The sequence below is a fragment of the Neolamprologus brichardi genome, chromosome 15 (genome assembly GCF_056152115.1).
Source record: "Neolamprologus brichardi isolate AB-2024 chromosome 15, ASM5615211v1, whole genome shotgun sequence".
NCBI classification, from domain to species: Eukaryota; Metazoa; Chordata; class Actinopteri; order Cichliformes; family Cichlidae; genus Neolamprologus; species Neolamprologus brichardi.
The window spans coordinates 12,516,471-12,658,073 of NC_142118.1; the positions used below are offsets into that span (position 1 = coordinate 12,516,471).

Below are 141,603 nucleotides of genomic sequence, written 5' to 3' on the forward strand. Positions count from 1 at the left end.
GTGTTGATCGTAACCCCTGCAAAGTGTCGAAGCCCTCTGCGGTGCTCTGGTTAGTAAAACACTGCAGCAGATGTGTGAGGATGAGGTCACTCACATGCTGCCTTAAAGACTTATGCTGATGCTGAATCACCTCACATGGACAGAGAGCTCACAGGAGAGGCCACAGCAATACTTCTGTTCTACCTTGATAAAAAAAAGCTTTTGAAAAATTACAAGATTTAAGTCTGCAAGAAACAAACACTAGCTATGACATTCATCTCTCAGATACTAGATGAGTGGCATTGGCTGCATGCTTGTTGCACAGAAGACACATAATTTACAAACCTTAAAGAACAGTGGAAAAAAACGAGTAAAGAAATAGAAGTATAAAATAGTGCACGTTCCAGAAATGAACATAACTAAGGCAATTGTATTAAAAAAAGGAATAGCAGTATGAAGTTGACTGAGTGTGAAATTAGATGGGACAGTCAGAAGAATGCTTTGAGGGCTTAAATTTCTACATCCGTCTACCCGACTACTGGTTACACTGCCAATATTGCATCTGTTTCTGAACACAGCAGTGACTATGGAAAATCCCCTGGCAGGAATAATCTCCAAACACACACACACACACATGCAGGAAAACATAGACATTAAACCTGTATCTCTACGTTCTGCATATCTGTTATATAAGAAGTTTTCTCTTCCTCACATGTCCCTTCCTGTGACATGAAGTGGTCACGTTCCAGGGTTTTAACTTGACTTTCAGGGGGCTTGTTCACAGAAAAGAACTGCTGTTTAGACTGTTTGTCTTATTTAGTCAACATTTCAAATAAAATTCAGACTTGTGAGGCCTGAGAGCAGGAGAATCAAGTACACGAGGAAACTAGTTAAACACTCCTCCAGCCCCAGTTCTTTCCTATACTGAAAACTGCTGATTCCTTCGATGAAAAATGAGCTTTTCTCTTCTTTATCAAACTCGCTGGACAAGAGATGAAAAATATTCTGTTGTGACCACTTTTTTTCTTCTCTTTTCAAAATACCTTCTGATGCGACCCAGTCATTTTTTCCATGCTGGTTTGTGCTCTTAGTTTTCCATTTGGAGATGTGTTTAGACAGACAATGAAATATAACAGAGCAGAATGATAAATAGATTCTTATGTATTCCTGCAAAAATACAGACAACCATCTCTTCTGTCCAGCATGATCTCATTATGTATGACATATGAAGTCAGCTTAGAACTGTTTTCACAGATTAAAATAACTTGCTATGATTGCTGGATCACACTCTAGAACAGGTAATGAGCTGATAATCGAATGCTTTCTAGGTTTTTCTGTTGTGGTCGGTGATCTTAGCTAAGTGGAACTGTTGTTTGACCCTAAAAACTCTTCACATGTTGTCAGTAACTAGGTTTTTGGACCCTTAAAATACCTACTTGGCATCACTTTCTTCACGGTTTCAAACACAAGTTTAAAATAGGCGTGTGAAGAATTGAAAACAGCTCCGAGACATTTAAATCCTCACTTCAGTGCATCTGGCCACTGAACACTGGGAATGTTTATTTTTTATTATTTTTAGTGCACGAAAACCCCAAAACAGGAGAAAGAGGTACCAAAATAGTGCAAGCAAACAAATTATGAAATACTGAAGTTTCTACTTCAATAAAAACACAAAGATTTTCCATTGTTTGTTCTGCATGTGTTTCCAAGCTTTCCGGGGTGCCTGCATGGGGATTCTCCAGGTACTCCAGCTTCCAAGAGGTGCATGCTAACTCGATATCCTAAATTACGTGGTTGTCTGTGTCTCTCCACTAGTCATGTGATAGACTGGACTCTTGTCCAGAGTCAGCTGGAATAATCTCTAGTCCCCAATGAGCCTAAAATAAATTAAGAAAATGGGCAGATTTGATTCAACCAGTGCCATTTACCATTTGTCATCAAAATAAAACATCTTCTTTAATGGGTCATCAGATTTTCTTTGGTTAAAAGGTTTCAGCACATCTGGATGGAAATCTGACCATTGTTCATAGAAAACATTCCCACTGAGCTCACATGTTGCCTCATAAACTGCCATGTGACATCAACATCAGTTTAAAAACACATTAAATGAAATGTTGCTGACTGGAAGCACACATGTATCAAAAAGACAGTGTTGTAATGTGGTGTGGCGAGAACCCAAGAGCAGGAACAAATGAACTAATACTAAGCCTTTAACAGCTTGAAACACAAAGTCCAAAGCTTACACAAACCAAATAAATACATAGAAATACACAAACCAGAAGCACAGGGAATACCAGGGAATACCAGGAACAGGATTTTGTATACGCTGAGGATTTGGGAAATGGAAAGGGGGAACTGAGACACAGGTGAAAGTAATCAAAATAGTCAGCCAGACAGAAAGTAAAAGCCAAAACAAATCAAATTGAAACAGGAAACAAGCTAAAGATTCACATATTAAGCATGGAGGCAAGACTGACTAAATAAGAAGACACAGACAATGGGACAGGAAAGAAAGACATGATAGAGAGAGGAACAGGGAAACACTGAGGGAACAAAACACTTGGAAAAATCCAAAACAGGAAGTGAAGCTAAAGACCAAGAGCTCAAAATAAAACACTCCGACAATAAAGCCAACTTAAAAGGCATCCAAAACTCGAGGAAAACAGGAACCAGAACTCAAATATTAATACTAAGGCTGGTATAAGGCACTAAAATTGGAATCGAAAATCAACTTAAGAAACATAAAAATGAAATCTTCAAACAGAAAAGCAGTAACATGTATACAGAAACCCAAACTCAAACCTATGGACTAACAATTCAAAGCTTAAAATGGCATAAAGCCCCTCAGACTGTGACAAACAGAGGTCTATATGGCTATGGTTTCAGTCAGGAGACACGTGCTTAGCTACAATAAGCCACAGCTTACGTTACATTCTTATTTGTCTGGATTGTATTTTTCAAATGACCTGCTTTCCAGATGGTGTGTGTTATGCAGAGATTCTCTGCTATGATACCTCCAGGAAAATATATGTCTGTTGCCGCTAACACAGCCAGCTTTCCATGGTGAATTGGTAAGGGTAAAGAGGGAAAAAGCACAGGGACGGCATATATCAGAGTACTAGAATAGAATATACCTTGTTCCACCTCAAGTGAACCTCTGATTTTATCAGAGTGTCGCTGATAGATAGTGGATCAAAGCTTGTGGTATCAGCTGATAAATAACAAAATATTTTACTACAAAAATTACAGATCTCATTAAGTAATGCAATTAACCTTTAACATAGACAAGACTAATGTGAGCTTGCCAGACATTTCTTAAAAGTATTATTTGCATTTAAAATCCTGCATTTGTATGTGAATGTACAAAACTGGTAGTGTATAGATTTTAAACTCATTGCAGCACAGCATAGGTAATAACGACAACAGCAGAGATTGAGTGTCGTAATTAAGTCATCAATCATATAACAAGTATCTGAATAAAGTTTTACATAGCATTGTTACTGCAAAGGAGGTTTTATCAATATTGCAGTCAGTATAGCACGTTGTGTAAAAGTGTTATATTTTTCAGGCTTTGGTTTTCTTATTTTTGTCCATCTGACCATTCAGTTATCATTTATTACTGTTTGTTGAAGCTCAGCAGAAATTAAGCTTATGCGTAAGTTCAAGATGGAAGGTCTGTAAGATCTTTCTTCACACGTCTGTCTGCTTCCCGGGTGTTTGGTGGCTAATTGATCGTTTACATCACTTCCAACCTCCTATGCTGTCAACCTCATTTCTGACATCGCTGGTCTAGTCCAATCATCTATCTGCCCAAAATCTCATCTGTCATTCTCCCTTGCAGACACTTTTGTCCAACCGAACTCTTTGCCTCTCCCATGTTACTCAAGCTCCATGGAAGCCTCCACCTTTATCTCCACCACCAGTGTCTAGACTCCCGGGGTTCCTTCCCCAGTTCCTATCACTGCTGGGATCCGTTCTGCTGTGATGGGCCATTGTAGTCTAATCACCAAACAGCTTGATTTAATTCTGTAAATAAATCATGTTCAGTTCCCTCTAATGATCTCTCCTCATTGAAATGGTTTCAGTGGAAGTGTGCCTCTCACTAAACCATTTTTAATGAAGGAAAACAGGGAGAATAGCGCAAATTACACAAAAGCTGGAATGAAATTCAGTGGCAACAAGTCTTATAGAGTGGTGAATCAAAACGTAATGATTTGGCGGCTGCATTTCAGCCAGTGGTGTTGGGGATCTTGCAGTAAAAGCATACCTGGATAAAAAAAAAAATACACAATGGAACACAATCAATCATGGATTGGCCTCCCCAGAGTCCAGACCGCAGCATTATTGAAGCAGTGTGGAATCATCTTCACAGAAAACAGAACAAAAGGAGGCCAACATACAAAGAAAATCTTTGACTGTCCTTCAAGAAGCCCGGAGAAGTTTTCCTGAAGACTATTTAAAGAAAGTACAAGGAAGCTTCCCTGGGAGAGTTCAGACTGTGTTGAAGAATAAAGGTGGGCAGACCAAATATTGACTTTCAAGCTCATTACAATTGTACAAACTCTATTTTTTAATGTTATATGCTGTATTTTATGTATGTTTGCACACATTTTAATAAATCTTTGCTCTTATTTCCCATTTTCCTAGCAAAGTCTAAAGAAATTAGGAGTGTTTAGTATTATTAATTGTTTAGAATCAATAAAATGATTTCGATCTTTATTACATTTTACAATTTTGTCCCACTGTGACATTGAACTTTGAATCTTTTAATCGTGTACACTTCTTTCTATCAAGGTGTTGACCTGGTACTAAAAATTCCTTCCCTGTTTTTAAAGCCAGTACACTGTTGTACAGCTGATCCTTGGAGATAATATAGAAGGACACAAGAATTTCTCTGTTCTGTCTAAACACAACTGTCTTTCACAGACAAAGTTGTTACAACCTAGCAGGGTGGCACCATAAACTGTATAAAAACATGCAGGTAGTTCTGTTACCAACTGGTTTGTGGATTATTATTGAAAAATATCAGCATAATATTTCTTCTTTAATTTTTCCAGATTTTTTGTTTTGTTTTCAAAATGTATGTCATGAACAAGGGGTGTGCTTGATTGAGAAAACCATAAGGTAAAGATTTCCTTCCTTATTCTTTATTCTATATTCTGTATTTTACTCTAAATGTGACCATAAAAAATAAATATAGTATACTGCAGAAAAGTAGAAACCATCAACTAAGACTAAGACCCATTAAGAAAATGTGTACTGAGTAAGAAGCAGTGTAATTTTTGTCAGACAATTTTATAAATTCAGAGAAAACTAAACCCATTTTCTGTTTATAGTCTATAAGAAGCACTTAACGAGTATTTACTCTACTCACAGTTTGACTTATAAAAGAAAATAAATAAAATCAAAGACTAGCGGTCCTGTTGCTCTATTTTCACCTGTAAAGCAGGAGTGGGGTAGGCGGAGGGTTACCCTGGTGCAGGTGTGCCGCAGCGGTCAGTTGAAGAATCCGCGAGTTTCTCTGTGAGTTTCCCATTACGTGGTAGCACACTCGGTGCTTGCTTGGAATTTTATTGGGGGGGGGGGGTTTCGCTGTAAAAAGAAGTTTTCTTCCCACGCACAATGGACACTAATGTTTTTGTCACTTTTTATGAAATCAAACTCAAAGTAAGGTCAGTACTTCCAGGCTTTAAACGCTGCACGCTCATACTCTCTCCCGCACTCGATATATTATCCATTGTTGATCTGCACACAGCTATTGTCGCGAAGGTCGCACTCACTTACTCACTGTCATGAGACATTCTTGCAAAAAAATCACGGTTTTAGTAACAGTAACGCAGCGGAAAGTAAGAGTAATCTAATTACCGTTTTTGCAATAGTAATCCCTTACTTTACTCGTTAACTGAAAAAAGTAATCTGATTACATCTCTGGTGATGAATGCTAATCTTTTAAGAAAGAGAAAGAAAAAACAAGTTGCCTATCACGTTACTGTCTGTTCGCTCTTTTAAAACATTGAAACAATATTTATGTGTTTACGGATTTTCTTCTACAAGACCACCAGGAGCTACATGATTTTGCCCATGGTCATTTTAGACCGGGAATAGCTCCATCCCATAAGGAAGTCAAGTCTGCTGCAGATGAAGGCACCTTATTGTATTTTAATACTCCAGTGTTTGGGTGTCCTCCAGTTTCTCTGTTTCTTTTCAGTTTCTTTCCTCTGACATCCTGAGTACCCAGCCAAAAAGGATCTGCCGAGTGCTGACTCTGTAAAGGAGAAGAGAAGACAGCCAAGTTTTGACAGAAAAACTTATCCGCTCTCTTGATTAAATCCAAAGAAATGATTGAATCTCATTCAAGCTTAATTGCCAAGACGAATACTTGAGAAACAGAGGAAGCAGCTTAAAAAAATGATGGATATGGAAAAAGAAAATACATACAAAGAAAATGTCTGAGTTCAAAACTTCTCACTTTTAAGATTAAAAGAACACACTACGGTGTTATATATCCACAAATATGAAAAGTTATCCATGAACTATTGTTCACTTCATAGAGAGAAGGGATCTTAGGTCTACAGTTAGCATCCTTTCATGAGCTACAGTTGGCAGTGTGGTGAACTTTTCATTTTTTAAATGAAAAGTCAGTGAGCTCGTGTGGATTTGTCAAGCTTGGATCAGTCCCACATAAACCCAAATGACCCCAGGCCTGCAGTGATTTATCACACTCTGCTGCCTAAGCGATGTCCACAAGCCTTTGGACTCACTGGTGCGAGTGACTATTACATAACTGCAAAGAATTAACCAGACACCGTCACACCCTCTCACTGAAACAGTCTTTTCCTTTCTTTTCTTTGCAGCACAGACTTTTCACAGAGTGTTTCACTTGTAGAAATGTCAACGATCACACGAAGCACTACCAGAGGAAGAAGCATATTGCATGCCTTTCTACTATGTTCAAGTTGTTTGTGTGTCTGGTCTTTTTTTTTTTAAACAAAAATGAGATGGACAAAGTTTCCCACAAAACCCTGCAGCCTGGTTCCTGGCTCGTGGTGCCTGCTGAAGAGCTCCCTCTCTAAAGCACTCAGTTTCAGGCTCAGACCCAAACGGGTGCCCTGAATTTTAGCTCCGTCGCCCTCTCTGCCAGGAACAACGGACGACGAATCCTGGAAAGTTTTACCTCCTTAGTGTTGACACCTCACTTTTCCAGGCCAAATGGGACAATGACAGCTTGTGTAGGGCAGTTCACACAGAGAAACACCACGGGTCAGCTTTGCTGGTTGGAGGACAGGATGGTGGATCATAGAAATGTGATGACAAAGCTGAAAAATTATTTAGGAGGCAGACAAGAGATTGAAGATGCTGACATTTATTCAGGAAGACGTCATATGAAAAGCAAGTCAGGTTTTAGAAGCATACAGATAATTTTTCAGTTAAAGTACAAAATAAACATTTATGAAAATAAAAGAGTTAAGAAATGAGCACATGTGCTACTAGAGTACAGAAGTTTAGTCTTTATCTACTCTTTCCTGAAAGCAGACAGTCCCTGAGGCCTTCAGAGAAGCAAAACAGAAGACACAAGGTCAGGTCATCTAGCTCCACCTACCCTGACCTTTAAAGATCTGAGCAAAAACTCAGAGAGCTCAGTGAACAAAAACGACCCACTCTAAGAACTCTGGACGTTCCCTTGCATGCATCTGTCAGCACTTTGTGTTTGAAAACACAATAAAAGGCTTGAAAAGGGAAGAAAGGAGAAAAGTCTGACTGAATATTATGTTCTTATTTTTGAAGGCTTCTTTGTTTTTCTTCTTTCTTGCCCACCCAACATTTGTGGTTCAAATTTGTGACAACCAAACAGCGCTGTGGAAGAAAATGTAAAGTCTGCGAGTGTGGAAGTAGAGGCCACAGTTTTAATCAGTAAAGACCAAAGTATTTGTTGGGCACGCATTTCCACCCCAAAGGCCCCGACAGTAAAAAATCAGGATGCGAGACTCAGCCGCATGCGAGTCTCGCTGCATGCCTGTGTGCGAGAAACCACAACGACAGCAGTACTTGTGTTTCCTATGAAACATGTGTATAAAAATGTGAAAGTTCATGTCGTTTCTGAAGAAAAGGGGATAGGCAACAAAGCTAAATATATATGCATGTTTGTCTATGTATTACTTGAGTCTTGGATGCACTTTTTTAGGGAAAAGCAGTACAAAGAGAAGAGGGTAGAGGGGTGAGGAACAAAGGTGGTTTTTGAAAAAGGAGTTAAACTCAGCGACTGAGACGTTTGCTCAAGATTTTCCTCTCTTCCCTTCCAGAAGGTAAAGAAACTATCCTGTGTGAGTTCCATCTTTTTTTTACGACTCGTAGATGAGGGAAATACTTTTTGGCATACTCAAACTTTTACAGAGCAGAAGTAGGCCACATTTAGAGTCATCCTCTCATAAATTTGGAGACTTCTGTTTTTAAAGGCTGGCAATGTCAACGTCACAAATGAGACCAATCCTGTTTGTGTGCTTATACTTTTTGCTCTGATGAATCCAAATCCTCCTTGCTTTAGTACATAATCTGTTACAAAAAACCCTGTAAGTCTGCTGTTGAAGTTATAGTCCATGCAACGGTACATTAAACTCATGCTACACCAGTGGGTAATAACCCCCTGATGCACTTTCAGAGTTCAAATCAAATGACATTTTCATTTTTACTGATCTGTTGAGTAACTCTTTCAGTTGGCAAATTCTGATCTGAAAAATAGCTAATTCAGAAAAACCCAAAACTTTTCCTGATTCTAGTCTCAGCGGTGAGTCTGGTCAATGTGTGCTTGAAATCATAATGTCTACTGAAAACTGGTTCAGGTCTCTACATATGAGACAGCTGCCAGGAAAAGGATGATATATCTCAAATGTGACATTCCCACTGGCAAAGTGGTCAGTCTTACTCAATGAGACGAGGAGGGGAGACATTTATATATGATAAAGCAGATGGAAGCCATTTGTATAGAAACTACATCAGCTTTTTTGTTTGAATGTACTTTAAACGTTGTAGATAAATGCTTATAATTCAAAACTGGAAATGTTTCACAGCCTTGTTTGCATTCTCTTATGCACTAATTAACTTTAAGTACTTAATTATCAAGCATCTCTAAAAAAAGATATAGATATATATATATATATATATATATATATAGATATATATATATATATATATATATATATATATCTATATATAGATATATATATAGAGATATATATATATATATATATATCTAGATATAGATATATATATATATCTATATATAGATATATATATAGAGATATATATATATATATATATCTATATATAGATATATATATAGAGATATATATATAGAGATATCTATATATATATATATCTATATATAGATATCTATATATATATATATCTATATATATCTATATATAGATATATATATATATCTATATATATAGATATATATCTATATATATATATATATATCTATATATATATATATATATATATATATATATATATATATATAGAGTTCTGTGTATATTTCTTTAAATTTCGTTTGTGAAATAGGAAATGAGTGCAATTTTATTGTATATAAAGCAAGAACAGAGTTTCAATTCTATTAAAAGTTCATATTTGGTGTGTTCACCTTTAGTCTTTAAAGTGGTCTGAACTCTCTTCGCCATGTTTTCTTGTCATTTCTTTTTTCTTCTCCAGACTTTTTGAAGGAAAAGCTCTTCTTTGGATGCTGGTTGCCTTTTGTTCTGTTAGTGTCAATAATGTTGAGGTCTGTGCTCTGTGGAGGCCAATGCATGACTGAGTGATTCATTGTGTGTTTTCCTATCCAGCTATGCGTTTCCTTTATTGGTAGTGTGTTTGGGATCATTGTCATCCTGAAAAATGAAGCCATTGCCAATCAGATGCTTTCCAGGTGGTAGTGCATGGTGGATCAAAATCTGTTGGTACTTTTCTGCATTTATAATTCCATCAGTCTTGATAAGATCTCCAACACCACTGGCTGAATTGAAGCTCCAACCATGATAGAGCCTCCACTGTGTTTTACAGATGACTGTAGACACTTACTGTTGTACAAGTTTGATTCTTGTGTAATTTGGATTACCTCAGTCTTTTCTCCCCATGAAAAGCCACCCTTCCACTTAGATCATTTCTGGTGAAATTTCCGTCAACAGCAAGTGGCTTTGTTTGTTTTTTTTGCCCCTACTCACATGAATTTCAGGTAGTAGTCATCTTGTCCAGTTTTCATTGAACCGAAAGATTTGGCTCTTTGTAAATTAGTTTGGACAGTCCTGTATACACAGTAGGAGCCTAAGCACAAATGTTAAGGGAACACTGCCCTCTTCTGGCAACATTGTAAATAGTAGCACTATGACCAGATGTAGGCATAAAACCTAAAGTTTTTCAGCTTGACAGAATCGTGAGGTTTATATGACCTTTGTTAAGAAATCAAGGTACTTAATGCCTCCCCATTCATGTGCTTATTATACATTTACTGCCTGGATTTAAATCTTGATTGGACTGAACTCATCTTGGGTGAAACTCTAAAGTGCTAGACAGGAGAGGAAAATAATAACAACAACCCAATGTTGACATCCATCTTTTAACACCAATTGAGCTAAAACGCATTTGAAAACATGAGCTTCAGTGACCAGTATTCAACACTGCCCTATAATGGGGCCATGAGGATTTAAACTAAATAAAGTTTAGAACTGCATTTATAACTCCAGCTTCTTTTATAGCTTAGAGGGAAAAAAGATGAAATTTTAGAATCTTACAAGTAATGAAAAAAAAAGGAAAGAAAGAAGAATCAAGCTTTTACAACTGTTTTGTTACAATTTCTGCTTTTTATTATCATACAGCAAATACAAGGACTGCAATAACATTGTCTGATTTTAGTGTGGCTTAACCTGACTGAGACAGCTATAAGAATATGCACTCATGTTATCTTACACCTAGTATGCCACTCATAAGATGTGAGAATGGCAAAAGCCAGCTTTGATGTTAAAGTTGTCCATTATTGTGCGCTTTCAAAATTACTGGCGGTTGAGAACAGACCAGAGATAAACAGTACTTGCCCGCTAGCTTCAGAATTTCCACGTCCAATATATGTACCAAAAAAATATATATATTTTAAAGACAGTTTAAATGCCAGTTACCTTCTGAAGATTTGAAATGTCATAAGTCTGATTTTTAAAATTCTGATTCAATGCAGGCAACTACCGTTTGATCCAAGTCTTAGTGGTTGCTGTGCATCAGCTTCTACTTTTTCGCCATCTGAAGACGCTCACTCACGTTCTCCCAGTTGACTACATTCCAGATAGCTTTCACATAGTCAGGTCGCACATTCTTGTATTGAAGGTAGTAAGCATGCTCCCATACATCAATACCAAGGAGGGGAATGAGACCTAAGCGCCAAAAAAATAAGGAAAAAAATTAATATAAACAGGCCATGTTGCAGTTAGAAGGTCAAGTCGCATTTATTCAATTTAGTTTTATTTATATAGCACCAAATCACAAAAAGTCCAACTGACCTGTTGTCCCCTGCAAAGGATCCTGGTTAGCACAAGCAGCAATGCGAAGTCTTCCACTGTCCTTGTCAAAGCCAAGCCACCCCCAGCCTGAGCCCTGCACAGCCACCGTAGCAGCAGACATCTTCTCTTTCATCTTCTGAAAGGAGCCAAAGTCCCGTTTGATTGCCTCCATTAGTTCTCCTACAAAGTTGTCAAACAGATGTGTATGCTTCAGTGAAATGGCACAACACATAAATGTCTTGGTCAAATTTCATGACAATTTCCATATTAACAAAACTGAGCTTTAAGCCAATTAGGAAATGGTGCAATTTTCAGTCATTATGTAACAATAAAAAACAAAACAAAAAAACCAAAACTCTGCAACTATATTAATCAACTTTTTAGCACGTCATAAAATGAAATTGCACATTCAATAAGAGTCAGCATGTCTCAGAGAAGTGATCTGATTAAAGACAGACAAGATGATATGTTAACTGGCTATGAATAGTTTTAGTCTGGTCATATGCAGTTTCATACCACTAGGGGGAAGGAAACTATAATCCTTGACAGACAAGCAAGTTACAAAGTTGTTCAGGCAACTCTGCTAGTTAACAGTTACATAAATACTCATGTATCTAACAGAGACATTTTGTGGTCTCCTGTTGGTTTTAAGTTCAATATCTACTCCCGAGTAGAAAAACAAACAAAAAACAAAACCCTGTTTCAATTTCTGTCTTACCTTGTGGTTCGCTTCCACCATTTGGAGAGAGATTTGTCCAGAAGATGGTGTGGTTAATGTGGCCGCCTCCATTAAACTTGAGAGCAGGCTGGAGAGCAACCTGTGTTGTCACATCTCCTAAAAATGTAAGTCAAATATACACAACATACAGCTTCTGTCAAACTCTTACACATTTATGTTTTGGGGAAAAATCTTTAAGGAAAAAACTGTAACGTACATATCAGAATCTTAATTACAACTTCATATAGACAACTACTTTTAAAGTCTTCATTTTCAATTCTAGTTCAAGCGAAGTGAAATATCATGAGACTCTGCCCATACCCTTTGCAAGTGCCTCCTGATACTTCTCTTCTGTAACATTTAGGTTGTTGACATATGTAGCATGGTGCTTGCTGTGGTGCAGCTGCATGATCTCTGCACTGACGTAGGGCTCCAGGGCACCATAGTCGTATGTCAGGTCAGGGAGAGTATGCTTCTGCCTCGATGCAGCTACCTTGCTAATAGTGTGGCTGAGGCTGAAAACACACCTGAAAACAAATAATGAATCAATACAGCATGAAATAAGGCATGACATCATGAAAATGTCATGACATCAGCAAGAAAACTGTTATTCAGTTATTTAGGGATACATTCCAACAGAAATTGAGATATACCAAACAGAACTACTTTTAAACTTTAGTTTCCTAATCAACGAGTAATTTGCTAAGGAGCAATTGACAAGGCTGTGCAACTAAGCCGTACCAAATTACTTCCCTGCAGGGTATCAGAGGTAGGATTTTCAGTTAGTTTTAGCTTACTTAAGCAACTGACCTAAATGACTGTTGTTGATACTAGATTTATGCAGCTCTTGAAGCACAGCCATCTACATATTAGTTCACTGAACATATGATACTGGCTCAATATTAAGACATTCGGTTCGTAAATTCATGCACGAACAGCATGATTACGCGTTAAATAAACAAAAACCTCTATTTAGTGCGCCATAAGCTAACTTGGCTGAGCTGCCAGTTAGCATTTCGGTTAGCTAACTGCTAGCTCTCAATAAGCAACTGTCACGTTCAAGAACAACTGCTGCTAGCAGAAGTCAAGAACCCCCATTCCGTATACACTTTGAGCGCAGTACGCGCACCAAATGCTCAACAACGTGACAACAATCTTACCTACGTATTTGTCCAGCTCTGCAAAGCATGTTCCTAATGCTGTTCAATAGACAGAATGAAGGAATACACACGCTGATTACAACTGCCCTTGAAATGTGCAATTTCAAGTTGACAGAGGAGGCGACCGTACCATTACATCTATGCTGTGGGGGTGTCCGGGAATTAGATAAACACAGAGTCAACGGCTACATGTGACAACGATACACATTATTAGAGACACTTGGCAGATGAGAGAGACTGTATTAAAAACGCATCCGGATACTCTGGAATACTAATAAAAAAAGCTCCCTACCTTCTGTATTATTTTGCAACTCCTCCCTCTAGTAAGTTTTCCGTGGCTTTAAAAAAAGTGCATATATCACTGTTATGAAAAAATATATTTTTTATTCTAATCCGTTTAATTTATTGTAAATCTGTTCACTCTGTTTATTTATTGCAAAACAAAGCATATATTTAAAGGAGTAGTTCTTAATACTGTCTACAAGCATAATTAAAACAATAAAAAACTAACAGCAGAGAGTCACGTGAACGTTCCCCCCACAACAGTGGAGGCAATGGCGGAGATCGTCTATATTAAGACAAATGGCGCACTAAGAAGCAAACAACGCTTGCTTAAAAGGGAAAACCCTCAGGTTTGAATTCGGAACACGTAATCACTTGTGGTGGACACTAAACTGAGAACAATTCTAGCATGCACCAGAAGTGTCAACTTCATGGAACAACAGGAATTTCTGCAACTGAAATAAAAAAAAAAAAAGGCTTATTATCTCACAATTTTGAGTTATTTTTGATTAAGTCTACATTTCAAGATCCTAAAAAGAACCACTTCTTTCTTCAGTAGCCGAAACAAGTTTTCGTACACCACACAGTTGATGATGCACCAAAGACTAATGTCAATGTACACTAAGGCTTTCTCTACTGTAGATTTATTTAATGAATTAATTCAAATAATTAGGTTTATGAAGACATAATAATTAAAAATATTTCTTCAAACGACTCCTACCAATAGTACAAAAGTGAGAGCTTTGTGCTGTGTATATATTTAAATACATGTGTTAACATAAATATATTAGTTAATGAATTAAAAACATGCATTCATAAAAACTAAGGCTAAAAATAATACAATAAAAATAGTAATGCGGGCATGAATTCATCAAAATCATATAAAAAATATTTACTGTTTACTGTTATTTGAGGGGTACATTTTATGATCTTAAAATCGCTGTGGAGTGAGAGATCTCGCTCTTTCCCTCTATCTGTGCTAGAACTCTGCAGTAAGGCAAGTGCGGCGCAGCGCCCAGCTACAGCCATTCTGTTTAGTCGACCGCGAGGAAGATGCTGTTGACCACGCCGAAGCGAGACGACTACAAATAACTTCCCCATAAATTTTAACCAAGTCGCAGGTTCTCGTTTCATAAAGAACCCCCGACGCCAAGAGGATCCAGAAACATCGAAAGAAACCGATCTGGTAAGTGATTTTTTTGATGGCTGAAGGCCCGATATCTGCAACCCAGAACCCGCTAGTTTCAGGAAAAGGAGTGCTAGGGAGGGAGTCATTTCCTTCACCGCCATTTTGTGATAACAAGGAGCGGAAAACAGAGCCAAGACTTGTATGCTGCCAGGCTGGACATAGGGAAATAGTGAAGCTCTGTACTGCTGTTTCGTTACGTGTAGTTAGTTTGCTAACGGAAACAGCTAAACCTTATTAGCAGCCCGGTGTTAACCTTGGTTAGCATATTTTCCATTTCTCGCGGTCCGTTGCTGCTGCTGCTGCTGCTTGTCACACGAGCTAACACAAGGCTCGGTTGCTCTTATAAACTGCTAATATTAACTTTGATTTAGTTTTGCGGGATAGTTAATGTGTTCCTCACACGCCATCAGGGTCATCTATTAGCTGAAAGGCACAGCTTTTGTACCGAGTTAGCAGAGTTGCTGTACATTGTACTGCGTGTTGATAGCCATCGCGTTAAACATGATGCAGTCCTTCAAGCACACGAGCCCAAGCTGTAATTACTGCTGATCTCCTGTCGCGTTTTTACTTACAGCGTTCACAATGACCAACGAGGAGCCTCTACCCAAGAAAGTGAGTTTCTTTTCTTATTCTGATGTACCCCTTGTAATTTGTTATGTGTCACGACCCTGCCCACCACCCTCCAAATATTCTAATGGGTTTCTTTATGTAACCAGTGCTTGGGTTTTCGTTCACACAGGTTCGCCTTAGTGAATCGGACATGAAGACTCTGACCAGAGAAGAGTTGTGTGCAAGGTAGGTAACAGCTCTGCTATTGGTGATTAATAATGTGGTAGGGGGAATTTGGTGTTTTTGTTTTGGATGAGCAGCTAAAACATGCTCTGCCCATCACAGGTGGAAACAGCATGAAGCCTATGTCCAGGTCTTGGAGGCAAAATATGCGGAGTTATGTTGTAAGTACACCTGCTATAAGACACGGTTATGATTTAACCTTGTCAGCATCTCAACTATCACCATGTTTTTGCCTGGTGCTGCTGTCTGTGGCAGTCAGTGAAAGGAATTAATCTGATATGTTTTGCATTTCTGCACCACTTTTATCGCCTCAGCCAATGACGTTCCAGGGCTGAAGGAGTCGGAGGAAAAGCTCAAGCAGCAGCAGCAGGAGTCCGCGCGGAGGGAAAACATCTTGGTCATGCGACTTGCCACTAAGGAGCAGGAAATGCAAGAGTGCACAGTATGTATTTATTCCTCTCATTTTGATTATGCTTGACATGACTGAATAGAATTCAGTTTCTATTTGTCCCACAGTTTGAGTTCTTATTTCTTATAGGAATATTGAGCCCTTCTAACATAACGTTTAAGTGATCTTTTTTCATTAAGATTTCACGGATAAGAACATCGGTAACTTTGTGAATAAGTAATGGTGTTACAGTTTGCTATTAAACAAGTCAAAACTGAGTAATTATTATCCTATATTCTAAATTTGATAATACAAGTTTTCAAAGTGCAAAATAATCTAACTTTTTTACTAAATTTAAACGAATTGAATAATTTGCAACACTCCAGCAAGAGCGTTCCTTAGTAAACTGTCATGATCATGGAAAAGAGGCTAAAAGTAAATTATTTCAAGCCAAGGCATCCTTTGCTCTTGCCAGATTGACAGCTCAGTGATCAAACAGCTGCTTTATGATAGCACATGCCATTCTTAAAGTGCAGCTGAGGTGAGCTCAACGCACAGGCTTTAAACTTGGAAACCCTGCAGTCACATTGAAATGGAAAGCATGGGTACGCAGTTTTCAACAGAAATGCCAGAATCTTAAGCTAAATGTGTTTGAGACGCACACAAAAAAAAAAAACCCAACAAAAAATGGTTGATGTCTTCATAACTTTGGCAGGTGAGTTTTTCTTTGTTTTGGACCAGTCTGATCTTCCTGGGCCTGGAAAGGCAGCTGTCAAGTGATTGGAAGTAATTGTTCACTTAGAGATTTTGTCTTGAAAATTTTGTAGATGAAATGCAACATGCTTAAATTCTTTGAGTGCACATCAAAAGTTGCCATCAAAAGTATACATTTTGTTTATTTTTTAAGAGGAAAAACACGGCTACTGGAGATCGGAGCCAAACCCAAGAATTTTCTCTTGAACCATGATAAAACACTTGTTTATCTGTTCCTGTCACTCACATGTGTTTGTTGTATCCTGCAGACGCAGATCCAGTACCTCAAGCAAGTCCAGCAGCCGAGCGTGGCCCAACTGCGGTCGTCCATGGTGGACCCATCCATCAACTTGTTTTTCCTCAAAATGAAGGCTGAACTGGAACAGACTAAAGACAAACTGGAGCAGGCCCAAAATGAACTGAGTGCCTGGAAATTTACACCTGATAGGTAAAGACAATCAAAATAATCCCCCTCAAAAAAACAAAACAAAACAGAAAAGTCAAGACTTCCTCACGCCCCCCACCCTCACTCTCACTGCAGACATGCAGGAACAATGGTGGGGGGGAAGGCTGACAAAGTGCTGTACTCACCACGAGATTCAGACTTTACAGAAAGCCAGTCACTCCCAAAAAAACCCAAACAAACCCCAAACTGTTTTTGTACTCTTGCACTGTGCCAGCTACATATCACATAACCTAAAGAGAAAAGACAGTATGGTCAGGTGACACTTGTGTTTCAGCTCTCTCCCCTCGAGTTCCCCTCACCGTCCAAGGGCCTGAAGGAGTCCGGACTGTTCCTGAAGAGGTGGTCACTCGCTTCCTGACGTGGATATGGCCTCCCTGCCCCCGCCGCTCAAACCAGACAGTTCGCTTATTAAATAGGGGGGTTATGGTGGAGGTAATATGGAGGTTGAGTCAGGCAGGGAGGATCCCTAGCCTAAAACGGCAATTGAACATTTTAAAGACGATTCCCATACTTGGGTTAAAAAGACATTAACAGTGGAATAGACCACACAAAGACCTGCTGAGAAATGCAGAGACTGTTTGGACAGTCTAGATACATTCCAGTAATATGAGGAAAGTTTCTAGGATTTAAAAGTAAGACTTTGGGGGAAGAGCCACTAGAAATGACATTAAGACTGTGAGCGGAGCCAGATCCTCGGTCCACCAAGGACTATGGTTCAGGCATGAGGGTCCATTCGCCTGTGTCTTTGAGCATGGGCCTGCACACGGTAGAGTGTATTTACTTGTTTTATTTTGTGACTTGTTTATTTTTATTGGCATTTAATTTTATTTTGTTTCTCTGAAACAAGCACTTACTGCAGTGTGTGTGAGCTAAGAAGCATGATTGGCCTTCCCTGAATACTTGTGTAAAAATATTCACATGGGATTTAATGCCGAATTAAGCTTTGCTTAATTTCTCCTACCAAAACACACTGCTGTAGGTGCACGGAGTCCTGTTTTCAATTTGTGACTAAAGATGTCTTCAAGAAGTCCTGTTATGAGTTTATGAGATTGTATTGATTGTATTTCTGTGTATTTTTGTGATTGACCAAACAATCTTTCCCTCAGCCATTTACACAAATAGATGATTATATTTTCCTTTCTCACCTGTGTAGCACAGCTCTTAGCACTGTTCACGCTGTGAATCCCTCATGGGGTCTGTTTTACATTTTGTCTTTAAAAAAAAAAAAACAACAACAACAATTTTTACTCTGCTCTCACACTAAAGTGGGGATGAGATCTGAGCATCTTAAAACACATTTCCTCCTGCAGAGGCAGTAATGGTTATGAGTAAGAATGGAGGAGGGTTCCAGTAAATGATATTGATGTAAATACATAATCATATATTATAATTATAAATAACATTTGTTCTTGATCAGGGTTCTGAGGTACTTTGAAGCTACCATCATCACTTTGCTTACTTTAATATTATGTTACTATTTTAGTGTCTTCTGACTATATAACGTCTTTATTTATAGACCAAATGCATGGTGGGAAAAATGGTTTAAAGCATTACATGAAGTCAGTTATCTTTGGCTTCTTGATTAAGACCTTTTTAAAAGAACAACCACAATACCTACTAATGTAAAATGGTGTGCTGGACTGTTGCCCTGTTTCTTGACCTTTTGTAATGTTGAGAAAGCAGCACCTGAAGCTATTTGAGTTTACTGTTGAAGCACTTACTTTCTGTGTATTTCAAGTGGTTACAGAAAACCTGTGCCTGGTTTTGCAGTGCACATTTGCTTTTTGCTACTCATAGCTAAAGGTTGGTATTTAAAATGTCCTGGGTCACCTTAATATCACACTGCTATGTTACATTTTTTTCATTGTGCTTGTTCCTCACACCCAGTGATGTAGCAAGATTATTTAAAATGGAAAGTTTGCTAGTGACCGAATCGATACTAAAATGCCCACCTTTCTTCAACATACAGTTAAAGTGTAACACTGTTTTTGAGTTTCAGGAAAGTGGGGACCATTTTCAATACACATCATTCAACTTTTAATTTCATTTACAGAAAAAAGTCTGTTTGTTCCATGGATTTTGACATGTGTTTGTACAGGACAGATTTGTGTCAGTGGGTTCCTGATGTTGTTTTGAAGTCTGAAAGATTTAATGACATTTGTGTTATGGTTAGATCAGTTTAAGGACAACCAGGTTGAAGAGTTTCTTTTGACCCTTGGCAAATCGCAAAGTGGGTCAGATCAATGGGACCTCTTTGCCTGTTGTTTGTCTCCTGGTTCACCGTGTGATGTGAGACTTGTTTCCCTTACAGCCAAACAGGGAAGAAACTGATGGCCAAGTGTCGAATGCTGATTCAGGAAAACCAGGAGCTGGGTCGGCAGCTGTCCCAGGGACGCATTGCCCAATTGGAGGCTGAGTTGGCCCTCCAGAAGAAGTACAGTGAGGAGCTTAAGAGCAGCCAAGACGGTGAGAACATTGCATCTATACCCTACAGCCTGGCCAACTGTGATCGTATCTCATATTTGCGCCATTAATCCTGTGACATTTGTGTCCATTTCTGACTTTGTTCTTTGTCTGTTCCTGAATTGTCGATCCCAGAGTTGAATGACTTTATCATCCAGCTAGATGAGGAGGTGGAGGGCATGCAGAGCACCATCCTTGTCCTGCAGCAGCAGCTGAAAGAGACCCGTCAGCAGCTCTCCCAGTCTCAGGGGTCTTCAGCTGGAGCAGGACCCAGTAGGACTTCACCCACTGCCTCCAGCTCATGTGCGGAACAATCCTCTCAGCCCGAGCAGGCCGGCGCACCCTCTGAACCAATGGGCAAAGACTACGGAAGGGTCTTCAATGGTCCAAGCAATGGCAGCTCATCCCAGAGGAGCGAGACCACTACACCCAGCCTGTACCGAGAGGTCAGCAGCACAGAGGAAGACTTTCCCATGTCCCCCATGGTTTCAAGCCCTGGCGAAGCTGAGACCAAACTCTCCAACCACTCAGAGGAAGTGACAGGGAGTCAGACTGCTGCTGGCAGAGTTGGAGGACCTGTGGGTTTCGGTAGCCAGCTGAGTGCGGGGTACGAGAGCGTGGACTCTCCGACAGGCAGCGAGACATCATTGACTCAGCACTCGAATGACACAGACTCCACCACCGACCCCCATGAGGACAAGGCTGCCCTGGTGACCAAGGGCAGCAGGACTGCTGGGTCACGGCACGCTCAGAACGGCCTGGACACCGGCACAAGCGATGGTGCAGTTTTGTAGTGTACTTTGACATGTATTATCTGTTTGTTTGTTTTTCTTTTTTTTCTTTTTTTTTTTTATACCGTATACAGACATAGCAACAAATGCATAGTCTTTAACACAGCACTGCTGTCCAAGATGTTTTGTTTTCACCCTTCTCTCCCTGCCCATCGTGATGCCTCTGTCACATTTGTGTTGCTACACGGGGATATAACAGGAATGGTTTAATGTTAGATTTAAATTGCGTGGATGTTTGATTCTGATGTTTATTTGAGCACGTCTAGGCTGTTCTTGTTTTAGCTCTTGACACTGAAATCAGGCATCTGGTGTAAGTCATTGTCAAAAGTCAGTAAAATCACTGAATTACAGTAGCTTCGCTATATTCAAGGTCATTTTTAGATGTTGACCTGTGTTTTCTTTCTCTTTTTTTTTTTTTTTTTTTTCTCTTTTTTTTTTTTTAGTGCAATTTTAATTTTTCATTGGCAAAAAAGACCCATTCGGTTAAAAAAAAATTCTGTTGAAATGTGAGTAGTTCATATGCGATGTTCATATTATTCTGACTTCAGTCCTTTTCATGTACTGACCAAATACCAATAAAGATTTTTAATACTATGGTGTGAAACCCATTATTAACCAAATTAAATGTGGAAACTCATTATTTCATGTAGCCTTATAATCGGATGAGTCAGAGGAGACATAAACATGTAAAAGGACTTGTGTAATTTATCTTACAACCTGTGACAAAGCAGCATTTTCCCGTGACTTGTGTTATTACCACAAAACAAAGGTTTTTGAGCTTGAAAAAATTTAAGCAGCACTTTATAAAAATGTTTAAGAACCAATAAAACTCTTTGTGTACCTTATGAAAATAAGATTAAAAACTCTGTTATACAATGTAAATTTCAGGCATCAATTGGTTAAAATTGGGTCATGCTAAGAAGTAGAAAAAGCTAAAACATGGGGTGTTAAAGTGCTTATAAATTTAAGTGCAAGTTTAACATGGCAATAATCCAATGGACTGTAAATATAAATAAAATATTAAATAGACTCCACAAAACAAAAGGTATTTTTTAATGAATAAACATTTATCCTCCCAACCATATGGTGGCGCTGTGCCTCCCCGCCCCCTTCTCAGTTACACTTGTAGAAAAACAGTTGAGACGTCCACGCACTGTCAACAGCGCAGAGCGAGCGTGCAGACAGGAACCAGCACTCTGAGCGAGGACTCCAGCTTCAAACACCTGCTTGTCAACATGAGCACCGACAGTGTCGTCATAGTTTCTGCCGCCCGGACGCCGATTGGTAAAGCCTAAACCACAATAAGTAAAAATATTCATTAAGAGGAGCTCGCCCAACGTTGCTGTAATGCGGCTTACTGATGCAGACAGATAGCTGTACTGATTTCTGTTGTTAATACGTTTTTCGTTGCTAGCTTGTTTTGTGTATAGCATACTGCGTATATCCTGTACTATTTATTCTAGCACTAGCAGCTTTTGCTTGACATTTTTTTAATTTCCTTAATTGGATTGTGTCCTTCAGTTCACGCCAAGTCATGCAGACCTGCTATTGGCTCGCTCTTATGTCTAGTGTTTTGCTGTCACTGATTGGTTCACTGGTCCTAGTGCCACGGAGCACGAGACTGCTATCATTGGCTACCTACAAAGCGCACGCTGTGTGGAGCAAGATGGGCGTGATTTCTTACCAGGATGTGATTATTTTTAAATTTGGCATTGAATTCAGTCATTTACCAAATTTTACTATGTGTATTATTTTATTCTCTGTAGATATAAACTAAATAAAAAGTCTTGATTTTGCAACTCTAACTTTGATAGAGTTGAATTGGAATTAATAACTGGTAGTTTTTTCATCTGCATTGTCTTGATCTGGTTTTAAGCGTTTAAATTAAATATGTTTTGACTTTTGGAAAGCTGGATGGACTTTTCAGGGGCTGAAATTGTCAGATTATCAGAAAACATTCTTATATTCTATTTTGAATAGACTTAAATATACCTTACTGGCCTAAAATTGACTAACTGTTACTAGAACGGCTCACCGTGTAAATAAAAACATTTTGGAGTTCTTTACTTCTTCATAAAACGAACTTTCCATTTTTATGAAGGGTCCTTGAACGGTGCTTTGTCTACGGTGCTTCTACATGACCTGTGTTCAGCAGTGATCAAGGACGTTCTGAAGCGGGCTGGGGTGAAACCAGATGAGGTTTCTGAGGTTATCATGGGACATGTCCTAACAGCAGGTAGAAACTGTTGAACAAACTAAGATAAAAGGAAGGCAGATTTGGGAATACCTACTGAACATCAAAGATTTGACATGTTTGGCAATATTTCCAGCCATTCATGAGCCTTCTATAATTACATTTTTGCTTCTCTCTCTTTGAGGTCATGGGCAGAATCCAACACGTAAAGCCAGTGTTGGAGCAGGTATCCCCTACCCTGTCCCGGCCTGGAGCTGCCAGATGGTGTGTGGCTCTGGGCTAAAGGCTGTGTGCCTGGGAGCTCAGTCCATCCTGACTGGAGAGTCCACTGTGGTGGTGGCAGGAGGCATGGAGAGTATGAGCAGGGTAGGTAGTGAATGAGGAAGAAAGATATGAAAATGGAAACCGATCAGATTGTTTAGAGATTTTTAAAGTTTATTGTGAAAGTATGACAGTATGTATACTTGTACAGTATGACAAATTGTTCAATTTGAACTTTTTGATATCTACTTGGCTTGTATATACCGCTTTTTTACTCAAAGCACTTTTCTAAAATGAAGCTGAATGTACTCCCATGTTATAGGTTGATTATTTGTGCTAAAAGCAGTTGAGTAGGTGTACCTAACAAAGTGGCCAGTCAAGCTTACCAAATCACTATTTCACCTGTGAACCTGTGTAAAAAGGTAGAATCTCAGCATAAGAAACAATCTGCTTGTTTTCTTCTTTGTATACTCAGGCTCCTCATACAGTGCATATGAGAGCAGGAGTGAAGATGGGCGATGCCTCCCTGCAGGACTCCATGGTGGCAGACGGCCTGACGGACATCTTCCACTGCTACCACATGGGAATCACGGGTTAGGATGTGGATCTGTTTTCACACAGTAGCCGGTGGTTGTATGCTGCATTGTATCACTCATTACTTCTTGTTCTGATTCTTCTTTTATCAGCTGAGAATGTTGCAAAGCAGTGGAGTGTCAGTCGGGAGGAACAGGACAGGTTTGCTGTCAAGTCTCAGAGCAGAACAGAAGCTGCACAGAAGGCGAGGTACTTTGATCAGGAGATTGTCCCCATCATGGTGCCATCCAGAAAAGGTAGGTTTCCAATCCACAGTTCTATACGATAGTTATGATGATGCATATAGTGCAAACATGTTTCTCTGACCTTCAGGTCCAGTGGAGGTGAAGGTTGATGAGTTTCCTCGGCATGGTAGCAACATGGACAGCATGTCAAAACTCAAACCCTGCTTCGTCAAGGACAGCAGCGGCACTGTCACCGCAGGAAATGCTTCAGGTTCCAGGGTTATTCGTGAACCACCACTTACACTGAGATATCTGCCAGCAGGTTGGAGCAAAATTACACTGATATTTTGAAACCTGCTTTTTATCTCTTCATAGGTATAAATGATGGAGCAGCAGCAACTGTCCTGATGAGCCAATCAGAGGCTGCGCGGCGTGGCATAAAACCAATGGCCAGAATTGTATCCTGGGCTCAAGCTGGTCTCGACCCTTCTATCATGGGAACGGGACCAATACCAGCCATTAGGAAAGCGGTGAGAGTTTTACAGCGATTAAATATGATAATAGGAATTTTATTTATATATCTTTTACTACTTACAACTTTCATTTCCTCCCAGGTTGAGAAAGCGGGCTGGCAGCTGGACCAGGTCGACTTATTTGAGATCAATGAAGCATTTGCTGCACAGTCAGTTGCTGTGGTCAAAGAGCTTGGCCTGAATGAAGAAAAGGTGATTCTTAACAGTATTACTGTTTTTTGTATGTTTTGTATGATTTGTATGTTTTTTGTAAGAAAAGACCATATAAATTGGAAATTGATTTTGACTCAAGCCTGCTGTGCTGTGATTCCTCAACTTAAAAAAAAAAGTTACTGCAGCTCATGGCAAGAAAAGATATATTAATCATCCATGGGATCGGTATGCTGCGCTACAGATACAAACACATAATTATACAAAAAACATTAAAAAGTAAGTTTACTTACTTTTTAAAGTTTTTAATGAAATACTGTAATTGCACCTGCTGTGCAATTACAGTATACCATCTTTCATCTGGTTAGAATCAGCCTTAAAGAGTAAGTGATGTTAATCATCCCTGTCCCTTTCTCTTCAGGTGAATGTGAGCGGTGGTGCCATTTCTCTGGGCCATCCTATTGGCATGTCTGGCTGCAGAGTGCTGGTGACCTTGCTGCATGCTCTCCAGAGGACCGGAGGGCGTAAGGGAATTGCATCTCTCTGCATTGGTGGAGGAATGGGTATCGCCATGTGTGTAGAAAGAGTCTGAGACAAGTACCTCTGTGCTGTTTAATATATTGCACTTGATCATATCTTATTTTTTTTAATGGATACTGAAAATCATTGTTTACACAAAAGAAAGTTTACTTATCTTCTTTACATCACAATACTTGATGCAAAACTGAGTGTGTGCTGTAATTCTCACTGTGATCTTCATTTTAAACTAAACTGTCCTCAGGTTTTAGCTTTTGAATTTTGGGAATTCATGATAGAAGTCTTGTCAGTACAAATATGTAACTCTAGCATATACTGATGGCTAACGTGTAATAGCAGTAGCAGCTTAAATATAACAATGCTGGTAATATATATGACAGAGCCCATATTACATTCAATAGTTGTCAAGCAGACAACTAATACTGTTCCATTTAAAAACCAGCTGCTATCAGTTACTTATACAGGCAAATAAGGTTTAACACTAACTCTGTAAAAGATAGTTTTTAGTACCAAGTATGGACAAGCATGTTACTGTCTCTGAAGAATGTAAATTATTCCTAATCTTACAGGATTTTAAATACGCTTGCTCTAAAAACCTGAACATTCCAGTATCTTGCCATGTGGAATTAAAGGGACCTTCTTAAATTGTGTAGGCAGTAGCCTTCAAACAGAAAAGTGCCATAAGTATGCTTGCCTTCTTAAACCTCGTGCTTCCTGTACATGGGCATGTCTGCAGATATTTTTCCTGTAATCTGAGAAATTAAAGATTTATAAACTTGAATGTGTTTGAAAGTTATTATGAAGGGACTACTCCAGCACTCATTTACAACCATCTGAGCTTTATTAAGTGTCCAAAAAAAAAAAAAAGCAATCGCTTACAGTTCTTCTAGAAGACAGAGCTCCAACGCAGAGGGAGTGGGAGAACAGTAAACAGGCAATGTGCACAGCCTACACTAGAGCAACAGCCATGGAGAGCTTCTCGAGTATAAATACAGAAGTTGAATCTATTGGGACCAATTTTGAGCCTCTTAACCCTGCAGTGATCCAGACTCCACAGCTTCCTGGTACGAATGCCCACCCTCCTTCGGCTCTGGGAACAGTTTGATAAGGTCATCGATGCGGAGGATTGTGATGGCAGCTTCAGTGGCAAACTTGAGGCTCTTTGTCTTAACCATCGTGGGTTCGTACACACCGGCCTGGCGGTTATCTCTGGGTTTGCCATTCACCAAGTCCAGACCAATCCTAAAGGACAAGGGAATCCAAAATATGCAAATTCACTTGGCGTCCAAGACAGATTAACTTCAAAATAAATTCTTACTTTCATACACTTCTGTCTAAAAAAAATATAATCTAAAAATCTGGCATATTTAAACAGTTTAAAGACAAAATAGGCAAATCTAACAGCAGATTAACTTTAGGATCAAAACTGATGGAACCAGAGACAAACCACTGACAGTGTAATTACATGTTAGTGTGCTCGTTTAAGGACTAACTGAATGGAAATGCCTAATAAACAAACTTGCAGCTGAGGTAAGACTCACCACTTGAGATTCTTGCGTTCAGGGTTAACCTGAGCCTCATTGTGGAAGGCCCGCAGCTTGGCCACCAGGTCAGTTGAGTCCTGTGCTGCGTTCACAGCCAGCGTCTTGGGGATGACGAGGAGAGATCGAGCAAACTCTGCAATAGCCAGCTGCTCTCTGGAACCCTAAAGAGATTGAAGCAAATTGATGAGCACAATTTACTTTACAAAACAAAACAAAACAAAAAGCATCAACCCCAGATTCCCAATAGCTGCTAGCTCACCATGCTGGTAGCATAGTTCTCCAGATAAATTGACAGGGCTGCCTCCACAGCACCTCCTCCGGGCACTACAGACTTTGACTCCAGCACCCTCTTGACCACACAGAGAGCGTCATGCAGTGAACGTTCCATCTCGTCACACATGAAGTCATTAGCTCCACGCAAAATGATGGAGGCTGATGTGCGTGCTTTGGTACTGAGGGGAAAGAAAGTCAGAAAATATAGTGATCAGAATGAGAATCAACTCTAGATGTAGAAACGAAAAAAGGATTTTAAAATCAAATACAAAATGATCAAATCCAAAACTAGAACTTGATCCCCGGCAACAAACGTTGTTTTTAGAGACAAGAAGACGAGCCAAACCTGTCCTTTAGGTCTGTAAACTTTCCCTGGGTATTCAAGGAAATTCAAGGAAAATGTAGTCCTCACTGAATCCTCACATTTCATGTTAATGTAACATGAAGTATGTTACAAAATCTTGCATAAGGCATCTGACATCAGTTACAGACTCATTCTTGAAGTCACTATCTCTGAAATAACTTCTGAGGCTCTCAACTCATCTGTTAGCCATATTTCTTGGCATTTGACTGATATTTTTTTTTTGTTTGCTTGTTTTTTGGTCCACATCCACCATATGCTGTGCTATGAATGCAATCAATTTGTTTCCAGTTGTCATACAATGGTTTACAAGCCTACAACAACTCATTCAAGTTGAACTGGGCCAACACACAGTATCAGAATAAACAGAAACTCAATACCCTAGCATTATTGAGGCTCTAAACCAATTAATGCTTAACTTGAAAATATATGGCTCATTCAAACTGACCATGCCATTCAATTACTTCCAATTTTTATCAGAAAAATGTGAGCCTATTCCAAGTGGATTTGTATTATTCATAATCACTCAAAAACAATGCGTACAAACACATAGTTGTCTCATCTGTAAACATCACACAGTCCTGACTTTTTCAAAGCTAACTGCCAGGATAAAAAACAAAACAAATCAAAAACTGGAAGCTGCCAGTGCTGCTCCTCAGCCTCCTAGCAAAATCTAAGCTATTTTTAGAAAAGTCACCGAGACAAACTCAGATTTTGAGTAGATACACCAATGGAATCAATTTCAAAATCCTGCATTACTGTTTTACTCAAATTACTAATTTGGGTGACTATGCCACGCACCTGGCAGGGTGGCGACAATACGACATCAGCGTTTAATTAACAAAAAAATAAATAAAAAATGAGGGGTCTTATGTGGACAATTATGTACAAGAGAAAACCCTCAACTTTTGCCAAAGCTGTAGAAGAAGTGCGCTTAATTAAATCCTTTATATTCATGCAACTGACTTAGTATTGCTTCACCACTACTCAAGCAGCTGCTAGTTCTTATTTCTTACTTTTTGACAAGGATGAGCTCGTCATCACAGACGCGCTCCTGCACAACCTCCTCAGCTTGGCCAAGCATAGTGGCCTCAAACGTCTCCTCTCCTTCCAGATTGGTCAGAGAAGGGCAGATGGTGGCTATGAATGGACAAACACACACAAGGTCAAACATGAATATTTGCTGGTGGAAACTCTAAATTTAAGTGTGTGACAGACGCATCTAAATGCATACGTGAATATTAAAAGCAGTAAATGCCAATCGACACAAACTGCAGCTTACTTCTTTCTTACCTCCTGTTGCCTTTGCGATGCGTTTGAGGTCCCTCTTCAAAACTCGTCTAACAGCCATGGCTCCTACATCCACAAAATACTTCAAACACATGTCATCAATGCCACCAGTCGTCAGTATAACATTTGCGCCTGATGCCAAAATCTTCTGGATCCTCTCCTTGGTAATATCAGATTCCCTGCAACCAACCAAAAATACATATTTAGTTTTACCTCCACATTTCCTTTGTTTTGAGCTTTGTTATCAGTTTCACAATAAGCTGCAACACTTTAAACAGTATATTTATAAAGGCATGCTATGCACAAGTGTCCGGCCAACATTAGTAGTCATGCATCTCAGGGAAGAGCTGCTGCCTTCACATGTGGCTGCTTATGATATCTCCCACGCGTATCACTGTGTCAGCTAATGATGAAGCAACACAGTAAATTTAATGGGATGATTTAAAAATGTGTCTGTTTAAAGAAAAGGAAAAAAAAATGTTCAAAAATCACCTTTGTCTGATCTGGTCGAGCTTCTCTGGGTCATTAATAATAACTTGTACACCCATCTTCATTTTGGTCTTCTGCAGGCTGAAGTCCAGGCAAGCGATCTTGGCATTAACGACACGCTTCACCATACCTGTGACACAATATATCATTTTAAAAATCCAAAGGACAATAAAAATTAATTATAAAAACAGTTACAAAACTGTTTGAAGGCAAAAACGGTCCCTGAACTATTTATTCTACTGTCAGGCCAAAAGAGGCTTTGCCACAGTTCACAAACTGCTGTGACTACCTTTCTCTTAGCCATGGTTACTGTCTCCCACGCGTATCACTGCATACACCATCAGGAAAGACATAGCAGCAAATTTAAATGGGAGTCTAATCAAAAGAAATCACCAACATCCTCACTTTTTACACTTAAAATCCATGAATTTCAGGCTTTGTGACAGACTTACCTTGTGAACCGACTGTGCAGTTCACTGCATACCCGTTGACCAAGAAACTCTCCTTCTGACTGCGGCCATGGGCTTTCAGCACATTAACTGAGTTGATAGGATATTTAGCTACCCCCTTGCTGTCCACAAACTTCACAGCCATGGCAGCATCCACCACCATGTTAGCAAAGAAGTCTGCATCACTGAAGGCTTGGGTCAAGGCAATTACTTTAGAGAGTGAGAGAAAAGCTTTCTGCACATGCAAAATATAAACACTGGTAAATTTTGCTGATTTCCTGCAAACAAATCAAGGATACACTCCAATGATTTTGGAAGACATGGAGGTCTTAGCGGCGTTGATTAAGCATTCTCTTCCCAGGTCGTCTGTTCCAATAGTGAGATTCTCATTAATGTAGCGGACTGCTTCTCTAAAAGATAACGGCAAGTTTGAGCATCACAAAACTGCAACGGATCCAAGATGATCTTATTTGGATGATTTTACATTTAACATCATCTCACTTGCAAGCCAGACGGTATCCACTGATGACTGATGTGGGATGAATCTTCTGCTTCACCAGCTCATCGGCACTCTTGAGCAACTCTGCAGCAAGAATTACCTGAGAAAAAGCAACGCAAACAATGCGAGCTAAAATATGGGAACAAGCTTAATTTTCTATCAACAATAAAACTCAAAAGATACGGATCATGCACTGTACCATCATTTCATTAAGAGTGGCAGAAATGAGGCTGCTCGACCCTTTCGGATCATGATGGACAGTTTCTCTTTCCTGTTAGCATAGCCACACACCCGTAATAAGAAGCAGGTGCATAGTACTAAAACAGGATGCTGCAATTCAGTTTCTGAAGCTCTGTATTATGTAAAATCCAACAAATTAGCTGCTAAAACATTCACAAACACCAGTGGAGCTAGTGGTAGCTACTCACCACAGATGTTGTCCCATCGCCGACCTCCTTGTCCTGCAGATCAGCCAGTTCACACAGGACCTTTGCAGCTGGGTGCTCCACTTCCAGCAGCTTCAGGATGGTTGCTCCATCATTGGTGATGGTCACGTCCTGTCGAAACAACCACAAAACACGACTGATAAGCAACTATAGCTTTTACGTGGTTATTATAGTTTCTGCCTCGTGATCTAAACCTATGCACTGGTTGATGTATTTGAGTATCAATTTGAGTATATATTCTCCAGGCCATGAAAGGCTTTAAATATATGTAAAGTCTTAACATCAATTTTTAAAGCACTGGGTAGCAAGTGTAAAGCTCCTGAGACTGGTGTAATATGTTCAGTTCTATTGGTTTTTGTAAGAAGTCTGGCTGCTGCATTTTGTACAATCTGAAGTTGATTTAATACTTTCTAAGCAACACCTGTTGTACTACAAGATAGTATAACAAAGAAGAAACAGCAGCATGAATGATAGTTTAAGTGTCAATAAAACTCGTGCATGTATTCCATCTTGTTTCTAGAGACGTTTATTCCTCTTTTCTCCAGTGCACACCTCAACCCCCTTCCTACTCTCACTGCTGTCTGTGAGCCTCACAGTCCACGGAGACTCCTGTCTGTTGTTTTCACCAGTTGTAGGTATTTTATGTTAATATAAAGTGAAATTGTGAGGGTCGAGATTTAAGCTGCTTAAAACTGCAATACAAACAATCCTGAAAGTCAAGATATTTCTTCATGTATTTGATCGCAATTCTAAACCTTCTGTTTACTACAGTAACCTTTGTTTAATGACATATAAACAGAGCGTGATACAAAAGGCTTCCAAACGTGATACTGACCCCGATATCGTCCACCAACATCTTGTCGAGGCCAACGGGTCCGAGCGAGCTCTTGACGATGTTGGCGATGGATGCTGCGGCCATAACTGCAGAAGCAAAAAGGAAACTGTAACTAGCGAGCGTGAAGCAACAAGTTCAATGCATCTAAAGATACTAGGCACATCCTTTGACCTTTCGGACCTCAGTCAGAGGGATATGCTGTCATTTCATTCAGAGAGGCGCACATTCAGCTCGCCACACCTTCAGACCATGACAGAGTTTTTCTATCCCATTAGCATAACCCTCCATTCATTGCAGTGCGAGTGGACGGTACTAAAATGGGATTAGACAATTGCAACACGTGCTGCAGTTGAGACAGAATAGATTTGCAGTGTTGTAGTATAATGATAATACTACTAATAATATTAGTAATAGTAATAGACAGGAAGCACAATCTCTAAGTTAACATTAGCTAACATTAGCTAGCATTAGCGTGATCCACACGTGTGTTGCATAAAACCGTTCTCTTGCCCGTTATAATAAACACACAGCAGAGACGCTAATTTTATCTGACCTACAAAGTTAAGCAGCGCATAAACTCACCATTTTGAGTGCGAACAGATTGGCCAGTTGTCCTCTGGCCGAGCACATTTAACGGACCATCTAATAGCGACATTTTTTTTAGACCACCGCACAACCGAGAAGAAAGGAAGCGGCGCAGTGCACTATGGGTAAACCGGTACTGGGAAGAAGGTTCGAGAAGAAAATATCTTAAAAATCTCGATCTTTTCAGTATGAGAGCTTTTAATTGTGTGGTAGAACTCGCTATTAAATGTTTTAGATTTTTTCACGTGATGTCGTTCCCTTTTTAAATTACAAATCGACGTTTTTGTTGAGTCATTTCTTATAAACGTCATTTCCCAGCATGCCCTAAAACAGCCGCGCCGCGCCCTAGTTCTTCTTCTTGGTTCTTCCGAAGCTCTAAAGCTGTTTGTGCGCCCGCTACTGTTGATACTGTTGTTATGCGGATGAATATCCTATTTGTTGTCGACTTTTTCCTTAGTTTCATGCGGTATTTTCTTTATTTTTGTATTGAAAGATGAATATCTGTTTGTATTTATTTTTGATCAGTACATCAACAGAAAGTTAAAACTATTTGAATTAATTTTATATTTGATTTCACTCATAAATTCCATATACTCAATAATTTCATAATATGTTTAGCAACGAGACAAATTAGTTGCTTGGAAATAATATATTAGAGATGATATTTCCATTTCAAGCACATTTACTTTCGAATGAATTAAATATTTTTATTTACAAAGTCATGGTGAAACAAAAGTACACCTTCTTTAAATTCTTTTTTACATATCAGGATAATCTAGTCCTTAACAGATCTTAAGATTAGGTAACTACAACCTCAGATTAATTGTAAAACATGACATATGCCGTTATGTTTATTTATCAAAAAACTAAGCAGTGAGTGCTTATCAAAAACTAAGCAGTGAGTGGAAATCTAAGTACACCCTTACTTTAAGAATTAAGAGGGAACAAGTATGACATGTTTGGAAGAAAAAGAAAAGCCTCTACTTTATAAAACAAAAAAACAAAAACAAAACAAAAAAAAAAAAAAAACAGGATGGCAGCATAGTTTATATTTGCAAAGCTGTATCTGAACATACCTCAAACCGGTGGAAGGGTGATGATTTGGGCTTGTTTTGCAGTCACAGGGCCTTGACATCTTGCAGTCACTGAGTTGACCATGAACTCCTCTGTGTAACAAAGCATTCTAGAGTCAAATGTGAGGCCATCTGTCTGACAGCTAAAGCTTTGCCAACTTGAGTTATGCAGGACACAGGTCCCAACACAACAGCAACTCTACAATACAATGGCTGAAAAAGAAAAGAAGCAAGTTGCTGAGATGAGCCAGTCAAAGTCCAGACCTCAGCTGAAAGGTTCATGGGGTGTAGTTTTTATTATTATTATTATTAAACTATTTTAAACACACTTTAGCATTTTGGCTTAGTTTTGACTGCTCAGCTATAAAAGGCTCAATGGGGTATTGTCGTCAACTGGCCAGGAAGAGCGGACACATAAGTTTGTGAATAGAATAACTTAAGAATGAGGTGATGTAGGATTTTGAAAGTCATACCATTAGTGCCGGGAAGTGCCTTTCAGTGCTGGGAAGTGTTCTGCCATTGCAAACAGTTTTACTTAAGTAAATGACATGCATGCTCTGCTGCTAATAAGAACTATAGTACACAACAAAAAGTTTCCTGACCACTGTGAGTCCTATTATTCAGTGTGGTGAGATAACAAGAGGAAAATAAAAAAAAAACCCACACACAAAGGTGAGTTCAATCTGTATTTATTACCTCAAACATAGTTTGTTGAGCCACAACATCTAGCCAGTTAAAAAAAATACAGTAGACTTAACTTAAACATCAAAGCATTAAAAAGCATACCTATGGCATAGAAGAATAACATTCCTAAAATGTACATCTTTACAAAGTGTTTACAAATTCAACGTAAAAAAAAAAAAAAAAAGGACAAAAAAAAAGTGCAAAAAAGAAAAAAGTAAATGAAAACTGACAATCCCCACCAGTGAAACAGGACGAAAATGTACAATGGAACAAAAATACTTCATATTCCTAACTTGTGTTTGACGCAGTTTTCCTGACATGAACAACAGGCCACGATCTTGTGCTTTGTAAATGTTTGTGGGGTTTTCTTTTTCGTGAGTATTTATCAAGCAGTGCGTGATAGAAACATTTTCGGATAATATTCACAGTATTTGATACAAATTTTGTGAGCTCCTAAATAATAATAAAACTCTTTCAATAAATATATTCTTTCATTTACAACCAGTCGGTGGCTCGCAGTAATAGTGACACGGGGCAGTAACAGAGGGATGCTTTCAAATAAATAGGACATTCAGAAATTAAACAAAATGTGGCATAAATCTTGGGTTTGCTTTGATGGGAAAGAAAAAAACAAATGTGTTGACGAATTGTCGAGGTGACTTTCTGGGAGTGAGGATGTAATATCAGTAGTGTGACAGTTGGGAGCGTCCCAAGATGTAAACTAGGTAAACAAACAGATGATGATCAATTAAAAAAAACAAAACAAAAAAACAAAACTACACCATATACAGTACTGTAGTAAATCTCCTTAATCCTTTCCTTTGTGGTCCCCCTTAAAAGCAAAGGTTAAATATAAAAAAAATAAATCCACACACACGCACAATTTATTTATTGAGATGAACATTTAAGCTGTGCACGATGGATGGCCCCAGACATTAACACGTAAAAAACATTTCCGATTTGCTCACAGATTCAAAATAAATATTTAATCCTATATTTCTTATTGATCATCTAAAATATCAGCATCTTCTCAATTTTTAAAGCACGATACCCTAGAAAGGTGGTAGGCAGAGTGACGTACAACAACTTCAAATAGACTTACAAGTCTATGTTTAGTCATACTTAACCTATTGGGTCTTGTATTAGCCACCTAAAGGTGAAAAACTAGCCTGAGTAGCACATGTGAAGACTGCGAATCTGAACTGTATATTTGTAAAGCTGCTTGTTTGGAACGGTTTGATAGTGTAAGCAAATTTTTTTAAAACTAGCCACGAATCTGGGTCACCTCTCCTATATAGGTAAATATTAACTAGAGATGAAAGTGCAGTTAAAATTAACCTTAAGAACACCACTGAAGAGCTACTTCTGACATGGTGGTGGCCACAATCTGTCCACTAGATGTTTGAGTCTAAGTCTAAGACCTTGAGCACAGAAGAGAGTACATTTCAGTCAGTATCCTGAACTACTGTACAACAGTTCATATGACACCAGTTATGTCTACAAGGTTCAACACAAAAAGCAATCAAAGAGTTTGAATATTAAAATCTTTTCAGTCACACTTTTACAGACAATTTAGAACTTTGCTTTGTTCTAGCGACCCCTCACCAACCCACCCCGATCTCTAGGAGTGCTAAGGCAGCTTACATGCAAGCTTTGATGTGGCGTTTTGACCGTTAATGGTCGCCTATTATGTTAAACTTCAAAGCACTGTAACAGAAGGCGAAGGCATTAACGTGTCATTACAAATATGGCTGATCTACACTGAGAGTTGTGTTATATTTGCTTTACATTTCTTTGTGTTTTAAGATGTAGGGCAGTCAAGGCCAAGCAGCATTGTTCCCTTTGTTGATATAGATTTGGCTTTTTAGTTGACACACAGCCTCAGGCAAAGCTGCTGGAGCTCAGACACTGAAACTTCTCCCTCAGAGACTGGACGATGTTGGGCTGGCTCTGCTGCGGCTCGTTCCACAGGTATTTTTCCAAATGCTCGCGGTCCAAAGGTCTCAGTGGGGCGCAGGAGCGGATTGGGGTGCACGGTAGACTCTGAGACTGGATAACGCCCCGATTCTGACCGGCAAGAGCGGCTGAGCTGCCGTTCTTCTGCGACAACCTGTCACGCTGTTGTTCACTCTCATCCTCTGAGCGGATTTCGACATAGTCGTCGTCATCTTCCCCATTGTCTTTGAAGTTGGCCAAGTAGTTCTGGGTAGCGGTGAGTATGCTCAGTGCAGAAGCCCGATTCAGGACCACCACCTTTTGGCCATCGTGTAAAGTGAGGTCTGAAAGCCCCTGGGTAGACCGCTCTGGGAGGCTACTTTGCCGGCCAGCTCGGCCTAGACTTGGACCATGAAGTCTGTTTATGGATCGATCTACATCGAGTCCGTTACATTTAAGTCCAGACTTCTGTTGGCTGCCAGTAGAACTGACTGACTGAGCAGAAGGGGAGGACTTTGCGGGCAAAGATGGTGCATTAAAGGAAGGATGTCTCTTAATGGAGCTGTACACGTGCTCTTCTTTCTCAATAGGCGCGGAAATGCACGAGCTCCATCTCTGTGCCGGTGGAGTGGTCGGAGATGGAGGGAAGAAAGAAGGGGTGGAGCAGGCTGAAGTAAGCCTGCGCTGAGGGGTAGAAGATGCTCGAGCCTCTCCCACCTCGCTAGACGAGGAGACAAAGCTGGCCAGCTCTCCGTTGCTGTAGGTAGAGTGGAGCCAGTCCTCTTCCAGAGAGGTCTCAGGCATGGACGGAGAAGATGACAGACCTGGATGGGAGTGATGTGGGGTAGCAGAGGTTGGACTGGAGGAATCTTTAAACATCACCTGGTCATACAGATGGGAGTACTCTGCTATCCTTGCACCTTAAGATGGGAGAAAAAAATGATGCAAAAGAAGTGTGAGTGAGGCACGTTTGCATGTTTGCTTATAAACTAACAGCACTGGTATACAATAAAGGCACCATTTTTTGCTCAAACCATATTTTGAGCATCTTAAAACTCAGATTTTTGGCTCTCACTGGAAAAATATTCAATAATAACTTCAACATAATATAATTTAAGTGGTCTCAATAGGAAACTAGACATCTATAGCTCACCTTTGGCCAATCATTGGCATTTCATTAAAAAAAAAAATCCTATTGGTTGTTTTAAAAGTGAATCCATTGAGACAATGAAAAACTTGAATCAACTGCTATTCCAGCTGGATATGTTAAAAGAGTGCCTGCTGGCAAAATATGTCAGAGATGGGGACACTGTAACTGTATTGGCCTCAAGCTGAATTCCGAGCTCGCATTTCTTCTCCTGCACAGGAAAGCTACTACCCTCATTCACATATGAAGTGACTGCATATGTTTGTGCTGGTCTGGTTGGATAGGAGAGCTGCCAGAGAAGGGCTGTATTGTCAAATTATGGCTATTTGAATAGGTGATCTACAGATTTCTACCCACTGAAACACAAAATGGAAACAAATTTAAACCTATACTCTAGCATTTGAGAATTATTATTATTATTTTTTACCTATGGCTGCACCTCCTTGTTTCTTCTCCTCTAAGATGGCTGCGAGATCTTTCTGTTTCTTCTCTGCTCTGGCCCGACTGCAAGAGTCTCCAGGGTCCATGCTCCTCATGCGAAGCAGCTGGTTTGCTTTCTTAATCTTCTGGCTATACTGGCGTGCCATGAGGAACACACGGCTCTTAGTTTTGTCCATCAGTTCCAGGGGAAAGTCCACAGACTCACCCAGCAGGAGAGAGGAGGATGCCAGGGGTGAGTCCAGACCTGCCAGCTCCCCTGGGAACAAACTGTGAAGGTCCTTGATGGAATTTTCTCTCTGAGAGATGTTTCGCTGGGGAAGCTCCACCAGATCGTCATCCTCCAGGCGAAAGCTGCCGCTGCTTAGACGAGCCAGTCGGTTGCGGATGCTCTTCACGGTTCCTGGGGCGGGCTCTGGGGTGACAGGAAGGGGGCGTGATGCAGGAGAAGGGCTGTGGGTTTCTTCTTCAGTGGTACCTTCACTTTGTTCAGGAAGGTTGATAACTGGGATGGTGAATGAGAGTGTGGCAGTGACAGGTGGGGGCTTAGGTTGATGTGTTGGGGAACTGGTGGGTGCACAGGCTGCAGGAGTATTTACAGAAGTGCTCTTCACAGGGCTTTTTTTGACAGACGAGGTCTTCTTCGGCGACTCGCTGGCACTCACTGGGAATGCAGCAGGAAGTCGATCAGCTTTCTTCTCGTTTTTCTTGATGTAGTTTTCCAAGTCGTTCCAGAGTTCATCGACCTGCTCAGACATCTTATCTCCTTTCTGTGAGCTCTGAGAAAAGGTCTCAGAGGTGGAAGAAGACGAAAAATCGGGCTCAGAAGAACATGGGGCAAGGCAGGGGGCTGGTCCTTCATCCTCTCTAAAGTGGGAGCTCTGCTCAGAAACAAATGCTCTAAGCAGCACACTGTCCCTCTCTTCTTTTAATTTATCACCTTCATTTTTTTCCACGACCTCGGTTGATGGCGGATCCCTAAAACAGATTGTGTCATAGATATTCTCCTCCTCCACTATTTTGAGTTCACATGTCCCAAATGACTTCCCCTCTTGTGTTAGTGACTTATGGTCCTCTGGCAAACTGTCTGGTTTGGACATAGACTCTTTGACCTCTGGAACATTGACTGCTCTCTCTGCCTCACTCTGGGAACGCTGTGCATCTGTAGAAGCATCTTTCTGCGACTGGCTTTCTTCAGGGTCTCTTCTGATGAGTCCCATGCTCTTTAGGTCCTCATAGCTGATATTGTCATAAACATTTTCAATATCATCCATTGTCAGCTGCTCAGCTGAGGATGATCCAGAAATATCATTGCTGGATGATTCAGTGTGGATCACTTCCAGGTTGCTGTGACCGGCCTGGTCATCTTCGGGGCTCTCTCGAGGCTCTGTAGCCTTCTCCCCGGCACTGCTTGCCCTCCGCAGGACTCTGCTACCGCTGGGTGGAGGTTCAACCTGCACCGTGGGCACCTGTTCAACATGCCAGCTGCAGGGCCGAGCGGTCCTTGGCGATGAGGTAGCTTCTGATCTCTCTGAAGGCACCTCTGGCTCTTGTCCGTTTGGCTCTGTGGGAACAAACATCTGGTAGATGTCCTCGTCTTCATCGTCAGGCTGCATTGTTCTCTGGCGGGTGGGGAACATTGCCCTGCGAGCCTGATGGTCTGCCCAAATGTTCCTCACTGACGGGTCACTTTCTGTTACTATTACAGAGGGAATGGGGGAGTCTGGAGGCTCCTCTGTCACGTGTGGTGTCCTGAGGAGTGGTGGGTGGTGACTTCCGTCCCGTACGAGGGATTCTCTGGCTCTCTGAAGGACAGCAGAGATCATTTGTATTGCACGTGACTGAAGCAGCTGAAAAATCTGAGATCCAGTACAATTTTATATTGCATCTCTCATTAGCTCCAAATTGATACTGTACCTGTAGGTCTGCTGAACTCATGTTGAAAGCTTTCCACTGTTCAATGCTATCAACAGAAGCCTGAGGGTTCAGCCTCTTTCTACTGCCTTTGCCAGGCACCCGCAGCCTCTTTCCGCCTCCCTGAATGCAGAATTTAGAGTATTACCAATATGTTTGAAAGACTGGATTAACATGGAAACAAACTGGGGGATTTCCATGTAACCCCGAATTTCACAGGGATATTTTTGGCAAATTTAAATATAGTGCACAACTATAGGTAGCCAAAACCCACCAGACCACTGTCATCCTCATCGTCAGCGTCCTGCTGATGTGACTCCTCCCCTTCCTCCCGGTCACTGTGGTCATAGTGATCGCCAGGATCTAAGGACTCCTGTGATTGGTTGATGAGGCTACGGCTGCGGCCAATTGTGCCCAGAGCCAGCTGGGACACTGGAGAAAGCAGTGTGGCACCTAGACTTGTTCGCTGCATGGAGAAGGAACACATTTTGGGTTAAGTAAAATTTGTTCACAAGTGTGTGTACACCGACTCCTGGTTTGTCTTTGCACGACTCACTTTTTCACCGTCTGCATTGGCTGCATTCTGCTTAGCATTCTTCAGTAATTTGGACAGAGGTTCTGGGAAGACAGAAAAATAAATATATGATAAATTTTAGACGTGTGTTCAATTCCTTTAATTTGTATTTATTTTACACACTAAGCTATGAAACATAATTTTTGCTCAACACAATATTGACTGAGACTTTTTTTACCTTTCCTGCGCCCTCTACGAGGAGTGGGGCCTTCCTTGGTTTGAGGGGAATCCTTCTTTTCACCGTCGGGGGTATAGTGAAACCCGGGATGATCTGGGGAAAAAAATGGCAGTAGAGGAAAACAAATAAGTGATAAATGAATATTGAATAATTTTTTTATACCTGCAGCAAAAAGAACATTAGACTAAAATATACCAAAAGTACAATTTTAATAAGTTATCACTAATTTAGAAATTGGTACTTACGTGTCGCATCCATTTCCAAAATAGCTTGTTTGGCCTGGAATTCGGAAACGACAACAAAGTTTTTTAGGATGACTTGATCAAGTGAGAAGTCTTTTGAATAACTTTGTTGCAATTGAGTCTTTTTTGATAAGCTGCGTTAGAAATTTAGTGCTTTGCTGAGGTTCTTTTCTGAATAATTTTCCCTTTTTTTGCTTTGAATGCAAGAATATTGAATTATTGATAATAATTATTAAATTAATTACAATTCAACTACTTTAGTAGAACTGCAAGAAGACAATTTTGGATTAGAAAAAAAATGCATGCATTTATTTCAAAGCATTTTGACACTAGGTGGCACCATATTACTGTATTCACTATACAGTTCAACTTGAAACTTATCAAAGGAGCCTCTTCGTGGAAACTCTTTACTTTCTCTGAAAATCCTTAGTTTTTGCTGCACATGTCAAAAGCCAGATGAAGAGATACAACATAAAGTAAAGTTTATGTTTAAAGTGCTTTTCACAGATGTGTAGCCACAAAGTGCTCCATAAATATTCTTTACTTACAACTTAAAATAAAATACAAAAATTTAGGAATAATCCCAATAAAACATAACAAAAAAAGCCAAAACAGAATAAAAATAATTCTGATCATTAAAAACTGATGATGAATGCTGATAGGAAGATGCTAGAAAGTGTAAAAGCAGGATAGGTGGATAAGGGAGTATGAGAAAGTCTTACAGAAGTAAGATGGAGTGAGTAGGAGGGAGTGACATTTTTCAGCACATCCCGCTCAGAGCAGTTACGAAATCTTTGAATAAAGATGGGGCCTGTCAGGAGACAAGCTCCTCTTACCTTGGCAGGGATTTTGGCAGGATGGTTTTCAAGTATGAGTCTCTTGAGGTGTAAGATCCACATGCGTTTGTCTTGCTGGGATTTAGCCTGCGGGCAGATAGTACAACATCACAGAAGAGATAATCTCATACATGTATTTTAAATACAGTTCAAAAGGTTTGGGTTAAATCCTTAAGAACTGGAGAGCAGCTTCGTTGCATAACACATATTAGCTTTCTTTTTCAGCGCTCGTCGAAAAACAGTTATTAGGAAACAACAATGGCTACCGTTAGCCTTTAAACAGTCTACATGTCTGAACAGCTCCGTGACGTGAGCCTGGACTAAATACAAAACAATAAGACAGCTGCAAATCACGAAGCGACAACCATCACAACTTCTGACTTGCACAATGTTGCTCGTAGCTACATTTTCAAACGTGTAATTAAATTCAAAAGGTGTTTGGTGTCTGGTTTGACATGTCTTCTCTTATGTAATGTTGCTATACCTGGACTGTGTGTTGTAGTTTGGGGTTCTTGTAGTGAAACACACTGAAACTCAGTGGTTCTTTAGGGATGACTTCCACCAGCATCAGATTACAGCACTACAAGAGACAGGCAGGAAGTAGTGTTAGAATACGGAGCACAAGCATTAACTTAGCATTTCTTCAGGGCATGAAGTTCTTCAAGCTGCGTCACTGACCAGGATGTGAGCCTTGTACGTGTAGGTTTCTTCTCGTTTCTTAGTTATTAATAGAAGTTTGTCAAAGAGGAAGAGTGTTCGTTCATTTTTGGCACGCTGCAGACGAAATGTTCCTTCAAGGACCAGCTCTCCGTAGCCAATCAGATCAGGGCCCTTCCAGTTGGTAAGAAGGCTCTGGATTTCCTGCAGCAATCACAGGGTTACAGAGTAACGAGGGTTAAATATGGTAACAGCAAGAAGGGGGACACACAATCATGCGCTTGTGATGAAATTGGGAAAAAAAACTAAGAAAAAACTAAACATATTTGTGTTGCCAAACTGGAGCACAAAAAATAAATACGATGAGACAACTCAACTTATCAAAAAAAAAAAAGAAATACGGAGGAAAATGTTAAATGACTTGAACAAGGTTACTGGGTGGAAGGACAAACACACTGAAGCCTAAATAAATGTTTAGAAAATTAAAAGGGAAGAAAATTACAAAACAGAAGAAAAACAAGCATAAACTGACCATTTTTATGAAGCAAATACTTCCTTCAGACTCTTACGGAAATTGTTCCCCCACATTCCTGCATTCATCAGACCATTCTGTCCCCCGAGCAGATAAAAGAAACAAGCTTCCCTTTTATGTGTCCTCCTTATGCAAGGCCATCATTAGCCCAGTGGAAAATGCACTGACTTGTGTAAGATGCGGGGAGCATCGGGGCCTTGGCCGACTCAAACCTGGAGTTCACATAACTGTTGCGCAGAACCCTAAAACAATTTGTTCCTTGAAAGGTTTTCAAAGTATTGTAGCCGTTTACTTGTGGAACGCACGCAGGAGACGCCATCACACGTCATCCATGTAATGATTTATGGAAAGGTTCGGTCGTGATTTTAACGTATGTGAGAGAGCTCGCTGTACCTGCAACCTCACAGCGTGCTCGTGCTTCCTCTTCATGTCATTGATGTGCCACGCCACTCTCTGCATGGTGTCTATGGCTTCCTGTACGACCTCATAGGTCTCCGTGTCCTTCTCCATGTGGTTGGCTATCTCCTGCACAGGTGGCACAAATAAGTAAAAAAAAAAATAAAAAATATATATATATATATACATACATTTTTTTTAAAATGCTGCCAATTGGAATTTGCACACAATGAAAGCAAAACATTCACGAGCATGTTCATACTACTATGTTTTGTTTTGTGTTCATAACAACAATGCATGCAGTGTAATGCAACCACACAGACACACAGGAACATGCATACTGAGCACCATATGTCTAAACATTTGGCTTCTCCATCAGAGGTGGGCTGGAATCTCAGCTTAGTTACTTAACCGTAGACATGCATTCGCACTGGTATAGGTTAAAAAATAATAATAATAATAATTATGGCTGCACTCACATTTTTGTGGGTAAAGACTAACTGTTTGGATGACATTATGTGTGTGTGTGTGTGTGTGTGTGTGTGCGCGCTTTGGGCTAGACAAAAAAGACGTACATGCAATAGTAGATGGTACTTGAGGATTCTCTGCACTGGCTTGAGCAGGTAGGAGCCCAGGGGCAAGGAGTGCCTCAGAGATTCTTGGCGCTCGCGGAAAAACTTGGCCAACGCCTTGTTTCTCATGCATTCTGTGAGCACAGCAACCGACCTGTGGAGACAAAAAGCAGCAAATAAGATGAGAATTGCAGGAAACTGTAATTTGACATGATGACGAGTGAGAGCTGTGAAGTAAAACTGAAGGAGGGGGGGGAAAAAAAAAAAAAATCACCCAAACACAAAGGGATTATTAACCAAGAGTGAGAGACATAACAGGGATCGGTATGTGCCCTGATAAAAACATTTAAGGAGGACTGAGAGATTCTCTTTCAGTTTTTCGCTTGAACAACGTGGTTAAATTAATATTATGCTAATTCTGAATAACACGGTGAGGTATGTAAATTAATACACAATATGATATCTGAGCTGTTATGTGTACTTTTTCCATGAGGTTTATTATTCTTGAAGCTCTGGCAGCCATACACTGTGTGCACATATATTTGCAAACGTATACAAAAATAAGCCAAATTTGTGTCCCGCTATCATGCTACAGTCATTGGGCATTTTATTAGGTACACTTGTTCAACTGCTCATTAACAATATCTAATCAGTCAATGACATGGCAGCAACTTAATGCATTTAGGCAAGTAGACATGGTCAAGATAGCCTGCTGATCTTCAAATCGAGCATCAGAATGAGGATTTTGAACATAGCATAGTTGTTTGGATTGAGCTGAGTATTTCAGCAATACCAGATCTACTGATCAACCATCTCTAGACTTTACAGGCAACAGTCAGAAAAAAGAGAAAATACAAAGTGAGTGGCAGTTTTCGGAGTGGAAAGACTGCTTCAAGGCGATTACCACTCCCTACAGCCATGGCATGCAGAAGAGCATCTCTGAATGCACAACGTTGAAGCAGATGAGCCAAATCAGCAGAAGGCCACACTGGCTGCCACTTGTTTAAGATAAGAACAGAAACCCGAGCCTACAACTCGCACAGCCTTGCCAAAACTGTTCAACAGAAGGTTGGAAAAATGCTGCCTGGTCTGCTGAGTCTTTTATTCAAAAATAGGGCCAGAATCTCAAATATCAGTTTTTATTTGCGTTATTGATGCTTTTATTGTTAGCTTGGCCTGTATCAACTAATTTTTGCACCATATTGTACCACTCTACAGCCTTGTAAAACCACATTTACTGCTCGGTGGAGCTCATTTGCTGTCTGACCTACTGAAGAATAAAGAACTTTTTCACTACCCAATGGAGGCTGTATGTGTTTGAGTTTATGTGTACACACACGCACAGTGGAAAAAGACAGAGGAAGACAGTTGTGAACTTGTCTCTTTCTTCTGTGTCTTGTGTAAGTGTGTGTGCACTCATGTGCATGTCTGCATGTCTAAATTCCAGCGCAGCTCCACACAGGCCTCACATTGTTCTGGAGGAAACCTGACCTCTGAGCTCAGTGTGACCATGATACATCTACAGCTCGTGTGTGTGTGCGTGTCTGTGCATATGTAAGTGTCTCCCAGTCTGTGTATGAGTCTGTGTGTGTCGTGTGTGACCTTGATAGGGGTCACCAGCTGTGGTGTGGATGTAGGAGAAAGTCTATCTTAAACAGCTGACAACAGACCCCCCCCCCCCCCCCCCCCCCCACACACACACACACAGAACATTCAATTAGTCATCATTAGATTGTATGCATTTCCTCCTTCTTATGCCTTTTTATCAGTGTTTTAAAGGTGCACTGTGTCATGGCAGGAAGAACTGCTTCATATTTCAGTTCATTTAATTACACACAATATAGAAATTGACACAAAAAGCCCCGTACATTGTAACACACAGGTGTCCCATGGAACTGAGGCACTCAGACAAAGCAGGATAAAACATTAACAACATTAGCTATGATAAGGTGACAACTTTAATACCCTGTCTGTCAGTATGTGGGCTGTAACTCTGTCAATAGGACACCAATAAAGGAAAAGAAGAAAAAACTGAAAGAAGGGAGGGATTTAGAGAGACCTTGAGGCACAACTGACAGTAGACACTCTGACTCCTGCTGAGGAGGCTTCTATAGAGAGTGTCAGCTCATCAGAAAGGGGGGATAAGGTAATGCATTGAACAACATACACAATAGAGCTATGTGAGATGCTGGGAAGATGGCATGTGAAGGTGAGATCAGGATGACTTTACAATTCTACAGTGGGCCCCATTAGTGAATAAGCGTGGTTGGACACACACACACACACACACACACACACACACACACACACACACACACACACACACACACACACACACACACACACACACACACACACACACACACACACACACACACACACACACACACACACACAGGGCGTAGCTTTCTCACCGTGGGTAGTTGGTGCAGTACTGGGTATAAATGTGGAACTCCTGACTCTGTAAAACACAACAACAAAAAGAGCAAATTAGTCGATGCAGCTTTGTAACATGAAACGAGAAAGACTGAGGAGTGTAGAGGAGAAACGTGTCAGACGGTATGATGTCATGTCACACTTGTTGGCACTGTATCTTAGTGGATGCATGAAGGTGCATAGCAAAGCGAAAGCACAAACCTGTACTTTGAGTTAAATGCTGGTGTTGATAATGGTAAGAAGCCAACAATAAAAATGCTAACACAGAGCAACTTAGCAGGTGTAAAGTCCACCATGTCATCAACAGCCGATGGTAAAGTATATAATTTTAGGGGTATTAACCAAAGCTGACCTGATGATGATACCAGATGAAAGGGGAGGGGAATTAACGCCCGGATTTTATGGCACTGGCAACTGCATAGTTGTTGAGATACTGTGGAGTTTGCTTTGACTGTGTTTTTTGACACTTTATTATGTGGTAGCGAAATATCTTGTAAGTCTGTGAGGAGAACAATCACACCTCTGAGCATTTGGTCTGGATTTGTGCAATTTACTAATAATAATATGTCTGTCTGCCCATTTTAGGTCTTTGAAAAAAGAATAAGCTGACTCACAACAGTCACACGAGGTCGGCATTTGTTTTTGTCAGTGTTGCACAACTCCTTGGTGCTATTATAGTTTTATTTGCAGACTGGATTTTTTTTTTAAAAACTGTGCTGCTCTGTTTTCTCAGAGCAATAACTTCTCTGTGAAAATACAGATTTTAAAGCAAGATAGTGATTATTATTAAGACAAGGAAGATGGCTCTAATGGGTTTTCATATCATGCAGATATGATTTGAAAACACACGACACAAGAGCGAATACATTCAAATTAAACCCAGCAGCACTACTAGCCAAATTATTAGCAGTAACTTAAAGTATGTGTGGCTGTGATTAAATGGGCTCAGACGGGAAAGCTGTGGTACTGCATAATCCCTTACAGGTCAATATGTATCCACATGCTTTTTCTCCTGTTTAATCAGTGGTTATAATACATCTGCAGTGGATTGTGTCCACTTTGATGAATTGGGTTATTTCATGTTTACTTAAAGCCCAAAGACAAGGCTTCCACTCTTCCTTCGTTCACTGATCCTAATTGAACCTCATCCCTGTAGCTTATGATTAGCTTCCATCCTGGCCTTTAATTCTCTGTTTATCCCAACAGCCCTGAGCACTCAGATTAAATATCCCCTCGTACCTTACCCACCTCCCTTTTAACTGAGACTTTTCCCACCTCGCATACCTCCCTGAACATCAAAGACATCAAAGACAGCATGAGTTATCAAAGCTAGTCTAAACCCCTTTGCTCTCATCCTCCCATCATCCCCGCCTGCTCCTGACGATTATTTCTACAACACATTTTGATATCTTCTCTTCACCAATCTCTTATGGATATTCTCTTCTCCTCGATCCCTCCTTTCTCCCTGCAAGCGCTTCCTCTTCATTGCTCCCCTTTATCATACTCTCTTGGAGGCCTTGTGATAAACTCGTTTCTCTTGCTTAACGTGAGAATGTAACTCAACTCCATTTGTGTCCGTAATCACTAGTAGGGTGCAGGATGTGTACAGCTTTCAGGAAGTGTTAGCATAAACATGCAGAAGACGTTTGCTCTGCGCATGTGTGACAGAGTGCACATTATGAACCAGGACAATGTGATCGCTGGATTCTTAATAAACTTCGAGTACGTACCCACTTTGGATGCGTGCGTGTTTTGATTTGAACTAAATACGACGTCCAATCAGCTGGAAGCAAAGAGTCAATCCACCTCATGCACACAGTATATCCCACCAAAATATACTGAACAGAAGAACACGTACATAAAGACACAGACATCCTCCCATGATTTGTTAGCCCGAGGTGCTTCGTGGGAACCTTTCTTAATTGAAGAGCAGAGCTCTTCTCCACGTCTCCAGCAGTCTGCCGCCACAGACCAGGCCTAAACACAACCAGATGTGCCACCATCGATTTCTGATGACACAAACCAACACACTCCTAATACACACTCCTAATATCCTCCTGCACTGTGAACACAAGACCACAAAGTGCATAACGTCTGCTTTATAATATAAATTTTGGAGCGCACGCATGAGCGCAGACATGCCAAAAAACACCCGTCCGTGCACACTCTTTGAACCTAACCAGGAAACCAGAAGTCCTTGAAATAACTCATGCCTATAATACACTATCCTTTAAAATACATACAAGCCATCTTAAAATCATATACTCATCATGTCAAAATATCCAAAAGTTATTAACTTTAAGGTGCTTCACATCACAAAAAATAAACACCCCTCTCTGAGAGATCAAGATTCAAATTACACAGAAAAGACTTGTACTTATTTGAACTGCGGCCACTAATCGGTATGCAGGGAGACAGAAAAAGTTTAAGTTTGATAGATGGCTACGCGCCCACTCATCACTTTAATAGCAAGGTAATAAAGCTGCAGGTTTTATTGTTACGAGACCGGACTGGTCACAGTGAGTCATCAGGTATGCGCTGAACTCAGAGGATCATTAGGACCAAAAAAATTCAGTGTAATTGTTCTCTCTTTGCTTCAGTCAGCATGTAGCAACCCATAAAATGCTTTAAAGGCTTACTCAACACATAGCACAGCGAAGATTTAGTCAAACAGAACAGAACATGAGGATAGATAGCCAATTATCCAGAAGGGAGAGACGGAGATTTACAGCTAGATCTGTCTCCTCTTCAAACATTGTGCTTGCATGTGATCCTTGGCTGCTGAGACTAGAAAAGTATTAGCAGTGTTTGTGTGCGTCTCCGAGTGTGTGCATTTCACTGTAGATAGCGAAAGAGAGGTTTAGCAGTTTTCCGGGGTCTTTGAAACCATGACTAACCTTTTTTTTTTAGCAATAAAGTGGAATTTGAGCTACAACCCATTTACCAGAAGCCTGTGATATCATGAGGACACATGCACACACACACAGAGCTCTAACTGTGGCTTCTTAATGTTAGACTAGTGGGTTGGTCAGTGGAGACTAAACATTTCCAGGTGCTGGTCCAACTCTTGACCACCCCCCTATACAACTGCATTAAAGCTACTTGATGACGAATCTACACTAAACTAAATCCTTTAAAAACAAACACACACTGAAATCCAGACATGAATAAATATCAGTAACAAGCGTTTTGAGCCACTCTCGATACAAATATCACTAAACAGAAGAGCCTAATGTGAGACTGTTAGCACCCGGGTTTAACTCTAACATCAGAAGTGCAAGTCCATTGCTAGTTTTAGTCCCTTCAAGGTGAAAATGTAGTGCTTTCAACCTTTAAGGTTTAGTAATAGGGTGTAAAACTATAATGCCCATACACATTTTAAGAGAAACCAGTTGAATCAATCAACCAGTTAGATATGAGCAGGAAATTTCTGGCGTTTTGTGAGAAGAAGAGGAAGCTCTACATATTGCCGTACAACTATAATTAAACCGGGTTCAGAAATGCTGACAGCAAGACGGGGCAGGAACCTGCTACCACTTCCAGTAAAAACAGAATATTTTAAATGGTTTTAATGGGTATCTGCGAGTCTCACGAGAGCAGTACGTCAGCAGTACGGATGTGTTTTCAGAAGCCCGAGGCTTGCTCTCAAGCTGGCTGTCTCCCAATTTATCCACTGCACAAACAACCAATAAATATTGCACAATTTAAAAAAAAAAAATCAACTTTGCACATTTGAAAGCAAGCAGTACAATCCTCTGACACCAAGACATCAACAAAAAGCTTCTTTTCCCTACATGAATGCCATTTCATTTTGAGACCTCTTTTTGCTAACTGTAAGATTAATCAGCTGGTTGCAAGATGTCATGAGGCTGGTTTGTTTATAGCTCTCAGTTAATTATGCAGCCATAAAACCAGCTTGTCTCAACAACAGTTGCTGCATTTAGAGAGTCTGTGACACTAACTGTGACTTTTTTTTGTGTGTACATGGTCAGACAGTTGCTCTGCGGTTTTGGGTGTAATTGCAGAAGGAAAGGGAGGGAACGCAAAGTATTTTATACAAAGTGCTGGTATGCAGCACTTTATAATGGGACATAATCGTGCCACCAGTTTGTAGGGCACCGAGAGACAGAGCAGGAGCTGAATCATACAGAAAAGAGGACCTCTGACACCGTGAGCAGAGTCTGAGTCCATTTTCTTCGATGAAAACTACAATTATCCCTCTTAAGCAAAAAGGTGATTAGGTGCTGTCATTCCTCCCCGCCCAGCTGTTGCTTTTAAAACTGACATTCGCACCGGCACAATAATGCTTCTTACCTCAATGCACTTTCTAAGAAGTTCATTTTAGCAATGTCATCACCTGATTTGAGGAAGGTATCTATAATTTCACATTTCTAGTTTCTCGTTTTCTGTCTCGTGGATGTTGTTCTGTGTGCGTGTGCATGTGTCCGAAGCAGCTGTATGGACAGGTTTCAACAAGCAGAGAAGGAGAGCCCATGCAAGCAAAGAAACAGACAGTACCAGGGTAGTACTTAGGACCTTTACTTAAACCTATAAAACTAAGCAAAAGTACTCCACTGCAAGTAAAAGTTCATTCAAAATCTTTAGTTTTTCCACAGTATTCTCTTATATTAGATATTCTGTTAAATAAACAACAGTTAAGCTTGGCTCTCAATGGCTATATAAATTAAAGCATCTGAGATATTCAGAGGACAACTTCTAAAGATCTGAATTGTGACATTGTTTCTTCGTATAAGCCTAAAAAGCATTAAACTATTACAATATGTTGCATTTGCTGGAAACTAGCAAGTATAGCTGTTAAATAAATACAGTGGGGGGTAAAAAGCAAAATATAAAGTATTATAAAATGTATGTACTCAAGTACCTGAAAGAACAGCACTTGACTAAATGTATTCAGTTACTTCCAGTACTGTGAACAGTGAAACTGACTACTGATTACCTTGGATACAAAGCACTCTGCGATGGCCACGGGGTCTGCGTTGCACTTCTCAAGATCATGAAGAAGATCCCTGAAGCAAAAAAGTTCACAGCAGTTAACACTGTATTCCCGGGCTTTACATTTTATACCTTCTTTTGTTTCTTCCTTGAATACACACATATATAAATGACTCTCCCGTGGTTCATTGTTCCAACAGTTGTGCTGAGTAAAATCTCGGTGTTCAAAATGAGGTGATAGGCCACTGAACAAATTCAGAACTTCCACGAATTCAAACAGGGAGCTCCTGTTGTGCAGCTGTAAATTCAGTGTAGGGACAAAAAGAACGAAAGAAACAGCCACTCCTGAAGTTATTGTTTCATGGCTAAAGCATGAGGTCATTGCGACCTCTTTTAACTGCTTTTATGTTTCCTTTTACTGGCCAGTTTGACTGTGTGGGGCAGCTGAGAAATGAATAGGTGGGAGTGAATGTTTGTGTCTCCAGACCACCATGACTGATGCTGGACCTGCCATCTCATCTGAATACAAAACTCACACACTAAAACACACAGTCTGGAGCGGTACTAGAGGTGACAAGCATGCAGACTGGGACTGATTACACACACACACACGCAAACGCACACACACTAGAGGCCTGGCTGCTGCAACAATGCCTTTCATAGAACAACAACAGGTGGCACAGTCCATTTTCAGTGTTCCGTAGATTTTGTTTGTGGAGCCTAAGAGAGACGGGAGGCTGCTGGCACATTATGCTCACCATCCACTTTATTAGGTACACCTGTTCAGTTGGTCTTTAAGGCAAAGAGGTCATAAAAAGAGCCAATCACATGGCAGCAGCTCAGTTCATTTACATATGTGGACAAATGCAAATAGACAGTGGAAGATCGGAAAATTGTTGGATGGTAAGGTCAGAATATAATGTAATCGGCATGAAACCCTGGATCCATCCCGTCTTGTATCAACAATTCAGACGGACAGTGATGTAACAGTTTAGGGGGTCCCTTAATACCTATTTGACTTTTTGTTTTAAAAACACCACGGCCTACCTAAGTACTGCTGCTGACCACAGTGTACTCATCTTCTAATGAGTGCTTGCAGCAGGGTAACGTGCCACGTCAAATCATCTAAAACTGGTTTCATGACCATGACAATGAGTTCACTGTATACAGTCCACAGTCGCCACATCTCAGTCCAGTAGAGCACCTTTGCTCTATGAGATGTAGTGAAACGGGAGAGTCACATTATAGATGTGCAGCTGACAAATGTGCAACAGCTGCGTGACGACATCATGGACCAAAATTAAGGCAGTTCAGAAGGGGGTTCAACCAGGTACTAGGCAAGGTGTACCCAATAAAGTGACTGGTGAGTGGAGAGACAAAGCCGTTTAGAGAAGCTTTGCGGCAAATCCAGGTTGATTTTAATGTCTAATGTCATTATATCCCAACAGATACTGCAACATTTTGCAGCTGATGGATGATCTTACAGCTGAGTGAGAAGCTGGTTATCATTTTTTAGACCATGATGATGCTTATGATATTTCATTATACCTTCACCAATTAAATGTAATTTTCCATTAAGACCATAGCGATGCCATAACAAAAAGAGTAGATTTAATCGAGATATTTTATAATATTCTCGATATTAGAATAACATCTGTGGCACAAACAGATCTGTAACTCAGAACTCAGTAACAGAGTAAAACTGAATTTCAGTCAGGCAACTCACATTTTAAATGGTTTATTGCAGTAGCAGCAAATAGTTAGAGTCACAAATCTATTATGGATGGAAAATTGGAGTGTTGTGTATTTAACCCCTGAATATGCTGTCAAACATGTTCAGGAACAGTTGAAATTACACCAGCATATCCTGGGAATTATGAGAGACACAATTAATAAAATAATATACACTGCTCATAAAAGTACAAACACGAAGCTGCTAATGAATGCATTAAAATAACACAGATGGTTATACCTGTGAGGAAATAATATATTTTAATGTAATTTAAAATGATTTTTCTTTTGCAATATTTGGCTAATGAGTCATTTTAGTAGTGTAAGATTCCCGATGATATGAGAAGAAATTAGAGCCATTTAACCAAGACTGGGTGTTATGTGAAATAAGGAAACACAATAATTTAATATCCAAATTATTTAGCGACACATGATCTCCGTTTCTGATCTCCAAAAATTCAAGAACCAGCAAATATAGGAAATATGAGTGTCTTTGCTTTATGCCACACACTCTTATTCATTATATTATATTTTCCTGACTTATGTCTGTCGCTCTGTGTTGTACCTGTTAAAGTGGTAGATGTCCTGGATGTTGCCAAATAGTGACTTTTTATCCTCAGAGCTCAAGGCCAGTCGAGACTGGTTACTTATGCACTCCAAGTAGTCCTGCAGAGAGAAAGAAGCAACAGTCTGTTAGGAGGTTGGCGTCTTGATTGGGACCAGCCTCGGCACACATACAGCAGCCCACCCACATAAACTCTTGCAGACACCGGAAGCTTTCAACCTCCCCCGGACAGCTGACTCTGGAAACAGAATCATACTGACAACATCCAGACACACTCAGACTCTCTGATCTTTATCTTTAGAGTGGATCTTATAAGTTATAGGTTTTGTTTCATCATTTTAAGAAGCCTTTCCAAAAAAATAAAAAATAAATAAAAAGGGTTGTTGGGGAACAACTACACCTGCTAGGAAAACCAACATCAAATCCATGACTGAAACGAATCTGATTTGTTTTTAAATATCATTCTTAGGTTATCAAAAAAGATGTTTAGGAAAAATTTTATGAACTATGTTACTTTCGCAGAATAAAGGCACACCGTTATGAGCCAATGAGTGATGGGTTAACTGGGGGTTCTTCATAATCAGTTTTGTTAATGCCATAATCCAAAAAAAAAAAAAAAAAAGAAAACTTACTTTTAAACAATTTAAACTGCAGTAATATAGTAAAAACACGTAACCCTGGTGTACTATGTTCAACTAAAAGCCAATTTCCTCTGTTGCTGATTCGTGTCAACACTTTGATAAGAGGATAAAGCAGGTCAACAGCTTTTAGCCCTGAAACTGTCTGGCTGTTGCCGAGAAGAACAGTTTTAACACATATAAAAAAAAAAAGTCGCCTCAGGAAGCTTTAACTCTGTGGCGCTTATCACCGCCTCCATCAGTGACATTAGTGATGAGTGCTCATATGACTGCTATTAAACCACTGCACTGCCTGATATCCATCTGGCCTGAAGAAAGAAAGAGAAAGGTGATGCGAGGAGGACAGATCGACCGGTAGCTGGGAGCAGCAGCATTGAATGGAGCTGTGTGTTTTGCACGGGGACTTTTCACTGCTTTTTATACATTTCAAAAGAACGGAACAAATAGATCAACTGATCTTGTCCGTTCTGCATGCAACTAAAAACCAACACAACACTGCTGCAGTTACTGAGAAGTGCAGTGTAAATAAACAAAAGATTTCATCTAGAAAAGCAACAGTTCAACCCCAAATCAAATTTATGCATTTTCCCAGCTTTGGCAATGTGTGTCTTCTTTTGTATACAGTGAAATGACATCTCCAAATTCGAGAAAAAAATGTATTTGAAAAACACAAAATTTATCTAAAAGAGCCTCTTGCTTGTGACTGAGTTGCAGGATTTAATCTTTAATGGTGCTCCATGTTTCCTTTGGCTGTTGGGCAAAAGACTCGCATTTCATTTTATTTATTTTCTTTGGTGCTTTGAGTAACAGTTTAATCCATCTCCATTAAATCCAGGAGATGGCAGACATTTCTACAAACAACATCTCAAAGAAGGCCGCTAAAACAATATAGATTGAATTGAAGGGGAAAAATATATTAACTTGTTTTTGGGGTGAACTGTCCCTTCAAGCTACGAGCACATAGAAATAGAAAAAGTGCTTTTAAACCACATTACTGTCTGAAACTGGGAAAATCTTACAACACTGAAAAAAGCGCCAGGCTGCCTTCGACATGCACAAACACAACTCGACATTTCAGTGCAGACAATACTTGTGTGTTTTTAAGAGACCAAAGACAGAGAGGGAGAGGTTGGGTTTTTTTTTTTTTTAATGCTCTCTCCCGTCGGCCTAATTTGCAGTCGGTTGCTAAGAGTTTCTGTTCCAAGTATTGTTTTATGCATTTATTCATTATTAGTTTAACTAGCTCAAGTCTGAGCTGCAATCCATTAAACTGTGTTTGGTTAGGCAAAGGCATAGAAAAACAGAAACAGCTGGAAAAAGTGATCTGGATGTAAAGAGTGTACGGGTTTTTGCAAGAGCTTTAGGGCAACGTTTTGGTTCAAGGATTTGAGTTACAGAAAGAAATCGTGCTTAAAAGGGAAGGCGGTGATTACGTCTAAGGTCATATAAAGAGGTCATGTTAAGATTTTGTTGATGTTGGCAGTAATGTGTAAACTGATAGTTTATTAGCCACAGGGTCAAAGATCTGACCTGGCCTGACCCGCTCACTCATCACACTCAGCCAAAGCCTCTGCAGGCTCAACAACGGGAAGCGTTCACAGACACACACCTGAGGGTTCACTTCCCGCTAAGCATCAGGCTTCACATGTGCAAGCTTAACAACTTTATTGTGTTAACCATTAATCTCCTCAAGCACACACTCCTTTTCTACAATCACACACAAAAAAAACAAAGTTGTCCTTCTGCCCTTCAGTGGGAAACTGTTTCTCCGGACACTGATGAGGGCAAACGACAGAAAAGGGATGTTCCCGGATCATTTCATTGTTGGCTAATGAGGATTTAGGCTCATGCAAACAAACATCATATTTACCAATTTAACAGCACTTAAGGAGCATTTAAAGAAAAGAAAAGAAGCCTGCAAAGTTACAGAAGGATGAAACACAGTTGAGCCCAGGGGAGTCTGGGTAAATATTTGTGTTAAGGCTGTCACACCCTCCTACAGCAGCATTGGATTATTGAAATGCAAGATGGCTAATGATGCAGGACAGTGCTAAGTACTGATGAGCGGTTGCTGTGCTTGTGGTGGCTGCTAGCTGTACTTTTCTCTTCACTGTAGGCTAACTGTGATGTTAAAAGCCCTTTTCACAAAGATACAATCAGTGCAATCCATCCCCGATGCGCTCACTGAAACCGTCATTAAAAAGGTAAAGTAAGGCTGAATGCATGTGTCTTTTCCAAAGTGCTAGTGACAAATTAGCTTTCTTGAAATGCAAGTGTGGTTGTTGAGTGCTGGGTGGTCTGATCCACTGATGGTAATCGGCGGGCTGCAGTAGTAGAAGCAGTAGAGGGTTATTAAGTGCAGCTTCTAAGCCCTGTTCAGTGTTTTCTTAACCTACTTAGGATACTGTTATCTTGGAGCTAAATCCCTTTTCCTATTTTCACCCTCTATCCCATTTCCTCACCTCCGATAGGAGGAGGAGGAGTTGGAGAGGGTGGAATATCAGGAGTGAAACACCAAAAACACATATCACAAAAAAACTTGTGATGATGGATCCATTGTGCACTCCAAAGCCAAAATAATACAACCTAGACATACAAACACATGCACAGACACTTTGAATTGACAGCTCGCGACACAGGCCTATGAATCGACAGCTCGCCAAGGGCGGACAATGTGGGAAAAAGTGGATGAAGATTTCAAGCCACCACTTTATAATAAAGCTGCAGGATACAACATGCAGCACATACATTCAACTGAATTTAACACAGTGAATTTTTTAGTTTTACATAGAGCTGAATGCAGAAACCAAAAGGCAGGAGAGACAAAAGAGAGCAACCTTTGATAAAAAGCTCTACACCCAATCCTTAACAAAGCCACTCAGATACTGACTACAGGCAAGGTGTATCCTTGCAGTTCAAAGCCAGCCAAACACGCAGACACACACACAAACGAGTGCATTAGCTCGAGTGTGTGTGCATACAGTATGTGTGTGCCTCTGTGTGCAGCACACAAAAGGCGCTGGTGTCATGTAACTCGCCCAAACTCTGCCTGCAAGTGCAGGTGACCTTATTGCATTAAAGTTTTCCAGAAGGCACCAAGCAGTATGCGTCACGTGCATTAAATGTGTATTATCTGGTAATTTAAAGCCTTCCTGAAGAGATCAGGGTCAGGCAGTCACTGGACTGACATCCATTTAATGATTGCCTGTGTCAGGAGGCACTTCTTTCACTCAATTCCCTATTCTCTGCTTTGCTGGTATTCTCTCTCTACTCTCCTATCAAAAATAAGTCTAACAACGCCAAAAACACATCTAAAAAAAAAAGTGTTTTTTAAGTAAAACTACGTAAAATTTGTCCTTTTGTTTGGCTTTATTCATTTCAGGACCACTGAGATCGCCTTAATCCATTAAGGTGGCTGGATCCCTTCGTTTGAGACCAGAGACATAAATTACCTCGCCACTTTGAGCAACAGTAAGCTTGAACATGTTTGGAAAGGTAGAAATCGGTAAAAACGATCTAATAATAATTATTTTATATATAATTGATATATATTTTAGTAAGACACACCAATTAACTACAACTCCCGCCCCCCCAAAAAATAGTTGTAGTCTTTCTAACTTTTTTCCCACATCTCTCTCTTTGTTTGATGTTCTGCCAAATATGCTAATACTCTGAAGCTTTGAAGTTTCTGTGCATGTGCAGGATGCTCCTGTTTCCAATTTCCTTCACATGCCATGTTGAGTAGCCAAGTTATATGTTACTTGGAATTCTAGTCCCTTACCTCTACAATGCTACGTAGGTCCTGTACGTAGGTTCTCTCTGTGTCCAGTATTTCCTGCACCACCCGGTCCACATATGTTCTTGGTCCCTGTCCCTGATTCACCCGCTCCCCTCCTTCTGGGCTCAGCTCAGGCTCTGAATTTTCAGTTGGAGTCTGTCCACTGCTGTATCTTCCTTGCCCTGTCCCTGTGTCTGTTGCTCCATCTTTTCTGTCATCTTCCTCTCTGCATTCCAGTTGCCTCGCAGGGACTAGCTCCAACCGAATCGCCCCAGAGTCCCGGTCTGCGGTCATGGGGTTACAGTGCGGGGCAGCGACAAGAGTTGTGCGGCTGCCCAACGAGCAGTGACTGTCCCTGGAGGAGGCAGAGGAGGATGTGGAGCTGTAGCTGATGGGCCTTTCGGCGCTGTCGGGAGAGGAGTCCATGCTGAGGGCGGAGCAGTAGCGAGAAGAAGGGTGGCGGAAGGCTGGGTTGCGGAGGCAGCGAGCTGGGATGTCAACGGAGCTCAGGACTGACCCGGTGTCCGGGACCTCAGGAAGAGGAGGCAATGCATCAGGTAGGTAGCTGTAATCGTCTGGAAGGAAAATCAAGCAAAGGAAGAGATTCTCATTAATTCACTAGTGCTAAGATTACATTCATATTGCTCTGTGTTCATGTCCTAGATATTGGCTTTGCCATAATAATAATAATAATAATAATAATAATAATAATAATAATAATAATAATAATGCCCCCAAAAGAAAAAGAAAAAAAAAAAGAAATACAACAAGGACAACAACAGTAGATCGTACACACACTCACACACTTCCTCATTTATTACAATCAAGCCCCTGGCTTGGAAGACTGCTGAGGGCTCCATGGAGTCTGGTTAGAAAACAATACTGAAAATGCCATGGTTTAAGTTTTATGGCATTGCATTGTCAGTGAGTTGGCCAAAAATTGTGGTGCAAATGGGTTGAATGCCTGATCGAAATTACATTTTCCGTAACTTTCCATTTACCCTGGAAGCACTAAAGTGACAGAAGAGAACCAGAGATGTAAAAGTTAGGCATACATTACATAAACCACTGCACTTTGTCTTGGTGTTTAATAATACAGTTCAAAACTGCACGTACTCATTTGTGTATCCTCATCCGTCTTAAGTAATCTATGGTAACACAGCCACAGCATTGAACAGGTCGTACAACATGCCCCAGCATAAGTCACACAAAATAATCAGATTTTATTTTCATAAACCAAGATAAGACTGAGGTCTTCACTTCTTTCCAGCATACAACGTCCTCTTTTTGGATAAAGATTTTAAAAGAAGAATCTCAATCGGAAACTTTAAGCCGCAAGGATGGACATAATAGACACTATACAGAAGAAGTTCACAAAAACTGTCTAAATTAATATTCATGGGAAAAAACTCAATTGCTGACCTAAACTAAAATTTTGATTATATTCACTCAGTTGAAAGGCTGCGCTCCCTCTTTAAACACTTAACACTACAACTTTTATACTCTTCACAGTCTCCATTTAGCATCCCGATTCCTTACATTCCTACTGACCATGGGCCAACTGACCACCCATCACCAACTTTCACAGATTTGCCCCCACTTGTATCCAAAGAAATGCTTTGACTCACAATGAGCTGACAGTAATTCCAATTCCAGATGAGAAAACATACACAACCTTAGAAAACTCAACCCTTTGAATTCTTATTTATTTGCATAGACGAGGATTTTATGTTTGTGTGAGTAGACATTTTTGCAAGAATACAAAAAGATTACCAGTGTAATGCTGAAAGCACGCCACTTACAGTTATGAATGAAACCCCTATTTCCGTGGAAGGCAGACAAGTCTGTGTGTTTGCGTGTACCTACAGGAGTCTACTTGGCATCCAGCACATGCCAAACTGGCTCAAGACCTTGTGTTTGCGGAGAGATCCGTTAAAGATATGATTACCAGCTCCCAAGGCCCCACAGTCAGGGCAGCTGAAGTGAAACCACAAATGCAGCGTATCAGACAGAAGCCTTCCAAGTTTCCCTCGACGTTTTCCAAGGTCTTGCTTCACAGAAAGGCTTTGATGGCAACAACAGAGAGCAAATGTGATGAAGCAAAGGGAAGAACAACGTGCGAGAGCCTTATAACAGCTCTGTGGGGGTTTGACACCATCAAAGCTAGAAGCACCAGTGAACCGGCAGCTGCCATGTTGTGGCAACAATGATATCCAGCGCCGTTCAGGACAGCGTAGCTCGCTTGCTGCCAGTAGCACCTACTCACCCTAAGCCCATCTCACTTCAAAGGCTCAGAGATCACAGGTTCAGGTTCAAAAACATGAAACGTGAAGCTGAGAACAAGCTCAAAGAATCCTGGTAAAAACCCGCTCTCTCACCTTTCACACAGGTACCTCGGACGCTTTTAGTTACAGGACAGCTTTCCCCCCCCCCTTTGGTGGCTGCACACTAGTCAGACTGGTCCCGTGATAAGAAGATCACACTGGAACAGCTTTTATAACATCAATACTGAACCTGTATGTGACTTTACTGGATCAAAGTTCAGATTTTTTCCATTTGCAAGATAAATGTCTATACGCACTTCCAAAAGCCATCCAGTTCTGTGGGGACTTTTAGCTCTAAAATTTGGAGCTAAAAGTCGGTTTCATTTAGCAAGAATTAGATAACATTCATACACACACTCTGCAAGAAATACGTTGGGCATGGATGGAAATAAAAGAGATAGCCTAGCTATGATCTGCTAAAAAATATATCATTCGTCACTAGGGCTGGGCCATATCATACCGTTCATGGTAATACCGGTATAATTTTGGGCAACGATAGAAAAATGAAATATCGCGATAGAATATGGGTAAAACGCGCATGCGCAGTGCCTTTGTTTTCATATGCACACGTCGGAAAAGCATGGCGGCGAAAGCAAATCGTTGAATGAAACGGATTGAATGAAATGGATTGTCGGAGCATTACGGCTACCGTAGGCAGGAGCCTGGCGGAGTGATACGTACTGTGCTTCAACATAATATTACCGTATTGTGTGTGTATAACCTCTTTTTAAGTTTTGTGGATATTATACACGGTTATGCTGAGGATATGTCGGCCAATTTCCACTGGAAATGCCTTTTGGTTAAACTGTCAGCAAGGAATTTGCATTTTCACTATTAAATTTTTATAACTTTAATTCACATAAAACACCTGCTTGTTTAAGTGAAAATACATTGATGTTTTGTTTTGTTTTTTGCACTAATAAAGTTGTGGAGTTGTAAAGCATTTTGTCTAGTGTCAATTATATCGTCAGTTATATAATTTTTGCAAATTTTCAAATGTATATCGTGATAAATATTTTTGGTCATATCGCCCTGCTCTATTCGTCACCTTTTTATAATGATCTCTAATTGGGAGCAAATGAGTGTTTCTGTCTTTCAGATTTTTGAAATACACATCAAATGGGAAGTGTGATCATCTGTCACCGACAGTTTCAGATGTCCAACATTGTGTACAGACCTTACACCCCATACAGGTCTGAAGGAATCTTTCAGTTTCTTGAAAAAAAAAAAAATCCTGGGACTGAAAGTTCCTCAGAATTTACCTGGAAATGCAACTGAATAAGCACATTTGCTTACAGAGTCCTGTGAAGCTGTAGGGACTGCAAGGTCTGCTGATAATGTCTCATAATGCTTGCGACACACCTTTCCCGTGACACGTTTATCTGATCCTTTGTTAACAGATACAAACAAGAGTTTTAAGTCAGAAAAATCACTTAAGCCCTGCGATATTATCAGCCATATGTTTCCTCACGCTGTCAAGCCAGTTTTCTTCAAAAAAAACCAACAATGAGATCTAATGAGCTCCATCATATCTTTCTCTACTTTTAATTTTGCTCCGCTAGTGTGCCAAGAAAAACAGGAAGGATCTGGAGCACCCAAAAACTGAAGGAGCATGAAACTGCACTTCCCTCAGACAAGTTTGGAACTGATTCCCTGTGAATGTGTGTCCATGCAAATTTCTGCAGTGCCAAACCTGACTTTCCCCCCCCCTCCCCTAATGAAAACATCAGATAGTAGAAAAACAATTTGCTGGGCAAAAACACCACACGGATAAACCAAAGGGCCTTTGCTTTTTTATAAACAGCGCCCTGCTTTCAAGTTACCATACACAATGGCCAAAGGGTTGTATAACACATCTCGCCATTAATAGGTAACAGACAGTTTTCTTTGCACTTTGACAAATCTGTGATACATCGTTTCTTATCACAGCTGCTAATGTATGTGTATCTATAATGTGTGTGCATGTTTCACACAAAATGCATTAGGTTTATCACTCCAAAGATAAGACTAACTAAGCTCATAACTTAATGGTCCTTACACCAGCCATTGCAGCTAGATATGGTCAGGCAGTGTGCGCACACGTGCAACCTACACCCATACACACAGACCCACGCTCATGCGCAAACATACAAAGAGAGCAAATACAGAGAAGCCAAGCTTGGAGTGAAACCCAAACATCACAGAGAAGATTGCCCCATCGTGTGTTTGCCCAGCCCCTCCTTACCACCTCCCAGCTTCATGTTTGGGGCACACCCTGTCCGTTTCCTGGGTGAAATGGCTCCCTCACTCACACACACAGACACACACACACACACACACACACACACACACACACACACACACACAGCAATGATGGCCAGTCTTTAGTTACCTCCTGTCCAGATTATGTTCAACTTGATCCTTGTAAATGATCTCTAATTATGGTCCTAAGCATGTAGGCTGGGACTGTGTCTCCTCTGTGTGTGTGTCAAATGTCTGTGCATATGAGGATTAGGCTAGTGTGTGAGGGCCAAGTTTCCTGCCAGAGCAGAGGGAGAGAAAATCAGTGAGTGCCGGAGCAACCTGGCTTCAATCTCTGGCTTTCATTTAAACTTTGTAAAGCACCCTGGCACAAGAAGCTGAGGGGTGCTTTACAATTCAGCTATTCTTAATGTTGACCATCACACCCGTCTGTAAGGCAGACAGCAACAACTAAAAGGAAGCAGACCGAAAACTGTGCAGACACAGTAAAAAGAAACAGTGGTAAAAAACAATGAGTCGCATTTTGTGTTTTACTGTTTAAAGAATGCATTGGTGGTATTATAAAATGATTAAAAACAATCCCGTTCATCTGGATTTTATTTACATTTTTTTCCTTCACATGCAATTTAGTGGTGAATGAGCCCCATATAAACTATTAAACTTATCAGAAATTACTGACAATGAAAACAGTTTTTCATGGTCAATCTTCACCTCAACCCTGCAGAAACTTGGGAAATGGACCATCTCAGTCTCTCCGTTTCTTTTCAGTTTCTGCAGGACACAATTAACTGAATTTGACATAATATGTCTGTGTGTAGCAGCGCATGCAAAAAGCAGCTTATGTTATGGATAACTATGACCCTGTGAGACCAAAACAATGACAACAATGGAGAGGGAACCAAGTCAGTAACTTGGAAGTCAGAAGCGAAACAAAGAAGAGCCTTTCTGACACAGTAAACCCAACAACAAACTACAACACAGTAACCATTGCTGTTCTTTGTTTCGCTTCTGACTTCCAAGTTAAACCAGCAGCTTTGCAGGGAGCACCTACAGTAGAAACTTTCTTAATCTTAATCAGTTCTGCTGTTGAAGACCAGGTAAACTTCACTAACTCATTGTTTCATAAAACATAAAATCTACTTTTACATATCTGCTAAATATTTTATGGCAAGCAACCACATAACTCAACAGTCTCAATAATTATTTTTAACAAGCAATACTGAGGAAGATGTAAATCTGGATAGCATAACTGCCTGTTGTCTACTTCGTAAAATGCACTGAAGTGATCAAAAACACTTTACACCAAAGTATAAAGGAGTCAACACCACTTCTCCTCATTAATGTGCATTAAGACCATTTAAAATATAAATTTGTGGAATCAGTCACATTCACAAGACTGCCACTAGCACACATCAAAACACAGAGTGTATTCGCATGCTCATGATAACCCGCTACAGCGCCAGTTTTGCTCCATTTACAAAGTTAGCCAGACAAGCCTCACTACCAGTCCAGCTAGGTTTAATGACTCATGCGGCACTCAACTTCAGTAACACACTTTATGGTCACCTGAAGTGTTCTTTGTTCTGGAGAGGTCAGTAAACAGCTGTTAGCAACCTTCTCTCTTTATGGCCCTCAGGATCCTTACAAATAGCTCAGCAGGCACAAACAGCTATGTGAGTGCTTTGTAAAGGACATGTGAACCTCCAACAAGTTGAAAATGTCTTGAAGTATTATGTCATCTTCAGATTTTGGAGTGAAAAACAATTCACGTTGTTTATTTTAAGTTAAGTGGTATCCCTAATCACTGGGTTTGTACACGAGTAGTTAACTGAGCGCAGCAGTTTGGGGATTCCAGAAAAGAAGCCAGGGAGTATCCCTCAGCAATAAAACACAGGCATGTGAATACGAAAGAGGGGATTTTTTTTTAAACAAAAAACTGGACATATGGAAAATACCCACTTGGTATGGCTAGCTTGGTTTGGTGTGAGTTAAAGCAATCTTACAGAGTGAGAGGGGGACTCACGTAGGAGGGGAAACAAAGTGCCAAACAAACAAAAAAAAAAGGCAGGTATGCTGTGAATTAGGCCACATGTGCACAAAGATCTGTTTATGCACACACACAGATGTTCACAAATTCATTTCTGCATGCAAGTCTGCAGTAATATTTCAACAAATGAGACCCTTATGGGAATGCAGAGGCAGAAAGTACAAACTGACTTCTTTAGGAAATGAACTAAACTTCTAAAAAGTCAAAAATAAATTCACCAAAAACAGAATACGGTTTTGAAAACAAATTATGGTTTGTAGTAGCTTTGTAGTATTCATCCCTTTCCTCTTTCCTGACAAAAAGTATCCCGATCAAACCACCTTCCTTAAAGCCAACTTGACATGGGGGGGGAACTCATTACAAGCAAAGACAGCCACTTCACAACCGTCAAGAAATTGCTCCAAGCCACCTGGTTTATGAGGATGATTCAAAGGTTAAAGATTAACACAGATAAAAAGGCATCAACATGGTAATTTGCAGCATGACAGCATGGAGAGATCGGGCATATCAATAAGCTCAGGCTGCATCCCCCTCCCAACCCTCTGAATCATTCCTGCTTCCATTTGTTTGCTCACTCCTTTCCCCCCCAATTTAGGTCATTTTCACCAAATTCTCACAACTATCCTACCCCTCTCCTAATTCCGGCCATTTTCTTTCTCCCTTCCTGTCATTCTTCTCTTCCCTCCTCCTATTATGCATTGAAGCTTTGAATGTGTTTGGCAGCTCATAAAGTAAGTCGGCCAAGTTTGCTGTGTGTAAATATGAGCTGCACATTACATTCCTACAGGCTCAAACCATGCTTCTGCAAGTATATACTTTACTATGTAAAAATACACATTGACCAGCATGCATATAGCACATGGCTGCGGACCACCGGGGCTCATATTTGCTTTTGGAGCGCATGTGTTCATAACACTTGCCTTTCACGCTCAGAGCACTTATACTCAGATAAATGCAGCTTTCCTCTTGTATAGCCAAGACTATATTCCAACCATCGTGCTGTTGGAGCTGTGGGAGGGTTTAAAATGAACCTGTACAAGTTCACCGGAAAAATATTTACCTGTAAAGAACCAGAATTTGAAGACAGGAGTGAGCGCACCAGACATGACTTGACCACACACTTTGCACATCTCAAAAAGCCTTCAATCAAAGCTGTTTGTTCGTGTGTGTTCTTGTTTATTCTTCACCAAGCCTACCAGATGGCAAATGAGTTCAATGCCATGCAGTCTGTTGCTGACTGTGCATTTTTCTGGTATCCAAGGACTTTAAAAACGTAACTAAATCCAGAATATGCTATGATGAGTGACGAGAATGTAAAGAGCAAGATGGAAGTAAAGCAGCCCAGTGGTCTTCACTTTGGCAGCATCTTTGTAAAGTCGTCAAGCAATCAGACTTGTGCGACTGCAACAGAGTGAGAAACGAGGAGGAGAGATCCCAGAGGAATGAAAGTAGGAAGAAAAGATGAGAAGAGAGGCCAAAGGTCGAAAAACACCCACTCCACTGCTTTTTCTCTTCTCCATTTCCCACTCTCGCTCCCATGTTGAATCCTGCCTTTTGTGGCACGTTAACCAACACATTTTCTCTCCATTTTAAAACCAATCTACCAAATTCTTTCATCTTTTTTTTTTTTTTTTTTTTTTTTTTTTTTAACAGGCTATGGAGAGGTTCCCGATCTTCCACTGCGTCCACTTAAGGTCAACCTCTGTTTCTGATAGAGACGTAGACTTGATTTCAACTGACGCTAAGGACCTTAAAGTGTCAGCCTGGATTTCACACCGCAGTCAAACAAATGTAGAGAGCAGAGGAAGAAAAGGGGTGGGGGATTGCAGAGGTGGGAGAGACAGAGTGAGGCGAAAGATGGGATTTGAGACATGGGGTGGGGTTTCCACTGAACAGCTTCCCAATGGACCAACAATGACCAGGACACTTTGGAGGATTGATGGAGGAAAATGAAGCCTTCTTTCTTCAATGTGTTTCTGTGCACATCCGCCAGCCAGATTTAAAACATCACTTTGCACGTTATCGCTGGTAAAGCCTGAAGCTTGAACTCGATCTGTGACTCGGCAGACCCCTGGGGTTTCATGGCCTCACGAAAATGGTTAAAGTCAACACACACAGCTGGCAGGATAATTACAAACAAATGCTTTCTTCTTTCACGTAATTACATAAAACCCTTTAAATGATTAAAACAGCCACCACACATAAGTACATTTACACACATTATGTACACAGATTAACACATTTTATCTCCATGTTTACAAGATGCGAGTTAAAAGCCGAGACTCTCCGTTACCGACACTGCGGACTTGAGGAATGTGCAGTGTGCTTTTAGTTGACAGCACCGGTGTTTAGCTGTGGGAAAAGCATTCACCAACAACCCATCCCTATTTTCAGACACTCAGTGTTGCACCCACTCCTGGGACACTCACGCGACACTTTGCCGCACACGCCCTTCAACTCCCTATGAGAGTGACACACTAGCCTCATTCTCTGACCTAGCTGGATTTCAGCCTGCTTTCTGCAAAGATTCATCAGTTCGCAATCTCTTTCTACATGAGCCGTGAGATCTCATTTGTTTAAATTGCCCCGAACCTCCACCCGTCCAGCCGCTGTGTGCCTGTAGCGCCTTGCGCTAAGTGCTCATGATTGGAGGGGGGCAGATGTCTGACCAGATGACTGGACAAGCAGGGTGCAAGAAGGACGACGGAGGGGTCCATTGTCTCCTGCACCTCTAAACCAAAGAGTTTGCTCTAAACAGTAATTATTCCCCCTCCTCTTCCTTTTGCCCATTTGTAGCCTCACCCCCAACTGCTGTCTTCAAGGCTCTAATTTGGGTCACAGGCTGTAGAATGGCATCTCAACACTCAGTCCAACCTACACCCGGGTCAGAGGACACTGAGACATGTGTTGGCTTTCAGAGACATGAGGATATACAAGCAAAGTAGAAAATAATTTAAAAGGTAATTTACATGTGGATTTGAACTGATGCTTTGAATGTAGCTACCGGTGAAAATCTACTTTGGTAAATAAACACACAAAGTTTTGTAATGTTCTGCAGCAGCAGATCTCTATTTGTAATTGCCAACAAGTAAATACAATTTCTAACCACTGTAAAAGAACACCAAAGGCTGTGTGTGTGTGTGTGTGTGTGTGTGTGTGCACCATCACCTCAGCATCACAAGAAGTTTAACTCAACAAGTCTGCGAGAAAACAAACATGCTTCACTCAAAGCCAGAGGTGAGGACAACAAGCAGAAGACGGCGTTAACTGAACAGCGCTGACAAGAGACCAACGCTCCAAATACACTTCACGCAGCGCTGTCAGCTGTGGACAAATATTACACACACCCAGCAAAAGACCCAAGAGCATAAACAAGCAAGCCTTCAGAGGCCAGTAAGCATACCTTGTAATCATATCTCGCTGTCTGATGTTTGACCAGTTGCCACTTGAAAAGGGCTGCTGTTATACTTTTTGAGTTCGCTGATCAAACAAATGTTCACCACAGATTTCATTTCACCAAACAGAAACATAACCCAGATATTCTTCAACAAGAACGTGGTTTTAATTCCCGTCAAGAGATGTGCAGATGTGAAAATCCCGTGCAAAATCCAGTCCCATCACTTCATAAATAAAATAATAAAATAAATAAACTCTTGTTTTCAAGTTAGACTTAGAATAGATTAGACATGAATAATAAAAAAGAGCTGCTGCTTACCAGTAGGCATTTTGATTTAGCGCTCCCTTTAACAAAATGCAAGTGAATGAGTTGACAATGAAATGAAATGAAAGAATTTCCAACAAGGGTCACATATTCAGATTATTCCAACAGTATTCCCAGCACAGTCTGGATTTTTTTTTTTTAATCTCCTAGTTTTCCAAAATTTTCCCAGTCATTGTGAATCTTTTTCCAGGGATCCAACATGCAGTCCGCTCCACTAAAACACACAGAGGTGCAAACACTGAGGTTGGATTTTCTCCTGAACACACTCCTCAGGCTGATGTTCTTTCTTTTCTTTCTTCTAGTTCAGCTGGCCGAGGATCTCTGCCTGCCCTTCTGAATGCCTCTCTCCCTCCCTCTATTCTGTGGCAATGCATCTATTTTGTTCATGTGTGTGTCTATAAGAGTTCATGTGTGTGCCTGCATATGAGAGAGTCTGTGTGTGTGTCGGAGTGAATGGCCTCTGCTCTCCTGCTCCCTCCCCGCTGGGTATTCCCCTCCCCCTGACTCCTCCTCTCCCTTGCTTTCTCTCTCCTGCAGCAAATTATAAGGAGCTGGGAGTTCCACATTAAGTGCCTCCTCTCTCCTTTTCCTTCTTTTATCTTTTCCCCTACTTTATTTCTCCCCGTTCTTTTACGCTTGTACTGCAAAATAAAACTTTTAGCATGGTCCGCAATGCATTGTAGGCCAGGCGGCACCCTTTTTGTGTGTGTGCGCGCGTGTCCATCACGCTCAGCGGGCAGCTGAACTGCTGTTGTTAGTGCACAGCTCCACAGATCACACTCATATACGCACTTTACAAGGAGGGGGGAGGGGGTTACGACTGATCAATAGGCTGCGAGCCGGCTCAGACAAAAGCTCCTCGTCCACCGCACGGCTCATTGTGCCCAGATTAGAGAAAGGCTGGAGGGAACGAGCACACAAAATCTCAGAAGAGGAAGGATGTGGACAGTGGATGCCATGTTAAACTTGATTTTATACTTTTCCACTCTATCATGTCGTCTGCGGGCTGTGAAGCAGTCGAAAGTTTCTAAAACTTTAAGATCGTTAGGATGAATATGTTTTGGGTATAACAGAAAGCCTTCATATCAAACTGCAGGTGTGTAGTAGTTAGTAGGTGGGAGGGTCTTCTTAAAGAAAAAAAAAACTCTTTTGGATCTTAGACTTTTTTGGACTGAGTAATGATTAGGGGCTAAAGCAAATGATACCATTAATTTTAATCATTCACATTAAGTCTCCTCAACTGTATAGCATTGTCATTTTTAATGGCTGGAATATCCTTTTAATGTTGCTTTAACACAATGGCTGAAAAAGGATGTTTTTAATAAAAATCTATTTCGAAATGCTGGAATATTTGGTTAAGGATAAAAGCTGGAGTTGTGTTTCTGTGGACATACACAAATGTTTTTGTGAAGTGAAAATAACGCCCTTCCTTCCGGGCACTTAAACATTTATCATTCTCTCATCTAATTTAGAGGGACACTCCAAGAAACACACATGAAAAGTTGAGAGTAAATCCTGCTTCAGACTATTAAAACCTCATTAATCATTAGATGACAAGTGTTGAGGTTTGATACACAGCCGTATCTAAAAGGAACATCGTGTTAGTTTAGGCACACCACCAAGTCAGAGTCGGTTGCAAACTGGGAATCGGTTGATCTCCTTACTTATGGCTCTGTCGATATCCTCGTACAAATCCAATTGGTTAATCTCCAACAGCCTGCTCCATCCAGCGCACAGTTGCTGCACGACTGTGAACCGCTTTGCTGTTTCTGTCAGGGCTTCAAGCCGTCTTCCACATGGACACAATAGTTTCAGTTTGTTTGGTTAGCTTTTTCTCCCGTTTTCCTGCCTTACATTTTTGTAGCTTTCTCTCCTGCAACATTGTGACCACTTTCTCCACCTCGTCTGAACGGGAACGTGTTTTCTTATGTGGGTAAGGAAATTGGGTTCAGCAGTATTCAGATAGTATGTATTGTACACAGACTGCAAAGCCTGTTTGTTTGGAATGATTCTGATTTGTTAACATAGGCATGTTAAGAAGAGCTAAACAGGCTGCTGCACACGTTTCGTAAATTTACAAAGTTTGGTTTTTTGCTCTGTGTAAGAATGTTTCCATACACATTTGTGTTAGAGGTTGTGACCAGCAGATTTAAAGACTTATGGGAACTGATTTGTTTTCCCATCATCTACTTTAAAAGATCTTTAATCTTAAATTTAATAAAGGCTTTGCATAACAAACAACTTTTTAAAAGCAGAATTTAGTCCTTTTTCTTGCCCCCTTAGGATCCCACAGATTCATCATGCAACCCTTGTGGATGTCACAACACTTAGCTTGGGAAGTTCACAGGACGCTTATAAATCAGGACATGCCGTGTGTCCCATCAGGATGGCACATGTGAGACAATGGACCATCAGTTTCACACACTAAAGCAAATATGTTGCCTATTTGTTGTCCCTCTTAAATGATAAGGACTGGTCCCAGCAGCATGGGGTCCTGCTAACGGCCAACCTCATCTCGTCACAAATACTAGAATAGAGACCCCCTTGGACTTTTCTCTCTCTCCGCTTCTCATTCTCACACGCAAACACAAACACACAAGGGCCAGACCTAAAGAAGCACGACCCCTCTCTCTAATGACTTGAGGGATCGTTGACCCACGAAGCCCCTGAAGCTCCACTCTAAATCCAAAACTATCCACCTGCCACTCCCCCTCTCTGCTACCTTTCACCCCTCACACACACAGTCCATGACGAGCACTTCCAGCTTCGCAAACATGCAGCAGGAACGTCGAAACTCCTCAGTTCAGCTAAGCACGACTTGCTGCTGACAGAAACCTACAGCCACATTGTTCCTTATCTGATGCCCCCCCCCCCCCCCCCCTCCCTTGCGTAATGTTAACTAAAAAAAATAACAGTTTAACTTTTATAATAAGTGTGATTATCACTGGAATGTAGACATCGCTTTTAAGAGGAGATGTTAGTATTAAGGTTTTTGGGGTTGCCAAGATAATTCGGGCCATTGTGCTGTAGTGGTCACTATGGCAACCTCGAGGTATCTATCTCCATGGTTGAGCGGCATGTGGAAAGACAGTGAGAGAGCAAGAAAGGGGGAGGAAACGAGGGAAGAAAATGCTTACTGTCAATAAACCGTTCCATTCCTCATAACACTTGGGCAGTGCAAACACTGGAGGAGGGCACAGGGTTCATACACACTCTTATCAGCTTTTACTCCCCCCCCCCCCCCCCCCCCCCCCCACACACACACACACACACACACACTCATAACAGCACTGTAAGCTCATGATTTAAAAGACCGGAGGCACTTGAAAATGTTTTACTGTGTGAGTCTGTAACCAGAAATTTAAAAAAAAAGAAGAAATTCCAAAACCTCTTTTGCATGTTCTGGAGGGAGGAGGAAGGACTGCAGGCGGAGAGAGGCGGAGAACTAATTTGATGGCTGTTATTTCAGTGGGCAGTGGGTGACTGAATTTGTGCTTGCATGTGTGTGAAACCAGGTCCAATCTCCAACTCTGATAGCCTGACAGCGTCTTCATTTTCTCAGCTGTTCACATTTTAAAGTGGGGGGGGTGAATGTTTCTGTGGTAACGAGGAAATGTAAAGTGAGAATACAGCGGGAAACAGATTCAGAAGACGGGAACGACCGTGATTAATGACAGGAGTTAGTGGGTGGAGAGGTCATTCATATACAGTTTCCCCCTCCCTGTGTGACCCTGTCTGTCTTTGTCATTACTGAGATGGATCATCAGCAGACACATATACACAGTCTTTTCTTCCACTCACAGACTCTGTCATAAACACTTAAAGCCTTTGTTCTTGCCGCCAGAGCTATTCATTAACCCTTTAAAAAGACAGCATTGTCCCTTTTCACCCGAAAGGATAAAAAAAAAACCTTCCGTCTCTCATCATCTATTTTGTATCCAACATATCTTCGAAATTAATATCCAACAGAAGCAGCATCACTATCACTTAAAACATGTCTTCATAGGAGACCTTTGTCATCACAGTTCGAATAACAAACCATGTGGTCAATGTAAGGGAAACATCATTTCCATGGATTGAAAGATGTTTACTCACAGCTGGAAATAAAGGAAACAGGCAACGTGTGTCCAAAAGTTGGTTGAGCTCTCCTGACTTCCCTTCGCTGTTCGGGGGCTTTGTCACATGAATGTAAACAAAGGTAATTTGGAGGCATTTGCAAAACATCTGATGCCTTTGTTCGCTGTTTTAAGATGTTCCAGATGTTATGTTAATGTTTATATTGATTCAAATCTTTTTTAACCTCTCCATGTAATGGCAGCTGTTCAATAGGTCACTGTTAGTCCAATAAGCATATAGAGTTGTGAAGCAAAAACTTGTTGGAAGTGGACCTAAACAATCAGTAGCGAGGATAATTTAATGTTCACAGGGAAGTTAAAGTAATGGCTCCAAGAAACATCAGTATCTATCAAGGAGTAGATATGTAGGCAACAAATACTATATTGGGAAATTCTGTTTTCACAGACCTTAAGGGGGCAATCTTGGAAATTGAATGTAGCTCAGTAACAATAAGATCCCTTCCAATCTAATCATGAAAAATAAAGCTGCACCCAGCAGATGATTAGTTTAGCTCAGCAAAGACAGCAGAAAAAGCAGAACCCGCCTTAAATCAAGATAACAAGCCAAATCCACCTACAGTGCCAGCTCCTCTACACTAGTGTATGCTTAATGTTAAGAAACAGCAAACAGAAACTCAAAGTGGTTACATTACAGTTGAACTTAACAGTCAACGCATGATATCGCCGGTGTCGGTGTTGTTCCTGTTCCTACAGCATCAAAGTGATGTTGGTCCAGGATCACCATTGCAACAATCATATTAGCATTAGCCAAGAAGCTGGCTAATGATATTAAAAACTACCACCAGTGAGCCAAACTAAATTTGGGTAAAAGCAAACCTAACTTGAGAATATATTTATCAAGTTGCACAAATCACATGAAAAAGAAAAACACTCAAAATGCAGCGTATTTGTCCTTGAACAGCGTTTTTTTATAAACAAGAGCTTTTGTTTCTCGTTTCCCCGCATTGCAAAGCTATGACATCACAACAAGATGATTGGTCAGCTGCAACGTTGATCCTGGACCAACATTATGATGTTGCAGGATGATGATGATGATGCAGGAATACCACTGACACAGAGATATCAGATTCATCTCAGTCAACATTTAGCAGCTTGTACACAGCTACAGCCATCTGATCCATGTGTGTTGCCAGTTTTCTGTTGCTGCTTTTCTGGCAAATGCAGTAACTCTTTTGGTATCGACCTGGACTGTTTGCCTGCATGCTACCTACACGGTCAATATTACATGCACTATAAGTGGACTAAAAGCAGATAGAAGGCTTGATGTTGTCCCCTGTAACATCAACATGGGGAAGAGATTACTGAACGTTACTGAAAATTACTGAACGTTCTCACAAATGTGAACTATAATTGAAAGGTATACAAAATAAAGTTGTGACAATTTGAACCAAGCTTAGCTGAACTGCATAATTTTGCAACAATTGACCCACATGCAGCCCAGCTAAGTATTTTGAAGTGACACAGACTGACTGTTCTTAACACACCACCTGTGATGTGAGAAGTTGTTGTCCTGTTACTGCCTGCCTGTCTGACGCATCAACATGGTCTATAAATCAAGAACAGATGTATGGAAATTCTAGCATTTGTTGTGTTAGGACTAATTTTGTGAAACAGGAAAGGAGAATCTGCGATCCCGATTATCTAAAGTGATGCGGTGATTTTCCCCCCACTTCCTGATTTATGAGTCTTTCTGATTCTCGGACGGTATTCCCCCAGGCTGCAGCAGTCCATTCTCGGTGCCAGAACAAGTTCAGGAATTTCTGCCTCATCCCAGCCAGAAATCTGACTTAAGCAGCAAATAGAACTTATATAAGAGTAGGAATCCCTCAAAGTTGGCCAGAGAAGCTGCAGGGAGCGTCCAAGAAAGCGTGTCTTCGCCATTCCAGCAGACAAAACAACAACAACAGCGACACAGAAATAACTCAAGCATTTACGTCAAGAACAACAACAGCAACAGCAACAGCCGCAGCTAATGATAGAGCTGGGTTGCACCAGGGGCTTGAGCAGAACTCTGCTCAACAGCAGAAAGTACTTATGATAGGAGGGATTTTCAGTATGTTTGGATTTTCATCAAGAAAAGGCAGATAAATGAAAAGAAGCAAGATTTGTTGAGCAACTTTTCACAGGAAAATTATACTTAAAAATGTGACAAAGTATAAAGCTCTGAAACAGAAGAGAGAGTAATGTGCAGGGCCACAGTGCGTGTGTGTTACATGTATATACACAGAGTTATTGTGCGTTAAGCTAGTATGAGAGCATGTGTGGCGGATATCAGGAGGAAGCGGTGTTTGGCCTCAGATTAAAATGCAGGACCTGGGGGTCCTGCCTCAGGAAAGGAGACCAGACAGGGGGATTTTTCTCACATTAGGGAAACACATGACACAAGCCTAATAATATACACATATATACAAGCGATCCACATATACAAATTTAAATAGAAGTTAATGTATTATCGTTGAACTGTCAAAAATGATCCTAGAGGTACTCTACTGCTAAACAGATTTAAACAATATTTAAAGTCATGCTACACATGCCAGAGATTTTAACTGTAACTTTATTGGGTCAGTTCACTTTCTTCTGGGGGAAAGCAAAAATATAAGTCTAAATCTGTGCCCATCAGAAGCTGGGTGCTCCAGTTAGGGCACCTCAAATGAGGACAAACCACAAAGGAGAACACACGAGTATATGCTCAGATACACACGCACACCCACATACACCAAACACTGTGTCATTGCATCGCAATATAAAGTAACAATGTTTCACTTACAAGCTGTAAAATTTGATTTATGTTGTATTTAAAGCTGACTGTCAAACACTCACTGTGTCCACATCTTTTTAAGAACGCATTTCTAATCAAACTGCTGTGAAATTGATGACAAATCTATTATAATTGGATCTAGTGGCATTTGGAAGATAGGGGAGAATAATACAGCAAATTCATGACCACAGATTTAAAAAACAGAAAAACAATGGTCAGCATGCCTCAAGCTGAAACAGAAACTAACTACAGCGGGCTGTCATGCAGTCTAATTAGACAAGTTGGCAAAACGTGCTATTAGAGTCATGCTAAATTGAAACTTTGGGATGTATAATTGCCGGCCAGACTGGGTTTGGAGGAGTAACGTCTGCAATTATGATTAAATAAAGACCTGGGCTTTTAAAAAGGAGGAAACAACACAAAACGTGGTGTTCTGTAATGTCTGAGAGCAGACACACTGAGGCATAGCCTTATTTACAGTAATTATCAAAGCAGTTCACACAGCCAAAACCAGAGGCCACACTCTATGCCTTGTCAGTTTACTGATCCACAAAGAGGCTATGATAACCTGTCACTCACCTCAGACAGACCATTCCTACGATTAGCCTTTCCTGAGCTGCTGGTATCCCAGTATCCTTTCACAGGTTAGATCCATTTAGAAAGTTTCACACCTTCTTAGAAACGCTGACACGAGGTAGGTAAGGCTCCGCGTCAAGGCGGCCCAGTCCGTGGTCCACACTTCTACAGTATGAGGTCAGTTCAGAGAGAAAGATAGACACTGAGTGTGAAGAGGGAGAGCGAGGGCGGGTGAGGAGGGGGGGGACAGATGGAAGCAAAACGCAACGGAACTGACTGCCCACTGGGAGGGAGTCGGGGGGGGGGGGGGGGGGGGGGCGGGAGAGACTGGGAGAGAAGAGCTCGTAGATCCAAGCAGCCCACTTCCTGACCAATTACTGCTGCAAGACTGGTCGCTCTCCCTCTTTCCAGCCGGGCCCTCGCTCTGCCCCCTCTCTCACTTTGCGGTGTGGACTCGCCGCAAGAACTGGAGAGCTGCCAGCGCTGCAGGCGACACATGTGACAGAAATTGGAAAAAAGCGAGCGGTGCCGTCAGTGAAACTGTGACAACATGCCTAGAGACCGAACAGAAGCAATGATGATGAGGTGACTGGGCAATGTGAAATAACAATCGGGAGCGTGGGTGGGCGACATGATCCGATGCTCAAGGAGAGAGGGAAGAAAAGAAAAGAGGGCAGCCCAAGGATGAGCTGCCTCATCTAACCCCAAAAATCACACAAACAAGTGGGTCACGTCGCATACAGCAGCACTCTGGAGCCTCCTTGTTGTTCTTTACTCCTTGGAGTTACTTTCAAAAAAGGTAAAACTACTTAAAAAAGAAAAAAGGTCAAGAAAATATATTTCATGGTTTAGAGCTTGAAGTGCAACCTGCTGCGAACAGGTCTGTATGAGCACACACAACAAATATCCAAGCCAGTGGTCATTGTGTGTGCGTAAGTCATTTGGTTATTGTTCTGCATCCTAACAGAGCAGGATGGAGGAAAGTCCCTTTTCTGGAAGCCAGTGACTGTTGTTCCTGCCTCCTGGTAGCGAGGCTTCCTGGGATTGATAAAGCAGCTCCAACCAGCACACACACTTTCTTACTTCCACATTTTTCTTTTTTACTGCTCTGAGATTTTCCAGGAAAAACAAAACTGCACGTGGTGCTACGGCAGTCGCATATGGTGGTAAACACTGACCTTTGATAAGAAACCAACTAAAAACACACAACTCTAATGACCTTAATCTTCTGAAATATACATTTAAGTGAACACTGGAATGTGCAGAAACTACTAGCATACATCAAACAACCCAAGGAATTGTTTTAACCCTTATCTGTGACCTACTGTAGCAGTGACCACACAAACAGGACTGATGTGAGTCACTTAACTGGCTGCCATTATTCCTACCAGGAAAACACACAGACACTGTGCTAAGCCCTTGCAACTGAACACCACACCTTGCACTTTAAAACCTGAAGAGACAATGACACGTTCGAGCTTTTAAAGCTTTAAATTCTACTTCAAGGACTAGATGGCTGAAGTGTTGGGCAGCTTCTCAAACCCAGAAAAGTAGACTAAAATAACTGAAGTTAGTAGACTAATAATTAAAATCTGGGATTAATGGTCAAAACAGTGCTTAATAGTTAAAGTAATGCTTGCATATATGCATTTCGCTTTGATACTATTAAAAAAACCCATTAATAACAGACCAAATATACTTGGAGTATATCTTAGTTTTCTTCTATGCAAATGTATAATGTCTCATTTACAAGAGAGACCTGTTCCAGACAAACATTAAAATTACAACAATAAAAGAAACAATAAAAAAAGCTAAATTTGTCTAACGCAATGCTAATATGCTAATAATCACGGACCAAAAAAGTAGGTGCAGTTAAACTATGTATCCTGTGTGAAGTCATGGGTGTTATTCAGCCGTGTGATTATTCAAAGGAAGTAAGTCATATCCCACTCCCCAATATTGGGCGTGCCTGTCCACAAGCCGGGAACACTACATTAAATTTATGTTTCTTGTGGACAACGTTAAGAGGTCAATATATTTTGGTCTGGAGGGGCTAGTAAGAGATTATTAGGTGTTGACGAGTGGATATTCTGTGATGCAGGGATAACTGCAACAGCAGGAATGTCCCTCCCCTCCTTTCCCGCTACCATTTCCTGCTAATCTTAAGCTTCTTGTTTAGAAATGAACAAATTAAACAGGATGTGATGTCATTATGCAGGTGATTCACACTCATGCAGCTTTTCCAGGGATTTCCTCAGGTCACGTAAGTGACAAGAAAGTACATGTTAATGAGATCATCATCTTTTTATTTTGTTTGTTTGGTGGCCTTCTTATTCTGATCTCACTCTGAGTATGTCTCCATGTTACTTTCGAGACAGACACGTCATTTCAGACATGTCATTTCTTCTGTATTATTATTCTGTATTCACAAAACCGTGAAAACTACTCATACTAAGAATGAAAGTAACCAATTTGTTAAGTCATCGCCGCTTTACATGGGCAGCTGTAAAATACACAAAGTTAGAATAAAGTTTTTATGCGGGATTTTCACTACGAGAAACTGATACTAGGCCCCCTGCTATAAATATGAATGGGACATCTTAGCAAGTACATGTGTTTGGGATTAAGATTAAAAGCTTTAAATTACAGTTCGAAACCGAGCGGAGGCCACAAGTCAGCCGCTGGGCTGCTCTCGTCAGAAGTACGAGCCAAAACACGACTGCTCGGACTAAGATAAAGGAGGGGTGAGGAAAGCTGTCTGCGTCTGACTACAGCTGATGGTGAAATGCTGATGTGTGTGCAGGCGCCACAATCTGTGCGTCTGCCTGCATCTGTGCAGGCATGCGGGTTTGTGAAGGATAAAGAGCCGTGAGTGTGTATTGGCTGGATCGCTTTGACCTGTGGAGGCTTTATTTTCCCTCATATTCATATTGGGCTAATACACAGCCTTTCCCATGCCAGTGAAAACCCTGGAAGCCGAGCCCTCTCCGGCCCTCTTCTCTCTTAGGGAACCTAAGATGTCACTGCACACAAAAGGAGCCATGAAAGCCGTCCAACTCAAGCAGGGGCTATTATTTACAGTACCAAAAGAAAAATCGCTTCTCTGTCAAACGCTACCCCCCCTCCGCCACAAGCGTCAGCAGTCTGTCTCCTTGTAATGCTTCCCTTTTTTTGCCCTTTTCCAGTCCCTTCATTTCTCTTTAAGTCTTCTCTGTCTTCCTCCTCTTTTCCTTCAATCAGCCCTCACTCTCTTTATAGCCCTCTGTCTCATAACATAATAAAGTAAATTGTGGGTTTTGCAGCCAGTAAGCCCAAAATTAGGCGTAAGCCCCAAACTGAAGCTTTGCCAATCTTCACTGAGCCATTCAAAGCCAACAGAAAAACCCTTCCTGATCATATAAATCCCTCTAAGAGAAGAAACTCCACTTGGTGAAGTTTGCTTAAAAAAAAAAAAAAAAAAGGTAAAAGCTTTCCATAACAGCTTCCCTTTTCTAAACTTCACAAATCATTTGAAACTAACAACAATTGCAGATTAGGCAAATTACAAATTTCAAAAGCAGCTGGGTCTTTTCATGCCACTGAATGCATTAAATTAGCCGTATCCCATCTAAACTAAACAAATGCTTCCTTTGAAGTGTGTAACAAATAAAAACGCTTTGATACTATTAAAAAAAACCCCATTAATAACAGACCAAATATACTTGGAGTATCTTAGTTTTCTTCTATGCAAATGTATAATGTCTCATTTACAAGAGAGACCTGTCTGGAACAGGTCTCTCTTGTCTGGAACAGGAAACAATACAAATTTTTGTATTGGGAATACAAATTTTTCCCCCCAAGCAACAGGCATTTGCTGAATGTGTGACTTTAGATGAATCTCATCCCACAATGCTTGCTTCATCTTCGTCCCCCACACGCCCAAATGGGAAATCTCGTATAAAGCATAGGCAATACATCTGCAAGCCACTTTGCAACCCTCCTATGTCTGATTCGATCTCTTTCATCAATCTGTTGTCATAAATGTTTGCTCTGTTCTGCACCGAGGGAGCTGCTCCCCCACTTTCTGTTTTATCATGTAGGTAAATTTAAGAAAACATACAAGATGAGTTACCGCAGATTTAAACTACAGTCCTCAAATAATACTGGTAAACTGGCACAACTGGCACCATCCCCATTTAACTTAAAGTTACACAGTACAGATGAGTAATTCGCATTGAGTGCGAGTCCTGCTCATGCGTGGGAGAAGAGATCAGAGAGATATTCATTTCTGTTATTTGCATGGCAGGTTTCTAATGTTGCTTAGCAGCATTATCCTCAAATCTGTTGCGGTATCGACTGGGCAGCCGAATCCTGTTTCAACTTGTTGATTGGAAGCTACTGTATGAAGAGTAAACTGTGGTCCAGTTATTGGCTCAGTGTTACTGCCGGTTGTGCTGACCGAAAAAAAAAAAAACAGTGCTGAGGTCACGTGCTACTTAATAACAGCTAGAGAACAAGACAAGAAATATGTGACAGTCTGACCAAAGAACATTTTCAAAAGGATGTGGAAGAAGAAAAGTTTCTGCCCTTGTGTTTACTGTAAGCACAGATGTTACTGACAGGTCCTAACTTGACACAGATGTGACGGAGAGGGCCCCGAAAACACGGCATCACCCAAAAATATCCTGACACAGCACTAAAGGAAAAAACAAAAATGAAGAAGCCAATGTGCAAAAATAGCTAAAGTCTCAACCTAACATTGTGCAAATAGTGAAGTGAATAACACTCATTATCGTTTCAGGTTTGGTAATTAAAGTTGCCATGGAGAAGTTTATTATTTGGGTTATCTGCAGAGAGTGCACACAGACTATCTGATAGAACTGACTGCACAACAGAAAGACGTTAGCAGTTTACCGTCTACAGTATTCGTCTACATGTGCGATCATTCATCTCTACGGAGTTAGATTAGGAAAATCTTATCACAAGCTCCAAAATCAGCAGCTATTCTCTATATGCTGACAGAATGCATGTTTGTGTTGCATTTAAAGTTATAAACTATCCAGTTCCCAATATATGGAAAGATAAGAGTGAAATTCAGGCACGAGCCAAAAGGCGTTAACCTGGAGATACTCCACTAGATTTTATTCTATTTTATCTCACATCGTCACTGTAATTCTACCTTTAATTATCTCCTACCCTCTTTCTCTTGTTATCTGCTGTGAGGCTCGCTGCAGTGTTTGCCACCTGTATAATGTTTCAGCGAAGTGTGCTCTTAATATAGGCCAGGACTTCAATGACAACACCCAGCCGCCCGAGCCAGACCCTAAACCTGCAATGCAAATGCGCACGCATGCACGCGCACTCACTTCCCCATGGAGCTGTAACAGAACTCGGGATCTAGGACATGACAGAGAGGAGAGTGAGAGAGATAACATTAGATAGAAAACAGCTTAAAACTGAAACCGTCAAAAGGAGATTTACTATTTACATAATCATTTATGCAAGATAAAACACTAATAGAGTCAATACAGTTAATCTTACTAATGACTCATCTTAAACAGCGCAGATTACAGTAGGTGTTTTGGAACCGTTTGTTTTTCTCTATTAACAAAGGGAACAAAGATGATTATTCTTGTATCCTTTTGTTCACTTCATAGATTAATGACTCAAGCCATAAAATAACAACAGTGCATCATAATAGGACGCAAGGTAATGTGTAACAATTCTGCTTCTAACCGCTCCAAATTTCAGATATTATACCCAACTATTCTACTGTACTCTCATTCTCCACTTTATTAGGTATGGTTGTTTAATGCAAATATCTAATCAGCTAATTATATGACAGCAACTTAATGAATGTGGCAGCTAGACATGGTCAAACCAGCCCGCTAAAGCTGAAATGGAGTATTAGAATGGGAGAGCAAGGTGATTTAAATGCCTCTGAATGTGCCATGTTTGTTGGCAGCAGTTGAATATTTCTAAAATACCACTCCTGTCAGTTAAGAACAAGAAACTGAGGCTGCAATATGCACAGGCTCAGCGCATAACCACTAGTAAAAAAAAAACCAAAGGTATGCAGAAGAGCATCTCTGCATTCAAAACAAAGGAAAACTTGAAGAAAAGAGTTACAGCAGCAGAAGACTACACTCAAGACCCCCCTGCACTACATCCTTCATGAGGGCGTGGGTGCTGGCTGTGATAATCCTGACCAAAAAGGACAAATGAATGAGAATGAAAACAAACTCTGCATGAATGTGCTTGTGATGTGAAATGAACCACAGAAAGGTGCAAGTCTGTCTGTGGCCCGGCTACAAGAGAGACGAAGGGAAAGCTAGATAGAAGAGGGAGTAGGCTTGTTTATTTTTAGCACCGGTCCCCGTGTGCACTTATCACCAGGATGTGATTTAGAGACGGGTTTCTGAGCTTCACAGCTCATTATGAGCTGTCTGTAGGGGCTTATAAGGACCTGCAAAGTTTTTACACAGCACTGATGAGCCTTTTAGTACTTACTGTGTGTTCTCAGGTGAGAATAACTCAAAAAAAAAAAAAGAAGAGAAAAACCCTCCAAAAACAGACACACCGGGCATGAAATCAAAGCCATACAAAATACTGATGTTCTGGGAATGTATATAAAAGTCCACCAAACGGCACCTGTGGAGCGCTCGACAGTGCAACTTCCTATCGTACATTTCAGTCACATCAAACAGGATCTCACAAACACACGAAGTCCACTCATGCAGACGTAACAGGCTATTTATATACACCACTTCCTTTTATTTACCCAGCACATTGTTCAGACCACATCTGCTGAGGACCAAGGGCACAATGGCCAATCCATATATGTAGCTGACCACACACACACACACACACACACACACACACACACACACACACACACACACACGGTAAGGTCGGAGCCTCACACAAAACACATCTTTCAGAAATATTGACAGGCCTTGTTCAGGATCCAAATAAGAAAATGATGCCGCCTGTTACACAGAATGACATTCTTGCACTAGCACTCTATACGCGTGCACAAAGCCGTACTCCTGGATACCAAACTCGAATTAATTCGTACATGCCTGCATGCAAATCAGCACAGACTTGCTGTTCTGCTGACTTCTCCTGGCATAACTGGACATCGGGTTAAGTGCTGAAGATGTCATCTTGTGACACAATAGAGCCCCTCATTCTCCAGCAGCTGTGTTAGGCCCCACGTCTTTGTAGGGCCTAACACAGCTGCTCCTAAACAAAATAAACGAAACGTGTGCGTAATGAACTCTGATTCCCCAAATACTATAATACCTCAGCCCTTTCAGCAAGTTACTTCCTATGAGCACAAGAACTGCTCAAAAAGGCCTCTCCAGTGTAAACAGCTTAGACCATTATCTTCCCAACCCTCCACCAGCAAGCCACAGGGGTACAGTGGTAGGACAGAGTAGGGGAACAGGAAACCGGTACGGCTTCATTTTCAAGCCACTAACCTACCATCCTCACCACAGAAACCCATAAATCAGATCCAGGTAGACAATAATATAAATTAAAGTAGTTAACAACATCCAAAAATATGACTCATAAACTGACATCAGCCACATAAATACATGACCTATAATGTGATTTTCTAACCTGGCTTCCAAAATGTAGAAGAACACCAGTTGAAATCTAGTGATTTGCTAAATAAAATAAAATTATTCTGCATTTAAAAACAGAGTAAGACCTACGGGAAGAGACATCCTACTCCAGCTCAACAATACCATCAAGTGCCAAAAAGAATCTGTCGTAGCAAGAGACAAACATGCACGCATATACACCACAGGAAGGTGGTTAGAGGATAAACACACATCCTTAAGTTTTCATTTGGGGGCTGTACTTGTACTTTTTGGCTGGCACTGTTGGAATGAAAGCTGCTCCCAATTCCCCCTCCCTCTACATATTTTCTGCTCGGTACAGGAAACAGTCGTTTGTCAACACCACAAATAAATTGTTGTTTGTTTCCTGTCTTGGACTGGGAATTTCTTTTTCCTCCTTTTTTGGACCAGCTTTACAGATCTTGATCTGCTGTCTGTCTGTGTGTGCTGACATGTGATACGTGTTTTTCCTAAGCCAAGCAAACCAGAAAAATATGGGACCGAGCCTTTTATTTACAGAGAAAGTAAAACATACAGAGTCAGCAACAAGGGTTGCAATTTAGGCTCAAGAGATGTTTTTCCTCACTCACATTAATCACAGGTTCATTTGACTCAGTTACAAAAAATAAATAGATTAAAAAAAAATTAGTGGACTACATTTTCAAAACAAGTGCAAAGTGTTGAAAAATGTCCAAAACTAACCACTTAAACTCATAAAGCTCATTTAGAAACCAAATGCCCAACTGGCTCCACTAATCCTTTGCTTATTTGGGCATCCACAATGTTACACCCCAGTGCTCAGAGGGAGTCGGACCCCTGCCCCACTCCAGACGGGGGTTTCCCTGCCAAACGCTGCGCAACAATAAAACAAAGCCATCACACTGGGGCCAGAGGAGGAGGAGGGGGAGCAGGGTGGGCATGCAGGGATGCGGGGTGGGGTGGAGGGAGGGCGGAAAGTGAGAGGAACAGCTGCTGAGTGGGAGAGCTGGATGAGGGGGGAGCGTAGGAGGAAAAAAAAGAACGCTGAAGGAAGGGAGGGGGGGCTTCTCTCTTTTCTATGTCAGTGAAATAAATTACTTTTATGTTTGCAGCCTGTTCAGGCTAAGCTATCGTTAGGAATAGACCCCCCTTGCTTCACTTCATGGGCCACCTCTGTCCTCTTTAAGCATTCGCAAATTTACAAAAGACGTAACTCATAGCCACACTATTCCCTCCAGAATATTGGATTAGTGTGGAAAGTCCACATCTGCCATCTTGTCATGCACATACTCTTTTTTTGTACTTCACAGATAGTCCTATACCTCCGTGTGAGGAATTTCCCATATTACAGTGTGTCACTCTGTGGTTGAACTTGCTGAGTGCTGAAAGATCAGCTAAATACAGGAATGGAGATGAAAACTAGGAACTGCTGTTAAGTCAAGAGCTAGAGACCGACTGTGTCTGTGTGACAAGCTTTTACTCGCCAGGATTGAACCTTTGCCCTTCTCTTATATCAAGTTTAATATCTGGAGCTAATAGTTAAACATACACTACAGTTATTTGCAATAACTATGGTGTTTTTCCCCCAAAATTGTTTTGCCCATCTTCATTCTTCTCCTGTAGGCCAGAAAACTCAGCTCCAACTTTCCTACTGCCACCTAAAGTGAGCGACCACAAAATCAATTCTGCTATTGAATTCAGGTGTTTTCAGACCTGTTGTATAGTGTATAAGAGTATACACTCAAGCACCTAATCATGCAGAAATTAGAGACATTTATGAAAGAACAGGTCATTTGAAAGAGCTCAATTAATTTAAATGTGAAAATGCAAAAGGATGCCACCATTGCAACAACTCAGTTTGTGAAATTACTTCTTGTCCAGATAGTCCACCATCAACTGTATCATTAGAGTAACATCAGCATAAAAATTGTGCGCCAGGAGCTTCGTTGCATGAGTTTCTATGTGCAATGTATAGGTGGCCTGGTACTTTTTGTCCAGTGTACCTATTGTAATTTCTGACAACTAGTGGTGATCTGGAGGCAACGATGTGATAAGACTCATGAAACACTCACGCGTTGTTTGATACAATGCCCTGGGGGAAAAAAATGCAAAAGTCAGAAAAGTACAGTCAGCTGGACAGATAGTAATTCTTGTGTTTTTTTTTGTTTTTTTAAATTTCCCAACATTTTTTGTTACTTTATTTGCCATTGTAGGCCAGACAACTAAACAGCATGCTAAAACACCATGAAGCTCATCCAATTCAGCAGAAGCTGCACATTCACAAACCGACTGTGTATTGGTTTACAACTACACGTGACAATGTTGGCTTGAGGTACCCTGAACTCTCTTCCTGCACAATAAAGTGATCACTGACTACGTCAGGCCTGATTACGCTGTTAGACTGCAACAAGAGAAACCTTATATTCTGGTATTCATGTGGAAGACTGAGACACACCGCTAACTTAAACACTGCTCTCAGAATAGTTGTCTTTATGACAGCACACACATGTTGATGTCAAAGGGCAATTCTTAGAAATGTTCTCATAAATTTACAGCATAATGCACTCTGATTGTTTTAGTACTCTATATATATTCAGCAACACAGCATAACCTCATTTTCAAAGTCCATTTGACAGCCTGCTGTTAGCTACTCGAATGTTTTGAAGACAAAACAATGAGACACAAATATGTGAGTTGCACACTTTACACACCCTTCTGGATCACCTGGTTCGATCCATAGGTCACACACCTGGTGTTCAAGTTAATACAGCCACTGGGAACATCCAAATATAACCATTCACTCCACTTAACCTCCCGTAAAAACACAAGTAAGCAAATTAAAACTTTCAGATTTGCAAGTGTAGCCCCAAAACAAAACGTATTTGGGATATTTTGGTCAAATAAAAGGAAGCTGGTTAGTCTATAATTTGGCCCATAAGCTTAAAAAAGGTTTGTTAGTTTCAATTTGCCAACTTCCTTTCCACAGCTTTCCATTTTTTTCCTCAGCATTTTTAACAGACGCACTCTTTTTCTTTTGCTCTCCGCCTTATTCAGCTGGCAGTACTTTTCACATGTACATTAAAATGAATACGTGCCAGAAATAGCGCAGGGTATTTTTGGGGTGCGACTGAAGACAACAAAATCAGCAGGGAAAGAAGCCAGGCCACACAGAAGGGGACATGAGGAGAAGGGAGGGAAGCACTCAGCCCAACAATGGCACACATTCATTTTCTGCTTTAGCTGGGTGTCATTCTGTAGCTGTTAAGTGCGACACACCACACAGAATAAAATTCTGATAGGATGTTAATATAAAAAAGTGCTAAAGTCTAACGCTAATGTGCAAAAGGATCTATTCTCTAAACAACAGAAGGCCGACTAATTGCTTGGATTGATAGCACACCGACTACTCAAACTCTGCCTTTATTTTCTAGTATAAATTTACACTAAGTAGAAAATAAGTAGTCATGTTATTTGCCTAATCCTTTCTCTCACTTCCTTAAAATATCCAACACTGTTATAATAAGGCTATGTCTATAGACTCTAGGGTACCACATCTACTTATCACAGGGTTGGCGGTTGCTTTTCCAGCCCACACGACAGCGTTTGCGACGATCAAACAGGAATGAGTCAAATTACGTTTTTATTTAAATTCTGTCAATTTTATCATTTCAACTATTGATAATTAGTCTTTGTTTGTTTTTTTGAAATACAGACAATCTTTCTTCTAAGATGGGAAAAATAAACGGGTAATCATGAAAAACTTGATGAGAAATGCAACTAGTGTGGCACATGACATAACACAACCAAACATTCAAAATGTTTTAGTCACTGAGCTAGTGAAATAGAAAGTATAATCTCCCAACAAAACCACCCTTGTCACTTGCATAGCTTTAACCTCAGTCATCAGACTTTAATCTCTCTTATTCATACCTGATGAAATCTCTGTTTCTTTAGTAAAACAGTGACAGACATAATGCCCAGGAAAATTAGGGGAATGCACAAATATTTTGAAAGGTGCCGTCACAATCACATTGATTAAGTGAGATATTGAATAAAGACCATTAATATATTAAAAAAAATCTCAAACACTTACAAACCATTTGAAATGTAAAATCGGGGTGGCACGTTTTATTATAACACACCAAATCCTGGCAAAATCCTCGTACATGACCAGTTCAGAAAGTTGGCACTCAAGTACACACACAGATACTGACCTTTGAATCATTCAAGCATAAAAAGGAACCCAACTCAAAGGGATGAACCAGTGTTATTGTGTTACACATAATAAACAACTTGGCAAAGATACCTTTATGAACTTTGCCATGCGGAGTGTGTCACAAAAACAATTTGTTCCCATTTCTTTAGCTGAATCTACAAAAAATGATGCCATTCTTAAGGATGGGAAAAATTTCTAATGGGTATTTAAATGTAACTAGATTTTCTACCACAGCATTTATCTCTGCATAGTTTCCCAATAAGAGTTCCAAACTGATAAACTTAGCAAGAATATGCCCGCCTGGTATAAAAGAAAAAACAAACAAAAAAATTGGTTTTAATGGCATGACTTCTTTGGGTATGTTGAGTTTGTGACTCCCCCTGACCCACTTGGGAATTCTCCCTTTCCTCCTCCTCTCTCTCTCTCACCCAGTAGACAATATTTAATGAATTATTACATAACTTCCCCCCCCCTTTTTCTTTTTAAATACAGATGAACATGATAAAGTTTGAAGAAAATGCCTCATGAGGGTTTGTTCTCAGGGTGGAGTGTGGGAGCTTGGCTTAATCCTGCACTAAGACTTCACCAGTTAGAAGCAAACAGCTACTCTAAAACTGCCTCATCCACTCAAAGGTTTGCTTTTACTGAACATCACCTCACATCCTACACTTATAATTTCAACGTGCAAGCCTTTCTTTTGTCACTTCGCTGAGTGGTATGGCATGGCCAAGACTGGATAAACTACACATGTGGCGAGACGATAAAAACACCAAAATACAAAAATACAAATATGTGTAAATACCTAGCTGTAGAATAAACCTTGCATTTTTTAAAGATATCTTATGTAAATAATTATTGGTTGATTGGATGGGAGTGCTGTGATTGCTGTTTTTAATGGATGAATAAGCTGAACCTTGAACCACCAGTGGGGTGAAGTAGGCACACACACTTGCACACACCACAAAGGACAAAGTGCCATAATTACCCACTTGATAAGCATGTATGTTTACATGCCCTTATTATAGTGAATTAGCTCTCTACTGCCACACACTGAGTGCAGACCAGGACACAGATGGGACTTGAGATGCACTTAGTAAGAAATGCAAACCAAAACAGTCAACCCCTGATAATGTATACACACCCTTAGCATGCAGTGATAGTGTCAATGTACAATAAGCGAGTATGCGGATGGAGCTCCATTTCCATATATGGACTTCAATCAGGATTACTTTCTTACAACCTGGAATTAGACTCCTGCATTTGGAGCAGCATTTCAGCAAGTATTTCAGTCTCACCCTGGCCCTGACCTCCAACCTTTTAGCCTTTGGTTTACACGGTACAATCAGCAGGGAGCAATGGGCTGGGACGTGCAAGTGCATAGGCAGATCCTTTGAAAAGCCGGCGCAGTGGACACAAGTGTACAGTTGCTGTCAGTAAATTCAAATAGTAATTCTTTCATATTTAAGATGTGGTGTAAGTGCATCCGGTGAGTTGTTTGTACTGAATTAAGTACTACTCAAGCTTCAGAAAGCTCAAAGGTCTTTGGAAACCGGTGCATGAAAGTGTGTGTAGCTTTACACATATAATAACTTCATATTTTGCTTCCAAGGAGCCAGATTTTATTGTATTTGTTTTTTAATTTTGGTCTTGAGACTTTTTCACTTTCAATTTCAGTCTAGCTGTATATAGAAGACATTTTTCATGTTTGTGTGAAGTCACTTAACACTGACCTATAGATTGTTCAAGCATGAAAAAGGAACATAACCCAAGAAACAAACCAGTGATGTTTCTACAGATAAGCAAAGCTGGCAAAAGTACAGACTTCCTTTACTTAAGTAGAAGTACAGATACCTGCGTAAAACTACACTCCAGTAAAAGTTGAAGTACCGAAGCAACTTTTGTACTCAAGTAAAAGTGAAAAAGTACAGGCTCAGAATTGTAATCAAAATAAGAAAGTAAAAAGTAGCTCCTTGAAATTCAGATTCAAGCTAACCTTTTTGACTGTGTGACTTTCCCTCCACACCTAAACAGTAAACAGGGGTCACAGTGGGATTTAGCAGGTGGGGAACCCAGCAACAGATGTTTGACAAGCTATCATTGCCGATGTCCATTCCCTACACTGACACCATACTGTTTTTACACTACACAATATAAATTTGGAATTCAGTTAATTAAAATAAGCATATTCACCTTAAATGGAAATTCATCTCTGCTATGCTTGATATAACCTGTGACCTAAATCTAACCATGAGCATCACAGCCACTGTTCAGCAGTCCAATATATTGCTTTACTGTGTATTCACCACAGTACTGCAGACTAACCTGATTGTCTCCTGTATTATCTTTGTTTTCTTCCTCCATCTCTCAGTGAAGTTAGCTCTCAGTCAGGGAGAACTCTTTGAAGTACAGCAGCTGGAGCTTCAGGTAGCAGCACACTGTGTGACAAACTGCACACTGTATAAAAATGTAGGGAGTAAAAGTAAAAAGTTTTCAGACAAAAATACTCAAGTAAAGTACAGATACCTGAAAATTCTACTTAAGTACAGTAACAAAGCATTTGTATCTGTAAACTTTGTTACTAGCAATGTGTCAGAAAAACAATTTGTTTCTATTTCTTCTATAGCTGATTGGTCATTCTTCAGCATGACAAGGAACCCAAACCCAAAAAAGACGGTCAGACCAAATATCAACTTTCAAGTTAATTAAATTGTGAAAACTTGTTTTCACTCTCTATGAAACTGTGTTTGCCTTATGTGCTGTATTTCCATGTATGTTTGCACATGTTTCAATAAATTGCTGCACACATGTCACAAAATTTCTAAATATAAAGAAATAAGGGTGGCACAACACTTTTGTACAGAACTTTACATACTATACTTCTGTTCTATAGCAACCAAATATGAATTTTTAAACATTTAAAATTAAATTACATATTGGGGTCATTGGCTATTTTACTATATGTCTACCTTCATTCATGGTAATCTTTCTCTTAACACTTCTTATTCAACTAGGTGGGTCTTAAAGTTGCTGTGAAGCCACACTTAAAGTATTTTCATACTTGCACCTCATGCCAAATACTAAAGTCAGTGGGCCAAACTTTCCCTCTTACCCGTCGCAAACCTTGTAATTAGGTGAAACATGTTTTTACAGCATATCTCTAAGTACTTTAAGTAGTGGTTAGTAGTATAGAAAAAGCTTGAGCAGACACACGCACTTAAATCACAGACTACAGGTATGTCTCCTGGAATGTCTTTGCCTGCTGAGCAAATACAGAAACCCATCTCTGTTATCAGATGCACAGAATGGTTTGTGACACACAGCGAATTTACACAAATAATCCCAGCCACGCTTCATTTAACATGTGAAGTAGATGCATGAAGTGTGCAAAGGGGGCATCATTTCTATATGTGCTCCTTAGTCTGCTCAGGTAAAACTATGCAGTTTGTAATCCCAGTGTCTCTCTTCCTCTGTGTAACAAAGACGGACACACACACAGTCTCATAAACATCTAAACTAAAAGATAATACTAAGCTATTTAGATGCCATACCAGTCTGTCTATATTGCCCAGTTCTGACAGTGAACACGACTGTTTTACTGAGTCTACATCATTAATTTAATTCCTTTTTAATAGTTCAATATCCTTTAATTCAAAATTTAATGAAAAAAAAACAAAAACAAACGATCTCCATTAATGAGATCAATTGCATGACCCAATTTTGGACAAGTTTTAGCTGTTGAACAAATGTCAAACATGGTACTTATGGCCAAACAGCTCTTTGGTCTTGTCTGTTCAAACGACATTCACCATCATCAATCAATCAACTCAAAGTTTTGCATGTCTGGTATTTAGCACTCAGATAAGGAGGTTAGCCCAGTTCTATAGCTAGCGAAAGTCCTGACAGCGGACAGTATCCTTTTTAACTTCAAGAGAATCTTTCATCCTCAAATCTCAAGAGTACAGTGAACTATTTTCCTGCAGGTGTTTCCATGAAACCACCTGGGCGCTTTTTCCACTGTCAGCACCTACTACAAAAACACTTTATGCAAAGCTCTACACTATGAATAGAAAGATGGAAGTCTGCTGCTAAACAGACAATCCAGTAACCCAGACCTGAGGAATAAAAGTATATTTTGGTTTTGAAAAGGAAGTTTAAAAGTTCTCTGTCTCGCAGTAACAACAGTCCAAAAATATCCCTGTTCAACACAAAGCAGGTCTCTGCATGTCCAACAGCTCTTGTCAGGGGTTGGACGTGGAGACACACACACACACACACACACACCTTCCTATAAAATAGGAAGCACATGGTGATATCCATCAACCTTTTTGTGGACTGACATTCACGCACACAGACATACAGACAATCACAGGCATTTTGGAAATTATAACAGGAAGCCGCAGTCAGAGCAGCACAAGTTCATCCATCAAAGCAACGGGACGACATTTTTTAAAAACACACAAACATGCGCGGGGGCGATCAGAACTTGTCCAAATAAACCAAACATTCATGTGCGCCCTTCTCCTTACGCAGCTTTGCATGTGAAAGGACATGCTTTGCATTTCAGACAAGGCCAACACCACTGTTTGCATCTCCACTCACGGCAGGTAGAGTAAAAATGACAGGCATTTTGTTCTCTGTTGTTGTTATTAAACACTTCACAGATGAGCACCTTTTGATGGAAAAGTGGTGGTAAAGCTTTTCACATTATTTAGTAAAAGGTTGACAATATTGCCTATAATTTATGCAAAATTTAAAGATTTTAAGAGTGTGCACTTTGTATGTCTCTACAAAGAAGTTTAAATTAGAGCTGGATGTGCTGTTAGCACAGCTCATTTCCTTTTCCTGTATGACAAGCAAGAAAGGTCATTCAGCTGTGCAGCTGAAGCCCACGTTGCCTGATTAAGACAAAGTCAGGTGATGATGGAAGCTGGAGGACTTTTGTTGCTTATTTCACCAGTTTTCATCCGCTCACTGTTGTAGCAATCTTCATGCATACTACATACAGAAGCCATTGCTGCTTCGAGTTCGAGGGTAAAAATGATCTATAAACAACAGTGAAGAAAGTTATTGAAAGGTCAAACAGCTGACGAGTAAACTTTTTGCCTCATATTTTTCAACCTCTTCTCTTCACATCTTCCTTTGAATCCCCTTTGTCAACTCCTTCACGCCTCAGCTCCTACATGTGACCTCCCAGCAGGGAAGGTCGCCAGCAGCAGGTGAAAGAGCATGACCCCCAACACAAAGACTCGCTGCCCTCTTCCTCGGCTTCAGCAGAGACTGGAAAAACAGCAGCCTATCACATCTCTCAACACTGACAATTTACCAGGAACAATTACAAAATACCAACAACAGTAGCCTTAAGCAGGAAATGGAGATTCAACAAATCCTAAAATCGAACTGCTGTGAAATTGCATCTATACTTGAGGTTGTTTAAAATGAAACAAAAGGAGTGGAGATGAAAACAACAGTGGACAAAATAGGTCATTTTCTGTTTGTGTTTTTAATCAGCTGTGCTTCTGTATCGGTCTCCCAGAATGCACAGTGGCAGCTCTTCTCATCAAGAATACATCACATATGTGCCAAGGCTCCTATGGAAGCACAACTGAGTCCTTTCCGCCTGGAGCGCGTTTGAACTCCACATGCTATCTGGATCTGCTTCAGGCAGAACAGAGATAAAAGTGTTGGATTACAGTGGACATCAGGAAGGTATGAATATTATCCTTAAACGCAGCCATGTGTACGCACACAGTCGCCACACATTCAATCTTTCCTATAAACCATCATGCATATTTCGAGCGCACATCACCTGCACCTTAGTTTGAACGTGGCGTGATTTATGATCAACTTTGAGAGAAAGAAACTGGATACAGCGTGGGACCGAAGGCATTCTCTGGAGCCATCTGTCTGAAGGTACTTTGGTAAAAACATCACTCAGAGAGAAAGCTACTTGACAGGTGCAGCTCATCCTAAACTCAAACATAAGATGAGCTACATAAGCCTACATATTTTACAGTCTGATTAGCATTTTCATCCTCGGGTCGACGCTAACATAGATCCCTATGGCGGCGTAATACGTAATCTTAGGGTCACAGTGTTATTAGAAGACAAGCAGAAGACAGTAAATCAGCAGGACTAGATTACAGGATATGAGGTCCTGTCTTTCCTGGGTTTAACATTACACGGGGGGTGAAGGTGCTAAGGTCACTAAATCTCAGGTTACATTCTCACGAGATTTAGAATAGCACAGCACCTGCCGTCCTCCTCTGACTGTGACGAAAGAAGGCAACACGGACGGCTTAACCGAATATTTCCACGTGACTCAATTTTGCTGTTATGATATTAATAAGGGATGTGCTTTTCTGTAAAAGATTATATCTGTGATTAAAATATCAGTTTTGCTGATACCTGATTTTTTTTTTGTGCCTGAGAAACAAATGAAACAAATGGATAAATCGGGGATCGACCCACTGACCTTCCGCTTGGTATACAACCCGCTCTATCACAGTCAAACACAGCAAGCTATGAACTTATTAGAAAATTAAAAAACTGCAAGATTTGATAGCCACATTTCACAGTACAAAATTATTACAGGTAAATAAACTAACATCATAAATGACTGATTCTCTGCAACAACGATTTAGTGTTACTTGGGTAAACACAACTGCTTTTCAGAGATGTGCAGATACCTGCTGCTTTCTTAGACAAATAATAACGGGTGGCTGGTCCATCCCCTTCCCTCCCCCCTCATACTGGAGGTGAGGGTACAAAACAACACCAGGGAGACAAAGACGATTAAATCAAACGCACAGGTGCCATCTTTAAGTCCTGTATCCATTTTTCAATAATGCATCCATGGGGGCAACGTGTTGCATCAGTAACATGTTGGTTTTCTGGCAGTTGGAACAAAACTAGCCACTTCCCTCATTTCCCTCAACCCGCACATATGCAGCAGCGGTATCAAACCTTTCATCTAACCCTCAACAAGTGAGCCTAAACTATCCCTTTAATCCAGCATACAACAGCAGGAACAGTCGCAGTGATGGCAACAGTGCCTTGTCAGTCAAAGCTGCAAAAGCTTAATATGTTATTTGTGGTGATGTTCTGCATTAATCATTATTTATAAAGATTAAAGTGATTCAGTGTGAAAGTCACCTGTGAGTGGCAAAAAGAGAGAAAAACACTGTGGTGAAATTTGACTTCCTTCAGCCATCTGCTGGCGTTTCATAAGAGCCTGGAGTGTGTCCAGAACTGTGAGCTCTTTCTTAGTCCAGAGAGCATCAGTCTTTAGCAAAACCGATTCTTTGTAAGATGATTTTTTTTAAAGATCAAAGACCCAAACATTGTTAAAAGCAGAACTTTACCAGTCACATAGCTTACCACTAGCTACATGTCATTACATAACCGGTGTTATTGATTCATAGTCATTCTCGTGCAACCTGTTCCGCCAGCAGTCTCTTCCTTATCTCCTATCAGCGTTCATCTGCCAGCAATTATCTTCCAGTCCTGCGATCTGACCTGCAGGCTGTTCACACGCACAGTAACTCCTCTGCGCAGCACACCTGTTTCTCAAATCACTCCGCTGATAACAGCGCGGGATCTGTGTTTCAACTTCACCTTAGGGCAATTCATTAGACTCACTGGAAGGGATTGATGGGGGACCGGCTCGAAAAGTGCACCGAGGCAGTTTCCGCTCGCTGTTTTCTGTTGCGGGTGTCTTTGCAGAGGGCACATGAGCAAATCCTCGTCCTTCTGCAGCCACCGGAGACATGTCAACCTTGAATTGGAGCGTTGAAAACCCTCCTCGACACTTCATTAAATCGCAGCCACGCTGGCTCACCTGTTCACTTTGCCAGCGTCCTCGTTTACCTGGTCGTAAAATCTCAGTGACGTTACCTTTGCGTGGCGTCATTTTCCAGCTCACTTTATCAGCGTCGATACTCAACAGTTAAACTTTTTTGGACTTAATTAAAATAAATAATAAATAAAATTAGCTGTCTAGATGTAAAGGTGCAAAAATATATTTATCATTTTTAAAAAAATATTTAAGATTTTTGTGACTTTTTTCATTAGTTATTTGTTTGTGTAATTTTGTCTTTCTTATTCATATAACTCTACATCAATGAACATGTTCATTGCTTACTTTGCTTACTAACAGGAAAAATATTTGTTTTCTTTACATTATTAAAAACAAAAAAAAATCTATTTTAGCGTACCTCTCCACCGTGATCAGATGATGTTTCTGGGGATAAAGTCACAACCTCCATACTGCACCAAACATACAGCCCTTTCCCCCCATTTGACAGTTTCTGCTATGAAACAGGATCATCTGTTAGTAAGAAGAAAAACAGGCGATCTACGTGGGTTTCAACTTCCTAGAGGTCCTTGTAGGGCTCACAGACAGTAGCTGAAGTCGCATCCTTCAACTTCAGGAGAGGTCTGGGGTTTGACTTCTTGGAAAACAATCTGTTCGTGTTTGTTTTATTTTTTTAATCTGCACATAAAATATTATAGAGACCTACAGTTTCTCTATTTTAATAAAAGAAAAATACTGTTGGCATTTTTCTGTAGTTGTACAGTCATTTGAAAAATAACATTTTTTACACTCAGATACATGTGCAACCACCTTCAGCAACAATAATTTTCTCTCTGTCTTTATCAGTCTCTGACATTGTTGTGCGGGGATTCTGATACAGTCTTTTTATGATGTTGCTTCCGTTCATTGAGGCTTTGTGGACGTTTGTTTATGCACAGCTCACTTATAGGTTCCACCACAGCATTTCAATCAGGGTGAGGTCTGGATTTTGACTGTGTCATTGCAACACTTGGATTATTTTCTTTTTCAACCATTCTGCCGTAGATTTGCTGCTGTTTGGGATCATTGTTATGTTGCGTGATCCTTTTTTATCTAAGGTTTAGCATTCAGACTTTAATCTAGACTCCTTTGGTTTACAGAGGAGTTTGTAGTTGAGTCAATAATTGCAAGATGCCCAAGTCCTGTGGTTGTAAAACAGGCCCAAACCATCACCCCTCCTCCACTGTGCTTGACAATGGGTGTAATGTGTTAATGGTGGCATGCTGAGCTTGGATTTCTCGAGTCACCGTGCTGTACATTATTTCTTCAGTCTTTCTCTAATTGTCGTTTTATTGATCCTTTTAATGAAAAACATTAAGCAACCACTAGTTTGACGCCTCAAAAAAAATTATTTTAAATCTTTTATACATTATTTATAGTGACTGTCTTTGTATTTTGTACTGGGAAAACCAAAACTAACCTCTTACCCTCCCACTGTCTATTGTTGGGCATAAAACAGAATGCGGGATAGGACATATCTCTAACAGTATAGTCATACTGAAGAACCCATATTGTTAGAGCTCCACAGCGTTGTGGTTATTTCTCACATTCCTGCCTTTCCTTACTGCTTACCTTGCTGACAGACAGATGGTAGTTTTACATCTGTAGCTTTTATGTGACTCACTGAACAATATTCTTTTGTCTGTACAGTTTTGATAATTCTTTTTTCATTTTGATTTATAGGTGTCATGCTCTCTGGTGAGTATTATCTTTGTCACTGGGGAGGTCACGGCCTGAATGGTTATTCCACAGAGGACAGGCTTAGCCACTGAGCTTTTCTCTGTGATATCAGCTTTCTCAGAATAAGATGACTTCATTGTCAACTGAAACTGCTGAAGTCCTGAGAGTGAGGAGGATTTTCCCTCAGGTAAAAGCTGACAAACAATGCCAAAGCTGTCTATTTACATTGCTGTCCTTCTAGTATGTCAGTGTCTAGTTTTCAGTGGAAGAAAATATAGCTTGTTAATTGCTGTTTTTCCCTGTACATTTAGAGGCATGCCTGATCATTTTTAGCGTGGAAGTCCCTTAGTCCGTGGAAACAGACATGTGCCTAGCTATAGGGCAGATTGAGAACAATTCCTACTATGCTGATGGTGACAGATAAAATCTGTTCCTTTGGTTTCATTTTGAAAGTATACACGCACTGATGCTGCTCAGCTTTTGATTTGACAACATGATGTTATCATTTTCAGAGTGAACGCCACTTTTAAGCACCGAAATATTAAAACAGCATCTGATAAAAATGTGTTTAATCTTGTTTCACATTACAGGCTTCAAAGCGACTGATGTGTTATGTGACATTCTGTGACACGAGAAAATTATGTGCTGTTCAAAACAGGAATTTACCTCAGATGACTCTGGGACACTCAAAACGACTTCCTGACGACCTGATAAAGATTTCCTGCATTTAACATTGTTTATTCGTTTTAATTATGTGCATACATACAGATGTTGTTTTATTTTCGCTGTCCGGCCATCTATTTTTACCAGTTGTCTTTTAAACATTTTTTCTTTCACTATTTTACATCATTCCTCACGAAAATGTTTTTTAACATTGCAGCTGTAACCATTAAATCTTAAAAAGTTAAATTACAGAGAAAGGTTCTGGTAACGCATTGGCCTGAATACCATATAATTATAAAACAGAAAGATTTTGTTTATTCACAGTAAAATGTCATTTTTTCTCACTGTGGATCCATTTGAACAAACAAACAGAAACAGGAACTTTTCTGTCATTTAATTGTTTATCTATAACTTAATTACTTTGTTGCAGTATGAGTGGTGTTAGGGTGGGGTGTCTTTATCAGTCGGAAAAGCTGTAAAATGTAAATACAGTTAAAAGTCCTAATTGGAGTCTTCATCAGGCCAATTCTGGTCTTGTTGCCACTGATGAGCTGTCCTGTACTCACTGGTGATACTATGATGCTATCTGATATGAGGAGTTTGTCACAAGGCAGGATGCAGGGTACACCCTGGAGAGCTTTCCAAACTGTTGCAAGGCTAACAGAGAGACAGACAACCGTTCACACCGAAAGCAAATTTATAATCAATGCTTAACTTAACAAAAGCCTGTTGCTTTTGTTAAGAAGCTGGAGTACACAGAGAGAACCCACACAGGCACAGAGTGAACAAACAAGCTCCATACACAAAAGCCTTGGCTAGTCACTGGATTTAAACCCAGGACCTGCTGCTCGAGGCCCTTCTGCATTGAGTTTGCATGGTCTCCTTGTACTTGTGGTACGAGCAGAGCCTTCTGCAGCTCAACGTGGCAAAAGACCAAGGAATTAATTGTGGACTTTTTAGGAGGGCCAGGAAAACCTTCACCCCCGTTTCAATCCAGGGGGGTCAATGTGGACATTGTAGAGGACTATAAATACCTTGCAGTACACATAGACAATAAACTGAACTGGGCTAAAAACACCACTGCACTCTACAGGAAGGGCCAGAGTCGACTCTATTTTCTGAGGTGGCTGAAGTCTTTCAACATCTGTTGGACAATGCTCAGGATTGTTTGCGAGTCTGTTGTGGCCAGTGCAATCCTCTATGCTGTTGCATGCTGGAGCATCAGGTTGAGGGTCCCAGATGCCAACAGACTCAATAAACTGATCCGCAAGGCCAGTAATGTTGTGGGGATGGAGCTGGACTCCCTTAGGGTGGTGTATGAGAGGCGGATGTTGTCCAAGATAAGGACAATGTTGGATAATACCTCCGCCCACTCCATGACGTGCTGGCTAGTCACAGGAGCACGCTCAGTGAGAGACTGAGATTACCAATAAGCACCACTAAACGACACAGAAAATCATTCCCACCCGTGGCCATCTTCCTGTACAACTCCTGCATTTAATACACTGTAAACACTGCAATAGTTACACCCTTTTGCACATACTCTACAGTAAAATAACAGATGACAAAGTTCACAGGAGTCAAATATATCACCTCTCTAATATTCTCACCTTGTATAGATTAGTGCCATTTCTTAAATTTGTAAACTTTGCAATATATTGTATTATTTAACCCACATAATAATTTACATAATTTCCTTAGCGATTATTAAAGTATTCTGATTCTGATTGTCCTTGAAACAGAATTGCGAGTATACATAATTTTCAGAGTGCCGGTCCCTGTATTAGTGAGTGAATTGCATAATACTCCGGTGAAATGGTTAATTGAATGCTTATCTGTGGCAGACTGTGGAGGAGACATGGGCAAGAGTGCTGTTGATCTGAGTCACGCAATAGGAGATAAATGGTGTCTGGTGTTTGTAGTGTCAAAGGGCAGTGTGACAGATGAGATGCCAAAAATAGACTAGGTGAGTTTGCGCTCATATAGACAAAGGCAATAAATGAAGGCAAGATGAGGGCAGCCATAACAAACATCATTATAGACCTGACTGAGACGTCATCAATGTACGTTTGGAATATCTTTTCATTAAGCCTTGCAGACACAACAATACAGAAAAATGCATTTCAGGATCAAAGGCTCAAAGCCGATAGTTTTAATCTTAGCCCTTCCTGTTTGACTAATACGGATATTTTCAGTGTAAAACACTTTGGCATGAGTTTCACAATTCCCAGACACTTTTTTTTCCCGAGGGCAGAACTGTATACAGTGTTTTTTCCCCTCATATGTGTACACACAAGTCATGGGAGACACACACAAGGGAAAGCTTATCTCCACCATCAGCTGAGAAATACTGGGCGACCCGCTCTGCTGCTTTCAGTCCAGAGCAACGACTGTGAGACAGAAAGTGAGAGAGAGAGCGCCTTTGTGTTATCAGACGCTGGGACAGAAAAAGCTGTCGAGTGTGCCAGGATTAATGGACATTAGCACATGAAGCCATGAAGAAAGCAGGAAACACCACAGGAAATGCCTCAGAGGGTGTGTAATGCCAACTCTGATCACTGTCCGTGTGGCACCCGCATTATGTATGCTGATGCAGTGGGAAAATACTGGTGGCTTTTGTACTTACAGTAGCACATGAGTGGGAGTGCTAATTATGTTTAAAAAAAACCCTCTGGGATGCTTTAGAAAGAAAGTGGTTGCAATAAGAAAAATAGTATCACAATGAGTGCCAGAGTAACAATAATGTAATTAACTGTGAGAACGAATCAGATGGATTGGTTACTTTTTTATGAATAAATGGCAGTTTTGAAATTAGATTCTGCATGTCTGTTACCAGTTTGAAGTTCAATTTAAAACTGAGGAACTTCCTTAAATCATAAATAAAATATCCTAATGTAAGAAAATGTAACTATCTACATTTTACACTAAGTAATAAAAAACAAAAATAGTTTACTGTGTAAAACTCGACCCCTGGTTTATTTATCTGTTGCTGTGAAAATGGGAAATTTGGCCAGAGCGAGCATGACGTCTCTTAGGCAAGCTTTCTTGTTATTTCTTGTCTTCAGGAATAGTTCTCAAGGTTTGAAGGACATTGAAAAGCTCTTTGAATATTGGCTGCCTCTTGTTCTCTGTCAAGATGATCACACTGCTTCATTTAATGATGAGGTCTGGGATCTGGGGAGGCCAGTCCATGACTACTGATGTTCCATTGTGTCTTTTCTATCCAAGAGTGCTTTTCATGCACTGGCAGTGTTTTTGTACAGTGGCCCCTAGAGACAAAGCACGTACAAACTCCAAAACACAACGGAAGTGCTCCAGGATGCTAGGGTCAGTGTTGAGCTTTTGTTACCTATAGTGGCTACACAAGCCAGGAAGTACCAATGACCGGATGTCATTTTTTAATTATTTGAATATATATGAGTGTGGCTGTTCTATCCTTGCAGGTGTTTTCCGCCGGTATCCAACTCCATGTGTTTGCAACAAACTTGCTGTTTATTTTGCGAATTGAGCTCAACACTGACCCTAGCGTCCTGGAGCACTTCCGTTGTGTTTTGGAATTTGTACGTGTTTTGGAGTTTGTACATGCTTCGGAGTTTGTACGTGCTTTGTCTCTAGGGGCCACCGTATCTTCTCTTTGATGCCCTTTCTTAAGAATGGCTTCTTGACACTGAGACTATTTCTGATGAGGCTTCAGTGAATAGTATCAACTGATGAGTCAGATGCATCTTTCAGCTCCTGTGTCATGTCTTTGCTGGATTTTCCACCTTATATCTTAAGGACATGACTGTCAGATAATTTTCATTCGTTATAGAAAAACTTGGTTGTTGTTTTAATTTTGCTTATCTGTCCTCCGCACAGTTTCCTCAATCTTTTAAGGACAGAATACACACCATGCCACTAGATGTAAAGTTTTCAGCTAACATGTTTCACTAATAATTCTAGCTCCTTGGAAGCAAAATACAAAGAAATGAGGGGCATCAAGACTTTTGCATAGTACCATATCACTAATTATGCACCTATTATATTTTGACTTGTCTCCAGAGCAGTGTTTGGCTTTTTGTTCAAGTCAAAGTCCCACCTGTAAGACAAACATTTTGGCAATGGATGTGTTTTTTTAAGAATTTCCATCCACTTTGGCTGTTCACTTTTTATTTAGATGATTTTTGTATGTTTCTATGACATATGAAGAACAATCAAAATAATTTCATAAGTTTCAAAAACTTTTATTGCCAAATAAATAATAATGTAGTTCTGACAGGGGCGCCACAGCCCAAACCTTTGGCCACAACTGTAGAAAAGATAAAAGATGAGAGGAATATATCTGTACAGTAGGCATTTTTATTTAAGCTGATTATATTTTTCCCTTGACTTAAAGGTTCATCATCAGGAGGTAAACAGGAAGCCAGATCAGACAAAAATGGATGAATAATGCATAAAAGAAGTCATTAAAAACTAAGTTGATTTAAACGGATTTCTCTGGGATTTGAGGTGGGTTGAGCTGTGCAAAAGCTGCTAATCAGTGGCTGAACCCAACCATGTCAACAGTGAAAAAAAGAGAATGAGCAAGCTGCTATCTAATCTAAATAACTGCAGTAGGTCTGTCATCACCATCTTTGACCTCATCGAAATCCCAGGAAATACTCTGAGTTTACAGTTTTACCATTCTGCTGAATTCACCAATTAACGATGAAACAGCAAAACTCTTTTCTTTCTGTTAAACCAACCGTGAAAGGCTGGATGTAGAAGCGGGTGGCGCTGAGGTCCCAGCATAAACCGCATCTCACATTATAAAGGCTGTAGTTATGATACCAGGATGTTGATGAGATAATTTCCAGAACATGTTTTTATGAAACGTCTGTGACCAGTTTGTCCTTCCGTACCAGCCAGAAGTTTCCATCTCATATATAACCGGAGATGTGTTGCCCACACTTGTTCTGTGACCAACAATGGAGAATGATTGCAGAAATGACTCCTGACTTGTGCTGTTACGTAAAAACCATCAGCGTGAGAGGAGCACAGACACACCTGCAGCCCCGCAATCCATTAGTGTTTGACATTCAAGAGAGAACTTTTCTGCAGACTGCTGTTGATTCATGGGAAGAAAATGAATCACTCTTTGCCGCCTCCCTTTTCTTCTTCTATATTTTTATTTATTTATTATTCCTGCGTGGGCTCTCTCCACATACTCCAGCTTTCTCCCATAGTCCAAACACATACATGTTAGGTTAATGAGTGATTTTAAAGTGGCTTCGGGTATGACGCAGATTATAGTGTATAGAAATAATGCACTGTGCTATATGGATATATGTAAAAACAAAAAAACCCAAATCATGGTAAAAAAAAAACCCAAAACACTTGAGGTGCTTAGTGAGATTTATTGCACTATATTAATGCCAGTATATGTACATTTACCTTCTCACAAATTGTCCAAAGTTGCACACAGGGGTTAATGGGTAAAGATAGTGACGATTTGTAAAAAGCAAAACAACCCCCTCCAAAAAAATGCATTTTAAAAATGTGGGAGTGCAGGTAGATTAACAATTACAGAAACATAAAACATCATTTTGTTAATTACTAGTATTATAAATTAGAGGAGCGGTAGCATTAGCTTTACATTGGGTGGTGGCTTAAAAAATGTTTTAAGCACTGTATGTGACCGAAGACCAAATTACAAAGACTTCTTTATTTCCCCTTCCTTTCTATGCTTACCTCTCACATCCCTTATCTCTTATATCCCTTATATTTGTTTAGTTAACATTGGCTTCCCTTGCTCATTGTCTGTGGTCAAACAAAAACTGCTACTAACAATTGCAAATTTCCTTTCGGTGTTCTTTGGAGGGGATTTTGAATATCTCTCTTTAATCCATTCATGAATCAGTAAATGCTGTCAACAGCCAGAAGTCAGTACACCATGTTTTAAATAATAAAACACCACATAAATCTGGATGTTAATAACACAAATGGGCTGGCCAAGTATAAAGGCGAGGTTTCCAATAATAAGTAAAAAATGCTTTTGTAGGCAGTTCCTATAAAGTTATCGAGCTGTCAGCATAGCCGATCTTTAAATAAGGTTCCACTTTGCTTTGAAACAAACAGAAGATTTGAGTTAAGTTTTTCATTGAGATCGGTCTGCAGGAAAAAACCCTTTGATCTCTGATATCAGCCATAGCTCTTTTTAAAAAGCTGCTCATTTAGCAGCAGATGTGGACATTTTAGCCAAGTGCCTCTTTTTTTTTTTCTCTACATGAACTTGACAAGTTGACTTTAATCAGAAACTGAGACTCAGTCTACCTGTACTGAACTCTTTCAGTGTGACAACCCCATATAACTTGCTACTCAATTTCCCAGAAACCCGATCTACTACGAATACGTACAAACATACATTCCTCCTAATCTTGCTCCATCTTTCTTTCTCCACTGTCTCTTGCATTTTAGTTGCCTTACATATCACATATCGGGCAGAGGAGAGCAACTCTATCCGCCCATTTAACTTCATTGCACACACTCTGGCTGTCACAATCCTCTTGGCTGTTGAAAAAAAGGTGGAAGATGGGGAGGCCGTTGGAAAAGGGAGCCTGTTTTCTTCATCAGCCTTAACCTTGAGAAAGAGATTAGGGGAAGTCTAGGTCATCAAATCTCAAGAGCTTCTGGTTCACCTCAGACAAACTTTGCTTTTGTCTGCCAGAAAGGGAGCAGTGTTTAAAGCCTCAAACAAGGACCATTATTATCACAATCTGAAACTTTTCCATCTAAGATTTACTGGCAGACGGAAGTGCTTTTTGGATTTGCCTTCTTTATACAAACTTGTGAGTGGCAAATGCTATAACATGCCCGCACAGCTAAATGAAAAAGCCACAAACTGTAACTAATTCAAGAACTGAAATACTGATAAGTTTAAAAAAATTCCCCTTCCCCATAATTTTCTTACTTACGTCTACTGGTCTTTAGCCATGCTGACATACTTTTATTTGTACAACTTTGTGAAACATCTTTAAGATATGTGCTATCATCTGAATGCAATAAATCCATTCAATTATGCAATTCAGGGGAGGGAATTAACCATATCCCAGCTGTCATCAGGCAGAAGGTGGAGCACACACCTGAACATATCACAAGTCTATTGCAGGACTAACACAGAGCAAAAGATAACCATTCATACCTATTGACATTTTGTTGGTGGACGGGGAAGGTACGTGCCCTCCGGTTGTTGCAAGTGGCTGCCATCAGTCTCTCCAGAAGACCATCACAGCAACTTTCATGGGGCAAATGGGGCTGGAGGACCAGTCCTCTGCCTAAACCAGGTGGCTGGAGCCTGGCCCCACACTTTGAAAGGCTGGATTGCTGAAAATGGTAGTGCTAGAGAAATTTGTGGGGGGGCTACTGGCCAGGACAGTGAAGTGAGTCTGCTGTCACTAGCCGGTGAACCTCGAAACTGCCATCACCCTAGCCAAAGACCAGCTGGCGACCTGTCCGGGTCAGTCATGGATATTCACAAATACCCCATAGTACTGGTGGAAATGAAATATCGGGGGGAAATGCACAGAGTAACGGCTGCGGTTAGCTGACAGCTAGCATGACCCTTAAATCTCAAAACTGATTGGTTAGGGTTTAGTAGCTCAATAGGGCAGTATGCAGGGCTGCACACACAGCCAATAGGGACACGTGCCGTTTGGGCCACGTTCAGATTGCCGGTTCCAGCAATTCGCTACACAGATGATAATGGCACTATGCAATTCGACCTTTGATCAAATGATGAGAGCTGATAGTCAAGTAGTGCGCCCTGACATAGCACTGACATTTCCACATTTTGTAACGACAGACCATGTTGAGCGTGTCGTGACACTTGTACAATGGAAGAACACATCTACTTGTTGGTCGCAGAAGAGCCACTGAGAAATTTGAGAGAGATTTTTTTAGGTGGCTCATTAAAACTCGCTGGCTGGTCACCTGGAATAAGATAAGACTCTGGACCCAAAAATTGACCGATTTTACTGGCCAGGAATCTGTTTGGATGTGCGCTGATGGTGTGCGTCCAGTGGTGTCAGCTGGTGAACCAGCTGCCTTTATGCCCTTACTGCCCTTAATGGAGGTACCCCTTGAGCACATTGGCATGGACCTCATCTGACCATTTTACCGACGAGAAAAAGTAAATCTTTCGTTCAGCTGTTGTTAACTGATCTTGACTTTGTTAATTAAACGTTGTAAACCTGCTTTCAGTGTGTCCTGTACATGAGTTCCTTCAGTAAACCACAGCACGGTGTGTTTTTTGAGCTGATGAAGTTCAGCCAAAACAGGAAACATGCAGCAGGAGACAGTAACTTGTTAAAATGTTATAAAAGCTACAATTAAAGATTTTCATGGATTTTTCAAGGATAAATGTCTAATTTGATCAGAAGTTCTATATGCCATTTCTGGAGAGAGTGCAGTGGAAATGTTGTCACTTTTGGACTTTGCTACTTGCAGCTAAACATTTGCACCTAAATAATGTATAATGTAAGCAGAAGCTGCAACTGAATGAGGGAATATTTGTCTAAAACCTTAAACTGAACTAGAAGGGTACCAGTTCTCCAGCTTACCATATTTACCTGAGTAAATCTGTTTGTTGAACAATCTAAATGGTTGATTCAGAAACTTCTGTGACATCAACTTAACTGAGACTCATTACAAATTTCACAACACACAGTTGAATACTTTTATTAGTTTTTATTAGTTATTTTTGTTTTTGTTGTTAAGTTAATTTTAATAAAAATTAAATAAATAAATAAATAATATCTTTATTTTATTTTATTATTAATTTATTTGTTTAATTTTTTGTTGTTCCCAGAGAGCAAGCCAAACACCGGTCCTAACTATCTCTAGTAGTGGTGCACCACTAGTAGACTTTGTTTTAACCTCCTAGGACCTGGAGTCCATATATGTGGACATTACATTTTGGGTTGTCTAGACCAAAATATAAAATTTTGCTATACAAAGGCCTGATATCCACGTATGAGGACATCATGCTGTCATATGTCCTCATATGTGGATCTCATTTTTCACCAAAATAAAAATCAGGTGAAAAAGAAAATCAGGTAATTCTTTGTTTTTACATTCATCAGGTCCCAATCAACCCAAAATGGCACAGAGATATTAAAAATGCATGCCATGAAAAAGTCCAGGTCTTAGAAGGTTAACACTGTCTCTGCTGATGAGACCGGTGAATGTGGGGCGACGGTGGCAAGAAAAAACTCCCTCCTGGAGGAAGAAATCTTGGGAGGAACCAGGCTCTCTGGGGGGACCCTTCCTCCTAAGGGCTATACTTACCAGCGGTCTGAGACGACGGTTGTTCCTTCTCAGCATGATGATGGTCTAACTTGCTTCCACATCCGGTTTTAGAATGAAGAGAAAAATGATTAACAAGGTAATAGGACATTTCAAAATTCTCTCAGCTGCTGTGTCTTCCTCCCTTCCTCCTAAGGGCTATACTTACCAGCGGTCTGAGACGACGGTTGTTCCTTCTCAGCATGATGATGGTCTAACTTGCTTCCACATCCTGTTTTAGAATGAAGAGAAAAATGATTAACAAGGTAATAGGACATTTCAAAATTCTCTCAGCTGCTGTGTCTTCTTACGTTTCTCTTGTAAAACAGAATGTAGGCCGACTGCTGCTGTTCCTTAAAAACTGCAGATCCAGTTGTGTGGAGCACCTGTGCATCATTATAGGTGAGCCAAGGATCTGATGTAGACCGTGAACTCTCCTCAGGATGCACAGAATTACAGATGTAGTGTCCTGAGATCACATTAAGACAAATGAATCCAACTTCTAAAAGTCAACTGATTCAAGCAAACAGTAATTTGGACTTAGTGCTTCTTAGAACATCAAAAGCTTTTGTGTGTGAGCCCTTCACTCAAAAGTAGCAAGTTCTGTTAAATCATTTTCTGTTTGTAACAAGTCAGTTGTTTTACCTGATTCTGTGCCTCCATAATGACTAATGATGCTCATGAGACCATAACGGCCATCACCCTGAGAAGGAACAAATCCAAAGATCAGTTTCATAAAGTCTCACATCAGTGTGATAATTAAGCTGATTCTCTGAGATGTTCTGCAGTCTGTTTTTACCTGTTTGGATGACACCACCAAGTCCCTCTGCAGCCTGACGGGGTCATTCACCTTCTGAAGCTTTTGGGTTTTTGTAAAGCCAAACCTCTTCAGGTGAAAGATGAGAACTCTGGCAGAAAAGAAAAAAAAAAACAAGGTACAAAATAAGAAGAATGAGTGTCAAACACAAACCGAAGATGGGAGAAAATGACTGCTCAAGTGTTGTCTTAAAAACTCTGATGTTTAGTGCGCCACAGTTTGGAAATCAGGTCAGTCGATCATTTCTCATGTGACCTTACTCACCTTGGCAGTGTATCAAAAGACGGCTTCACTTCCGAGGTCGTCCCTCCACAGTCACAGGTGAATTCTATTTTTTGTTCCTAAACAACAGCACAGAGAAAACAGGCTTTATGTTAGAAAAAAAAAAATCACAACATATGCACACACACACAAACACAAACAAAAAAGGTGTGTTAAGATCAGTGATACTACATCTCTACTGGAATTTGTGATCTTACCTTCAAGTATGTCCCTAACATGTCCTCAACAGATCCCTCTGGAACCAGGTCAAGAGATAAGCTTGTGAATTCCTCTTCGTGTGATGACTGGTGACCGCAGCTACACATTTAAGGAGTAACGTAGTTAAAGTAACGATCAGGTAGGTGGAAGAGAGGTATATGAAAATGTTGCAATCAGCCCTGTGTTTCTGAAAGACTGGCTTACCTCTTGCATGTCCTCATGTTTTCCATTTTGAAAACATGATGGTCTTCTACTGGGCAGGTATAACTTCGGCCCAGGAGAGCTGCTTTCCTCTTCAGGTGAGGTGAGAGGTTTTTGACCTCATTGAGGAACAAGGTTAGGAATTCATGAGCATCCTGAAAGAAAAACACAGAGGAGATTTAGAACATAAACATAAACATTAGAAGGTAAAGCAAAAAACAAAATGTCCAAATAGCTACGCACTTTCTGTGCACTGCTTTTGTATTCAGGAACGTGTTCGCTGAATGCCTTCTTAAAAGATATTAGGCGCTGTTTTTTAAGGTCATAATCTTTTGAATCATGACAGTCCCTGACGTCCATGAGCCTTCTGTAAAAAGGAAAGGGTAAACAGACATTTCTGGTGTTAGATATCTTTGTTCTTCAGGTTTTTGAAGAAAGTAGAAGGTTGACGTAGCGCACCTTAAGAGCCGAGCTTCTGGGACTGCTCTCCACAAAATCTCCTGACGGCTGACGTCTCTAATGAACTCCTGATTGTTGAGGAGGCTCTGCAGGCAGGAGTTCATGTAGCAAGTGTTTGCAGTGTTTGGAAACCTGCCACACATACACAAAGTTTATACTATCAGTGTGTAAAATAACTCATTTCCACTTTGACAAAGAGAGCTTTGGTCCTCGTGCACCACGTGTACTCACCCGTAGTGGTCCACTGTCTGAACTATATTTTCCATTTTTTTTCCATCCTTAAAATTTTTCACTACACTATTGCAAAAAGGTAAAAACACAAACACACAATTAGGAAAATGTCAAGAAGCTAAGCAGTGTATGTGCATGTATGCATGAGCTTTGAAGTTTAAACATTTTGGAGGACGTTTTTCTCTTACATGTCAAACACCTGCTCCCATACATCCTCTTGTGCCAGAAGCTCCATAATGAAAGTGTTCAAACTCAGGTCTGATGGCTCACTATTTTCAGTGGTGTTTTTAACCTGGTTGGAACTTTCACCACATTCCTTATGGGTGCTGCTGGATGCAGAAAGAAGAAAGGAGTCAGGGATGCATAGCAAGCACAACAAGACAACAAACAAACATTATCTCTCTGGAGAACAACATTCAACCATCTAATGATTATTTTGATCAGCAATCGGCCAAAATATTAAAAGCACTTACCTGGGATTGTCTGTAGTTTTGACCTGTACTGGATCCTCTGAACTGTTCGGTGCAGGCTGGACGTCCAGTTCTCGGCCTTCTGTTTCCAGGAAGTCTTCTTTTGGTGGTGCTGCCTCGGCAGGTGTACAGGTGTTCTTTAATCTTCAAAAATATATAAAAGGATGTTAAGTATCAAATCTGCAACCAGAAGGATCCCAAAAGAATTTTGCTTTAAAGTGAGAAGATTAAAGTTTCCCTTACTTGTTACTCTTTTTATTAGGTTCCCTTGTTGTTTCTGGAGCAACCTGCCTTTTTCTCTGTAGAAAGAAACCAAAAGACAGAACATAGCTATGTGCTTCATTGCTCTTAATTGCTCCCATTTCATTGTGATGAATAAATGCTTGATGATAGTGACTCTTTCCATAAAACATACCTTCCAGAATTTGAAAATAGACCAGCAGGACTTTTTTTGTGGCTTTACATTGGGGGTCTCTGCCTCTGTATCGTTGTCAGTTTCCTGTAGAGAACGAACAAACATAATGTTATTAAAAAAGTAAAGTCACTTAAAATTAACAAGTACATTTTAAGGAAAATATGCATTTCATATGTCTTCTGTAAAAGCAAACCGAGAAACAGCAGAAGAAGTGTCTCCAATTTCTTTTCTTCTTCTTCTTTATACCATTTTCATGGTTAGATGTTGTGGCAGCAACAGAAGCATCCGGGACGCTGATCAAGGACAAAAGTGTAAATGTTATTTTTCAAAGTGGAAATTTTTAACAAGGAGTACATCCTGGATATTGCAAATAAAAAATAATAACTGTTATGGAATACCAAAATGAACAAAATCATGTATTTTGTACATTTACACTCTATATTTTCAACTAATCTCTGAATCGATATAAATAATAGACAAAACTGGAAGTAGTAAAAATGATATAAACACACAAGGCGGAAGAAAAATAACAATAAAAGGAAAATAAAACAGCTCACACTAAACCACTGCTATAAATATCTCCGGCAACATTAGATTAAAGAGTCACACATTTCTTTACCTCTGTTGAGACGTAGAAGGAATTTCCTTCTCTGCCACGTTTTGGTTTTTTGATCTCTGTTTAGAAAGAAGAAAACCAACATCAGTAATGGCATAAAACAAACATGCCAAGGGAGCCTCTACATGAAAAGTGTCCAGTTAGAAAATTTTGGTATTATTTTAGATTATTTATCAATTTAGTGAGCTATCGACTCGTGAAGTGGACCAATATGAATATGTTTAAATAAATTTAAAACAATTTATTCATGCCTTAATTTGAGTTTTAAAGTTTATGGTATGAAATACAAAATCCTTCATTTGGTTCAAAATTCAGTTTTTACAGAAATCATCTCTGAAGCTCCATTAAAAGCTTCAAAATGCTTATTTACTGTAAGAAAAATATACACAGAAATGTGCTACAAGTCTCTTCAAACTTACCTTTCTGAGAAAAAAGCGTTTGAACATCTTTGAACCTAATTTGATCGCAGTGAAAATCTTCTGTGCTATGCAAAAGTTCAACTGAAAACAAGTTCAAAAGTTGTATATTTATAAGCTTTCAGCATAGAATGTTCATACCCTGAACATATGTCATCATAACGTATGGGGCTAATTTGCATATTTTGGAATGTATGCTCATTGGAACTGTGTGGCACTCGTCTCCAAGCAACCCCACGGTACATGTTTGAAATGTACAGTGGGGTTGCAGTGGGGTTGAACCTCGAAACTGCCATCACCCTGGCCAAAGACCAGCTGGCGACCTGTCCGGGTCAGTCATGGATATTCACAAATACCCCATAGTACTGGTGGAAATGAAATATCGGGGGGAAATGCACAGAGTAACGGCTGCGGTTAGCTGACAGCTAGCATGACCCTTAAATCTCAAAACTGATTGGTTGGGGTTTAGTAGCTCAATAGGGCAGTATGCAGGGCTGCACACACAGCCAATAGGGACACGTGCCGTTTGGGCCGCGTTCAGATTGCCGGTTCCAGCAATTCGCTACACAGAAGATAATGGCACTATGCAAGTCGACCTTTGATCAAATGATGAGAGCTGATAGTCAAGTAGTGCGCCCTGACATAGTACTGACATTTCCACATTTTGTAACGACAGACCATGTTGAGCGTGTCGTGACACTTGTACAATGGAAGAACACATCTACTTGTTGGTCGCAGAAGAGCCACTGAGAAATGATTTTTTTTAGGTGGCTCATTACAACTCGCTGGCTGGTCACCTGGAATAAGATAAGACTCTGGACCCAAAAATTGACCGATTTTACTGGCCAGGAATCTGTTTGGATGTGCGCTGATGGTGTGCGTCCAGTGGTGTCAGCTGGTGAACCAGCTGCCTTTATGCCCTTACTGCCCTTAATGGAGGTACCCCTTGAGCACATTGGCATGGACCTGATCTGACCATTTCACCGACGAGAAAAAGTAAATCTTTCGTTCAGCTGTTGTTAACTGATCTTGACTTTGTTAATTAAACGTTGTAAACCTGCTTTCAGTGTGTCCTGTACATGAGTTCCTTCAGTAAACCACAGCACGGTGTGTTTTTTGAGCTGATGAAGTTCAGCCAAAACAGGAAACATACAGCATGAGACAGTAACTTGTTAAAATGTTATAAAAGCTACAATTAAAGATTTTCATGGATTTTTCAAGGATAAATGTCTAATTTGATCAGAAGTTCTATATGCCATTTCTGGAGAGAGTGCAGTGGAAATGTTGTCACTTTTGGACTTTGCTACTTGCAGCTAAACATTTGCACCTAAATAATGTATAATGTAAGCAGAAGCTGCAACTGAATGAGGGAATATTTGTCTAAAAACTTAAACTGAACTAGAAGGGTACCAGTGCTCCAGCTTACCATATTTACCTGAGTAAATCTGTTTGTTGAACAATCTAAATGGTTGATTCAGAAACTTCTGTGACATCAACTTAACTGAGACTCATTACAAATTTCACAACACACAGTTGAATACTTTTATTAGTTTTTATTAGTTATTTTTGTTTTTGTTGTTAAGTTAATTTTAATAAAAATTAAATAAATAAATAAATAATATCTTTATTTTATTTTATTATTAATTTATTTGTTTAATTTTTTGTTGTTCCCAGAGAGCAAGCCAAACACCGGTCCTAACTATCTCTAGTAGTGGTGCACCACTAGTAGACTTTGTTTTAACCTCCTAGGACCTGGAGTCCATATATGTGGACATTACATTTTGGGTTGTCTAGACCAAAATATAAAATTTTGCTATACAAAGGCCTGATATCCACGTATGAGGACATCATGCTGTCATATGTCCTCATATGTGGATCTCATTTTTCACCAAAATAAAAATCAGGTGAAAAAGAAAATCAGGTAATTCTTTGTTTTTATATTCATCAGGTCCCAATCAACCCAAAATGGCACAGAGATATTAAAAATGCATGCCATGAAAAAGTCCAGGTCTTAGAAGGTTAACACTGTCTCTGCTGATGAGACCGGTGAATGTGGGGCGACGGTGGCAAGAAAAAACTCCCTCCTGGAGGAAGAAATCTTGGGAGGAACCAGGCTCTCTGGGGGGACCCTTCCTCCTAAGGGCTATACTTACCAGCGGTCTGAGACGACGGTTGTTCCTTCTCAGCATGATGATGGTCTAACTTGCTTCCACATCCGGTTTTAGAATGAAGAGAAAAATGATTAACAAGGTAATAGGACATTTCAAAATTCTCTCAGCTGCGGTGTCTTCCTCCCTTCCTCCTAAGGGCTATACTTACCAGCGGTCTGAGACGACGGTTGTTCCTTCTCAGCATGATGATGGTCTAACTTGCTTCCACATCCTGTTTTAGAATGAAGAGAAAAATGATTAACAAGGTAATAGGACATTTCAAAATTCTCTCAGCTGCTGTGTCTTCTTACGTTTCTCTTGTAAAACAGAATGTAGGCCGACTGCTGCTGTTCCTTAAAAACTGCAGATCCAGTTGTGTGGAGCACCTGTGCATCATTATAGGTGAGCCAAGGATCTGATGTAGACCGTGAACTCTCCTCAGGATGCACAGAATTACAGATGTAGTGTCCTGAGATCACATTAAGACAAATGAATCCAACTTCTAAAAGTCAACTGATTCAAGCAAACAGTAATTTGGACTTAGTGCTTCTTAGAACATCAAAAGCTTTTGTGTGTGAGTCCTTCACTCAAAAGTAGCAAGTTCTGTTAAATCATTTTCTGTTTGTAACAAGTCAGTTGTTTTACCTGATTCTGTGCCTCCATAATGACTAATGATGCTCATGAGACCATAACGGCCATCACCCTGAGAAGGAACAAATCCAAAGATCAGTTTCATAAAGTCTCACATCAGTGCGATAATTAACCTTCCTCTCGTGTTACGGTCGGCACCGACCCATTTTAAATTTCAAATGCATAAAAAAAATCACAAACATTTGTTTATTGTATCAAGGCTTTTTGACTTTGTCAGGAACCTCTATTTCTACAACATAAAACAAAAAAAAATATTTTCACTAAATTATAAAATGCACTAGTTGAAATTATGACCTTTGTGTTGTTAGGGTCGGTTTTGACCTAGGTATAATATTATGAGTATAAAGCAATAATTAAAGCCAAAATTGAAATCATAAGTGCACTGTCAGCTAAAACACTGACAGCCAGCTCCTCTCCTAATCATATGAGCTTTAGGGGATTCTTATTTTGCGTGTTTTTTGCCTGCATACCTTTATACCTGCACAAAAACAAAACAAAATAAAGACGGGACATGTCAAGAATTCACTCATTTGAGTGGCCATTTGACTTCCAGAGTGCACATTTACAATTTGCAGCATACAAAAATGAGAAGAAGATTCACAGTGAGCCAAGTTCTGCATCATATTTTTGGTGAAAATGAAGGAGAGGACACAGAGCAGCATAGCGATTCAGATGGGCAGGTTTCTAGGAGGAAGACAATGTGGACTATCATCCAGAAGACACAGACACATCTGATCATTTTCTGGGCAACGATGTCACTTCACACATTTGATATCATTTTGATTCAGGAGTCCTCAGATTTGACAACAGAGAGACCAGACCGAGGTCTGACAAGCTTGCTCCCATCAGGGATGTCTGGGAGAGATGGGTGCAGCTTCTTCCCCTGATGTTCATCCCAGGGCCAGAGGTAACAGTGGATGATCGTCTTGTCCACTTTTCGAGGAAAATGCCCCTACCGGCAATACATACCCAGTAAGCCAGGAAAATACGGCAGAAAAATCTGGGAAGCCTGTGATGCAAAAACCAACTATGGCTGGAATGTACAGATTTTCACAGTCAAAGCTGTGAGTAGCACCCCTGAGAAGAAACAATGAAAATGTGTGGTCCTCGATATGACCACTGGACTGCAGGATCACAATATCAGCTGTAATATTTTATTTTATTTTTTACCAGATATGACCTCGGACAAGAACTTCACAAAGATGTAGCTGTATCATTGGGAAGTGATAAAAAGCCCACAATTACCCACGACTATAACCAAAAGAAAGGAGGAGTGGACTTTTTCGTTTTTTCAGTTTATATTAAAGGTCTACTGCTAAAAAAGAACATTTTTTTTTTGTCTTTTCTTGATGTAAATATCTATGGGTGAAATTGACCCGTAACACCATAGATGTCATTTTAGTAATTAATCTTAAAATGAAAAAAATCAATAAAACAGATTTATTTAAGAGATGTGTCCTATACCCCTCAGTAATAGTCAGGTAACACAAAAACCTTTTATTTATTAATATGATTCTCTTGAGGTTAATTTTACAATTTTTTTCAATTGAAATCGAGGGGTATAGTGACAAAAAAAGACCCACAGGCCCACACCAAAAGCATTAAAACCAACATTTTCATGGATAAGGAAGCCTAACAAGATAACCAAGAGATGAGAAACAAATTGGATGATCACTTATTGTTTTTAGTGTATTTTATAACTGATTTAATTCACGGGTCAAAACTGACCCGTTAACATAAGAGATGATAACAGAAAGCTAACACAAGAGGAGGGTTAAGCTGATTCTCTGAGATGTTCTGCAGTCTGTTTTTACCTGTTTGGATGACACCACCAAGTCCCTCTGCAGCCTGACGGGGTCATTCACCTTCTGAAGCTTTTGGGTTTTTGTAAAGCCAAACCTCTTCAGGTGAAAGATGAGAACTCTGGCAGAAAAGAAAAAAAAAAAACAAGGTACAAAATAAGAAGAATGAGTGTCAAACACAAACCGAAGATGGGAGAAAATGACTGCTCAAGTGTTGTCTTAAAAACTCTGATGTTTAGTGCGCCACAGTTTGGAAATCAGGTCAGTCGATCATTTCTCATGTGACCTTACTCACCTTGGCAGTGTATCAAAAGACGGCTTCACTTCCGAGGTCGTCCCTCCACAGTCACAGGTAAATTCTATTTTTTGTTCCTAAACAACAGCACAGAGAAAACAGGCTTTATGTTAGAAAAAAAAAAATCACAACATATGCACACACACACAAACACAAACAAAAAAGGTGTGTTAAGATCAGTGATACTACATCTCTACTGGAATTTGTGATCTTACCTTCAAGTATGTCCCTAACATGTCCTCAACAGATCCCTCTGGAACCAGGTCAAGAGATAAGCTTGTGAATTCCTCTTCGTGTGATGACTGGTGACCGCAGCTACACATTTAAGGAGTAACGTAGTTAAAGTAACGATCAGGTAGGTGGAAGAGAGGTATATGAAAATGTTGCAATCAGCCCTGTGTTTCTGAAAGACTGGCTTACCTCTTGCATGTCCTCATGTTTTCCATTTTGAAAACATGATGGTCTTCTACTGGGCAGGTATAACTTCGGCCCAGGAGAGCTGCTTTCCTCTTCAGGTGAGGTGAGAGGCTTTTGACCTCATTGAGGAACAAGGTTAGGAATTCATGAGCATCCTGAAAGAAAAACACAGAGGAGATTTAGAACATAAACATAAACATTAGAAGGTAAAGCAAAAAACAAAATGTCCAAATAGCTACGCACTTTCTGTGCACTGCTTTTGTATTCAGGAACGTGTTCGCTGAATGCCTTCTTAAAAGATATTAGGCGCTGTTTTTTAAGGTCATAATCTTTTGAATCATGACAGTCCCTGACGTCCATGAGCCTTCTGTAAAAAGGAAAGGGTAAACAGACATTTCTGGTGTTAGATATCTTTGTTCTTCAGGTTTTTGAAGAAAGTAGAAGGTTGACGTAGCGCACCTTAAGAGCCGAGCTTCTGGGACTGCTCTCCACAAAATCTCCTGACGGCTGACGTCTCTAATGAACTCCTGATTGTTGAGGAGGCTCTGCAGGCAGGAGTTCATGTAGCAAGTGTTCGCAGTGTTTGGAAACCTGCCACACATACACAAAGTTTATACTATCAGTGTGTAAAATAACTCATTTCCACTTTGACAAAGAGAGCTTTGGTCCTCGTGCACCACGTGTACTCACCCGTAGTGGTCCACTGTCTGAACTATATTTTCCATTTTTTTTCCATCCTTAAAATTTTTCACTACACTATTGCAAAAAGGTAAAAACACAAACACACAATTAGGAAAATGTCAAGAAGCTAAGCAGTGTATGTGCATGTATGCATGAGCTTTGAAGTTTAAACATTTTGGAGGACGTTTTTCTCTTACATGTCAAACACCTGCTCCCATACATCCTCTTGTGCCAGAAGCTCCATAATGAAAGTGTTCAAACTCAGGTCTGATGGCTCACTATTTTCAGTGGTGTTTTTAACCTGGTTGGAACTTTCACCACATTTCTTATGGGTGCTGCTGGATGCAGAAAGAAGAAAGGAGTCAGGGATGCATAGCAAGCACAACAAGACAACAAACAAACATTATCTCTCTGGAGAACAGCATTCAACCATCTAATGATTATTTTGATCAGCAATCGGCCAAAATATTAAAAGCACTTACCTGGGATTGTCTGTAGTTTTGACCTGTACTGGATCCTCTGAACTGTTCGGTGCAGGCTGGACGTCCAGTTCTCGGCCTTCTGTTTCCAGGAAGTCTTCTTTTGGTGGTGCTGCCTCGGCAGGTGTACAGGTGTTCTTTAATCTGCAAAAATATACAAAAGGATGTTAAGTATCAAATCTGCAACCAGAAGGATCCCAAAAGAATTTTGCTTTAAAGTGAGAAGATTAAAGTTTCCCTTACTTGTCACTCTTTTTATTAGGTTCCCTTGTTGTTTCTGGAGCAACCTGCCTTTTTCTCTGTAGAAAGAAACCAAAAGACAGAACATAGCTGTGTGCTTCATTGCTCTTAATTGCTCCCATTTAATTGTGATGAATAAATGCTTGATGATAGTGACTCTTTCCTTAAAACATACCTTCCAGAATTTGAAAATAGACCAGCAGGACTTTTTTTGTGGCTTTACAGAGGGGGTCTCTGCCTCTGTATCGCGGTCAGTTTCCTGTAGAGAACGAACAAACATAATGTTATTAAAAAAGTAAAGTCACTTAAAATTAACAAGTACATTTTAAGGAAAATATGCATTTCATATGTCTTCTGTAAAAGCAAACCGAGAAACAGCAGAAGAAGTGTCTCCAATTTCTTTTCTTCTTCTTCTTTATACCATTTTCATGGTTAGATGTTGTGGCAGCAACAGAAGCATCCGGGACGCTGATCAAGGACAAAAGTGTAAATGTTGTTTTTCAAAGTGGAAATTTTTAACAAGGAGTACATCCTGGATATTGCAAATAAAAAATAATAACTGTTATGGAATACCAAAATGAACAAAATCATGTATTTTGTACGTTTACACTCTATATTTTCAACTAATCTCTGAATCGATATAAATAATAGACAAAACTAGAAGTAGTAAAAATGATAATAAACACACAAGGCGGAAGAAAAATAACAATAAAAGGGAAATAAAACAGCTCACACTAAACCACTGCTATAAATATCTCCGGCAACATTAGATTAAAGAGTCACACATTTCTTTACCTCTGTTGAGACGTAGAAGGAATTTCCTTCTCTGCCACGTTTTGGTTTTTTGATCTCTGTTTAGAAAGAAGAAAACCAACATCAGTAATGGCATAAAACACACATACCAAGGGAGGCTCTACATGAAAAGTGTCCAGTTAGAAAATTTTGGTATTATTTTAGATTATTTATCAATTTAGTGAGCTATCGACTCGTGAAGTGGACAAATATGAATATGTTTAAATAAATTAAAAACAATTTATTCATGCCTTAATTTGAGTTTTAAAGTTTATGGTATGAAATACAAAATCCTTCATTTGGTTCAAAATTCAGTTTTTACAGAAATCCTCTCTGAAGCTCCATTAAAAGCTTCAAAATGCTTATTTACTGTAAGAAAATATACACAGAAATGTGCTACAAGTCTCTTCAAACTTACCTTTCTGAGAAAAAAGCGTTTGAACATCTTTGAACTTAATTTGATCGCAGTGAAAATCTTCTGTGCTATGCAAAAGTTCAACTGAAAACAAGTTCAAAAGTTGTATATTTATAAGCTTTCAGCATAGAATGTTCATACCCTGAACATATGTCATCATAACGTATGGGGCTAATTTGCATATTTTGGAATGTATCCTTATTGAAACTGTGTGGTACTCGTCTCCAAGCAACCCCACTGTACATGTTTGAAATGTACAGTGCAATGTGCAAAAAATTGCAAAAATAAACAAGACAAGACAGTGCAATGGAAATGTGCAAAATGCTGAGTATTGTGCAAAAGCAACTTGGTGTGTGTGTGTGTAGAGCAGGGCGATATTACCAAAAATATTTATCACGATATACATTTGAAAATTTGCAATAACGATATAACTGACGATATAATTGACACTAGACAAAATACTTTACAACTCCACAACTTTATTAGTGCAAAAAAACCCATCAATGTATTTTCACTTAAACAAGCAGCTGTTTTTTAAGTGCATTAAAGTTATATAAAAATGTAACAGTGCAAATTCCTTGCTGACAGTTTAACCAAAAGGCATTTCCAGTGGAAATTGGCTGACATATCCTCAGCATAACCATGTATAATATCCACAAAACTTAAAAAGAGGTTATACACACACAATACGGGAATATTATGTTGAAGCACAGTAGGTATCACTCCGCCAGGCTCCTGCCTACGATAGCCGTAATGCGCCGACAATCCATCAAGCGGTGTGGCTTCGTAGCTTAGCAAAGTTGCACTAAAACATTTGACAGATTTTCGAGCGCCATGTACCACATAAAATTGTTTCCAGGTCAGTAAACACAACCAGAATTCATACATAAGGCACACATGATTATAAGGGCCACTGTCAATTTTTAGAAAAATCAAAGGATTGATTTTAAGTGTGCCGTATTTTCCAAACAACACAGTAATAACGACGACCCGCTAGCATGCTCTTCCAAAAATAGTGCTTTGTTGCCTATCTGACGGACGAAAGCTAAACCAGTTCCACACCACTGAGGTTGCAGCATTTTTACAAACCAATTCTGGTTCATCCGTTTCATTCACCAATCCACTTTTGCTCTTCTTATTCTGCGTCGCCGCCATGTGCGTATGTAAACACAGGCACTGTGCATGCGCGTTTTACCCATATTCTATCGCGATATTTCATTTTCCTATCCTTGCCTAAAATTACACCGGTATTACCGTGAACGGTATGATATAGCCCAGCCCTGTGTGTGTGTGTGTGTGTATGAGTGTGAGATACTGCAGATAAGTGCTTGGTAGCGATGTGTGAAAGTGTGTGTGTGTCAGTCCAGTCACTGAGTGTTCAGGAGTCATACGGCTTGCTGGTACCTCTTTCCAGAAGGCAGCAGGGTGAAGAGTGTGTGAGGTCCTCCATAATGCTGGTGGCTTTGCGGATGGAGCGGGTGCTAAAAGTGTCCATGATGGAGGGGAGAGGGGCTCCAATGATCTTCTCAGCTGCTCTCACTATCAGTTGTAGGGTACTGCGATCTGATACGGTGCAGTTACCATACTAGACAGTGATGCAGCTGCTCAGGACGCTCTCGATAGTCCCTCTGTAGAAGGTGGTGAGAATGGATGGTGAGAGATGGGCTTTCCTCAGCTTCCACAGGAAGTAGAGATGCTATTGGGCCTCCTTAGTTATGGAGCTGGGGTTAAGGGACCAGAAAAGGTTCTCCGCCAGGTGGACATCAAGGAATTTGGTGCTCTTGACGACCTCCACAGAGGATCCATTGATGTTAAGTGGGAAGTGAGCTCTCTGTGCTCAACTGAAGTCAACAATCATCTCTTTTGTTTTGTCCACGTTCACAGACAGGTTGTTGACCCTACATCTCTACAGATGGCCCCTAGCGCAACCCTTCAGCCTCCTAGTAATTGCACCTATGGTACAAATTTGAGCAAACTAAACTTGACCTTTGACCTTGAGGTCAAAGGTCAAGTTTAAAAGTTTTTGTTAACTCTGACTAGGGCTGGACCATATCATACCGTTCACAGTAATACCGGTATAATGTTGGGCAACAATAAGAAAATGAAATATCGCGATAGAATATGGGCAAAACACGCATGCGCAGTACCTTTGTTTTCATACGCACATGGCGGAAAAAGCGTGCTGGCGACAGAGAATGAGAAGGGCGAAAGCGGATCGTTGAATGAAATGGATGAACCAGAATTGGTTTGTAAAAATGCTGCAACTTCAGTGGTGTGGAACTGGTTTAGCTATCGTCCGTCATATACACAACAGAGCACATTTTTGGTAGAGCATGCTAGTGGGCCGTCGTTATTACCGTGTTGTTTGGAAAATGCGGCACACTTAAAATCAATCCTTTGATTTTTCTAAAAATCGACAGTGCCCCTTATAATCCCGTGTGCCTTATGTATGAATTCTGGTTGTGTTTACTGACCTCGAAACGATTTTATATGCTACACGGCGCTCGAAAATCTGTCAAATGTTTTAGTGCGACTTTGCTAAGCTACGAAGCCGCACCGCTTGATGGATTGTTGGAGCATTACGGCTACCGTAGGCAGGAGCCTGACAGAGTGATACGTACTGTGCTTCAACATAATATTCCCGTATTGTGTGTGTATAACCTCTTTTTAAGTTTAGTGGATATTATACATGGTTATGCTGAGGATATGTTGGCCAGTTTCCACTGTCAGCAAGGAATTTGCATTTGCACTGTTACATTTTTATATAGCTTTAATGCATATAAAAAACAGCTGCTTGTTTAAGTGAACATACATTGATTGGGTTTTTTTGCACTAATAAAGTTGTGGAGTTGTAAAGTATTTTATCTCGCGTCAATTATATCGTCAGTTATATCGTTATTGCAAATCTTCAAATGTATATCGTGATAAATATTTTTGGTCATATCACCCTGCTCTAACTCTGACTGTCTGCTCTTACCTGTTTCTTTTGCTCTCTCTGCTGTCTTCATCCTCCATCCAACTCTACAGCTATTGTTTGGGATGATATGATGAAACTGAAGGGTGGCTGGGCACCTGGAAAAAAAAGAGATTGGATGAGACTGCAGCTCGTGTCCCAGCCTTACTGGCATTGCCCCTCAAACCTGCTGCACCACCACTTCCCTGCAGCTCAACCAGATCAGGCCACAAGCTCTTTGAGAATCACCTTGTTGGTGTCAAAATACTATTGTATGTCAATTTAAAATATGTTATATGTTAGATTTAACTAACGAACTAACAAATGATGGGTTTCTGATGGGCAAAGACAGACAGACAAAGTCCCTAGAGACACAATTTCAGTCAGTTCTATGCCAAGTTGTTGTGAATAAGGGTAAGTATGGAATTGAGTGCCTTTTTTATGTTTGAATAATTCATGTTGGTGTTACAGGGCTTAGTAAACAAAAACTAATTTTGATAAAAGAAACCAAGTACAAGGACCTCAACAAAGCCTACAATGAGGTGTGCCTATTGGAGAAAAAATACAAAGAAAGTCAGGTTGGCTCAAAGCATTTGTACAGTACTGTATCCGAGGAAATCGATGATATTAAAGCCAAGTTCATAGAAACTTTATATAGCTTGAAGTGAAATTATCAAAGAAACCTCAGCTACTTAACTGCTTTTGACTAACAGTTCTCTGAGTTTTGCTTCAAAGAAAAGTTTTTGGTTTATTTCAGCTGTTTTCAATTGATATTGACTTTGTTAGTTAAACATTGTTAACCTGCTTTCAGTGTGTCCTGTACACGAGTCCTCTTAGCAAACCATGACATAATATCTTTTTGGAGCTGATGAAGCTAAGCTAAAAACTATGGAGGACCACAAGAGCCACGCACATCGAAATAAAGAATTCTGTGCTTAAATATTGAATTGTAGAATAAATTCTCCATTTGTAAATTCATTTTTGAATTCCAATTTAATAAACTGCATTTCAAAATCCATTTTTGATTCCTGTTCGCTCAGGGATTAACCTTTGGATTAGCTGTTGGATTAACAATTTCATTTTAAAAATACTGCAGCTATTCAAATTAGCCACACTGTGGGATGTAAGGAGCTCTCTGATTGGTCCATCTCTGAGGCCGTCTCTCCTGCATGAAGTCCAGGTGCTGGTTTTCCAGTGTGTGCGTCTGATATCCCAAAGCTGACTCAGAGCTGTAACACCATCAATGGCTGCAGTATGGAACAGATGTGGGTGTGTCCTCATCTCCCAGAGGAGTCCAAATCATCATCAAACAGCCCTACAGACACAAAAACGTGAAAATATAAACAACCAGACTATCAGCAGTGATTTAACTACTTTAAGATCTCTGAGAAAATCATTTACAGTATATATCACTGAATTTAAGGCCTTTAAAATCACAGAGCATACAGAAAAAAGTACTAAACTGAATCAATTTCAGCTTTCGTTTTTCATGATGTATATTGTATTAAATTTCATTATCTGTGTCTTTACCACACATTTGCCACACAGGTTTAGATACTGTAGGTTAAGTGAATGCTTAAATTGCACTGATGAGAATATACTGGACATTCAAAGCTAAGATTCAGCGCACTGTGTTAGAGGCTGGGATTTGATGAATTCATCATATATACAACCTTTGATCATCATTTATGTCCAGTTGAGAATGAATCTGTGCACTCACATATTAAATGAACGGAAACCAGTAGTGTGATCTCCAGTCTTGATATATTGAATGAGAGAACTGACAGCTGTTATTTTAATCAGCCTATCTCAGTTGTTTTAACTCTTAAGTATCACAAAGTAATGTGGTAACATCTGGACTGATGAGTTTACTGTCAGCATTTTAATCACTAGTTTAAAGGCTGTAGGCTGCAGCCGTTGCTCTAACACTGTATAAATGTAACAGGGCTCAGTGCTGGTTCTAATAGTCTGCTTCCAGCTTTATTTGTGAAGAGTACAGCAGCTCACAAAACAGGTAGCTAGCTCGTACAGCTGCGACGTAAAAATTTCACAAGCTAAGATGACCTTAAAATAACGGGGCTACGTGAGGTGATGCTAGCGTTAGCCATGTTAGCACGTTACCTTCAACAGGTGGTCAGACTGCATAAATAGGCACTCAGTCAGAGGTTGCGCTCTCCTTTTCGCTGCAGGGTCCCTTCATTCTTCACATATCCCTGTTGAGCCGAGTGTAAATCCCAAGGCTGAACGGCCTTTGTACAAGTACACACGCTTAGCAGGGCGAAGCTATGAGCTAGAAAAATCCAGGCAGACAGCCTGTGTCTGTCCAACCAATCAGAGAGCTCCTTACATCCCATTTGAATAGCCGCAGTATTTTTAAAATGAAGTTGTTAATCCAACAGCTAATCCAAAAGTTAATCCTGAGCGAACAGGAAAGGGAAATGGATTTTGAAATGCAGTTTATTAAAGTGCAATTGGAAAAAGAATTGTGAAATGAAGTTTATTACATTGGAATTCAAAAATGTTTTTTGAAATGAAGTTTTTAAAAAGCATTTTAAAAATCAGTTTATTAAATCGGAATTCAAAAATGAATTTAGAAATGAAGAATTTATTCTACAATTCATTATTTTGGCTCTTGTGGTCCTCCATAAAAAAACAGTCAACATGAAGCAGGAAGCATGAAGTTAAAATCTTGTAAGTGGTACAATAAAGTTTTCATCCTGAAGTGATATCATTGTTCCAGGATAAATGTCTTGTCTGAACAAAAGTTGCCACTAGTCAGGGAGATGCTAACCAGGTGCTGGGTTGGTTCAAATCCAGCCTAGAGCAGTTCTATGTGAGATTTGCATGTTCTCCCTGTGCCTGTTTGCTCTGTGTTCTCTGGTTTCCTCCTACACTTAAAAAAGTATTTACAGGTTAGGTAACTGGTCATTCTAAATTGGATGTAGGTGTGAATGCTTGTCTGTCTCGCTGTTTTATCTCTGTGACATGTGTACCGGGCTTGCTCCATGACATCTAGGTTAGGCTACAGCTACTCTACCACCTTGAAATAGATAAGTGGAAGAAAATGAATGGATGGTCTCGTCTAAGTCATGTACCCAGATTAATTTTGAGGTAAATAATATAATGCTACTGTTTTTCTCAAATTATGGAGCCAAGAATCATAAGGCAGACCACCATGTTAAAACTGAGGCTTCAGACCACATTACATAGGTGGTCCATTTTATTATAGAGTATTTAGTTCAGCCACAGTTAAACAGAGATGACAGATCACATCAGTCCAGCATATCACTGATTTATAAAGCTTTACTGAATGATTTCTCAGCATAAAAATATTTATTACAACATAAATGTTTATGCCACTCTGTCTAAAGATCATTTGGATCCGGTTACAGGCTTCCCAGGTGAGAGTTCTTATCTAAAAATTTCTAAAAAGAGCAAGAATGTCACCAATACGCTCTTCTACATCTCCCTCCCTACTTTATACATAGCGGACAGATGGAACTAGGCTATCAGTTTGCTAAAGTTAGCCACGCAATTAGTTCACACACTAATTAGCTGTGAGAGGCAGAGGCACACCAGATTTCCCCAGTGTCTAAAACCCGTTTCCCAGCCTGAAAAAGAGTAAATGAGGTCCTGGCAAAGACAGCAGAAAATATCCAGAAAGAAAAACATGGCAGCTCATACAACAACATTTATCAAAGAGTGGCGTTGTTATGGGAAATGTGAATGGAAATTTTAATCCTTCTTTGTGGGAGAAACAAATATTCCACATTGCCTAATCAGGAGTAACTCAAACATCTATATCTGTTTTATATAACATTAATTCCCCTCCTATAGTTTGGGATGCTCATAAGAGGAGGTAAAATAAATTTAAAGGCTCACAAGGTAATCAGCAGGAGAAAAAGAAAGAATTTAGATGGTGTCTAAACTTTCCATGAACTCTCCCCCACTTTTGTTTATCACTGAATAATCTTGTAAAAATTAGACCATCTTAGGGCTTTAATTTCATGTAAATATCTCTCATCCTGCCCTCCTTGCTGCTGGGATGAACTGTGGTTTCACTTAAGGGCCAAGGGGTTCTTTAAAAAGCCAAATTCCCACATGCTTCTATTTGTTTTTACTGCTAGCCAAATGTTTTACTTCACTGGAAAGAGAAAATAATGTCTGGTGAGTGTTCCTGCAATGTGTGGGCATGTGTGGAAGCACATGTGTATGAGTGTATACTGAGGGGAAACTGCACGCCCGAGAATGTGGAAGAAATACAAAACAATTAAAGCTCTGTTAAGAGAGTGCAGTGTTGGCAGGCATCTCATATCAGGTGCAGCAGAGACCCAACAATGGAATGCTCTGAGGTGGTGAGCAGATCGATGTCAGACGTCTCACTTGCCATGAAAAAGGCCCAGATGCTTCACTTGATGGACAGTCTGGACACATTGGCCATTCAAAATGGACACAAGTCATGAGAAGGTCAACTTGATGCCTTCAACCTTGCATGAAATCCCTGCAATTTCCCTGCAAAGTCTTTGATGAGAATCATTACGGTTTGCTCTGATTTTTTTCTGGCCTGGTTCACTGATCAGGTCATGCAGTAAGAGCCAGTTTTATCATTTCTATTTATGGTAATGCCTCCAACTAGCACAGCTATAGTCTTTAAACCAAATCTCCTTTTCAACAATGGCATCATCTCAAAGCACATTACTTTTCAGTTTCAACATTTGCCAAAAGTAGCAGAAATCACACATTTTCATCATCTGGGCCTTTTGTTTTAGGCAAAGAAGGAGGGAAATATTTAAAGCTTCCCATTCCAGGGAACATTTTGTAACAATCAGATTTCTGAGCAGTGTCCAGCAGACTTCACATTGTTTCTCTAAGGGGGAGAAAAAAATTCTCTGGCATCATATGAAAGCGGGGGAGGCCTGATTGGAACATTAGCTATTCATGCACTTGTACTTCCCTGGGGGGACGGGATCGGGAATCCCACCCATTTACCAGAAAACGAGAACGTCTCAAGGAAACTGATCCCGATCTGATGGATCTGGGTGGAGCTCTGTTAAGATGTTTTTCCTTTCACTTTTAGACCAAATCTTTTTCAGAATGTAATATTCTAAAAAGAAAAAAAAAAAAACTTCTTTCTTTTTAAGATATTTAGCTGAAACTCCTTTCAACAATTAAATTAAAAGAGAGAAAAAACCTAATTAACCAGCCAATACATTAAGTAGTCTGTGAAGACAAATACAAACAAAGCATATACAGTGGGGCAAAAAAGTATTTAGTCAGCCACCGATTGTGCAAGTTCCCCCACTTAAAATGATGACAGAGGTCAGTAATTTGCACCAGAGGTACACTTCAACTGTGAGAGACAGAATGTGAAAAAAAAATCCATGAATTCACATGGTAGGATTTGTAAAGAATTTATTCGTAAATCAGGGTGGAAAATAAGTATTTGGTCAATAACAAAAATACAACTCAATACTTTGTAACATAACCTTTGTTGGCAATAACAGAGGTCAAACGTTTACTATAGGTCTTTACCAGGTTTGCACACACAGTAGCTGGTATTTTGGCCCATTCCTCCATGCAGATCTTCTCAAGAGCAGTGATGTTTTGGGGCTGTCGCCGAGCAACACGGACTTTCAACTCCCGCCACAGATTTTCTATGGGGTTGAGGTCTGGAGACTGGCTCGGCCGCTCCAGGACTTTCAAATGCTTCTTACGGAGCCACTCCTTTGTTGCCCGGGCGGTGTGTTTTGGATCATTGTCATGTTGGAAGACCCAGCCTCGTTTCATCTTCAAAGTTCTCACTGATGGAAGGAGGTTTTGGCTCAAAATCTCACGATACTTGGCCCCATTCATTCTGTCCTTAACACGGATCAGTCGTCCTGTCCCCTTGGCAGAAAAACAGCCCCATAGCATGATGTTTCCACCCCCATGCTTCACAGTAGGTATGGTGTTCTTGGGATGCAACTCAGTATTCTTCTTCCTCCAAACACGACGAGTTGAGTTTATACCAAAAAGTTCTACTTTGGTTTCATCTGACCACATGACATTCTCCCAATCCTCTGCTGTATCATCCATGTGCTCTCTGGCAAACTTCAGACGGGCCTGGACATGCACTGGCTTCAGCAGCGGAACACGTCTGGATTTGATTCCCTGCCGTTGTAGTGTGTTACTGATGGTGACCTTTGTTACTTTGGTCCCAGCTCTCTGCAGGTCATTCACCAGGTCCCCCCGTGTGGTTCTGGGATCTTTGCTCACCGTTCTCATGATCATTTTGACCCCACGGGATGAGATCTTGCGTGGAGCCCCAGATCGAGGGAGATTATCAGTGGTCTTGTATGTCTTCCATTTTCTGATGATTGCTCCCACAGTTGATTTTTTCACACCAAGCTGCTTGCCTATTGTAGATTCACTCTTCCCAGTCTGGTGCAGGTCTACAATTCTTTTCCTGGTGTCCTTTGAAAGCTCTTTGGTCTTGGCCATGGCGGCGTTTGGAGTCTGACTGGTTGAGGCTGTGGACAGGTGTCTTTTATACAGATGATGAGGTCAAACAGGTGCCATTCATACAGGTAACGAGTGGGGGACAGAAAAGCTTCTTACAGAAGACGTTACAGGTCTGTGAGAGCCAGGGATTTTCCTTGTTTGAGGTGACCAAATACTTATTTTCCACCCTGATTTACGAATAAATTCTTTACAAATCCTACCATGTGAATTCATGGATTTTTTTTTCACATTCTGTCTCTCACAGTTGAAGTGTACCTCTGGTGCAAATTACTGACCTCTGTCATCATTTTAAGTGGGGGAACTTGCACAATCGGTGGCTGACTAAATACTTTTTTGCCCCACTGTATTTAGTATTTATTCTGTTTCTATCCCACACATCAAGCGAGCACAGAGTAAAATGAACATTCATTCAGGGTTGGGCTCTGGATGTACCTCTGTTTCTCTTTTTGGTACTGGGCATGTTTGTATGCATACAATGAGCTAATCGGGGCATTTACTGTATCCTTCTTCAGTTTCTTGCTTGTGAGTTGTTCATCATTCAGTTTTGTAGTCAGTAACTGAAAAGCATGCTCTGTTGTGTTGAGATCGTGACCCACTTGGTCATTGAAAAATATATAATTTCTTTGTCTTGAGAAACTCCTGCTTTTGCGGTATGCTTTGGATTGTTATCCATTTGCAATGTGAAGAGTTGTGTTCTGTTTTGTAGCATTTAGCTGAATGTGAGCAGAGAGTATAACTCTGTACATGTCACAATTCATCGTTCACATCATCAACAGCTGTTTTAACCTCTTTGCAGACCTCTTTCCGTTCATGAAGCCTTCTCTAGAACGTAAACTATGATATGTCTACCTCCTATAAAGCGTTCTTGATTTGTTGTGAAGCAGTTCTCCTTAACCATGGAAATAATTCTGTCATCATCCACGTCTGAGGTATTTCAGTCCTTCTGGTGTTGCTGTGCTGGTGTTCATTCATTCATTCATTCATTCATAGCCATGAAATGCAAGTTCAATATGTGGAATCACCTCCATTTCTTTTATCTTCCTAATTTGTCATGGAATAATGAGAGAAATTGCCCCTTTTGCTGTGAATTGTCTAATTACATGTTAGCCTCTGAAAAATGGGTCCTATGTCTAAAAATGGCCATATATTTCTGGCCCATTTACACCAATGAGGTGCCATAAATAGTGTAGGAATTCTGTGTGTCAAAGACCCTGAACCCTCCAAGGCCCTAAGGACTGAAGGCATGCGTGAGCCACTGCCTCGTAACTTTCCTTTTTCTTCAGTGACAGAGAGCCTATTTATGCCCGCATTTTGAGAATAAATCACATTTGGGAAACATTTTCATGAAACTTTTTCTTGCTTTATGAGCTGTGATGATAGCGGCCTCGCTGAAGGCATATGCAGACAAATCCAGAGTTTGTGTTCAGATGGTTTGTGCAAATCCAAGCCAGTGAGAGATAAGGACAGAGACAGAACGGCTTAGACAAATGTGCGTCCACATAATCCACGTAAATTGTTTTACCTAGACTGAATACTAGACAGATAGATAAATGAACAAGGTGCCAGAAAGTCCCAAGGTTTTGAAAACTGATATTATCACCACCACCTTACTTGATAAACCTCAGCCACCTAATGCTCAAGGTAAACAGAATCAGCCTTCAGGAATTTCCCCTTTCACATAAACTTATTATTCAAACCAGATCAAATCCACTTTTTTGTTTCTTCCTCTTTTACTTTTTGTTTTTTACTTTTAATTAAAATTTTTGCAGTTTCTTTGTGGTTTACTTGCAGTTAGTGCGCTACCAATCAGTTAACATAAGCCACATACAAATGCTATGTTAATTGATACATTTATATACTGTTTTAAAGAGGGGTTCAGCCACGGTCAGACATCTGAAGGGTCAGGGGGTTGTTGCAAGTATGTTTCTGTTAAACCTCCAAGAGTGATTCTATTTTCTGAGGCACCTCTGACACTCATCTAGACCTCAACAATGCCCCCTTTCTCCTGTCTGCCTCACGCTTGGCTGGCCTCTCTGAATACGACCCGGGGTGAAATAATCCATACTCCTGATCCCCCACACAGCACTTACATAAAGAGCACCCACCTAACCACACATGCAAAGCTACACATTTCAGTCCTTAAATGTTTTTAGGAGCTCATTGAAACAAATGCATAAAATCGTATAGAGTTGGCAGCCGCCTGCAACTTTAAACCTCGACAAACTATAAATGAGAATTCACATTCGCAAAGGACAATAAATAAAGCACACATAAAAAACGAGTTGGTGCACATAAAAGATACAGAAAAAGTGTATCTCAACCTTCCTTTCTTCCACAGAAGTGTATGGAAAACTTAGCTAAAAGCGCCATCGTGTGGAAACCTTTGGAAATACACAGACTTTACCTTCAACACTTTCAGCATTACACACACACACACACACCATAGTATCTAGTTTCTTTGGATTATTGTAAAGTAAAAAAAAAAAATAAATAAAGGTGAGGGTGCATTAGCGCACGCAGCATGGGTATCTTACACATCTGTGATGTTTTATTGAGATGACATTACCAAGCCACTTTCTGCATGCATTACATTTTTATGGCTCCATAGTAAGGATCCGGGTGCTCTGGAGCATTATATGAAATGCCAAAGGAGACCTGAAACTCCTGAGCAGCTGAAATCTTACACCAAGCAAGAATGAGAGAACATGTTACTGTCAAAAATAGAGCTTAGTATTTAGCATTTACAGTTACAGAAGGGTTTCAACATTTCATATGCGGTCCCATTTTAAATATAGGGATCACTGGAATTTGAAATCCTTGCATTAAATTTCCACAAACCATTGTGATTTTACACGGTCCCAGCATGTTTTGAAAATGTGGTTGTGAATGAAGAAATAAACTAAAGTAAACTGGAACATGTTCATCATGATGTTGCCTCTGAAAAGTAAAAGGTATCTGTTCTTTACAACTAAATGTTCTGTGTTGATAACGTACAGCAGGGTTTAGCCCTAAATAGCACCATTGTGGGCATCATAGCACAGAGGGAGTGAGTTAGGAGGAGGGCAGGCCTGCTGCACTCTGGCTGGGATCCATATTTAACACATAATCTATATTATCTGTAGTCTGCATGTTGACACATTCCGGATACGCTCAGTAAATAACCACAGAGACAAGTAAGACTTCATTTTCTTGTATTTCGCTGATGGGAAATTGTAAAAGTTTATTGATATGTTTGAATACTATAATGAATACTTTGCTTGATTTTTGTTTTATTGATCGTTTTTTGTCTGTTTTTGTCTCTTCATGCTTTAGTGAAGAACTGATGAGGGTCTTTTTCATCCTGATCTGTCATACCAGTATTATTTGTGAGCTTTTGCTTTACAAAGCAATATTTTTTGAGTAAAACGCAACTCAGATATTCAAATACATGAAATTAAAGGTTTATTTATTCAAATAATTGATCGTTAAGGCAACTGTACTTGGCATAAACTGTATGTGTACAAGTGAATTTAATTTGACCAGATTCCATTTTATATTGTACTTATGCAACAAAATTACATCAGTACAAAAAATTTACATGTAATGTAATTGCTTAAAGTCTTACACACACACACACATATATATATGAATGCTGTTTTCTGGCATCATACTGTCTGCAAATGTTTATTTTATAACAAGACAACTGCTGTCTTTGTTGTCTAGGTAATGTGTCCTGAACCGATTCATTAATAATTCATTACTTTTCTTTTGAAACTTACACCCTTGTATTTTACACCACTCTCAGAGTAAGGGTATCCCCCTGACATTGGCCTCCATCGAGCAAGTTGTCATGTTTTGATAAGAGACCGAGGGTGGTGAGGTCATCGTCTAGACTCCTTATCTTTACAGCCATTTAAAGGGTAGGAACCTTTGGTGGCTCTTTAACACATTTTTGAACATGTGGATTTCGTCACTGTTTTAATGCATTTAACTATTTAATTCTTTAAAGACTTTAAATTGATTGAGTGTATATTTTAAAAATCAAATCTTTTAAAAAAAAAATTAAAAATAGGAAAGAATACCTTTGTTTGTTTGTTTTACAGCACTAATTGAATATAAAAATATTTTCGTATCCAAAGTCTTATTATTACTTTCCTTGAGTTTTCACCTGTCTCAACACTTTTCCTTCCCTTTTCTGCGTAGCCCGTTTGGTTTCCCGTTCTTTTCCCCAGTCACCTCTGTTTATTGCCAGCATTCTTTGGATCTTCTCTGACGTTCGCGCCAGAAAACTCAGGGAAGATGATTATACACTGTTTTATTTTAGGCTGTTTCTTTTTGGGATAACCAACGTAAAAGAATAGTGGCGATGTCTTTGGTTCAAGCTGTGAAACGATCACTTTACACTTTTAGAGAGGTCCCAAAAATTCATTGCATTGACAGCACGCCGGTGCATTAGTGCATACTGTTAGCCTGCTCATCTGTAAAGTTTCCATTACTGCTGAACAATATGCAGTTTTTAGAGTAACTGCTGGCATTTGCCTGTAATTCCTTAATGTAAAAGAATGGGCTATGCCACATTCTGCATTTATTCAAATGGCATGTGACATTTCAAACTGACTTGCAGTAGTATAGCTCTACGTGTCTTCAATAGTTCATCTTATATTATAACGTGCATATGACTGTGTGAATGTGTGTCAAGGCAGAGGACGAGGTTAATCCATTTGTTCAGACAGCCGAAGGAGTAAATAGTCTCAATTTGGGAGGAGGGAAGAAACACATAATCTCATGTCCCGCCTGCCCCTCATCGAAGCCGGCAGTAGTTTGGACTAGCGGGTGTGGGTGTGGGTGGAGTAGGGGGTTATAGCTTGGTATAGCCATGTCAGTGAAAGGGCACTTGGATACACATAAAACACATACAGTACAACTATACACACATACACCCAGGGCCGCCTCCAGAATTTTTTCATAGGGGTGGCCATATAGGAGTCACTGAAAATATTGGGGTGGTACACCAAAAACTGCATTTCCAGTTTTATTATGCTGTTGTCAAATATTAATTACTTGAAAAATATAGCAAAAAACAGAGTAAGAAGATAATGATATGCCTAGTTAATTTCCTGCTATTAAAGTTGATAGATAGAAATGCATTTTTCACTCCCTGTGAAGAGCTTAGATCTGCATCTTTGACAGTTCTCACCCAAACTGAATATTTTTTTTGCAGTTGAACCTATCACAGCTATTGGCTACAGCTAAATGCTTCCCTTTTCTTCCAGAAAACTGCTATACTGAAGACTGACTTGAGTATCAGCTGATTGAAAGTCGCTACAACACGAGGATGGAGACAGAACCAAATCCAGAAGAAGGAGCCAGCGCTCCAGACAATTCCAAGGAAGAAGGAAGTCTGGACACATCAGGGTTTGAAACAACTGCTGAGCGTCTGGTGGAGCTGATAAACAGCATGGAGGTGATGCTTTTGGACGTGGAGCAGTTGAGGATCACCTGCAACGAACAGGTTTCTGAGCTGACGCATGCGGCAGCAGACCTCAGGAAGCAGCAAGAGGACCTTAAAGAGAGCTACTCCGAGCTGTCCCGAGAAATACAGGAAATCGTGGAATCAATGGACGACCTGTTCAGCACCAAGAGTGCCTTTGAACCTCAAGAGAAGCAAACACAGAAACTGAACCAGCAGCTTTGAGGGACAAAAAGTGACTGGCAGATTTTGCTTCTCTTTGTCGAGTGTTTGGGCTTGTGGTTTTGAGTTTGGATGCTTACATTTTGAATGGATGGGTCGGTGATGGGGCGAGATGCTGAAGTTTGACGTTGCTGAATCGTGCTTTCTTGTCTTTGTGAAGATTTTTGTCATTGATTGCTAAGTCTAGCAACCACAATATTTTTTCTTATTTTTATAATATAATATCATGTTATATATATATATATATATATATATATATATATATATATATATATATATATATATGAATGCTGGATTTTCCCTTAAAATAATAGCTTTATTTAAACATTAACATTATGAACCCAACAAAGACACAGTTTATTGCCTTTCTTTTTTGTTTGATTGCTATGTACTTGCATCTTAAAGGCGATGACAAGAGACTATAACTTAAAGCCTATGCTGCCATTTAACTACAGATTTACTATCAAGCTTGCTGTCATTATTTCCCCCCCTATATGATATACTATTATATACTCACATTCTGTTTTGATTATATACTTTTCTTTCGTCAGCCTGAACGGCTCCTCTAGTATTTTAGCTCATTGGCACAGGAATGTTGATGTTCACTGATTCCCGGTGTTCCTTGTCCTCCATGCTATGTTCACATCCAGGCCATGCTCCACTGTGGTTTCTTGCTAAAATAAAACTAAATAGAGCTTTAAACCTATGTTTACCTCCCACTAGCTCCCCTGTTGTGATTTACTCGTCTGTATTTAGTGGTTACAGGATGTGTGAAGGAGACAATCAATGGTGAGACACTTCAGAAAAGGCAATCAATGGAAAATTCTCTTTCACACTGAATCACGTTTTAGTGCGCTTAGCAAATAATACAACTTTAAGATATGTTGCAGAGACGTATTTAAATTGCATGTGATGACATATGTAACCTCCTTTATATTATGAAATGGACCACACTTTGATGATGTTCCATTTCTGCATGAATCTATACATTGCCTATACATTTGCATAATTTCTGTACCCCCAAAACATTTGTGTGAATAAAAAGACTTGATGTAAATTAACAACACGAGTCTTGGTACGTGGGAGTTCTAACTTCAGACATTCTGCTCCAGCAAGAAACATATTTACGATCAAAACAGAACAAAAAAATAGAAAACCAGTGTTTCTCTTAGTGGTTGAAATATGACACTTTATGGGCTGTGGTGTCAGTAAGCAGTGAGAGGGTGATGGAAGAAGCAATGCTGGGTGTCGTTGCCTGCTGTCACTGCTGAAGTGCACATCCCACCGTGCAGCTAGTCAGCAATCTGGGAATTCACTTCAATCAGGTAATTCAGTAATATGATTTTACAAGTTTTTTTTTATCCAGCTTTTCATTTGTATTTGCATGGAATAGATACTTGTTAATACTTTAGCAGGGGTCCTGAGGGACTCATGTTTCATCTGATACACATTAATCTGTTAATGGATGAATGAACTGCACGCACATCATTTGTGTTAAATGGAATTTCTTGCACTGTAAGTTGCGTTAATTAATTGCTATCCTCGTCAGTAGTTCAGCAGTGGCTTCAGGTGAACATGAACATCCTGCAAGTCCTGGGACTCCTACAGCTGTTGGCTGTACCTGCTTTTACAGTGAGTTTTTTATGTTAACAATATTAATAGTATTGTATTATTACAGATTCATATCAACAGTACCTTATGACACAGGAAAATATTCCTTTGATTTACTTTTTTAAGTGGTAAATGATTTATTTTCTGATGTGCAGGCATGATTAGTTCAATGTGTCACAGAACAGGTTTGTAAAAATGTTGTGTAATGTATAAGTGTTAGTTTGTGGCTAAATGCTTTTTTTTTTTTTTTTTTTTAGTGCATCTTGAATGCTTTTAGTGTGTGAGTTAGGGATTTGTGTCGGGAGCTGATGTCCCATGTGGGAGCACAACATGTTCCAGAGCCTGACTTTGAGTTTCTCTTATTTGCTTAGTTGACACGTTCGACCCACGACTACTGGGGTGAGTTTGGAGCCTATGGACCCTGCAGCCGCAGCTGTGGCACAGGGGTGGCAGTGAGAACCAGGAAATGTATTACTTCAAGGTAGGGCAAAGAAATGCATGGAGTAAAGAGCCTCATATTTATATTCATTGCTATTGTGTTTTGAATATATGAACTTAAGGTAATTTTGTATTCATTTGTAACATTACAAAAGACTCTACTTATATCATTTTTAATTTGTGTCTTTTAACACTTGAGTGTGCAAATGCCATTTATTTCATTTCCTTCTGCAGGACAGATGGTGGACATAACTGCATAGGATCCTCCAAATCATTCCGCACCTGCAATACACATGTAATTATCCTTTAAACCCATTTAAAAATACTTGCACAAAGAGAAAATAGATAGTATCTTGTTTATATATTAGATTTCCTGTCATGCAGGAATGCCCAGTGAGCTCGAGGGATTTCAGGGAGGAGCAGTGCTCCCAGTTTGACGGAATGGACTTTAATGGAAAACGCTACACATGGTTGCCTTATTGTGGAGGTACATGTACAATATGTACAACAATATTTAAGTGTTTTTAGGTTTGTGACTCCCTGACCCTTTCTAGCAGCTAATCCATGTGAGCTCAACTGTGTCCCGAGAGGAGAGGATTTCTTTTACCGACACAGAACTGCAGTGGTAGATGGGACCCCGTGCTACGTGGGCCGCAGTGATATTTGTGTGGATGGCGTCTGCAGGGTGAGATTTGGAGCTGCAGATTAGAACTATGCATGTGACTCTTACTTAGTTTAAATATTTGGGTTTCAATGTACCAAATGATCCAAGAGCAGAGTGTGACGCTAGAATAGAGCATAAAAATGAATCTAAATAAGGTCGAAAGATCATCTGTATATTTTTTACTTTTAAAGATGGAGATTGTTCAAAGCAAAGAAGTTTTTTCTTTATTGCTAACTCTTGTTTGTCAGCCAGATTTAGAAAAAAAGATTGTTGAAGTTAAAGGTAGAAAAAGAATACATAAGATATTTCTGTTGTTATCCTTAAAGTGGAAACTAGGCCCCTGTCTTTGAGGGTAGATGCAGTCTTTAGGTTTTCTTTTAGTCATAGAGAATTTTACTCTCCTAAAATGGGATTTATAGGACTCTTTTCACTTTTGTAATACCTGTTGGTTCTTTTTCTTATAGTTATTTCCTAATAATTTGTCTTTTTTTTTTTAGATACTGACCCGTGGAGAGTTTATGGGCTTGGATGAAGACACTAACTCAGTACACTCCTCTGCACCAGTTGTTGTTGCTGCTCCTCGTCCAAGAGAGACATTCACATATGTCTATAGAGCTGGTGTGTTTGGCGAGTGCTCTGCCTCGTGCAGCGGAGGCATGCAGCATCGTAGTGTGGAGTGTGTAGTTGAGGATCCAGTGAACCCCCGTGTGGTCGACGAGACTTACTGCATTGCCCAGCGCCTGCAACGGCCACCGAGTCAGCAGGCCTGCAACATGCATCCATGTACTGCAGAGTACAGCGTGTCCAGCTTCAGTGGAGTATGTCGCCTACGGTTAAAAACAATCATATTTGAACTATCCTAATGATATGAAACAAAATGAGAGCAGGATTTATGGTATTTAAGTTGATAGTATTTAAGGTAATAATAATTTATGATTTTCAAATCTGTAAAAACAGAAAAACACACTAGTTATGTCTACTTAGACCATCTTTGCCATTTTAAAATTTTTTGGGCTGATACAACACCTATCTTGGATAGAGTATGACCTTGTTCATATATGATTGTTACACTGCTTGTATTTATCAACTCAAATCAGTTAAAAATATTAACTAAATTGTTGCATTTGATGGTCAGTGTTCAGCAACCTGTGGAGAAGGACAGCAGACAAGGGAAGTTGTTTGCGTCGGACCAGGAGGCGAACATCTGCCTGATCATGCATGTAGTGGACTGGTTCGACCTCCTTCTGTCCAAGCTTGCCGCAGACCTGCCTGTTACACACGCATAACCTGGCATATGACAGAGTACGGCCTGGTAAGGGAACAGAAAGCCAAAAAAAGCTCTAACTGTTATTTTCCTTTCCGCGTTACTATCTTTGTTTATCTCGCAGTGTTCGAGAAGTTGTGGTGGTGGTGTGAGGGAGAGGAGAGTTGCCTGTTTTGACACTGATTTGAACCCCTACCCTGAAGATCGTTGTGGGTTAGCTCACAGACCACATTCTGTGGAGGAATGCAACACGCAGCCCTGCCCTGGGGTGCAAAGTGAGTGACATGTGAATGCAGCAAGTTCTGATCATTTTTACTTTTATTTATTTATTTTATATTGTCAACCTTGTTTCTTTTCCAGCGGCCCCAAGTGTGCAGGACCCAAGGCCAGGTGGAAGCACTATTAGAGGATTTGCGCCCCATATTCCAGAAGAACCTTCAGGTATGACGAGTGCAATTTGCGGAAATGTTACCATCTTTCTTTGCATGGTTGAGCATGCAATTTCTTTATATGTGGCACTACAACATAAGATCACCCTTGTCTGTAATAGAATCTCATAGAATCATATCATCCCAATAGAGCACTTTTCTCTCAGACTGCAGGCTTGTTTGTGGTTTCTAGAGATTTTAAAAGCAGAATGGGAGGCAGAGCCTTCAGCATTCAGGTCCCAGTTTGGATTTGGGGAAAGTTTACTAATGTTCTTTTTTTGATGAAGCTTATAGTTGAGGCTGAATTGGCTGACCCTGAAGCAGATTGTAGCTATACTGCTATAGGGCACAGACTGCTTCAGGAACTTGTCTACTCACCTCTTTTCATTGCCCACATGTTTACACACCACTGCAGCACCAAATTTTTGTCTTCTCTGTCCCGTTGTCTGTATTTAGTCCCGTCTCTATGCTCTTACCCACTATTGCAAAATGGTTGTTCATATGGGGTTGTTTGATTTTTGGGGTTTGCCTTATAGTACAAAGCTCCTTCAGGCATTTTTTCTAGTGATTTGGTACTACTGAATTGAATTGAACTAATTTGAACTGAACTGATATTACAGTGCTGAATAATGAATTAATGAACATTTAGAGACACTCACCCCCACAGACGTAGCAGTGTTTCACAACTCAGAGTGCATTTTATATATGTGAAATCAAAGCCACTGTAAAAAATAAAAAATAAAATAAAAAATAAAGTGTCTTAAGGCGCAGACAGTAATTTTAGTATTGTAACACAGTTGAGGTTTCTTCACACAATAAAGATAATGTACGCTTTCAGCATGTTGTAATTGTTGCTGTCTAGACTATGACTGTGCTGCCCTCCCATTGCCTTCTTGTATTTCATAGACAAACAGAAAATTCCAAACTTGTTTTAGCCTAATTTCCAACTTAGATAACTGGAGGTAAGCCACAAGCTCAAACACAGCCATTTCTTTTTCCTTCTACAAAGCGTTTTCTGTATTATAAAAGCTGTTTTTTTTTAACTAAAAACAACAACAACAAACTTTTCACGACTTATCTTTTATTACCTACAAAGAATGACCTGGATGACTGAGAACCTACACAGACTTATTAAGAAATGTTATTCAAAAGCTTTTAAAATTAGAAAGGAATGCATGCATACAGTATATTTGACCTCATTTGTTTACTTGCTTTAGTTTCAAGGCCAGCTACAAACAGTGTGTATGACTCTTACCCTAATGAGGTGAGACCTCACTGTACGCAGTCGCCTTACGGCTGCTGTCCTGATGGCCGTACCTCTGCCACGGGGCCCGGGAACCTGGGATGCTCACAGGAATGTGTCCGCACTAGGTAACTTGAGTACCTCTAAACACTATTTTGCAGAAAATGCAGACGAAAGTGATGTGAAAGTGTAGAGAAAATTTTTCCCCATTTTCAAACTGAAATTAAAAAAGAAAAACCATCGTCTCTGTTTTAGGTATGGCTGTTGTTTGGATGGGGTGACACCCGCTCAAGGATTCGGACAGGCTGGGTGTCCTGAGTACCAGACTGTGGTAGGAATCACATTATTAACTGATTTTATGAGCTAGTCACAGTTAACCTTTCTGAATAATATAACAGCTGTGTATATAAATCTAGTGATGACTTTCACTTAGTAACAAAATATTTGCCAAGTTTACTAAATTTGAGTGTTCACCAAAAAGATATGGTCAAATAGAAGCACTACAGAGATAAAATACCATGTGTTTTTAGAGCATTATTCACAATGACAACCATAAGAAAGTATCTTTGTCTCTGCAAAACAATTATATAATCATATATGTAACGCTTAATATTTCTTTCACCATTTAAAATGTCTACAATTGCAGCTCTTTTTCTGCAGACCACACTACAAATATAATGTATATATTGCTTTGTTTTCTCCAATATCAGCAGCACCCATCACCCACTCCTCCATCCACTGGCAATTTGTGCTCCCTGCCTCGTGATGAGGGCCCCTGTGAGACCTGGACGGTTCGGTTCTGCTATAATCCTGCCACTGCCAAGTGTACCGAGTTCTGGTATGGAGGCTGCCAGGGCAATCCCAACAACTTTGTGTCCCTGGAGGCATGCCAACGAGAGTGTGGAGGTGTGGCGAGGGTGCCTGTATCCACATCTCCAAGAGAAACTACAAGGAGAGCGACACTCAGGGACCTTCTGAGAGCAAGGCCATAACCACACATGCCACTGATATCTCCACCAGTCATGCTCTCTGTTTGAAGAAAATCAAGTGATTTTGGTACACAAATGTAGCCTACAGTATACACACCAAATAAAGAAAAAAAGAATAACAAGCCACATTACATATTTCATTTAAAAATATGATTTACCATCACAAATATTATAGCTCTTGGTCCTGGTTTCACTGTCTTTCAGTTTGTTTTTGTGATCTCCACTATGTCAGTGTATGTGTTATTGCCCTGTAGGTCGGGATTAAAACAAAAAATAATTTCATTGTAATTACTCAAATTAAATCATATATCCAATTAATAAATTTTCAGCTATGTTGTAATTTTGAAAAAAAAAATGCTTTATTTGCATCTTCATTTCTTGTAGGGCATCATTACTGACATGTCAATACACGAGCAGGATAATAGTAAAAGCTACTCAGAGGTGCTCCCAAGTTCACAAGGGGTCACCACAACAGCTAGCTCCACTTGTCTTTCTTGATGCAGACCTGAAGGGATTTGTGTGTCCTCCCAGGGATGAACCAGAGATCTCTCTATGTTAAGTGAATGTGTAAACACCAAAACAATATAATGACTACAATTTAAATTTACATTTTCCCCCATTAAATAATCAGCAAGTGAGTTCACAAACTCATTAGAAAAGTCATTTATTGGGGGGCCGTTTTCCCACAAACTTCTGTACTACCAGAAGTCTTTTATGCAGGAGCCTTGCAGGGGCTGACAAAGCTTTCAGCCCCTACTGGCCATTAAAAGTAAGGCAGCTTTAGAGCGCTTCTCTGCTGGCTACACTTTTCAGATGCACAACCTGGGTCCATTTAAATAATGTCTATGATAATTTTAAAAAGAATAATGTGTACTTTTACAAACAAAGTCTGCTGAAAAAAAAAAATCACATTTTAATCATTACTGTTGCATTATCTGACTTTTATTTTGAAGCAAAAAGTATACTTTGAAGGGACTCGATTTTACAACCGGAAGAGGTCTTTTTCACTTCCCCTAAATTTCTTTTAGACCAAACAGCTACATCGCACGGGGTTCTGAGAAGTTACACTGAATACGAGTTTTTTTTTTCAGTTTTGCATAGCCAGTAAATAGCGAGGCTTTGCGTTGAAAACAGAGATGGTAAGTGTATTTTATTTTACATCTAAAGAGCTAATAATTCTAAATTTAGGCCACACTAGCTTGTGCTAATCACACACAGCTAAGCTAATAAGCTTCGAGGCTAACGCTTTGCTATTCTTATCAAACACGCATTTTTGCCCACTGCTTCGTTGTTTCTTAAAACTTAATTTCACCATCTAATCAAATTACATATTTTTTAATGTGGCTGAAGTAATGTTAAGGTGGATGTTTTGTAAAAGACTGATGAAGTCGGTGGTCTGCAGCTGAATGACCATCCTTACACTGGTGTTGGAAAATGTCTGGGCAGAAGGTTACACAAGTCTCAAAAACTCTCAAAAAACTCGCATCAGCTGCCCAATTAAGGTGATTTGGTTTGACACAGAGAAACTACGTGGTGGTGTGTATTAAACATTATCAATCATTTTACAGTCGCACACAATTTTGCTTGTCCAACCAACCAAGAGACCAGAGGGCCGCACATACGCTGACTATGAGTCAGTTAATGAATGCATGGAGGGTGAGTGTTTAATGTTTTCATTCATAAATCATCTCGCAGTTTTTTTTAAATATT

General features: G+C 40.2%; 10 protein-coding genes and 1 non-coding gene across 26 annotated transcripts in view; 5 read left to right on the top strand and 6 right to left on the bottom strand.

Moving 5' to 3' along the window:
• Positions 1-10,801: 10,801 nt before the first annotated feature.
• On the bottom strand, positions 10,802-13,548 carry sod2 (superoxide dismutase 2, mitochondrial). Its single transcript, XM_006792498.3, has 5 exons — positions 13,398-13,548; positions 12,559-12,764; positions 12,238-12,354; positions 11,520-11,699; positions 10,802-11,393 (listed from the first exon to the last, which is right to left on the bottom strand). The coding sequence occupies exons 1-5, from the start codon at positions 13,424-13,426 to the stop codon at positions 11,248-11,250; spliced, it is 678 nt and encodes a 225-aa protein (XP_006792561.1). The 5' UTR covers positions 13,427-13,548; the 3' UTR covers positions 10,802-11,247.
• On the top strand, positions 12,940-20,931 carry wtap (WT1 associated protein). The gene is made up of 9 exons (XM_006792496.3): positions 12,940-13,006; positions 14,663-14,865; positions 15,443-15,480; positions 15,608-15,663; positions 15,763-15,821; positions 15,975-16,102; positions 17,071-17,249; positions 19,579-19,733; positions 19,866-20,931. The coding sequence occupies exons 3-9, from the start codon at positions 15,451-15,453 to the stop codon at positions 20,522-20,524; spliced, it is 1,266 nt and encodes a 421-aa protein (XP_006792559.1). The 5' UTR covers positions 12,940-13,006; positions 14,663-14,865; positions 15,443-15,450; the 3' UTR covers positions 20,525-20,931.
• A 723-nt stretch (positions 20,932-21,654) lies between these two features.
• Positions 21,655-25,092, top strand: acat2 (acetyl-CoA acetyltransferase 2). The gene is made up of 9 exons (XM_006792499.3): positions 21,655-21,805; positions 22,623-22,757; positions 22,900-23,081; positions 23,452-23,569; positions 23,663-23,806; positions 23,883-24,005; positions 24,110-24,264; positions 24,349-24,459; positions 24,839-25,092. Exons 1-9 carry the CDS (start codon positions 21,757-21,759, stop codon positions 25,007-25,009), a joined length of 1,188 nt encoding a protein of 395 aa, XP_006792562.2. The 5' UTR covers positions 21,655-21,756; the 3' UTR covers positions 25,010-25,092.
• Positions 25,093-25,776: 684 nt separating this feature from the next.
• On the bottom strand, positions 25,777-31,869 carry tcp1 (t-complex 1). The gene is made up of 12 exons (XM_006792500.3): positions 31,723-31,869; positions 31,141-31,226; positions 30,288-30,416; positions 29,862-29,959; positions 29,660-29,770; positions 29,364-29,545; positions 28,915-29,041; positions 28,426-28,601; positions 28,149-28,272; positions 26,758-26,950; positions 26,496-26,659; positions 25,777-26,196 (listed from the first exon to the last, which is right to left on the bottom strand). The coding sequence occupies exons 1-12, from the start codon at positions 31,793-31,795 to the stop codon at positions 25,983-25,985; spliced, it is 1,677 nt and encodes a 558-aa protein (XP_006792563.1). The 5' UTR covers positions 31,796-31,869; the 3' UTR covers positions 25,777-25,982.
• LOC118454299 (small nucleolar RNA SNORA29) lies at positions 31,328-31,465 on the bottom strand. Its single transcript, XR_004843683.1, has one exon. It is a non-coding gene; the product is annotated as a small nucleolar RNA SNORA29 (small nucleolar RNA).
• A 3,177-nt stretch (positions 31,870-35,046) lies between the features above and the next one.
• On the bottom strand, positions 35,047-74,996 carry LOC102788627 (pleckstrin homology domain-containing family G member 1). Of its 2 annotated transcripts, none has more exons than XM_006792502.2 (17): positions 74,811-74,996; positions 57,008-57,579; positions 52,589-52,689; positions 50,297-50,366; positions 45,318-45,364; positions 42,907-43,057; positions 42,329-42,460; positions 41,425-41,607; positions 41,231-41,326; positions 40,747-40,833; positions 39,914-39,947; positions 39,669-39,761; positions 39,473-39,534; positions 39,191-39,382; positions 38,920-39,039; positions 36,992-38,807; positions 35,047-36,337 (listed from the first exon to the last, which is right to left on the bottom strand). In XM_006792502.2, the coding sequence occupies exons 2-17, from the start codon at positions 57,428-57,430 to the stop codon at positions 35,364-35,366; spliced, it is 4,581 nt and encodes a 1,526-aa protein (XP_006792565.2). In that variant the 5' UTR covers positions 57,431-57,579; positions 74,811-74,996; the 3' UTR covers positions 35,047-35,363. The 2 variants fall into 2 exon arrangements, with proteins under 2 accessions (XP_006792565.2, XP_006792564.2); XM_006792501.3 differs by lacking the exon at positions 74,811-74,996 and adding an exon at positions 67,332-67,757.
• A 30,496-nt stretch (positions 74,997-105,492) lies between these two features.
• On the bottom strand, positions 105,493-110,998 carry LOC148098422 (ubiquitin carboxyl-terminal hydrolase 46-like). 5 transcript variants are annotated; one of them, XM_087852688.1, is made up of 16 exons: positions 110,213-110,998; positions 109,797-109,852; positions 109,371-109,470; positions 109,178-109,261; positions 109,006-109,061; positions 108,766-108,906; positions 108,481-108,621; positions 108,293-108,358; positions 108,062-108,193; positions 107,846-107,969; positions 107,606-107,757; positions 107,401-107,500; positions 107,186-107,262; positions 106,904-107,012; positions 106,750-106,807; positions 105,493-106,573 (listed from the first exon to the last, which is right to left on the bottom strand). In XM_087852688.1, the coding sequence occupies exons 1-16, from the start codon at positions 110,237-110,239 to the stop codon at positions 106,395-106,397; spliced, it is 1,602 nt and encodes a 533-aa protein (XP_087708814.1). In that variant the 5' UTR covers positions 110,240-110,998; the 3' UTR covers positions 105,493-106,394. The 5 variants fall into 5 exon arrangements, with proteins under 5 accessions (XP_087708814.1, XP_087708811.1, XP_087708812.1 ...); XM_087852685.1 differs by lacking the exons at positions 109,797-109,852; positions 110,213-110,998 and having other exon boundaries at positions 105,493-106,169; positions 106,273-106,322; positions 106,416-106,573; positions 108,481-108,618; positions 109,178-109,375; XM_087852686.1 differs by lacking the exons at positions 109,797-109,852; positions 110,213-110,998 and having other exon boundaries at positions 105,493-106,156; positions 106,274-106,322; positions 106,416-106,573; positions 109,178-109,375.
• On the bottom strand, positions 106,274-123,221 carry LOC102789102 (ubiquitin carboxyl-terminal hydrolase 37-like). 9 transcript variants are annotated; one of them, XR_015720747.1, is made up of 19 exons: positions 118,135-118,282; positions 117,720-117,775; positions 117,293-117,392; positions 117,100-117,183; positions 116,928-116,983; positions 116,688-116,828; positions 116,403-116,543; positions 116,215-116,280; positions 115,984-116,115; positions 115,768-115,891; positions 115,528-115,679; positions 115,323-115,422; positions 115,108-115,184; positions 114,825-114,933; positions 113,005-113,062; positions 112,671-112,828; positions 112,529-112,581; positions 112,363-112,411; positions 106,274-106,336 (listed from the first exon to the last, which is right to left on the bottom strand). XR_015720747.1 is itself a non-coding variant. In XM_087852682.1 (17 exons), the coding sequence occupies exons 4-17, from the start codon at positions 117,202-117,204 to the stop codon at positions 112,558-112,560; spliced, it is 1,443 nt and encodes a 480-aa protein (XP_087708808.1). In that variant the 5' UTR covers positions 117,205-117,775; positions 121,109-121,203; positions 122,133-122,399; positions 123,206-123,221; the 3' UTR covers positions 111,748-112,557. The 9 variants fall into 9 exon arrangements, 6 of the variants coding, with proteins under 6 accessions (XP_087708808.1, XP_087708806.1, XP_087708804.1 ...); XR_015720746.1 differs by having other exon boundaries at positions 112,363-112,415; XR_015720745.1 differs by having other exon boundaries at positions 106,290-106,336; positions 112,363-112,581.
• Positions 123,222-130,635: 7,414 nt separating this feature from the next.
• Positions 130,636-133,511, top strand: LOC148098423 (uncharacterized). Of its 3 annotated transcripts, none has more exons than XR_015720689.1 (3): positions 130,636-130,758; positions 131,370-131,484; positions 131,768-132,471. XR_015720689.1 is itself a non-coding variant. In XM_087852060.1 (3 exons), the coding sequence occupies exon 3, from the start codon at positions 132,900-132,902 to the stop codon at positions 133,257-133,259; it is 360 nt and encodes a 119-aa protein (XP_087708186.1). In that variant the 5' UTR covers positions 130,636-130,758; positions 131,370-131,484; positions 132,838-132,899; the 3' UTR covers positions 133,260-133,511. The 3 variants fall into 3 exon arrangements, 2 of the variants coding, with proteins under 2 accessions (XP_087708186.1, XP_087708185.1); XM_087852060.1 differs by lacking the exon at positions 131,768-132,471 and adding an exon at positions 132,838-133,511; XM_087852059.1 differs by lacking the exons at positions 131,370-131,484; positions 131,768-132,471 and adding an exon at positions 132,838-133,511.
• An 875-nt stretch (positions 133,512-134,386) lies between these two features.
• paplnb (papilin b, proteoglycan-like sulfated glycoprotein) lies at positions 134,387-140,215 on the top strand. Its single transcript, XM_006792503.2, has 13 exons — positions 134,387-134,581; positions 134,806-134,888; positions 135,239-135,348; positions 135,540-135,600; positions 135,690-135,792; positions 135,863-135,990; positions 136,467-136,787; positions 137,105-137,281; positions 137,358-137,508; positions 137,594-137,674; positions 138,879-139,032; positions 139,160-139,235; positions 139,615-140,215. The coding sequence occupies exons 2-13, from the start codon at positions 134,832-134,834 to the stop codon at positions 139,894-139,896; spliced, it is 1,701 nt and encodes a 566-aa protein (XP_006792566.2). The 5' UTR covers positions 134,387-134,581; positions 134,806-134,831; the 3' UTR covers positions 139,897-140,215.
• An 89-nt stretch (positions 140,216-140,304) lies between these two features.
• Positions 140,305-141,603, top strand: part of erh (ERH mRNA splicing and mitosis factor) — a 4,308-nt gene continuing 3,009 nt past the window's right edge. The window contains exons 1-2 of the mRNA XM_035908426.2: positions 140,305-141,032; positions 141,462-141,549. Coding sequence (XP_035764319.1) covers positions 141,030-141,032; positions 141,462-141,549 — 91 coding nt within the window. The 5' untranslated portion in view covers positions 140,305-141,029. The remainder of the gene's footprint in view (positions 141,033-141,461; positions 141,550-141,603) is intronic.

What these genes read in the sequence shown, in the direction of transcription:
- sod2 (XM_006792498.3), bottom strand. Translation starts at nt 13,426, where the DNA reads ATGCTTTGCAGAGCTGGACAAATACGTAG. An exon ending in AGAGCTGGACAAATACGTAG is followed by an intron (nt 12,765 to 13,397) that starts GTAAGATTGTTG and finishes ATTTGTTTTCAG; the next exon opens with GTGTGTTTTCAGCCTCAGCC. An exon ending in TCCTTTGCAGGGGACAACAG is followed by an intron (nt 11,394 to 11,519) that starts GTCAGTTGGACT and finishes TTTGGCGCTTAG; the next exon opens with GTCTCATTCCCCTCCTTGGT.
- wtap (XM_006792496.3), top strand. Translation starts at nt 15,451, where the DNA reads ATGACCAACGAGGAGCCTCTACCCAAGAAA. An exon ending in AGGAGCCTCTACCCAAGAAA is followed by an intron (nt 15,481 to 15,607) that starts GTGAGTTTCTTT and finishes TCGTTCACACAG; the next exon opens with GTTCGCCTTAGTGAATCGGA. An exon ending in GCTTAAGAGCAGCCAAGACG is followed by an intron (nt 19,734 to 19,865) that starts GTGAGAACATTG and finishes TGTCGATCCCAG; the next exon opens with AGTTGAATGACTTTATCATC.
- tcp1 (XM_006792500.3), bottom strand. Translation starts at nt 31,795, where the DNA reads ATGTCGCTATTAGATGGTCCGTTAAATGTGCTCGGCCAGAGGACAACT. An exon ending in TGTTGGTGGACGATATCGGG is followed by an intron (nt 30,417 to 31,140) that starts GTCAGTATCACG and finishes TTGTTTCGACAG; the next exon opens with GACGTGACCATCACCAATGA. An exon ending in GAACGCAAGAATCTCAAGTG is followed by an intron (nt 26,197 to 26,495) that starts GTGAGTCTTACC and finishes CTTGTCCTTTAG; the next exon opens with GATTGGTCTGGACTTGGTGA.
- LOC102788627 (XM_006792501.3), bottom strand. An exon ending in ACCTACGTAGCATTGTAGAG is followed by an intron (nt 52,690 to 57,007) that starts GTAAGGGACTAG and finishes TTCTCTCTGCAG; the next exon opens with GACTACTTGGAGTGCATAAG. An exon ending in CAGAGTGCTTTGTATCCAAG is followed by an intron (nt 45,365 to 50,296) that starts GTAATCAGTAGT and finishes TGTGTTTTACAG; the next exon opens with AGTCAGGAGTTCCACATTTA.
- LOC148098423 (XM_087852060.1), top strand. Translation starts at nt 132,900, where the DNA reads ATGGAGACAGAACCAAATCCAGAAGAAGGAGCCAGCGCTCCAGACAAT.
- acat2 (XM_006792499.3), top strand. Translation starts at nt 21,757, where the DNA reads ATGAGCACCGACAGTGTCGTCATAGTTTCTGCCGCCCGGACGCCGATT. An exon ending in GCATGGAGAGTATGAGCAGG is followed by an intron (nt 23,082 to 23,451) that starts GTAGGTAGTGAA and finishes TTGTATACTCAG; the next exon opens with GCTCCTCATACAGTGCATAT. An exon ending in CTACCACATGGGAATCACGG is followed by an intron (nt 23,570 to 23,662) that starts GTTAGGATGTGG and finishes TTCTTTTATCAG; the next exon opens with CTGAGAATGTTGCAAAGCAG.
- LOC148098422 (XM_087852688.1), bottom strand. Translation starts at nt 110,239, where the DNA reads ATGTTCAAACGCTTTTTTCTCAGAAAG. An exon ending in AAAACTACAGACAATCCCAG is followed by an intron (nt 108,622 to 108,765) that starts GTAAGTGCTTTT and finishes TTCTGCATCCAG; the next exon opens with CAGCACCCATAAGGAATGTG. An exon ending in TCTTTTGATACACTGCCAAG is followed by an intron (nt 107,013 to 107,185) that starts GTGAGTAAGGTC and finishes CTTTTCTGCCAG; the next exon opens with AGTTCTCATCTTTCACCTGA.
- paplnb (XM_006792503.2), top strand. Translation starts at nt 134,832, where the DNA reads ATGAACATCCTGCAAGTCCTGGGACTCCTACAGCTGTTGGCTGTACCT. An exon ending in ATGGTTGCCTTATTGTGGAG is followed by an intron (nt 135,793 to 135,862) that starts GTACATGTACAA and finishes CCTTTCTAGCAG; the next exon opens with CTAATCCATGTGAGCTCAAC. An exon ending in GTGTGGATGGCGTCTGCAGG is followed by an intron (nt 135,991 to 136,466) that starts GTGAGATTTGGA and finishes TTTTTTTTTTAG; the next exon opens with ATACTGACCCGTGGAGAGTT.
- LOC102789102 (XM_087852678.1), bottom strand. Translation starts at nt 118,161, where the DNA reads ATGTTCAAACGCTTTTTTCTCAGAAAG. An exon ending in CAGACAGTGGACCACTACGG is followed by an intron (nt 116,116 to 116,214) that starts GTGAGTACACGT and finishes TATGTGTGGCAG; the next exon opens with GTTTCCAAACACTGCGAACA. An exon ending in TCTTTTGATACACTGCCAAG is followed by an intron (nt 114,934 to 115,107) that starts GTGAGTAAGGTC and finishes CTTTTCTGCCAG; the next exon opens with AGTTCTCATCTTTCACCTGA.